Here is a 128,350-nt window from a genome sequence, read left to right on the forward strand (position 1 = left end):
CACAAAAGTGAATGACCAATTTTGTCTGGGGAATTGTTGACCAGAACACTGGGAGAAACAATTCCCTTCTCCTCTTCTCAGCCAGATGGGACCTTGATTTTTAATCAAGTTTAAAACCCCCAAAAAAGTTTAAAAAGTTTTTAACCATTTCTGAAATGCTGTACTCTGTCCAGTGCCTTGGGACGTCCTCCCGATGTGAAGGGCGCTATACAAATGTAATCTTGTTGTTGTTGTTAACATCTCATCTAAAGGAAGGCAACTTTGATGTTTGGTGCAGTTAATGGATGAGAGGAGGGGGCAAAATGTGGCAAATTCCTAAATACCTTCTTCATTTTGAAGCTTGTTTTTTTGTTATTTTAACCATGATAGGAAATTGGTTTCAAAGTTAAGACTAAATTCAACAACTTGCTGAATTCTGCAAGCTCTGAAATGCTAGGATGATAGAGTAAATCTAGATCTAGGAGGAAGTCCCCCAAAGAATTGTTAGAACATTTCATATGGGCTCAAAGAGCTGAAAGTAACAACTGTCAATACCTTCAGCTAGGACCTTCATAACACTTTAATCCGTTACTATTCTATGTATCTCCAACTCATGAAAATTGAAATTTGGTGATTCTTTCAGCATCTCTCTAATCCTGTTGGATAGGATAAGAAAAGGCTGATAAATCACCTCCCCCATTCTTACCTCCAATATCCAACTTCCTTCTCTCCCAATTCACACACAAACTATACAGTCAGTCAATTTACTTTGCAGTATATTCTATTAAGTGCTTTGAGGCATCTCAACAACGTGATAAGGTGCTATATTAAATGCAAGATTATCATAATTGCAAGCTGTTCTTTTGTCTATTTTCCAATCAAAATTATGGTCATTGCTCCTCTGAACCTTTTTTTCCCCAAGTTCCAAATAGATCATCTACATGTTTTTCCTCTCCCTATCTTTATTGGGTTGAAACCAAGACTAAATCATTCTTTTCCAACAACTTATTCCTCTCTTTCTCCTACAATTCGTTGAGCTCTTAAAATTCACCTTAAGTGCAATTAACCATGACTGACTTTCATTGCCCTCTCTGTTCAATGTTGGTTTCATCCACTAAGGAGGCCTTCACCCAGGTTTCTCAACTATAAAAAATAATTAAAGAAATTATAACAACAATATTTCACAACAAAATTTCATACATTTGTGGGGAAATTAATTCTAACCTGGCATATATGTAGCTGGATTATTAGCCCTTTCCATGAATTCCCACAATACATTGAAAGAACCTGAAAAACTCTTTAGAAACTAAAAACGTTTCCTCTTTTACCTTGAGATAGGTTAGCGTTTAACTGTTGAAGATTATAATGATTTGTACTACTGACATTCTATCACTACGTGGAAACTAATACTGTATAAGATTCCAAACAATCATCAGTATTGTAGTGTTAGGAGTGTAGTGGGTTTATCAATGCAGGTGTGTGGAAGGGTTACTAAGCAGATCACAGGGATAGATTATTTGGGAGGCTTTGTAGGGCTAATAGTCCAGTTACATGAAATGCTTATTCATCTGAAGATAAAGCAAAGTACATCATTATTTTTCTCTCCAATTTTCATCCCTACTCTCCTGTAAACCACACGCTGGAGTACAGTTTTATGAGTGCTGGTTTCCCTCCAGTATCGTGCCCAAGTGGTGCTTCTGCATTTGTCAGCCTGGCTCAGTTAGTAGCATTCTCACCTTTAAGTTAGAACATTGTGGGTTCAAGCTGTAGGTTGTAACTTTGTACTCACTGTCTAGACTGACATTCCAGTTTGGGGAAGCCATCCTTTGGATGAGATGTTAATCCGAGATCCCATTTGCCTGTTGAGGTTGATGTTAATTAAAGATCCCATGGCACTGTTCAAAAACAGAAGGGAGTTTCTTGGCCTACAATCCCCAGATAAAATTGACATTCACTTCATGGCTGTTTGTGGGACATTGCTGCGTGCCCATCTGCTGCCAGGTTTGCCTACATCACTATTACCAGTGAATCCTTTTATTTATATTTTTAAAAATCTGCTAGATGTTTTAAACAAGTTCGTTTACACACCCAAGTGCTCAATTGTAAAATATGTTGTATAGTTATTTTTCTAACTGTACAAAATGTAATATTAATAAACACAAATGTAATGCATTTATTAACTGCATTTAATTAGCTGTCCTGTGTGAAGGACAGTATATTAATGTAAGTTGTTGTTGCAATTGTTAAGCTTTGTAACAAATAATTCACGTAAAAAGAATAACAGCTATACAAAAGAAGTAGCAAATAAGCAAACAGCAGCTACCACAATACTATATTCAAAGGTAAGATCTCCAACATATTCAGTAAGAACTGAGATCAGTCAGAAGCAGACCATAGAAGCAATAAAAAAAACAGGAAGAATGTCATTTACTTATAACCAGTAATGAATAATTTGTCTATTGAACCTGCTCTGCTGTTTTGTTACTTCATGCACCTTTATATTTTTGACCCCATTTCCTCTCTCTTTCTTCATAATCTTTCACATTCTTATTTTCAAAGTATGCATTTCATCTTAGACATCATAATATATCGCAATCACCCCACAAGCCAAATCAATTAACTGCCTTTTCAGACCATGATTGGAATAGTGGCAAAAGAGACACCACACCTGATAACAATGAAATACTTTAGAGATGACCAGAGGTTCATTCATTTGTGGCAATAATTCTACGGTCACTCTGTAAGTCATTTTCACTTTTTTTAAAAACTTTTCTGGGTTTTTTTATTGGTCTTCCCATATCGCACACCATCTGCAAGCAAGATGGTGGGCAGGCAACTTGTTCCAAAGTGTCTGCCAAGGGCACTTCAAACAGTTTCTGGAAAGTGTGTGAGAGCAGATCAGGTGACTGCCTTTTATTTTATTCTTCCTCTTTTGAGGCCACCATTCAATGCCTCCTGTGGAGTTGCCTTCTAGGGCTCACTGTACATTATAAAATATGTACTGTAGCACTTGTCAGTAAAGGAGCTTTTGGAACACGTAAGTCCTTCAGAGACTTTTGTATTCTGTACAATACTTACTTTCTTTAAATAGTTGACAGGTCGGGACTTTTTTTAATAGTCCTGTTTACATGTGATAATGTCTGTTATAATTTAATTGTTTGTTCTTTTCATTTTTTTTGAGGGTGGTGGTGGTGGGAATTCTTGTATCCATCGAGATATGTATGATAGAAAATGCCAATTTTTTTTCACTTTAAACATAGCCATTCAAAGTTCACTTGTAGATTTATGCTTCGATTATCCTACATGCCTGGGCATCCGACATCCTACATCTGTGTAGCATGATATTTGGCACTTAAACAAGTAGTTTGTAATCACTCTGTGAGTAACCGCAACATAAATACATTTTAGTTCGCACCAAAAGAGAACTCTTTTCATGCTTTATAGATTTCATTATTTGTTAGATTTTCTTCTTTTGAGTAATGTGAAAAACACAGCAGAAGTACGTCTGCCTGCTCACTCTGCTGTTTCTAATGCACCAAACAATAGATTGATCAATGCAGTATAACAAGAATCTAATTTCCAACTTTGTCTCGACAATTGCTTAATTCTCCGAAAAACTTACCTACAATGTCATTTTGTTTGTTTCCCACATCCACTTCTTTATATTGATATTGTTAATTTATAATGAATTATTGGCTGTTTGGGTTTTTTGTATAAAACACTTACAGTCAGCAAAGAGATTTTCATTTCAGCAAACTGGATTTGAATTGTGTACTAAAGATTAAAGATCTAAAATTAAACCACTATACCAAACAGATTTTAAATATATTATTTGTAACTACTATGCTGCATCAATTTACAATTTTTTGAATAATTTTCATGATTAAACTTTTTTGTCAAGCCTGGGTGGTAAGTTAGGACGAATACTGCATTTTCCCTCCTGGTACAGCGTTTGAATTCAACTGAAGTCACTGAAATTAAACTTTCCTTCCTATGGAGATGATAAGCATTGTAGATTACTACTGGCCACAATCCTTTCCTGCCCATTAGTTGACACCACTGGACAATATCACTGAGCTAGCAGATGTGGAAAGTTATTGAGAAATTATGGGAATAGGAGTTTTTAAATTAATGAGAGGGTTTGATAGAGTAGATGGGGTGAAACTATTTCCACTGGTTGGTGAGTCAGTAACCAGAAGGCATCAATTGAAAATAATTTTCAAAGGAGCAAAATTAGGGATGATTTTCTTTATGCAGAGTTATTTGGGTGTGGATTGTCCTGCTGTATTGTGGATGAGGCAGGATCCATATTAGCCTTCAAGAGAGTACTTGATAGAGATTAAAAAAGAAAACTTTAGGGATATGGGGAAATGGCTGGTTAATGGGATTAATGGATTTGTCTTTCAAAGAACCAGCACAGGCTCGATGGGCCAAAATCTTCTGTGCTGTAAATTTCCTCTCACTCAGCCAATGATGTATACTGGGATCCAGTTGTACATGGCAGCCCATTATCTTGTCTAAGTGGGTAATCATTATGTGTGAGCCTTGACATTGAGTATCGGGAACCCTTTTGACCTAGGAACTATTGCAGCAGAATCCAATCCTGTATTCACCACATAGCCACACATACGTAATTTTCAACAGGGAGGAGAACACAGGTTATTCATGGGCGAGATCATCACTGAATATTTTTTCCCCCTTGCCCAAGGACAGTGAGGCCATTTGTGTGAGGCCATTTGTAGCACCCTTACTGCAGCACTGGCTGAAATAAGCTAAATCAGCACAGGAAGCTTCCTGGCCTTAAAGCTCAGAATTGTAGGATGTGGTCCATTTAACAAGTAAAACATTTTGTAAATCAATGTTTTTACTGCATCACTTGTTACCGGATAGCAATCAGGGGGCAGGAAACATGTTGATTTTCACCTTCCCACTCCAAGGGTGTTAAACCAATTTCAGCACTGGAAGGCCTGATTGAGATCAGCTAATTGGGTACAGATTGGGAATTAAACTTGTGGATTTGGCATAGTGCTACCCAAGTGGTGCCTTTACCTACAGAGCAATTCAATTCAGAAGTCCCACAAATGAACATTTTACTCTTTTTTTTACTTCTCTTTTACACTGCTCTCAGCTGTGCGTTAAGGCGGGCAACCTATTCCTAGGCATGTGCCAAATCTGCCCTGAGAGTAGCCACTGAGAACTGCAGCAAAGCAGCCTGAATAGTGTTTCCTGTGAAGTTTTGTTCGTTTACTGTCAGTAACTATCCAAGGTGTTTGGTGTCTCCTAAGATAGTACAGCTGAGATGAGGAGCAACAACTGAGAAAGTCATACTCACGCTCTCTCCTATTACTTCATGGCATGTTGTATTAATGACTTCTTTGTATGGTGAAGATCAAACATTCCTGGGTCTGCTCCATATTATAACATTCTGTTTAACACCTCTTATTGTGCTGATATCATTCTTCCATTCTATACTTTCTGGCCTTTTGTCTAAAAGTGTGAATATTTTTATTGCTTCAAAATTGTGTTTGCTACAGACTACTTTTAGACTTGGAAGAAAATCCCAAAGAATAGGTCTATTAAATTCTACAGTTATATTGTTGCTCCCAACCTCATGACTGACACCATTTCTGAAACAGATTGTGGATTTAAACTGCCAACTTAAAGGTAACAGAATACAATACAAACTTAAATTTGTTTAGTGCCTTTCAAGAATAAACAGAATTCACAATCAGCTACTGAAACACACACATGTATGTCTGCTGATTGGCTTCTATTTGCTAATGGAATAACTGAAGTTGGAAAAATACTGGCTGGATAGTTAATAATTTGCAACACGAGTGACGTGGGGGCATTTGAGCAAACTGAGTGAATTATCTTTAAATGTTAATGTTATAGCTCAAGTATTGTGAGATAGTCGTCACCAGATAGTTTCAGTCAGGCCAAACAGAAAAACATGGAATCGATGTGAGTTCAATTTGGTTACAGTGCAATTATATGGTGCACTTATGTTCTGTGTGATGCTAAACCCCACAGACTTTGCACCAATGCAAGACCCAGTGTACTGCACTTCCCCCAGTTCCCCCAATCTTATTATGAGATTTACTCGCTTGATTAACTGGGCTTTTGCACATTGCCAACATTATCTAACCAATTGCAGCAAAGTAGACACGTCAGATGAATCTGTTGCGAGAAAAATAAATATTTACAATTCTGTTTATGATTGTGGCTCTTGTTGTTCGTTTCGGTAAGATAGCTGCCAAGTTGGACAATAGTCACCTTCTGTATAAAATCATGCACAGCTGCTGCCAGGAGCATTTTGTCCAAAATAAAGTTTCATTCAGAGGTGCCTCACTATCAGCACCACTGATGAGGTTCAGATTGATCCTCTCCACACAAGTGTCCGCACTCATTACACGACACAGTCGAATCTGACCACAGATGTATTATTAATTGCTTCAATCAGGCAATAAAATTGTCAGTCTTCTTTTAACGTCTTTTAACGTATTCTTCTTTATTCTTTTCTTTTTTTAAAAAAAAGAGGGGTGGGAAACCCGGATTCCGATTGTGAGGCATTGCCAACATTTTAAGTGGTCTTTTGTTTTCCCCCTTCCACCAAAAAAAACAAGGTGTGAGGAGGAGGAGGAGGAGGAGTAGTGCCCCCAAACAAAAAAAAGCCACAATTTTTTTTAATTTTTTTAAAAAAATGTATTGATTTAATTTTTTGGGGGCAAAAAGGAAAACATCGAAACAACTCGTGCAATTTCCGTGCAAAACTGCTCTGTGTGTGTGTGTGTGTGTGTGTCTCTCTCTCTCTCTCTCTCTGAGTGTGTGTGTATCTGTGTGTGTGTATGTCTCTCTGTGTGTCTCTATGTGTGTGTGTCTGTGTGTGTCTCTCTGAGTGTGTGTGTCTCTGTGTGTGTCTCTCTCTCTCTGAGTGTGTGTGTCTCTGTGTGTGTGTGTGTGTCTCTGAGTGTGTGTGTCTCTGTGTGTCTCTCTCTCTCTCTGAGTGTGTGTGTCTCTGTGTGTCTCTCTCTCTCTCTCTGAGTGTGTGTGTGTCTCTGTGTGTGTGTGTCTCTGTGTGTCTCTCTCTCTCTCTCTCTGAGTGTGTGTGTCTCTGTGTGTGTGTCTCTCTCTCTCTCTGAGTGTGTGTGTGTCTCTGTGTGTGTGTGTCTCTCTGAGTGTGTGTGTCTCTGTGTGTGTGTGTCTCTCTCTCTCTGAGTGTGTGTGTGTCTCTGTGTGTGTGTGTCTCTCTGAGTGTGTGTGTCTCTGTGTGTGTGTGTCTCTCTCTCTGAGTGTGTGTGTCTCTCTGTGTGTGTGTGATGTGCAGTGCTCGTGCAATGCTGGTGCTGGTGAGCAGGTTCCCCTCTCCCTCCCTCCCTCTCCTCTCCACTCCACTCGCTCAGAGCAGAGCAGAGGCTCTCAGTTCATTGCTAACACTGTCACATCCGCGCGGATCAGCTGAGCCGCGCGTCACGTGCCTCGGTGTCGAAGGTCAGTGCGGTTACAATGGAGCTGCCGGAGTCTGCCCTCGCGGGGCTGCAGTCCCTGGCACATCCCGCCCGCCTTCCCCACAAAACCTTCCAGCTGCTGCTGGAGGCCGCCTTCCACAACCTGCTCCACCCGCAGGCGGATGGCACGGCGTTAGGTGAGCGAGCGAGCGGGCGGGCGGGCGGTGTGCGTGTGAGCGCGCGCGCGCGGTGCGGGTGTTGTGTTTTTATTATTAAGAGAGTGAGTGAGAGAGAGAGAGAGAGAGAGAGAGCAGTTTTGCAGCAGCAGGAGGAGGAGGAGGAGGGAAGGAGGAAGGCGGGGGGCTTGTTCGGTTTCAGTGCAGGAAGGACTCAGGCGGGCAGGGAAGGCAATGCAATGCATTGCAATGCAATGCTCCCTATTGCAGAAGCCTCCCTCCCTCCCTCCCTCCCTGGGCTCTCAGCGTTTCTGCGCTGAAACCTCAGACCCGGAGCTCGTCCGCTCTGGGTGCAGTTTTAATTCGCAGCGGGGACTGCGCTGCTTTGCAAACCCCCGCGGCTGCTTTGCGAAATGGCTGCCCCTTCCCGGCTCGGTTCTCTCGTCCCTCGCTCTCCGCGGTGCTGCGGGATTCACATCCGAGTCCGGATCATTGTTGTGGTCCCGACTGTCTCGGGGCCTAATGTTGTCAGCGTGGCCGAGGGAACATGCATTCTGCTTTCCCTCATTTGCTTAGCAAACGTGTAAAAGGTCCCACGTTCCCCCCTCCCCACACACACACTCACACACACACACCCCACACACTCACACACACACACCCCACACACACACACACACACACCCCACACACTCACACACTCACACACACACACACACACACCGCCCGCCCCCAAAGCAGAAATGAGTCAGGGGTGGTTTCAGAATAAAATCCGCTGGCGGTGCTTCACCAGACAACCGTTCAAAACAATCGAGCAAATCGCAAAGCAGAAGTACAATAAAAAGTAAAATAATTCCGCCAGCGTCTGCTGTGTTCGGCAGTTTTGCATTTATTTTTTTTATTAATAAAATACAATAAAATAAAATAAGCAATCGCTGTGAAACGCTGCACTGTGTACATCGCGCGGACGCTGCCCGGCCAACAAAAGGGCTCGGAAATGTAACGTGTATTTTGCTGTTTCTTGTTGTGTGTGTATGTGTAACCCCCTCATGGTTGCTATGCAGATCATGCAGAGCTGGGATCCCTGGACCCGACTTTACTGAAACAATCCTATGCAGCCATCACAACCTGTATATTGGAAGCAGGGAAACAAAACGCCGACAAATCAACACTAAGGTTACATGGCTACTTCTGAATGTTATTATGCCTTCACTTTTTTTTTGCTGCGGTGGCGTGTTCGGCGAGCAGAGGCGTTTTCCTGTAACTGTTGTCCATTTCATTTCAGCACATTGCTTGAAGAGTGTAGATTCGGATCGGAGAGAATAGACACGTTTTGCACAGAATATCAGGTTTGGGAGTCTGCTGCCACTGTTGTGATATCAGACCGTAACTTGTGTAAAAATACGAGACTTGTTCCCGTCACCAAAAGCCGCCAAACAATGCAATTACTCAGAGGATACTAACTGTTTATTCTTGCTCCAATGTCGCATACATACATACATACATACCAGCGAACATTAAGTTGTTTTAACGTAGCGCTAAATCAATTGATGTGGATTTATTATTGTTCCAACATCATATGCATAGCAGCGTACATCAAGTTGTTTGAACGTACATCTAATCAAATAATACGGATTGTTTATTATCGTACCAACATCATATACATGACAGTCTACGTTAAGTTGTTTTAAAAGAATGGGACAGTGTAATTGTGATTTTGCGGCTTTCTATAGACCCGCGCAAATGTTCAGCGCATAAAAATCGCTCCCTGTAAACTCTATCTGGTTCACCCCATTCCCTGCCTTTTCTCCATATTCTTTGATAGTTTTCATTTACTGTGGATAATTTATACCGTGGGTAACTTAATTCTTTTTTTAATGTCATCCAAATTATACTGTGACACGTCTTATCTAATTTTTGCACACGTTTATTGAAAGTTGTCACTCGGCTGGAGCCAACTTTGTGTGAAAGGCGCCACACAAGTGTAATTGTGTTGTTATTTGTAAAGGGATCGTGCGGGTTAAGTCGCTGTATTTCCTTTTTTTTTCATATTTAGAAAAATAAAGGTAAAGTGGAAGCCTTGCTAGGAAGGTGAGTGGTTTATTTTTTCTAGCTAGTCGAATTTCATCCCGGTCCTGGTGTTTTGTGGTGTCTGCGTGTGCAGTTTAGGCCTGAGCAATAGCTGAATTGCCGTCAATCTAAGATGTCTTGGATCACTCATTAGGATTATTGTAAAGTATCAATTTGCACTATGTTTTCAGCCTTTCAAATGAGGTTTTGCAATAGCGGCTTACTGCTAAAACAACACGCAGCTGGAATGTTTTTTTTTTAAAACTGCTGTTATAACGTTTGAAGAAAAAACTGCAATCCTTCTCAGGCGATCGGTTAATTGAGGAGACTGAATTCATTGAAACAGCGAATAATTGAGCAAGTTTTCAAACTTGCGTTGTAATCCCAAGTTGCTATATTTGGATTATGCATCCTATCGGAGAGCGATGTTTTATCGTTTTGTATTTTAAGTTATTCAATCGCAACGTTTCAATAAATGTGGAGAATCTGAATGCGATTGAGCTTTCAATCAAACTGAGCTCTCAATTGTTGTTTGGTGAGAGAAGTTGTGTTTTTTTTCCCCAAAACTTTCTCGGCCATTTGCGGAGGCTGTGCATGTGAGACTTTGGGGGAGATTAAACAGGAATGTCAGGGAAATCAATGCAAATTCTGTGGATGTGACTCGCCGTTTGCTTACGTTTTCACAACCTTGTTTATTCATTCTCTGTTGTGTCGTTACAATCGGTGAACACTTCCATGTCTTCAAAATAAACGATTGTTCAAAATTTTAATGTGAGAGTTGAAGTATTTGAGTATCTCTAGAGTAAGGTCGCATGTGTTGGCCGAATTCAACAGATTTCACTTATTGCTCTCCACCTACTTCTTTTCTGCTGTCTCTTTTCTCGTTGATGATTGAGATGCAGCTCTTTCATATTTTTTAAAAATGAATGGACGCTGTATGTCTCTGTCAGTTAATGCACAGGGCACTGTCTATGAACTTTATGATGCTCACAAGACGGAGGAAAATTCTTGCCCCACCTTCCCTGTAGGAACAACAATTCAAACCTCACACGCGATTTTCGTGCATTTTTTTCTTTTAAGACATTTTATTTCAAGAAGTTTTTTTTTCTTTAATCGGGAGAACAAATCTATTTTTGGACGAAATCGTGTGGGGCTACATATAATATTTGGATACAGTCTTATTGATTTCTGGGTAGAGGTATGACACATGGAAATGGGGAAATATTATAATGAAGAAATATTAGGAATTCGCAGCATTGATACAAAAAGTGTTAATGTACGACGATTGTTCTAAAATGGTCTTAACTTTGTTTGCTGTATGTGTTAAATATTTTGCAGCATAGGACGCTATCCATCTCATATCACTGACGTTTCTTGGCGGTTGGAGTATCACATTAGGGTAAATAAAAACTAAAGAATTTTCCAACCATTACCTTGATGGCCTGAGACTGAACCCATTCTTGTATTGTATTCCAGAATAATCATCTTCATAAAGTCAATCAGCCATCGTATTTATTAACCTTGAAGGCAGAGGTAAGGGTTAAACCAGCGAGTATTGGGTTTAATATTTGATTTGTGCATTCTATACGTGTTGAGATATTATTTTGACCTTTTGCAGAATGGTGAGGCCAGATCAGCTGAGGATGTTACTTTTAGCTGCAGCATGGAACAGTTACAGGTACTGTGTCAAAACCTGTGCTTCATGTGGAGAAAATCATTTGCCGGTGTGTTTTGTATTATGTCAAACTCAACAACGTGGAACCTGGTTTTCAAATACTCTCCATTCCTCAAATCCATGATTGGTGACTGGTAGATTTTGGGGGGAAATGTAAAGATTAATCAGCACATTGCCATTTTTCTCCTGTGGTATGAAGTTTTCAAGCACGTTGAGGTTAATTATTATTTTTAAGGGTGACAACGCTATTTAAAATGTTCAAACAGTTCAACATTTACAGAAGTGTGACTGAGAACCCGCCGTTCTGTGTACACAGAACTGAGAATCTCGATCTTGTTAATTCCTGTATTGCTTGACTGTAGGGTTTAGAATACATTTTTGTAGGAAATCAAATTTACAGCCCTTTTGCACCCATCAGTTTAAAAGCAGACGGTTTTTCTATCTTGCGATCTCAACTTTCCCTGCAACTTTATCATAGTGCGCAATCTGTGTAATTGTTTCTTTACAATAATGATTACCGACTAATGCACTAACTACAGAACTGTTCCTGTCCAGTGAGTGATTGGACTGCACTGTGTTTTGTGAACGCTTTTTCGTTTGCTAACTATTGTACTAGTGAAGTTTTAATTTTTTCTTTCTTACAACTAACTTTTTTTTCTCACTGACTTTTCTCTTTTTGCAGAGTGTAATGTTGTATTGTTGCTTGACCTGTTTGAAAATTTTAATTTATTTCTAAACCGATTTCACGTTGCTCAGTTCCCTGAGAGCAGTCCTCTTGATTGTCAAAGTCTCTGGTCACTTTTTGTTTGTTGTAACCTCGTGGCGACTTGGAAACTGTCAAAATCCATCGTACGAAAAATGTATTTGAACATTGCAATTTCATAATTTGTTTCAAAGCATTTTGTTTTTCACGGTCGTTTTTTTTAAAAAAAGAAAATGGTTTAAATGGGAGTTTTTTTCATGTTTAAAATAAAGTTTGGGCTGAGCGTTGCATTTTATAGCTCCAAACTAAAATAAATGATGTACCCCTGAACAAGAGCATTAAGTTACGTTGCATTAAACCGCATCTAGTGGATTTCAAAAAGAAATCCGGTTTGTGACTACAGGACATGGATGTTAAATTTTAATTGTTGAATTGATTTTCCTCTCTGTGTTAAGATGGCTTTCGATACTCTTACATTTTGATTTATTTGAAGAAAATCTATTAGGGTTCCCCCCTTTGACATTTTATGAATTCACTTTTTCACATGACATTTCTGTGCCAGTGCATTAGATTATTCACTATTTTTTTATATGCTGTATTTACTTTTTTTAAAAAAAACTTGTTTTACAGGACCTTTTAGGGAAGTTAAAAGATGCGGCTAAAAGCATGGAGAAGGCGAGTCAGATGTAATGAATTGAGCTGTGGGGCAGCGGGGTTGAACTTGCAGCTCAGAGTGGCAGAACCCGACCCCATCCATATTCTATGCAGAGTTTCTGAACAATTAATTGTTTGTGTTTGCTCTTTTTCTGTAAACTTTGACCAGCATATAAAACGCCGCCTTACACTCGAGTTAATAAAAAAAAGGGCAGAGGAAGCAAAGATTTTGTTGCACCACGACTTGTGAATATTTCCAATGGAGTTAACGTTTTGCACACTTTGCCCTCATGTGTGTATAACATTTTTTTTCCCACAATAAAAATATGCTCACTCTGCTCACCCTGTGTTATGTGTCTCTGTGTGTTTTGGATATCAAAATTGGATGAACGTCGTTAACATGTGTTGCCCATTTTCTGGGCAGCACAGGCTGTGTTCGTGTGAAGTGTTATGATTTATTGAAAATACCTTGAACTTTTTCTGACTTCTGCTTCATCACCGGGCTCTCAATTTTTAAAAGCTAAATCTGAAAAGGGGCTTTCTTAGCGACATCAAAATAGCAACATCAGACTGTGGGTGTCGATTTAAACCGATACCAAGTTGTTTTTAATTGTTTCAGAATATAATCGCGTGACACCAAGTAAAATCGACTACATATTACAAATAAGATTGGCTTTATCTTGCCATTTTTTTNCAGCCCTCGCCTTCTGCCTCCGTGTTTTTTTAGAGAGTAACAAATTAACAACAGAACTGATAAACAGCAAGAAAATATACACCAAGGCAACTTTTATTGTGAATATAAATCGCAATTCGCGGTATTCTGTATCTCTCGCTATGAGCATATTTTCAATATATGCATAAATATATATCTTTCCGAATAAGCACGTTTCCAAAATGCCTGGCAGTGCATCTTAGTGGAAGGTATATTCGCTTGTTTTGTTTTGTTTGCATTCGCGATAAATCCGGAGAGCGAGTTTCTAAATTCAAAACTGTGCTCAAAAGATCCAGACAGTTTGACGATCTGAAACTCGGTTGATGTGTGGGTGGGTGTTTGTGTGTTTGAAGTCGGGACCGTTTTAAAAAGTCAAGATCTTAGTTTCTGTGAGCCCGAAAGAGGGTGAAAAAAATATATGCGCGGGTGTGTGTGTGTGTGTGTGCGTGAAGGGTGGTGGAGGGGTGGGTGGAGAAGGAATAAAAAATAACACGGCAAAAATATAGTGGCAAACAAACGATGGTGATAAACCTCCCAAAACGTCGCCCTTAACGATCTTAAATAACCATCGCACGGTTCTGACCTATTCGGGGTCTCTGTGGTATGTGCAATCGTGTGGTTGACATTATAATTTAGTCGCGGCGTGACATTAAATTGATACATTAAATAACGCCAACCAACGTGTCGGGGAAAGCCAGAGAGCTTTGCTGGTCGCTCGCGTTGCAGAAGGAGAGGAGGGTGGAGAGGAGAGGAGGGTGGAGAGGAGAGGAGGGTGGGGAGAGATTCTTGCATTACAACTCCGAAGTAAACAACGCGCGGGGTCGTGTTTCTGTATTATAATTCTTATTATCGCAGTCCTCCGTTTTGCGAGGAGACCACCGAGAGCAAAAAAAAAACAACGCTCGTTGCATTGCAAACAGGATACATGGAGCTTCCCCCCCCCCCCCCCCTCCTCTCTCTCTCTCTCTCTCCTCTTCTCTCTCTTTCTCTCTCACTCCAAAAAAAAGCTGTGTGTGATGATATTCGTAAAAAAAAAGGAGGGAGGGAGGGAGGGAAGCTTTGCAAAAGCGGTGGAGTGGGTGGGCTGTGGGTTTGGGAGGGTTGGGGGTTATCTTGGAGGAGGAGGAGGGGGGGGGGGGAGTGGCTGGGTTAGGGGTTGGGGTTTGGGGTTAGGGGGTGGTGGTGTGTGTGTGTGTGTGTGTGGGGGGGGAGGGGGTAGAGTGAGGAGGAGGGAAGGGAGGGTGGTGGGTGGTGTGTGTGTGTGTGTGGGGGGGGGGGGGGGTGTGGGTGTGTGTGTGTGTGTGGGGGGGGGGGGGGGGGGTTGTGGGCTGTGATCACACCGACACCAATTCCCAGGCCACCCTTAAGGAATGAGACCACGTGACGGAGCGGGGCGGGCGGACTCGAGCCATTTTGGGGACGGTGTCAGTTTCACGGCTCCCATCACTGTGGGGCTGCGTTTTATTTTACGCGCACACACACACACACAGACACGCACACACGGACGGACACGCACGCACACGCACACACCATACACATACAAACCCCGTCACACACACACACACACACGCACGCACACAACACACAACACACACACAACACACAAAAAAAAACTTCCACCGAGAGAGAGAGAGAGAGAAGGGGTTTGGGGGAGGAATCGGACCATCATCTGCCGCCGCTCCTGAACCAGGTAGATCGGGTTTAACAAAATGTTGCAACAGTCCGCGCCGGCGTTGCAAGGCTGCGCGCAAAAGGCTGGTTTTAACGAATGCTTTCTCTCTCTCTCTCTCTCCCCTCTCTCTCTCTCTCTCTAAACTGCAGCCTCTGCTATTGCAATTGACAGCGTCTGCAGTTCATGCAAGATGGCCGCTTGGCTGCGATTCATTTCCCCCCCCCCCCCCCCACCACCCCCCCCTCCCCACCCCCCTCCTCCCCACCCCCCTGATCTACAACTTTCATTGTTTTCCGCGGGGTGCAGGCGCTTTGCTGAGGGGCTGCCGTGCCAAGGGCATGCGATCTCCGAGGCTTTGCGACGTGGAAAAGATCTTCCAGGTGCATTTGGGCCGCTCCGGAGGCTGCTTTCGCTGTTTGAAACGTAACCCCGGTGTTGCTTCTTTTTTTTTTGCACACACACACACACACACACACAGACACACACTCTCTCTCTCTCTCTCTCTCGCTCTCTCGCTCTCTCCGTCTGTCTCCAGCTCTCTCTTTCACTCCCCCTCCCTCCGTCCATCCCTCTCCCTCTCCCTCCCTCTCAAGGCTGACAGCGGCTCACCCACCCGTCTCCCCCCGTCTTATTTCCACCCAGTTTCGTTTTACGCACTTCATTTTTACCTTGCAAAAAAAAACTGTTCGGTTCTCAGCCGCGCTTCGCTCTGCAACCTTCCCGATCGTTCGCATCGAGGCAGCAATATTTATACTTTCGATCGTTGCGAGTCGGGAGGTTTGGGATGCCGCGGATTTTTATTTAGATTTCTTTGAAATCGGAGCGGAGTGGAAATTTGCAGCTCCGCCGCTGAAATGTTATTAGTCAACCCAGATACTAATGTATATTTTGGCAGCAAGCGAGGGGCCCACTGGAACGATTTTATAGAGTTGGGATCTATACAGAATAGGGAACCCGCCAGGGTGGTTGTTTGGGCAAAGGAGCGATCCTGATGTATTTTCTGAACTTAACATCTTGCAAGTAACTCAGGCAGATTCTGACGGTAAACATGGCGGTTGGTCATGGTGTGCCCCCCTTGTAGGAGATGTGCTCGTGGTGCAAAGGCGAACAAACCAGCAATTTCAAAAGCTTTTGTCATAACTGGTCATCCAAATGTTTCGGAACAGGGATTTCCCTGTGAGTTTGTGGAGGTTTTTTTTGTTCTGGTGTTTGCAGTTTGCAGTCAAAAGTTTATCAGACTATCAGATTGACAGGAATGATTTTCAGTGGCAGAACACGAGGTTTGTGGGGCTGGTTATGAGAGGCAGGAAAGTCTTTCCCCTCTTCTTGATCAGTTAGAATTATTACAGTAGATTCCGAGAACATGTTGGCTCTGTGGACTGTCCCATGTCTGGTGATGGTGAAAGCTGGTGGTTTGAGTGTGTGGTGGTTGGTGTGTGTGCGTTTTCTGTGTGTGTTGGTTGGTGTGTGTGTTTTCTGTGTGTGTTGGCTGGTGTGTGTGTTTTCTGTGTGTATGTGTGTGTCGGGAGGGTTTTTTTTATACAAGCTGGATATGTTGTTGCACTCTTCATGTGTGTGACTACCAAATGTACTTTGTGTAATGGAACCTCTGGTGGCCTTGACAGGAGCTTAACGGTTCATTTTGGGGGGTTGAACATAAGCAAGCAGGAATAGAGATTTAAAAAAAAAGCAAGACTATGCGAGACCTACCAGAAAAGGGAATACTATATTTTCTATAAGTGCCCCACTGCCCTACATTTGGTTACGTTTCAGTTTTGGGGGTTGGCAAATTATATTTGCTGCTATGAAAATAGAAATTGCCACCACATGCTCAGGAAGACAGTGGACACGCAAAAGAGAAAAAAATAGGTTAACTTTGCGGGTGCGACCCTAAACCCCAGAACATTCCTCACCATGATTTCTCTTGTGATGTCGCTGTGAAGCGTATATCCAGAGAGCAAAACGATTTCAGATGAGAGCAGATAAGTCGGCTAAGTTGACAGCCTGATTTCTCGCCTCCCCTCAATCACATTGGTGTACAACAAATTCCTGTCACTAGTCCCAATTACTTTATAATCTTTCCAAAGTGGCCCTGACCTCAGTACAGTTAGGTACTCGGAATCTACTCACCCTAAACCCAATCGACAGTCCACACTACATTTAGCTCATGCCTCGCCTTGTGTTCTGGGGGTTTAGGATACGTGCAACGTGCAGAAGATGTGCTTTTCAATATGATTCATGAAACAGTAGAGATTTACCTTTTTGTGTGTGTGTGTGTGTGTGTGGTTTAGCGTCATTACAACAACACGGCCACACTATGACGGAGAGATGTAAATAGAGTGGTTGTGTGCATGTGTGGGTGTTGACGGGTGTAATCTCTTGTAGATTCATTGTATGTGTGTGCGGGGAATCACCCCACACATTGGACAGCTTACAATCGTTTCTGGGAACCACTTTTTTTTTAATCAAAATGCCCCTTTTTTTGTGTGTTTGTCAACGCTGCGGTTCTCTTTTGGATAATCCAGACTCCTTTTTGAGTCGGTTTCTTGTGTCTTAGAGACGATTTTCCGAGTGCACACGTCAAACCGTGTACCCTGCACACTGTCATCTGTGTTTGATCCAAGTATTTTTTTTCTCACTCCCCCCCCCTCCCCCCCCCCCCCACACACACACATTGAAACATGGATTTCTTTGTTGCTGCGGGATGATGTGGGATAAATTGCTATAAAGACTAATTGCCTACCGTGCCGATAATAAAGAACATCGGGCTCCAACAACAAATCAGATACACAAAAGTTTAACAGCTGAAATGAATTATCGACCACAAATGGAAGCCCACGGGTACCTGAAATAAAACACGTGTGTTTACATTGGGGGCATATACAGTAAGGCTATCTGCCGCGGTTATCGATAATCTATCGATCAGTTTAAACCCCCCACTCGGTCTGTTGATCTGCCCTCCATAAGGGACGGGCGATCACGAGTCTGGTGGGAGAGGGGCGAAGCGTTGCGAAACACGTGGTTGATTTTTATTTCATTTTTTTTTCCCTCCTCCTTTCGCTGAACGGCCGCATTGTACTGAATGGTGTTAACTGCGCCGCTGGTGTGGACTGCACACTACAAGTGGATAACTGTCTCGTGGTTTCTGTTGCCTCCCCGCTAAATCAGAAAAAAAACAAAATAGTTTTTTTTACACACACGCACACACGCGCGCACACACACGATTTGAGTGCGTGAGCGAGTGAGTCAAGTCTGAGCTCTCCATCAAACTACAGTAAATAAACGGGGAGTGAGAGAGAGAGAGAGAGAGTGAGTGAGTGAGTTAGAGAGAGAGAGAGAGAGAATGTGTATTGGGTTGTGTCAGTGGACTGAATGACTGACTGCCTGAAGGGTTGTGGGTTGTCACTGGATCTCCACTCATTTCAGTAAATCGTTTGTTTGCGTTTCAACGCAAGTTTGATGCAAACATAATCTATGTTGATTGTTCCCTGGTCCCATGTTATGGTTTGATTACTTACTGCCAAACGTCGCGCGTCGGCGCTGTAGGTGAAATCTACTAACTCTAAACCCAATCTACATGAGATGTAATGAATTGTATTGTTTGTCGAAAAGCTTACCCACCCTGGAGAGGTAGCGTTGCAGTGAATTTTCATGCGCTCTGGTGTTCATTTGCGCCGCCTTGGTCTGAATTACAGTACAGCGCGTCATATGCTTATCTGCAGGTTGTCAGTTTCTTGTTGATTTCTTTCTGAAGCAGAAGCCAACTGTTCCCTCCTTTTTTTTTCTCAACATCCCCCCCCCCCCCACCACCCCACCCCTCCCCCCACACCCAAAAAAAAAATCCAGCGGGCAAGATACTGCAAGTTTAATGAAACATTGCATCTATGTTAATTCATGTTTTCTGATCACTTTATTAATTAATTATTAATCAATAGGCGTGCTCTATCAAAGTGACCCTGGGTTGTGGACCCGCAGCTCCATTAAGCTGCTCTGGGAAGGAGAGAGACAGGCGTTTTGCAGAAGAAAATTGTGTGATCACAAAAGCCGCTACTTAAAGCTAGTGTCGACGTGGAAACTATCTCAAGGAGAGCCAAAAAAACGATGATGTGCGCTGTGTTAGGGCTCGTTTGAAATGGCGGTGAGATTTGCATGTTTAGATTGCTCACATAGTCCTCTGATCGTGATTGCCATGTAGGTTTTCAGTTTGTGATATTCTCACATGACCGCTGTGTGGTTCCCCCCGCAGAAGCTCGCTCTATTTTCGGTCCTTTGGCAAAATGCCAAGTGTAACCCAAGTTGCTATAGTAACTGCAAGAATTGCCGAGTATGGGCACCAGCAGACGTCAATTTGCCTTTTTGATCATTAAAAAATGGTCTGCGTGTATGGCATTTGGCCCTATTTATTCTGCAACTTGGAACAAACGTGTCAGTTTGGTGGTCAGAACCCTATTACTGATGCAGCAGCTCGATGTTTGATTAAAATATTTCCATCGAACATGTAATTGCCGGAAATGGCTTTATGGAACACAATTCTTCCTGTTTCGCTTTAACGCGGGGGTATAAGATTCGCTGCTTCTTAATGTCAAAGCAGAAAAGACCTGCGTGTGAGCTCAACCCCAGTCTCGCCGATCCCTGTAACACGACAAATCCTGTTGCAATAAAAATAGTCGCTTTGTCTAGTGGCGATTTCTCATCGATCCCGGCGGGACTCGAAACGGCGTAAATATGATCCCAAAGGCATGTCGGTTTCACCGAGGGAACCGTGTGTGTGTGTGTGTGTGTGTGGTGTGTGTGTGTGTGTGTGTGTTGTGGTTCAACTGCCTTGTATTTGGACGTAAAGCCCAGCAAAGGCGGGTTTGTTATGTTTAAACATAAAGGAAACAAAGACAGCCGAGAGAGGCATCGCCAGTGCCACACAACATTCATCGTCACACTAACCTGCATGCGGTCGGTGTATGGTTTTTATCTTTTGCAATTAATAACCGCAAACGTCAAAATAAAGGTGGTGTGTGTGTGTGAGTGTGTGAGTGTGTGTGTGTGTGTGAGTGTGTCAGACCTGCCTGCAAAGTCTAGCTTTTGTTATCGCAACGTTTCAGCCTGCGTTTAAATGGATTCGAGGCATTCGGGATTAATTGGGCGCGATTTGGCACATTTTATATATATATATATGTGTGTGTGTGTGTTTTTTCCTTAAGAAGCAACTCTTCACTCACACGACCGGTGCTCCCCACTTTTCTCAGTGTTCCCTGCAAAGCGATCCCGACTGTTTTTGGACCCCAGTGTTTTTTTTTTAAAAAAAAACAATGCAATCTCACGCTGTCGTTTTCTGCTCAAGAGAAAGCCAAAATAGGAGACTATTGATTCCCCGGTGTTAGTTTGAGAAGATGTCACGCTGTCGTGCTGCTGTTCGCTGATTGAATTTGACGAATGTTCCGAGATGGCCACACTCTTGTCGAACACCACGGTTTGTTTTTTTTTTGCTCACCAGCCACTTGTGCAATAACTTGCCATTTTAACCCACCGTTTGCTGTCCAAAACAGTTTTGTGGCTGAGCTCAGCGGCTTGTGCCCGACGACGACGACGACGACGCACCCATTCGCGTTGCTTGCAGTAAACACGCCAGTGAACTTGCTCAACCCGGGGGGGGGGAGAAGGTGTCCATCGCAGTAACCCATCTACCTGGGTTTTATACGCGTTTTTTTTATTATTTCTGTTCAGCTTTCAGAAGAACGCGGCCATTTTAGTCAGAACATGCACCGAACTACACGAATCAAAATAACAGAGCTGAACCCGCATTTGATGTGTGTGCTGTGCGGAGGCTACTTCATAGACGCCACAACCATCATAGAATGTCTGCACTCGTGTAAGTATCTGCAGCGTTAGATTCCGCATTTTCAGCTCCCGATTCCCATCTTTCACTTCCCTTCAAAATGATAAATTGCAACACTGTCGAGCGTTTGTTAACAAGACTGTTGCAGATCCCCATTTGCCGGCGGATAAACCATCACCATCAGTCCCTGTCTCTCACCTTCGGAAATCCGTGTTGTTTCTATTCGCAGTTTGTAAGACCTGCATCGTTCGCTACTTGGAAACAAGCAAGTACTGTCCTATCTGCGATGTGCAAGTTCATAAAACTAGGCCCCTTCTTAACATTAGGTATGTATCCACGGGCTGTGCTGATTGCGATAAAGGTAGTTGATTACGTCCTTACATGTGGTGGAATGAAACCTGCGTGAGCTACAGTGCAGCTTGGGTTGTGATCTGTGCTACATTATCAAAAGTGCAATGTCAATCTTTCCAAAACAACCTTTAAGTGTTGTAGCTTTGCCAGTTAGATAACATCACACCGTGTATTTGCAACATCGGATGTCAATCCCAGATAGATGTTGCAAATACCCTATTAGAGATGGTCTGTGGACTGGACTGTGTGAATGAACTGTAGAGCATTGAGGTGAGGTGTGCCAGACCGACCAAAATACACATCAGTCTCAAACAAATGTTACATTTCGCCTGCTTGAAAGTCGGAATCAGTGGTCCAATATACCATAACAGAATAAATAAATAGAAGGAAGTTTTCCAACTCAACTTTGATCGATGTACAGATCTGAGTTTAGTTGGAAAATCGATACATGCAAGGGCAATTACTGGGACTGTGCAATGCTCAATAATACCCTTCTGAAGTGTGTTTGCAATACAATCAATTTCTCTGGTATGTATCTGTATAATAAAGAGACAATTTTGCTGAATTAACTGAAATTAAAATTTCTTATCAATTTTGTAGTTTTTAAGTACATACAAGGTTATGTGTTATTGGAATCAATTTAGCTGAAAACTCTGCAAAGTGAATTATTTAGGTTCAAATTGCTCCTTTGGGCAGCTTTGCTAATTTATACAGAACATATTTTGGGAAATCTCCCATTAAATTTCAATTTGTGCCAACTCAAGGCTTTAAAATGAACTCTGAACATTCCTGTAAAGTTAATGTAATTCTCATGCAAATCAATTGTCTTTGTATGTTTATTTTGTTGTTACGTATGCAGCGAGAAATGGCATTAATCGCAACATGGTTTGTGGAACAATATGTTTCATTAGTATTCTAAAAATATCTATTGCATATCTATTAGAGTTGTTTTTAAGCTCAGACAAGACTTTCCAAGATATTGTGTATAGAGTAGAAAACATGGCAGACTTTTCAGCAATTTTCTTCAAAACTGTTCCAGAAATACTACATTTCACCAAATTCTTTACACAATAAGAGTTTCTGCTGAGTCAATTGAAAATTCTTCATTATGTTAACTGCCAGCTGTATGTATGTACAAAAGTTAATGGAGTAAACACTGTTGTAAATTCATGTTAGTTAACAACATCCATCAGAATGATAAATTCTAGTCTGTTTATAGTGGAGGAGCTAGAGGTAACTAGCAATTAGTTGGTAAAACAAAATGAGCTTGTTCTTTGTTGTACTTCTATGAATCTGTGATTGTAGCATAAACAATTTAATGTTCAACTTGTTGCATGACTGTTGTTATTCCTTGCCTAGCAAAAGAACAGAACTAAAAATATGAAATAGTCTATATTTGTTGTGTAATTTTGCATTACAATATTAAATATATTTGTAATTGTGCCATACGAATTTCACATTCTGAGTTACTACACAGTGAATATAGTTTTTTGGCAAATAAATTCTTCATGTAATTTAGGTCTACTCCTACTTATGGAGATAAAAGTGGCATTTATGGATTGATACATGGAATAAGATGTTTATTGTAATAATGTAAAATAAGTCTGTTGTATTCAAACTTTTAGGTCAGACAAGACTTTACAAGATATTGTATATAAATTAGTTCCTGGCCTCTTTAAAGGTAAGTACAGTACTTTGTTTACAAGATTAATTTACCATTGAATCAAATTTCTCTTTCTGTCATTTCAACAATTAATGAACTTCTGTTTTGTAGATGAAATGAAACGAAGACGGGACTTTTATGCTGCCCATCCTTCTGCTGATGGTAAGTTTTGTCTATTTCTTAAACCCCAAAATTCAATTTTAATTAACAAATGTAACATCATTGTATGTTTAGAAATTCAATCAGGGCACTTGAGAGCTCATGTTTATCACCATCATAATGTAACCAAGCTTTATAATTTATTTAAAAAATGAAAATGTATGTCACTGTGGTAAGTCTGTTGCATTGTGGTAATTTTAAAATACATATTATAGTTTTGAAAACCCAAATTGTAGGTTACATTTTGTTATTGCATATCATTTCTTTTACATATGCCTTTTCAGATGGAAGTGAACTTGAACAGTAATAATTTTATTCCACTTACAGGACCACTCCTATTGTTTTTATATCATCTTAAAAGCATATTTATGTTAGACTTGATTTAATGTTAAATTAATATTAAGTATGGTTTGATGTTAAATCTTTAGTTTTACAGTTTTGCATAAAATTATTGCCAGTGTGTATGTGTAGTTTAAACTGTGAGCAGTCTTAAACTACCTTAAATTAATCTACAATGACATGTTCCTCCATCATGCAATGATAAACAGAGTTCAAGAATCATGAAAAAAATTGTCGTACATATAATGGACTGCTTTTCTTCTGTAGTTATTTGGATCTTGAAAAATCCAAATTACAACAACATTTCATTTACTGAAATTTTTAAATATAGTATTTAAACATAGAACTCTCATGAATTAGTTTTGAATGTTAAAAAAAAGTTAGGACATTACTGTCTATATGATTTGTTTTATTTAACTAATGCAGCAGCAAATGGCTCTAATGAAGACAGGGGAGAAGTTACAGAGGAAGATAAACGGATTATAACAGATGATGAAATCATTAGCTTGTCAATAGAATTCTATGAGCAGAATAAGTAAGTATGGCACTCAAACCAAAGGGTATTGTTTGTACATTGTCATAAAATTATATTTAGTTATGAAAATTTGTGTTCATTAATAAACTGAGGTTGTTTTTCTACAATAGGATTGAACGAAAAGGAAATACAGACAAGGAGAAGACAAAAGATGAGGTGATAGGACTATGATCAACTGTAACTCTTTACCAATTATCCTCTATACTTGCATGTTTAATTTAATCTTTCTTTATAGAAACAAGACTTTGCAATGGGTATAAAAGTGATTTGAATGGTTAGGATGACGGAATATTTTTCTCTTTACCAAAAAGTACATTGCTACTGTAGCTCAGTTGTTGATTTTTCTTCCAGATGAATGATAAGAGATATCTGCGGTGTCCAGCAGCCATGACTGTGATGCATTTAAGAAAGTTCCTGAGGAGTAAAATGGATATTCCTCATACATTCCAGGTACATTGAACTAGACATTATTGAAGTTTTATAAAATAATATACATTATAAGGTTATATATTTATTATAAAATAAATATTTCTGTGAGGAACGAAGTTTGTATTGTTTTCTAATATAACATTCATATTCTTTGGAGATTTTACTTCCATTTTCTTTGTATTTTGGCAATGGAGTGTTCAGCTGTATCAACATCATTTTTTTCCAGCTTCCTTTGCCACAATACACAAGTGATGTGTTTGATCAACATTTACATCTCAATCTTAAATAGATTTATCCCCATCCCTTTCCATGTTTCACATTATGTACATATTATATTGAATTTTTATTACTGCTCTTCCATTGTGAAAAATGTACAATGGTAAGTTAGTTTCTGATTGGAAATAAAAGGATAGATATATAGCAGTTACAGTATTTGTATGCTTATTCCTCAGTTTCCCAAACTTGGCTCCTAAATTACTCCTGTATAATTAAGAGTGGCATTAATCTACAATGGCATGTTCCTCCACCATGCAAATAATAGTTCAACTAGTAAAATAAATCATAATTACATTATCCTTTGCCGTTCACCCGAATTATGATATACCTGTAGAAATGCACATCATTAATAGTATGACATAAAATTAAATTTTCCTGCTTACTTCAATCTGTACCATGATGCATTGTTACATTTATGAACCGATATTAGGGGATTAGCCCCATGAGAAGCCCATTTAGTTTTTCAATACACAAAGAAAGCAAAGTATGAAAATAGTTTTATTAATAATACTTATCCTTGCATTTGATATATGACTATATATGACTATCACATTGCTGTGACATCTCAAAATCTTCACAGAATATACTGCAAAGTGAATTGACTGTATCTTTTGTGGGTGAAATGCAGCAGCCAATTGTGCACATAGGTAACCCACAAACAATCGTGGATTGAGTGACCACATTTCCTTTAAGGGTTTACTATGTTCCCTTATATAATTTGATGTCTCTGTTTTCTTTGTCACATTAGATTGATGTTATGTATGAAGATGAACCATTGAAAGATTATTACACTCTTATGGATATCGCCTATATTTACACATGGAGAAGGGTAAGGATCATCTATGTGTTCCTATAGCCAAGAAAGATTTCCTTGATCTTTAATTCTCATGAGTTTATTTTGATTTGGATTTCAGAATGGACCACTTCCTCTAAAATATCGGGTGCGTCCAACCTGCAAAAGAATGAAGATTGGCAATCAACAAGATGGATTAAATAACACCAGTGGGGAGTTAGAAAGCGACTCTGGAAGTGATAAGGCAAACAGCCCAGCTGCTGTTCCATCCACATCATCTTCATTGCCCAGTCCTTGCACTCCAGGGCAGTCTCCTCATCCACACTTTCCACACATATCCAGTACCATGAACGGCTCCTCGATCTCCAATGCCAACCACCAAGTCCCTTTCAGTAACAACAGAGCACGCAAATCATCCGTCAATGGCTCATCAGCATCATCATCAGGGTGACTGCTTCTCAAACAGATGGTGCAACGCATATATACAAAGACCTATTCGTGCCATGCGATAATATATAGAGATAGAAAATGCTTAGCATTATGACCATCGTTGACATCACTATTTTGGACATTTGGTTGGAAGTCAGAAACTTTTATGTGGCTTTACTACAAACGGTTTCAACAAGAAATTTTACTCCCATCGGACATTTTTCTGATTTCTAGGAATACAATTTAACAAAGGATGTATATGAGTGGAATGTGTATTGCAGGGATTTGAGGATATTTTCATCTATCAGCATTGGATTTTTATGGCCAATTGACTGGGAAGGATACCGTATTCACAGGATGGAAAATGAAGGAAGGAATGCTGGGTGATATTGTAAAGATGTAAAACATTGGAAGATATTTTGTAAAACTGTGTTTAATCGAATTGAAGTTTACTATATCTGTATATCAACATACTTTTAATTTGACAAGTAATAGACGTTGTGATATTGGCTGTACAGATTGAATATAAAGGCTGAGCGATTTTTCACAACAAAACTCACCAAAAAGGAATTTAAAAGAAATGGAAATTAGAAAGATGTATTCTTTGTAGCCATTTCACTGTGAAAACTGATTTATAGTAGATGTTGCCATCTTTATTTGCTAAATGTTTTCTGGCATCATTAGTTTACCTACCATAAAAACAGTACAGATTTCATCAAGTGGAAATAAAATTGTTTTATTGATTTATAACTTTAAACTTAAAGTGGATATGAAGTATTTCAGTTGCTTGTAGAACTATATAATTTTCTAAAACATAGCAAGCCAGTTGATTAGCTTTCTAGGAGCTTAATCTTAGAAATGCTAACAGAACTTCAATGTTAACAGAAACTCAAATGTGCAGTATTTAAGCATGTACGGTATACATTCAAGATAGTCAGTGTAAGCCATACATGTTCAACCATATATTTAATAGACATACAACCTGAGAATTCAAGTAATTATTTATGCCTTTACACTACTACAGAGAAATAATGGGATATAATGTACAGTGATTTCTAATTCAATACCTTAATGAGGAAACCAGATATATGCTGATCAATGCATTCCACTTTTGTAATAGAGTTGGTGTGACATGTTTCTGTTTACTGGAAAGAATCCCCACTTAGATTCCTTATGAAGGAATGCATTAAAAAACACTGCACATTAAGACACCATTATACAGCAAATAGCCAGTATATGATGTTCTACCTGATTATGTGATTTCTAATTACATTGTTTACATTAATGTTTTCATTTAAATTGAATACCCAACTTGTTTAATTGTTAACATGTTCAAGGTACTTAAATTATATTTCCAAAATTATTGTTGCTCCTCCAGTTCACAATGGATTTTCCACTGAGTATATTATGGGTTGAATTTCAGTCTTGCTCCTGGTATTGTCTAAATCCATGCCATAATAAAGTGGAACAATTCATTTGAAAAGAGAGGTAAATTTAAATATTGGTTATAATGGTATGAATTAGGCTTTTTACTTTTGGGATTTACTAAGACACTCACTAGTTGTCATGGTTCTTTTTAAAAAACAAAAATCCAGCATCTCAAAGGGAATACTGTAAAAACTAAATTAGCAACAATGACTTCATATTATAGACATTATAGCACTTAATGGTTAAATGGCAGCCAATGAACTGTCTCAGTACGACCATCACAGAGTAGATAATCCTAAAACCATAAGTAACATGACAGTGCCTTAGGTACTCTATTAAAAGGTACTTCTGTCAGACCAGCAACTGTAATGCAGAATTATCACTTGTCTAGAGTCACAGTACAAATTGGACGTATGAATTTAAACAAGATGCAACATTTTCTTGTAGAAAATTCATCTTGTTATACGTGTTTCTGTCATGGTGTAAACATGAATCACTGAGAGGTGTGTATAATACACGTGTCTCGTATGTTGCACAATGAAAGCTCTAATATCCGTTTTCATATTCGTATGTTGCCAGTTGCAGAAATTCATATTTAGAGCCATAACAATTTACTTTTTAATGGTTTTCCGGGGACAGTACTTGGTAACTTTAAACTGTACATAGAAATAGATTTGAGAATATACCAGAATCTTTGATGGTATAAAATGTTGTAGAAACTGTTTTGCGTGGTGTTTAAAGTAATTAGATTATACGCTTGTTTGCCTACCTGTATCTACCCCGCAAAACAATGACCATTGTGTCACTTAGCCCTACCTTATCATTGTCAGTCAAAAAATGCTTGCTAGAGGAGCTTTTTTTTAAAAAAATAATAAATCTCCTTTATGATAGTCAAATCTTGTATGTAGAAAGATAAGGTAATAATCAAACCGTACATTGGCAATATTCTACTGAATGATACTTGCAGGAAAAACTGCAAGTAAGTACACAACTTTTTGCTGACAGGTTGGAAAAGAAGCACAATCCACCAGAAAATAACTCATGCTTTAAATTTTTTTATATAGTCAATTAAAGTTGATAACTTCTGTGTATAACAGTAGTATTTACTTTATGATTCCTGTTTATTCCACATGTATCAGTGTTTTAAGAGCCACGTTCAAAGGCCACTTGTATGTTTTAATAGGAAAAACGAGTTTAAAATGTAGCAATTTTGTTATTTTACACACAAAATCCTTGGCCTGAAGACAGGTTAAACCATCTTGTCGGGTTGAGAATACCCATTTAAAAACTTTTTATTTAATTAATTGCTTTGCAGATTTGAGGTTATATTAAACATTTGATCACACAGCGAGAACATTGGTTTATTCCTATATATTTTTAATTGAATTAATAATATTGTGCAGTCATATATCAGTTGCATACACGAGATTTCATCAGATTGAATATAGCCTTATACATACCACTTTGGTTTTGAATCTGTGAAAAAGGAAAAGTAAAGAAAGCATATATATTCTCCCTTAAAACACATATGCACATTGTAATCTAAGGGAAATAGATCTATAGAATAACCATAATGTTTATACTTTGAAAAAGCTATATGGAGCCTTCTATTGTAATTTTAAAATGTCATTTTTTGTTACTCTGAAGCCATCATCTTATATAAATTCATTTTTTTCTCCTACAAATGAATCCTATAATACACAATTAGGAACTGGTTTAGTGCCACTGTAGTTATGCTAACTAACTTTTGTATTAATCTTTATGAACTGATCAAAATAATCAGTAGATGTTTCAAGTAAAGGAAACAAACACATTGTTTGTTGATACTCTAGATTCTGGAAGAGGTACTTCCAGTAAATACATCCGGAAGAGAACCAAGTAAAGCCGTTTTAAACTTTCCTCCTTGTAAATAAATGTGTTTGTCGGCCGGTCTCTATTTGCATTCCCTTAAACTGAGCTATGGAATAGTTTGTGACATGCAGCATTTATGAAACTAAAAGCTCTTATTAATCAATAACCAAATCTGCTTCGTAAAGATTATAGTTGGAAATCAGCTAGTTGATGTAGTGAGTAAGCATGTTCTGAATTCATTACAGTGCTGTTTTTTTAAAACTAATCAACTATTAAATCGACGGTAGGTAAACTATTTTAGATGGAGAATATCAATCAAGCCTGAGTATCTTAGTTGTTTTGGTTTGAACATGTAACCCTTGCATATAATCTGTTCTGCATAATTTTATCAATACTTCATGCATTGTTCTTTCACTTGCAACCCCAAATCCTGTTCATCTTTACAATTTTAAAGAGAGCAACACATTTGTCTTATGTTATTTAGCTCTAGGTAACCCCTATTAATGGTAATCTTTTATTGTGCCTTTCACATGGGCGACAGAAAAACCTGGAAACAAAAATAACGCAGTCGAAAGATGAAGGGATTCATTTCCCGAAAGTAGAATCAGTCTCTGCGCTAATTGCGAAATTCGATAATAACATTATAGATAAAGCAAGAGCTGAAACAAATGAGGATTGTTTTGTCCTTCTGTTTTGTTGCCAAGAATGCTTTGTCACATTGTATTCTGCTTCAAATATGATATGTTGGTAGTGGGTATGAACCTCACCTTTGAAAATGAAAAGTTTAAACACGTTTATGTTTGTATTGCTCCAGTTAGTAACACAGAAGAAACATTTTTCATGTATTCGAGCAACAAATGTTCGGTTGAAAGGGAGTTGTGCACAGCAAGTTAACAGTTGTCAGCGCTCGTTCTTTACACTCTGTGGCTCTAGTTGAAACCAACACACTGAGCAATCCTGATCCATATGAATTGTTCATGTTAATAAAAAAAATTCTGACATCAAGGGGACACAAGTGAATTTGGATACAAATGAATAAATCAGGAGTAAGAAAAAAAAGTCAGAGGGAACATTTATAGTTGGTGGAATAAGTTACCAGGAAGGCCGTTGAATCAGACAATATAAATGGGTTCAAATGACAGCTAGAGTTTTGGGAATGGGTTTGGGACTTTGAGGTTGAGAAGTATCAGGACGGGGTGGATTTGTTGGGCCCAATGCCTTTACCTGAACTAAAAGTTCTTAGGTAGCACACCCAAGAGATCAGATACATTTCATATCTGCCTCTCCACAACTCCATAGTGCCCTCACCTTAAAATCGCCACAGCAGCCACCACCGCAGTGATATAATATCGCAGTCGCCTTTCTGGGCGAATGAGTTACGTCGCGAATTCGCCGCTGTAACTAATCAATCCCATTGACATGGTTTCTTTTCGGGTGGAGGGACGAGAAATTCAGACAAATATTCTTCGCCGGAATCTGAACTCCAGCTACAAAAGGTGAGCACCTACTGCCGAACAAATGCACCTTCCAAGCAATGTGAATGGGTGGCGGACGGATTCACCGCGTTTTCAGCACAAGGATTTTTTTTTAGAAGAAAAACTTTCTTTAAGATTTGCAAACAAGACAAATAAATGCAGGTTGGTCACCGGTCGACGCAGATCCTTTTCTGTCAACTGCATTTTAAACATTGATGTGGGGGGGTGGGGGAAGGCACATTCAGTGCTGGAATATCTTTGGTAAACTGTGCATTGGTAAATAAGTGTGTGTTTGCCTGACTCCCTGCAACATGTAACCACGTTTAAGATTCCCATCCATCCGGCAGTGCAGGTCTCTGACGGTAACCTCAAACGACCTGAATACGGGAGATAATCAAATGCAAGGATTATTATTATTATTATTATTATTATTAATGTAACCCCGTGTCGGTTTAAACGTGAAAAGAAAATCAATGATTTGAGTGAGTGAAGAAAGGAGAAATAACCTCTGCACAATCGGCGTTGTTTACAGGAAACCCGAGTTCAGAGTGACCAGAGGCGAGTGTGGCACTGCGCTTCGTGGTTTCATCAGAGAGGGTCCGGTTTGGGGTTTTTTTTTTGTTTTGTTTTTTTTTTGGAGGGGGTGGACGGGGGGTGTTGTTTTTGTCGTTTCTTTTTTTATTTTTGTGGGGGGGTGGTTTTTTTTCTCTCTCGCAGCTTTGAAAAAGAACACGTTCGCTTCGCTTTCGCGGCGGTCCAGAGCCGAGACGAGCCGAGTCGAGGTGTGGTGCGGTGCGGTGTGTGCGACAGACAAGTCGACCGACCCCCGAAGGGCGATGAATCGGATTCGCACACGTTCGTGATCTGCAGTCGGTCGGTCGGGGTCGGTCGGGTCGGGGTCGGGGTCGGTACCCGGACCTTGTGAGGAGACCTGGTCAGACCAGGTGCCAAGGAGGGTGGTCCCTCGTGCACTTGGCCACACCATTTGCAAACCCCCACCACTCTCCCTCTCTCTCTCTCTCTCTCACTCTCTCTCTCTCTCCTCCCACCGCTCCACTCCCCTTCGAAAGAAGCGGCTTTTTCACGCAAAGATTGCGAACATCACAATTCCGAGTAAACGTTTGAATCAGATATAGCTGCTTCCTGTTTCCGTTGTCAGTGGTGGGTAACGTTTTGGTCTCCTGCACGATTTTTTTTTCGGGGGGGGGGGTTACTTTTCTCTTTTTTTTGGGTGGGGGGGGGGGGGCTCTTTTTGCTCAACGAGCGGATTTCCTTTGCTCACAAACAAGCAGTTTCTTTCCCCACCAGAGCCCCCACCATCAGCACCACCTCCTCTCCCCTCCCTCTCTCAAGTTCAGTTGTATGTATGTATGTATGTGTGTGTGTGTGTGTGTATGTATCGGAGCAGAGTTCACGGTTGATTTTGTTGACGCGCCATATCGATGTGGGCAATGGATCGAAACGCAAACCTTCCCCCCCACCCCTGGCCCTGACCTATTTCTGCGCCACCTTAAAAAAAAACCTTTTTTTTTCTTCCTAAAACTCCAAACCCAATCCAACAAAAAATAAAAATGATCTATATCTGTATGTGTGTGTGTGTGTGTGTGTATATATATATATATATATATATGCACATTAAAAAAAACCCTCAAACGCAGAACGAACGGAGTGGGGCGTTGCATATCGTGCAGCGGAAGGCACACGGTCCGCAACTCGCGAGCGTCACCTTCGCTGCACGAAAACCGCTTCAAAGGCAGCGAGAGAGACGGGAGTCGGGGGCCCGGCAACGGGTTTCGGGTCCCGTCCTGACCCGGCGCGGGCTCTCCTGCTGCCTCAGAGCAGGGGCGCGGGGGGGGGGGGGGGTGTCGGTCCCGCCGCTGCCGCTGCCGCGCACACCGCCACCGCCCGCCCGCCCGCCCTGGTGGGGCTGTGTCGAGCACGTGTAGCGCTCAGGCACCAGGTGACCACTTGCAGCTTCCATCTCCCCCCCCCCCCCCACCCCCCAAAAAAAAAACCCCAACGTATTAACCCCGTTCTTTCACCAGAATTTACCCCCTCCGCTCCCCTCCCCACTATGCACTGACAAAAGGGGGCGTCAGACAGACCGACAGACAGACAGACAGAGAGAGAGAGAGAGAGAGAGAAGGGGGAAAAGTTTGCACAGCGGCTGCACTCGGGGCCCCACGTGACGCTTTTTGGCGGGCGCCGCGTTCGGCCGCGCGCGTGCGCTGACCCCTCCCCCTCCTCCTCCTCCTCCCCCACGGGGGGGGGGGTGGGGGGGGCAGCAGCAGCGCGCCTGCGCACCGCCCGCTCTCCCTGCCCTCCAGGTGCAGTGGTCAAGCCCTGGCGGCTGGAGCACGTGGCCTGTCATGTCCTGGCCCCGCCCCTCCCCTCCCGAGCCCATACACAGCCGCCAGTCCGTCACGGGGGGGGGGGGGGGGGGGAGGGGGAATAAATAAATAACCCCTCTGGTGCCGCGTTCTTGTCGCACGGCACCGCTGAGAAGGGAGTGCACGGGAAGCCCCGGGTCCGGGTGTCCGGGTCCCCGGGTCCGAATGGCATTCCGTTGCCTTCTCGAGGTCCAACCGCAAACACCGAAGGGCGGCGATATACGATCGTCTTCAGTGGCAAATGTTCTCGAAACATTGCAACATTGCTTTTGAACAGCAACATTTTTTATTTTGCAAATAAAAAAAATTTGTAAAAAAAAGAGATGGCATCATTGGAGCCCATTGCTTTTTTTTCTCCCCCCCCCTCTCAAACCCTGATGGTGGGTCTGAACGCTGACTGCTGTTGAACAGGACTCAAAAGCCCGAAACTCGGGCTTTCAAAGGCAACTTAATTTTGATCCCCGAATGGGATTCCGGAGCCGGTTCTGGCGCCCAACATTGCCTTCCACTCACTCAAGATGGACGGAGCTCGAATGGTTTGACTGTCGCCACCGCGAAACCGCGTCGTTCCACTGCACCTTCACCATCGGCGGCATTTGTTTTCCTGGGTTTACGAAATGCGCACTTGCCGTGGGATTTACACGCTTTCTGCACTTGGCAATCGTGTGGACTTGTGAGCTGAACCTTCTGCGCCGCTTCCATTCCTCCATCCAACGTTTTCGTTGGCTCGGGTGTGAATACATCTTGTTATATGGACGTGGGTTTGATGCTTGGGCAAAGTAAGAGGAAGCGGGCTTACTGCACTGAAAAAAAAGTGGCATCTTGTTGCCCCCCAGTCTCGCATCGTCCATGAAATTAGCGGAGTAGTAATATATTAGTCGTGTTGCAATCAACAGTCATAGTTACCAGGTTTGATACGCACCAGTGATGCGGGTTTCCACATATAAGCGCCCATTAATATTAAAGAAGGCATGAAACTGCTCTCCGTGTTGATATTTAAATTACTGTTTGTAACAATCGGACGGTGAAGATCTTTAACTTCGTAATTTACAAAGTGCATATAATCTTGTTATTTGTCATATATTTGCTCAATGTTCTGGTGACTCCAGTGGCCTATAGACAGTACATTGGGTTTCAGAAAGTGCGTGAAGTACAACTTCAGTAAAATGTAGAATTTAAGTGAAGTATTTAACTCAAGAAATGCATTTGCCTTTTGGAGATTATGTCTGAAATGTATCTATTTAAATGTATTGCCAGTGAAATAAAAAACGTGTTTGTTGATTCAGAGGAGGTAGACATGTCCTTGTTTCTTTGGATTTATTTTTGTATGGTACACGAATAGAAGGGGGTGTTGATGGAATATTTAAATACGTTTATTTTTCAAAGAACGTCAAGTATTACCGAGTTTCAGTATCAGGAAAATGTATTTTTAAACAATTACTGATATATCGTGATGATATATGGACGTCATTTATTCTCGTTGGTATTGCTTGTCACAAGAGCTGTCTTCAAACTGTTCCAGGTTTCACAAAATTGTGAATTGGAATGTTTCACACTACCTATATTTTTGTATTTAAATTATGCTTTTTCTACTGTCCCATCAATTGCATGTTTTGTATTGTAGGTCGGTTGATGTTAAAATTCATAAAGTTGCATTGCACGTATTTCAATCTGAATCAGAAATCAACAAATAACCAAATTAACCGGTGTTTTTGTCAGGAACAAAGCTTTACGTGACGTATAAGTGAAATATTTTAATTTAATTGATAGATTTTACGTATTTACTGTGGGTGTGATTGTATAAGCCAGCACTTGATTTGGTAATGACGTTTTCACAGTGAACAGTAAAACAAAATCAATTTCACTAGTACTTTTCAGCACCAAGGGGCAGACAACATTGAAGAACATGGCAGGACATTGCTGAGCTACAGGTGTTACTTTTCTATTCTGAACCACATCCAATGAATATTGTACCTATCATGATTTGGCATCAATCCTGTATATATTGCAGCATCGCAATCTGTGCTTAATACAAGCACACTCAGAAACTATAAGATTTATAAACAATGTTTGTAAGTTTAATGGACAATTAAATAAGTCTTGAATAGTAAAGGTTGAAGGCTTCACTAAGGATAAATGCACAGAGATTATTTTTCTCCCAAGTGGACTGGAGGAACAGAAACATTTAAAAAGGTAGTAAAAGAGAATATGTGTTACTGATTATCAGGTATGAAAGAGAAATGCAGCCAGATTACAAAGATTTTAGCATGAGAATTTATTTTTGAAAGCTATTTACATGTACCAAGTTTTGAAACTTGTGGAGGCAGAACACACGAGTATATTGCCCAGACATATAACATATATTGCCCAGGACATATAAATCAGACCATGTTTTGCGCAGCATTCCTGCATACGAAGTCTTAATTAATATTTTAAGATCAAGGCATCCTCCGCGTGTCTGAACAACAAAAACGCTAAGAGACGTTCCGGAATAATTTGATTTTTTTATGTTCCTACAACGTTGTAAAAGTAGAACAAGTCTTGACCAGTAAAAGTTGAAGGCTTCGCTAAAGGTAAATGCAGAGATGATTTGTGTCCCAAGTGGGCTAGAGGAACAGAAATACGTAAAAGTTAGAAAAAGAGAATAAGTGTTACTGATTACCAAGTATTCCCGGCTTTGCTCCCGAGACCATGTGTGTGTGTGTGTGAGAAGTTAATGGATGCTTATTTCATATTTTTCAATCCACGACTGTTTTGTGGGACACAACTGTGCGCAATTGGCTGCCGCGTTTCGCCCACAAAATATACAGTCAATTCTCTTTACAGTAGATTGTGTGAAGCGCTTTGAGACGTCCAGAGACGTGATTAATGTGCTGTCTCAAATGTAAGGATTATTATTATTATTGTTAATTGTTCATATGGGCAAATGAATGGACATGTTTTAAAGAGCAGTAGCAAACATCCCCAGTCGTCGTTTATTTTTATTCAGAAAAAGTAAACTTATTGTAAACTTGACACGGCTCCTGCACTTAATGTGAACTACGTGAGGTGTGGGATTTACAGTATTCATTTTTTTCACCTAAAACATAGGATTTTTTTTAAAAAATGGATCACGCCCACGGCGCATATTGAAGCTGGACTATGTTATGTGCTTGGCTAAAAAATGATTAAACCCGCAGAGGACACCCATCGCCTCTATATATTTATACGTACTTACAATCAAGATGCCCGTAGCAAATCGTTTGGTTTACCCTTCTCATGATCTGGAGTCTGTCAAGTCAAATCTATGCCTGTAAAGTAGATTCACATCATTTAAAGACTTGATTAAATACACTAATTGTGAGGCTAAGTGGCTAATACTCCTTCCCTTTCTGCTACCCGCAGCGTATCCGTAGCTTTGTTGTAGTCCTTGAGCTGTGGAAAGACAGAACTTCACTCCTTCAAGCCTCTGGGAATTTTTACTTTGGGGGGCCTCTCAGAAAGATCAAGTTTCACTTGCAGAATTTGTGGGAGGTTTAACGCCTGGAAAGGGGAAAAAAAAATAAAGGTCTTGCTTCACCATGAAAATTGTGGGTGAGAAGGTTGTACCGGCCGACGGACCCTTCTATCTTCGATTTCCTGCCACCCTATGTCAGCAATGCTTCTGAATTATAGCCCCTACATGTCCTCAGTGCAACTGACCTCGCCTTGCCATCGATACCCTGCGCTGTCTGAAAGACCGATGACCTCTGCCTAAACGTGTGAACAGAAATACTGACTTTCCTTCGCACTTCCACACTGTCACCGAGACAGATTAGCTTTGCTGACTGTGTCCCATCGCTGCGAACAGCAGAATGATGACTTCTGTGGTTACATCAGACTGATTACAGTGCCTTGTTTGCTTGGCAGATTCGCTCCTCCATCCAATAATTTTCACTAGGATATTGCCCCCTCCACCCCCCTCCCCCACCACCCTCATCAACCAGCGGCAAAGACACAGAAGACCTCAAAAAATGTTATAAAACTTTAAGGTGAACTACCTGGGAATTGTGAGCTTTAAAGCACAACCATTCCTAAGATATATGATTCCACGGAAATACACGACATTTGAGGCAGCGATTCTGTCTTCTGCATCACCGGGATTTATGGAAGGGTTTTTTTTTCTGTGCCTGTGATTTCTGTACCTGTGATGCTGTTGATGGTGTGTTCCATCAACATCTCTGGTAGTTTTTTTCTAATCCAGTGAATGAAGAGAATCAATTAAGCCAATTAAGAGAGCCTACAATATTGAATGTTTGAGAGAATAGTATCAAAGTTAAAGTAAAAGGTCGCCCTTTGTACCGATTTGATAGTGCCTATTTACCAATCACCTACTTACCAATCCACTGCAATTAGTCTAAATATTTATATTTGACTAGAAGTAAGTGAGACGACACAAATAATCGAGCAATTTTGACGAGGAATATGGGATGAACCACGTTGATCATTTTCATGAAAACACTTTGTCACTGTAATGCACAACCCACCAAGCACAGGTCATCCAAATACTCAGTGTATTTGATTCTGCGATTCTCCTGGTATCCAATTGTCAACCCCAGAGCGGGTTCAGACGTCTCTCAGCTCCCGGTGATCCCTCCCTCAAGAGGCAATGAACTGGATGCCACGTCCTGCTGATCCTGGCTCAGATGATTCCAGTGGAGGGAACGGAATGGGAGAGCGACTCGGAAAGTGGAAATGTGGCTGAAATGCATGCTTCATTTTTGGAGGCTTAAAGCAACGCGTAGTCCAGGTGGGACTGGAATTTGCATGCGCCAGACATTCAGGGCATGGATACGTTTCCTACGTGGATTATGGACCTGTGTGAAAGTGTCCCGGTCATGTCATGACTTTGGTTACCGCTGTGGCGTGGGTTTCATGACGTCACGTCCTTACCTTCTGGGTTAAGATCAATGACAGCTGGTGACAGGATTTAGCAGGATTTGGCCTTTAGCGGAAAATCCAATTATAAGAGCATGCCGTCAACCAAATCCGGTATAAATTTACCGACAAGCGGAAAATACTCCATTGTCGCAATGAATTGGCAGAACCGGTATATCGTTTTAAATTGAGATTGTTGCTTAAGAATAAGGTTTGCTCCAGGACGCTACCGCTAACTGACGCTGCAAACGCTAATTTAGCAGGTAGTGAATCCCAGATAGTCCTCAATCACAGTGCCACTGTTTGACGGTGTGGTCATGGGGACGTCGATGAAGCAAAATTTGGAGCTCAAGTCAGCCAATGTGGTTCTCACGAGGTACTGCTCGAGATCAGCACAGATAGGAGTGTGGATGAAGGTTTTTCCTCTTCCCGCAATCAAGTGAGGAACCATCCCTACCGTGAAATACACCGAGAAGCCTTTCTTTGGCCAATTCATTATTAAAATATTATAGGGCGAGTTTAATACAGTCACGGCAAAGAGGAATGCCAAGAAAGCACTTAACCTTCGTAATTATTTGAAGGAACACCACTGTTAATTTAAAATAAAAATGTGTGTGATAAAAAGATCACATAAACTATAAACCGTAGTTTATTTTGCATAATTAGATTGTGGTCTAGACTGGACCCAGAACTGAAAATGCCAAACCCTCGTCGATTTGGCGTGCAAATAAGAAAGATTTTCCATCGACGGGGGTGTGCGGAATAAACGCACGGCCAGTGTTCCAGTTCAGGATTGGCACCAGAGAGTAGGGAAGCGCGCAATTCACGGCGATGATGTTTCTGTCGACGCCGAGACTTCCCTTGATTGGCTTTCAAAAACTCTTTGCGATCTGAACTCCATCATCACTAACAATAGTGAAATATGGGAGGCTAATAAGCAACAATATCCTGAACTACTTTTATGTCTATTATAAATTAAAAAGTGTCCTCGTTCAATCCCTAGTTCAAGCACCTGTTGTCTTAATCCAACCGAATGAGTGATCTTCCCTTCACCGGATTAATTAAAATTGCAACCTTTGGTGTGAGAAACACAGAAGGATCCGGGCTCACATCCAGAAGGAATTAATTGCCCGGGAAGGGTATTCGCCGCTAAAGCTATGTGGGTAGGTATAATTGAGATACTCCTATTTGCAGTTACCGAGTGCGTGAGAAACCAACTGATGGTTGAGTATTTTAATGCTTTGGATGGCTGTGACAACCTGCCCACCCGTGCTGCTGGTGCTGCTGGTGCTGCTGGTGCGAGATGTGCCACAGAAAATTACATCTAAAAATGCCACAGCGTCCGACCAATGAGGGTTGTCTGCTTTTTGTTTTATTTTTTTTCCAAGTTGCAGTGCATGAAACTTCCGCCCAGCCGAATAGCGGGGCTCTTCAAGTTGTCTCGCTGTTTGGTTTGGTTTGGTTTGGTTTGCCGTAAAAAAAGGACAAAAAAGAGAGCGAACCAAACGAACGCAGATGTGGAGAGAAAGGCAGCAAATTACACCCGTCGTTACCATACACCCTCCGTAATTCGGATTCCACCTCGAAGAAAATCTAAACTCAAACCCACCCGAACGGAAGATTTCACACTGGAATACGACATCAACACACACCAACCGTGAAAGCTGTGTTTGTAAGTGCACTTTCACAGCACTCAATTTCAGTCTGATTTCAGCGATTGGTGTTGGATAAAGCGAAGCACTCAGATAACTCGATTTCCCCGAAGCTGTGGGTGATCTGATCTTCTCTGCGAATTCGTTGTTCATTTGAATCAAATTCGAAAAAAATAAGATGATCATTTAGGTCTCTAATTGGAAAATCGATCCGGCGCTATCTCTATAGTTTGCGCTGCACAACAGAACCGTTGGTCCAGTGGAAGCAACAGTAATATTTGTGCAGAACTCTTTGCTCATTAATTCGGATTCAGTTAAAAAAAAATCTGTGTGTGTGTTCATAAGATCAATTCTTCACGATCAAGACTCGGTGACTCAGATTGTGCAGATGATATGTGCAATTCTATTTCCTCTCACTTGCACTTTGAACCTGTCGTGTGGTGGTCAGAATCACGCAGGGAAACAATATATTGAAGGTGAGATGGGGAAAATGAAAACTAGTGCACAAGCAAATAACCGCGGCGCTCCACAAATACGTAAGGACGCACACCGAGACACGTTGCTTTTTAGAGCGTCATTTTTCTTTCACATGAGAGTGTTACTTAACGTCAGATTTGCAGTCGATCTCGCCAGCATTTTGATTTCTCAACCGCTTGTCAGCAAAAGTGGATTGACCTGCAAATACTACCTCCGGGGGTGTTGCACTGAGGGGGCTGCGGGTTTGAGGAAGGCATTCATTCGAGCGCTGGCATAAGATTGCAAAACATATGGAAGCTGGAAAGCAGAGGGACCTTGTGAACAGTCACTTGAAATGTAGTGTGTGTCTGTCCTGGTGACAAACAGTGTTATCGCACGCCTGCAATTATCAGGCTCTCCTTTCTTTCCAGACACGTGTGTTCAGTCGTGATGACGAGATGCGATATGCATTCGCACACGATACTGTACGAAAATCTTTCTGAAAAGCCAGAACGACTGAACTTGTTCTGCAAAGAAACACGCCACGCCGAGAAGGAGCGACAGAACGAACGACCAGTCATCTTGAAAGGTGCTCAGACGCGACAGACAGCTTCAAATAACGTGCAAAGACGTGTCAATAGCACAGTGTTTATTTTCTCGTCGCCTCCCTTGTAGTTATAAAACAGCCGCCATGCTTCTCCCCTTATAATCTCACGCAGCTCCCCAAGCGATTTAAAAAACACACAGTTCTTATACTTTTTTCACAAATGTCTTTTTGGGGGGGGGGGTGGGCGGGTGGGGGCAAGATATTCTCATCCCAACATTCAGAAAGATTAGCAAATCATTCATCCGACTGTAGTCTGAAGTCAAAATGAAAAGAATGGGTATTTGAATCGACTGACTGTCCTGTAGATATGAACAGTTTGTAACAGCGCAACTTAATGTCATTGAAAGCGACACTGAATATTGTGAGTAGAGGCGAAGCTTCTGTGAAAAAATGACCGCAATCTTTATGTGCTGGTGAAGCCCTCCCCCCCCCACTCCCCCATAAAGATTACAGAACTTGTTAGCCCTAAACCTGATGGTAACACTAACAGGACAGGTAGCTCGTTAGCTGCTGCAGGATTCTGAAATCCAGATGTTCCTCATGCATTCGGCCCGTATTTTGGGCATTTTCAAATGTTTAAATGTTTGTGAAACACATCAGCCCCCAAAAAATGCTACCACTCTGTTGTCGCTTAGTTTTATGGCGTAATCGTACGAACATTGAAACTTTACAGGAAAAAAAAAGTCAAAGGAAAATGATACCACGAACAATTTCCCCATATTATCGGTCCCAGAACTGTGGGATCATTTTTTTTTGGTGGGGTGGGGGGGGGGGGGGGGGGGGACGGGGGGGGACGGGGGCTACACTATTTCTGCTTGTGTAATAAACTTAGGTTTGAAATAAAGAGACACAGATCGAAAATGCGGACTTAAATGATAACGATATGGGTGTGTGAACCCACGCGAGGGGGTGAGGGGTGGGGGGTGGGGGGTGGGGGGTGTAAACACGTTGCATCATGTGGCTGTAATGACCTTTTATATTTGATAGCTTTTGCACCAACAGTACAGTAGGCGCAGGGAATGTCTGCACATGCGCATGTTTTCAGCTGTGCTCATTTAGTTAGCAACATACATACATACATACATACACACACACAGCAGCTGGATGTTCCTCGGTAATGGGGTCTCTGCAAAGCCATCTCACCATGTGGGGCAGTTTGTGAAGGCTGTTACACAGTGGCCCCCCCTTTTTTTTTACACACTCAGTTTTATTCCAATTAAATGCACACCGCGTGCAAAATATATATGAACGCTTGAACAAACACACATGATTTTCATGCACTGTCGCGAAACAAGATTCGTTGCGGGAATTAGTTTTTTTTAAATAATATGCTAACTTTTCCGCGTGGGGCGATGAAAGTTTAACTCAACCATCCTCGCCGCTGGTACACCGCTTTGTGTATCAAGCGAACTTTCGTAGTGACTGATGGAAAATAAAGACATCCTGCTGCTTGCTACTACATAAGTAACGTTATATTTTTTTCCAGTAAATACAAAACAGAGATCTGTATCCGTGGGGGTGTTGTCCTTTCACATCTTGCTTGGCTATTGAGTCACCTGTCATCTGTCCATATGTGCCGGTGCACGATGTGATAGCTTGCGCCTACATTATTAAAGTTACAAATAGCTTAAATATAAAATGCTGCTCTTTGAACCATCAAGCCTCAAGCAATGATTTTCATCGTCGGAAAGCAGTTCAATCGGCGCACGAACACACATATATAATACATACAGTAGATAAGGACAATGCCTGTACACCAGTTTTCAGGAGAAACCATCATCAGACCACGATGAAAGCAAGTGCGCGGTGTTGCAGATAAATTGCAACGTTGACATGGAATTGGATTCCAGGAAAATACAACTCAATCCTTTGCTTCTAGAAAGTCCATGCGAAGATCAATGAGTTGCTTTAATTCCTCCGTGGGATGTCGCGCTGACCCAGCCTTCTGTATATACTAATGAATTTATGTGCCAGTTGACGCTGATTTCTTTTCTATTCAGACCTATAAAAGGGGGGTAATTATTAAACAGACCACCGGCTTGGCTTACACAGCTTTTGCACGACTTATTGCCTCGCTGATTGCCAGTCGTGAAATATGAACCTCTTTAACGTTATTCATTTTATCGGCCGACTCTTATCAAGACTGCACGATCATGTTAAATGGCAAAGTTCCGATTACTGAAGCGGCTCAACTTGACATTTAACACTCAGCAAACCCCAAACACGTCGCTTGAAGCACAAATTGTCAACACGGGTAATGGGAACTGACAACGTGATGACAAACGGGCATCTTAAATACCCTCGAGAAAGTCCGAAGGCAGATTCGGGATGAATATTACCAACATCACCGATGCTCAGTTGATGCAACGCCAACAGTTTTCGGTGGCCGAAACAGAAGGCAAATCTATAATTGCCCGAGCAATTTCGTCCTATACTCAGCAACACATTCTTTTATTAATATTGCATTAAGGTAAAGGACGGAATTTTCCAAAATCTTTCTCCCAAGTAAATAGGACGGCACGGATTGCATAACCAAATGAAAGGTTATTTGGTTGCAATGCGGCACACCAATCTTGGGGGGGGGGGGGGGGAAGGATTAAAAAAAAAATCGGACCTCCTTAAATAGTCCCTTTCACGTCGACAAAAGCTGCTGATTGACAGCTTGGAGTCGGGTCAATGAGATGCATTTCAGCAAACTCCAGGGCAGTGACGTTCACATGACAAGAGGCGGTCTTGAGAAGCAGATCCTGGCGTAATTACCCCGGTAACGGATTAAAGTCAGAGCCAGTGCTGTTAGAATTAATGAGCTGGGTTACAATCTCGCTTTGCACAACACAGGACTTGGGAAACATGGATATTCGCAGATTCCTGCATTGTTCCAGGGTTCACATTTTGAAGGTAAGGGGGTGGGTGGGTGGGGGGGGAGTGTGTGTGTGTGTGTGTGGGGGTGGGGGGGGGGGGGGGGGGGGTGCAGGGCACAGAAAAAAAACCCATGAAGAACTGGGTTGTTGGTGTGCAGAATTCTGTGTCACGTACGTGATAGAAGAATACACCAAGAGTTCAAGAGCAGTATTTAAATCAGGTACGAAAGAAAAGAGAAGTGAAACTGAACTCGACTGAATTTGGCAACTGCACTGATCATGCGAGCGTGGTTTGCGCCTGCGTCGCCAGCCTGTTTATCACTTCCACAGACAAGAGAGCAGTTATAACACTTCACTATGAGGCTGTAAACCGCATTTAACCTCACCCAGACTCGAGACCGCAGAATCCCGAACTCCTCGATAGTTAATTAAATACCATATAGCTTAAAACTACCTTTAACATGAAAGCCCCGGTTTAATTTAGACAGTTTAATCCAGCATGAGGTCAAGTCATTCTGAAGAGATCCTTGTTATGCTGTAGGCAAGTATGCACACAGCTAAATCTATATGCGGATTAGCTAAACGTTAACAAAGAACCATGTGAAACTCAGGAAATCTTCCATCAACAATGGCTTTTAAGATGTTCCTATCTGCTAACAGAGATCTCGGTAATGGGGTGATTGAATGCAACCGAATCAGTAGGGTAAGGGTTAAACCAATTGCATGCCGAAGACAGACAGAAATGACAGAAAGTTGCACACCGCATGTCTAGATATAAGGGAACCAAGACGGTGAGATATGAGTTAGACGCAGATTGTATATAGCCTTATTGTTTTCTTTAAAACAGTTAAATGTTGTATGCATATAACGAAGAAAGGGATTGCGAAATGTAAACTAACAGCTTTGATTTATTCTTAAGAATGTATATTGATTGGTAAAATGTGACCAGATGTTATACCGAGTCGTGAGTTTAATCAACAGTATTTCGAACAATTTACCTCTGTGAATTTAACGCAACCGCTGGTTAATTCTTTCAAAGAAGCAGATAATGGCTCTCATTTTATTAATTTGAAATTTGTATGGGGAAATACTACAATACTTGTTGCAACACAGATCGATGTCCAATTCCTAGGACAGCATAAATGGTCAACGTTATCTTAAATATGCATTAGCACACACAACACACTCCTATTTGATCTGCAGCCTCTTTGAGCCTATCTACACTGTAGCCTCGATTGCCAACGGTTAAGTATTGGTTTGCATCGAGTCATTTCTTTGGAAGCAAATGTATGCAAAGAAAAAAAACAATGGAAATTAAGTTTATTTACGTACACGGCATTAGAACAAACACACAGTTTCTCGGCGTGACACCCAGTCGAGGTTGAATTTACGGATGCTCACATTACCAGGCAGTTGTAGCAGAGAGAACAGAGTTTCACATTTTTATTGTGAATGTTTTTTTTGCAAACGCAGCTACGCACAGTTCGCCGCCTCCTTAAAGCAATAATGCATTTCCGCCTTCAGCACTCAAGACAAGGTGGATCTGTCTACTATTTACAGTACTGAACTCCTGTACCACCCCATGTTTTAACAGTAAGTGTGGTGTTTTTAATTTGGCACGTGAAAAAAAAAATCACGCGATTACGATTTACCTTTCAAACAACTAACCCGCTTTGCATCGTGTGTGTGTGTGTGTGTAAAAAAAAAACACCGCTGTGTTGTGTTTGTGCTGTGTTGTGGCGCTGGGGATGGGGAAACCTGGTTTCCAATCGGAGAGACGAAACAAAAATCCCCCAAGACGCTCTTGGGATGACAGAGTAACTATTAAAAGCGAAGCAATTTTTAATGATGTCCTTTTTGTGGAAGATAACTTGTCGCCCGTTGATGCCGAGTGCCCCCGTGCTCTTTTGCATTGCAGAGGAGAGGAGAGCCCCCCAAACCAGCTTTGCTGTAAACCCGCTCCTTTGTGGGTCGATGAGAGAGAGAGAGAGAGAGAGAGAAAAAAAAACAGCTCACGGCTGCTGCGTGCAAACCCTCACATTTAGGAGATAGTTTGCCAGCGATGTTGCTGCAGCGCACAGACCCCAACGCACGTAAAGTGACCCCTGATCAGCAGTAAATCGCCAGCCCCAGTTAGCGGTGGGCAGCGAACCTGCTGCAGGCGGTCATCTCGGCAATCATATTGGCACTGGGTTTGCACACACACACACACACACACAAACACACACACAATCCCTCCAAACATGAAACATCTGTCCCGCAACCCCGGAACTATCCATCCATCCATCCATCCATCCCCACCAACCAACCACCGCTCTCCCGAACCCGCACCGCAAACATCGCGCACATCAGACGTTCTGTGCCCTGCGAACGCCTCAGAAATACGACGATTTATTGAAACGTGCAGCTGCTCAGTGGAGGCCATTCGGCCTATCCAGTCTGCACTGACTCACACAGCAAGCTGCTCTGCTCTTTCCCCAAGCCCTCATCGGGAGGCAAACGTGATTAACCTGTCTACTTCCACATTGAATCCCACCACGGACTCTTGCCTCTGCCAATTCCCAACAACTCTCTGTCCAGTTGTACTGAATCCCAGAACCATGCACCACACAAGATTACATTTGTATAGCGCCTTTCAAGTCGGGAGGACGTCCCAAGGCGCTGGACAGTGTACAGCATTTCAGACCCGAGCTGGGGTCAGGGGGGGGAGAAGGGAGGGGAAGGGGGGTGGTCGATGACATGGTTGAAGAGGAGGGTTTTGAGCCAGGACTTGAAGGAAGCTGAGGGGGGTGGGGGGAGCGGAGTGATTGGGGGATGGAATTCCAGAGGTTGGGGGCAGAGTGGCTGAAGGCTCTTCCGCCAGTGGTGGGGCGGATGAGTCAGGGGACATGGAGCAGGCCGGAGCCGACTGAGCGGAGGGAGTGGGCGGGTTGGTAGGGGGTTAGGAGGTTGCAGAGGTAGGGTGGGGTGAGGCCATGGAAGGCTTTGTAGGTGAGAACCAGGATCTTGAACTGGATCCTCTGAAGGATAAGGAGCCCCAATGGAGTCGGGCGAGAGTGGGGTTGATGTGGTTACGGGGTTGGTGTGGGAGAGGACACGGGCTGCAGAGTTCTGGATGATCTGCAGCCTGTGGAGGGAGGAGTTGGGAAGGCCGACAAGCAGAGTGTTTGCATAGTTGAGCCTGGAGGTGATGAAGGCATGAACAAGAGTTTCAGTGGCCTGGTGGTGTCGAGCGATGTTGTGGAGGTGAGGGAAGGCAGAGCGGGTCCTGGCTTGGATGTGGGGAAGAACTAGGTTGCTGCTGCCATAGTGCACTGCAAACCTCCCAAACTCCTGAACTACTGTGCAACAAACCTGTTTTTCAAATCCATTCACTCCCTGTCACCTCCCTACCTCAACCACCTCCTCACTTCCAATCCAGCTCAACTGGCACCAGCCTCCTGCTTGTCCCTCACGCCCTCTGTTCTACCACTGGAGGTCACGCTTTGCTCCCTCTCTTCCCTTTTTCAAGTCCCACCGGAAAACCTTCCTTTTTGACCATGCTTCCAGTCACCCCCCACACCCACCCTCCTCGGAGTCAGGCTCCGCCGCTGTTAAGCTCTCGAGACGCTACCCTGGTGGAGGGTATGATATAAGTGCAAGTTGCTTTTGTTGTGCTCCCGCACCCAGAACTACTGTGCAAGAAACCTCCCACACCCAAACACTGCAGCGCAAACACCCTGCGCCCCAGAGTTGTGCAGTGCAAATTTCCCGCACTTCGAGACGAGCTGCGCAAATTGTCCGCCCGCAAAGTGCAGTCGCTTCACTTTACGGTATATTCTGCGAAGCGCTTTGAGACGCCTCGAAGACGCGATGAGGTGCTTCATCAAATGCAAGGATTATTATTATTATTACAGTGCAGCGCAAGCCTCCAGCATCCCAGCACCGTGCTGCGCAAACCTCCTGCACCCCAGGGGCACCCAACGCAAACCTCCCGCACCCCAAGTCCATCCAACGCAAACCTCCCGCACCGCAAGTCCATCCAACGCAAACCTCCCGCACCCCAGGTCCGTGCAACGCAAAACTTCCTGCAGCCAGAACCGTGCTGCGCACACTTCCCGCGCCCTCGTGAGTCGGCAAATCTCCCGTAACCCCAGGAGCGTACGGCGCAAACTTTCCGCAACGTAAACCTCCCGCAACACAGGAGCGAGAGAGAGAGAGAGAGAGAGCGCGAGAGAGAGAGAGAGAGAGGTGGTGGGAGATTGACAGGCGCCGCTCCGTACGTCACAAACACACGGTGACCCCTGGGGGGGGGGCGGGGCGGGGGCGGGAGGGGAGCCCGGAGCTGCTTCCGGGTCGTTGCCCATGGCGACGGCGGCGCCGCTGGACTCAGAGCCGGGGCCGGTGGTGGGCAGCGAGAGGCGAGGCTGAGATCACGGCAGCACCATGAGCCAGAGACTCGCCTTACAAGGTGCTTACCGCGGAGCCAGAGCAGAGCCACCCGCGAGGAACCCGAACCGAAGGCTGCGCCTTAATCGGCAAATTTCTCCCTTTTCGTTTGCACCGCTTTTTGTCAATCTCCCGTTTCGCATTTTCCGGGAGTTCTCTGGTTGTTCATTTCGGTCTCGGGGCCACAGACGGGTACACCCCCGGGTGTGGTGTGTCTTTGTGTGGTGTCTTTTTATGTGCGTGTGTCTGTGTGTGTGTGTGTGTGTGTGTGTGTAAAAAAAACCCAAACACACACACATGCCAGAACTGGTTTGGACGATCCGCATCGAGTTCCAATCTGAAGCGTAGCTTACCCGAGGCGGCAGTCTTTGCTTTCTACTCTTTCTACGCTCCGAGACGCCGTTCAGCGGGAAGGGCGCTGTGTAAATGCAACTTGTTGTTGGGCGCGAAGTCCACGCTGACCTCTTACTGTTGGCTACTTGCTTTGGTGGGCAACCAGCTACCCTTTGCTGTCGGGCAACCCTGCAGTTGGATACCCTTCAGTACGGCGATAGGTTTCCACATACGTCAGACTCACCCACCGAAAAAACCTCACTTAACGGCTAAGGACACGATTACGTACTTACTACAACAACAACAACAACAACAGCAGCAGCAAAATTACATTTGTAAAACGCCTTTCATGTCGGGAGGATGTCCCAAGGCGCTGCTGGGCAGACAGAGTTTCGGACCCGAGCTGGGGGTCGGGATCGGGGAGGGTGGAGGGCAGGGGGAGAAGCAGAGGGATCGAAATCATAGTCGAAGAGGAGGGCCTTGAGATGAGTCTTGCAGGAGGCAAGGGAGGGAGTTCCAGAGGGTGGGGGCAGAGTGGCAGAAGACCTGCCCACCCATAGTGGGGCGAGCGAGGCGGGGGACGTGAAGCAGGCCGGAGCCTGCTGAGCGGAGGATGGTAGGGGGTTAGGAGGTCGCAGAAGTGGGGGGTAGCAAGACCATGGAGGGCATTGAAGGTGAGGATCAGTATATTGAACTATCTTTTGTGTGATGGGACGCCAGTGGAGTCGGGTGAGGATGTGGGTGATAGGGTCACGGAGCCCGGTGCGGGAGAGGACATGGGCTGCAAAGTTCTGGATGATCTGCAGCCTATGGAGGGAGGAGTTGGGGAGGCCGACAAGCAGGGAGTTTGCATAGGCAAGACTCGATGTAATGAAAGCGCATATGAAGATTTCGTTGGCCTGCGGTGTGAGACAGTGGTGGAGCCGGGCGATGTTGCAGAGGTGGGGGTAGGGCGGGTCATAGCACAGATGTGGGGTAGGAAGAATAGTTGAGGGTCAAACAAGACGCCAAGTTTCCGGATTGGCTTAGCAAGGCGGAGTGTGCATCCATGGATGGTGATGCTGTCAGCGCCTGAGTGAGGGGTGCTGACGGGAGCCAATCAGGAGAGCCTCGGTCTTGTTGACATTCAACTGGAGAAAGTTAGCTCTCATCCAGGACTTGATGTCTGATAGACATTCTGTCAGGACAGCAGTGGTCCTGGAGTCAAGGGTGGAAGCAGAGAGGTACGGTTGGGTGTCATCCACATACATGTGGAAGTTGACCCCATGTCTGCGGTGATGTCACCAAAAGGGAGCATATAGATATAGAAGAGGAGGGGACCAAGGACAGAGCCCAGAGGAACGCCGCCCAAGACGGTGCGGGGGCTAGAGGAAAAACTTTGCAGAGATGAAGTGTGTGAGAGATACAATCTGAACTAATCAAGGACAGAGCTGTGAAGGTGAGAGGAGAGTTGGTGGATGAGGATAGAGTGGTCAATGGTGTGGAAGGCAGCAGAGAGGTCAAAGAGGATGAGGAGGCAGAGAGGGAGCCCTGGTCATAGATGGACAGTATACCATTTGTCACTTAGACCAGGGCTGTTTCTGTGCTGTGGACGGCACGGAAACCTGATTGAAGAGTGTTCGTGAAGGGAGTGGAGGGAAAGGAAGCTGCAAAGCTGGGAAGCAATAGCTCGTTCCAGGACCTTGGAGAGGAAAGGGAGGTTGGAGATGGGGCGGTAGTTACTACCAAATGTAAAATATGAAACTTTACAAAGTAATATTAACTTTTCAAATGTTATTATAGGACAGTGACTGGCTCTTCAATATTTAAAAAAAATGCCTTAGTGATGGGAGCTGACATCCACATTGCATGAATCATGACTAATTTATAAGGGACAGACTTACAAGTGTTGTTTCGAGGGATTCAGTGCAAATTTTGCGGCAATTTGCATTTTGAAAATCATAATAATCCTAATTATTTTAAATAAGTTAATTTATATTGCTCTGTTTTCAGTTTTTGAACAGTACCAGAGAGCGAGATCCCAGTTTGTACAAACAATTGCAGAACTCGCCACAAGGCCACAAAATATTGAAACTCTACAGAATGCAGGTAAGGGAGGAATATGCACTATGAGCAGAACTTCTAAATACAGAACTCCTGACATGAAGAACAAAGTGGTATCTGGCACAAATGTGGGCATTTGCCCACATAATACCACTTTACAGTGTATCCTCTGAAGTGCTTTGAGACGTCTTGACGACGTAATAAGGCGCTATATCAAAGGATTAGTAGGATTATTGTTTTTGACTAATATTATTCGTGCCCTACAAATTTAAATGATTGCTCCGTTTTCAGTTTTTACCATCACTGCAATATTTATGTAATAATGTTTAATGTAATACTTTTCTAATACAGTAAACTCCTGATAACTCATTCCTGGCTTAACTTGTCACTACTACTTAAGTCATCATGCTGTCAATATCCCAGCTGTATTTATTTATATATCTACACATTTGCCTTACTTGCCATTCAGGATAACTTGTCACTAAGCCTTTTTCACTTGGAGTTTTTTTATGATATAAATCTACTATATATTGTTTAAGTTTTAAGTTTTGATTGCCCATAGATAGATTCGTAAAAAGTTTACACCAAGTGGAAGATCCATTGGCCTGTCTTTTTAATCCAATTTTCCTGCTCCTTTATAGTAGCTTTAATTTTATTTTTACTCAAGTATTTATCCAATTCCTTTTTGAATGGTTGTGTGTATACTGTAACAGTTTTCTGATTTATGGCATTCCACATTCTAACAACCTTGTGTATAAAATGCTTTCTTCTAATATCCCTCTCTTACTTCTCAATTTATACACTTTGTAACTGAATAATCAGTGGAAGTGGTCTCTATTTATTTAATCTTTTAAAACTATAATTAGGAACCTCCTATTAGACTACTTGAACCTTCAGAAAGCTTATTTAATTGACTTTAATTCATTTTTAAAGTAGATCAATATTTAAAATATGTGTAGCAAGTATTATAATTTGGAAAGAAGGGATAAGACAATACTGTACTGAAATCTAGATTCCTAACACATTTAACAATTCGGACACATTAAGTAGGGTAATTCTTGGCTTCTGACTTTGTATGGAGATCTTGGAGAACATATATGGAGGTAGTTATTGTTACTGATGCAGCATTGTTTTCTTATTCAAAGAAAATAATTCATAGAGTTAAACATAGTTTGGACTTCACAGAAGCATAATACTTTTTCAAAATATGTAATTTTGAATAAAGAGCTGCTCTGTAGGGCACAAAATACTACTGTAGTTATAAAGCCTAACAAAGAATTAGAACATGGATCTGTCACTTAGATTTGCATATTCTGTATTTGTATATGCGTTTCACCCTCAAATGCATAGTCACTACACTTTACAGTATATTCTGTGAAGCGCTTTGAGATGTTTCGAAGACTTGAGAAGGCATATATTAAATTGACGGATTATTATAATTATATTAACCACCTCACTGAGCCTATGTGCAACCTTGGAATTATGTTTAATCCTCAGCTCTCTATCCTTCTTTACATTCAGCCCCTGGCTAAGACTGCTTTTCTTCATCTTCATCACATTGCCTGCTTCCGTGCAGGTGATGCGGCAAAACTCCTTTGTTGCCTCCAGACTGGACTTCTTCAATGTCCTCCAAGCCAACCTCCTCCTCTGTGACCTTCTGCAGCCTCACTCTCCTGTCAAATCTGGGTGTGCTTTGTGTTCCTCGTCCCCAGTGCCCCACTGTTGGACATTATTCTCCTACCTAAATCCCTCAACCTGCCCAACCCCCTTTGAAAGCCTACCTTTTTGCATACTGTCAACTTTCTCCTCACCCTCCCACTTGCCCTAATCAGTTTCGGGCATCCCCTCTTTAAAGTGTTTTGAGACTTTAAACCTACATGAAAAGTTTAACCAACCATAAAGTTTAACTTACCTAAATTTTCATCATCCCACATCCTCACCTGTAATAATGTCCACGTGCCCGTCACCCGAGTTCTCACCAGACTTCACTGATTCCCTGCCGGTAAGCATAACGTAACATAGCATAACATGTAGGACCAGGAGTAGGCCATTCGGCCCTTCAAGCCTGCCCTGCCATTCAATCATGGCTAATCTTCTAATCTAATTCCAGCTAATAACCTAACCCTGCCTTATCCCCATATCCCTTAATCCCTTTTGCAATAAGAAATCTATCTATCTTAGTCTTGAATATGTTCAAGGACTGAGAGTCAACAGCCCTTTGGGGTAGTGAGTTCCATACATTCACCACCCTTTGAGTGAAGAAGTTCTTCCTCAACTCAGTGCGAAAGGGCTGGCCTCTGATTTTAAGGTTGTGACCCCTGGCTTTAGTTTCTCCAACCGGGGGAAACAATCTCCCACTATCTACTCTATCGTGCAATTTGATAATCTTATAGGTTTCTATAAGATCCTCTCTAATTCTTCTATATTCTAGAGAATATAGCCCCAAATTGGTCAGCCTATCCTCATAACTCACCCAACTTCATCCCTGGTATTAACCTAATAAATCTACACTGCACCCCCTCCAAGGCAGGTGCATCCTTCCTTAAATAAGGAGACCACAACTGCACACAGTATTCCAGGTGTGGTCTCACCAGGGCCCTATATATTTGCAGCAAGACTTCCCTACCCTTATACTCTAATCCTTTCATAATGAATGCTAACATACCGTTCGCCTTCCTAATTGCTTGCTGCGCCTGTAGACTAACTTTCTGTGATTGGTGTACAAGGACACCCAAGTCCCTCTGGACGCTAACACATTCCAATCTCTCCCCTTCTAAAAAATAACCCACTCTACTGTTTTTGCTACTTAGGTGGATCACTTTGCACTTCCCTACATTATACTTCATCTGCCACCTACCTGCCCAATCACCTAACCTATCTATGTCTCGCTGCATTTTTTTAATGTCGTCTTCTGTGTTTTTAATGTCGTCCTCTGTGCACTTGGCTTGTATTCCCTTGAGTTTAGAAGGTTGAGGGGTGATCTAATTGAGCTATTTAAAACGATAAAGCGATTCGATAGGGTAGATACAGAGAGATTATTTTCTCTGGTGGGAGAATCTAGAACAAGGTGGCATAATCTTAAAGTTAGAGCTAAACCAATTAGGAGTGAAATCAGGAAGCACGTTTTCACTCAGAGGGTAGTGGAAATCTGGAACTCTCTCCCCCAAACGGCTGTTTCTGTTGGATCAATTGAAATTTTCAAGACTGAGGTCAATAGAGTTTCGTTAGGTCAGGGTGTCAAGGGATTATGGAGCAAAGGCGGATAAATGGAGTTGAGGTATGGATCGGCCATGATCTAATAGAATGGCGGAACAGGCTCGAGGGGTTGAATGGCCTACTCCTGTTCCAATATTCCTAGTCCACCAGTTAGATTTGTGGATCATCTAAAGATTGGGACACAAAAGAGTGTATAAGCATTCAGCATCATAGTATCCCTTTGGCAATTTCAGCTTGAGCACTACACAACAGTCTTTTGTTGTTGTTACTGTAGTTAAAGGTGGCCTTTGTTGCACCAAAATGGACATGCCCTTCTTTTTCTGTAATCCCATTTTACACATGGATAGGTTGTGGGTTTTGAGTTGGGATCATCAACTGATGTTTGTAGGGCTTATTTCCTGTGAAATATGCTTCCTATAAACAGTTATATTTTCCTATTTTTCTGTAAATCATTTGTTTTTCTGTATTCAAAATTGCCACAGAATGGATTACTTTAGATGAATATATGATGTATTATATACATATATTAAGCTCTGCCATCGGCATTAATTTAAAACAAATAGGACATTTGGTTACTTCAGTACAACAACAACAAAATTACATTTGTATAGCACCTTTCACATTGGGAGGACGTCCCAACACGCTGGGTGCAACAAATATGTCAGCTAAATAATCCCAACACAAAACACTCACTTTAATCTGAGTCCAAGAGAGTGAACTGTACACATCAAATTCAAGGAGTATTATTATTACATATCGAAAAAATAGCTATGACACTATTCAAAGAAAGCAGTTTCACCTGATTTTCTGGCAATAATCCTGTGGAAAAGAGATCTCAGGAAGAAGATATATTAAGGAAATATATTCATCATGAAGTGAAACATTAAGAGAGAGGGGGATTTTAAGGTGGACATTAAAGATGACACTATTCAAAAGAGAAGAGATTTCTCCCAGTGTCCTGGTCGACAATCCTCCACATAAATTGGTCATACGTTCAATAGAATTTTAGGGGAAATGAAATATCTTAACAAATCTGCAATGGTGACTAAGAGTAAGTAGTACTGTTAGAACATGTAATACAGTATGTAAATGTTCTTGAATATGATGCAACAAACTGAATTTGATCCAATTAGCCACCATAATACAGTGACATTAAATTGAAATTTGGTTTACCCTTTAGGATATGGGAAAACCTGTAATTTTACCATTAATTGTGTGCAACGTTTGCACAAGTTTGACACAAGCAGCCATGAAGTGAATGACCAGTTTTATTTGGGGAATTGTTGGCCAGTTCACCAGAGGAAACTCCTTTTTCTTTTTGGAATTTGGGATCTTTAACATCCTCCAAATGTATAATATGCATTGAGCGCTCTAAACTTTAAGGTTTATCATTTTATAATTTGCTAATTGGTTCATACCCTTCATCAGTATGCCCTCTAATATTTTACATTCACTCAAACTTGGATCACCAGTCTTTAATCTTCTTTTAAATAGATATTACATTTGCCTTTTTTCCAAACATTGGGCACCATTGCTGTTTCCATCAATTCTCGTAATGAACTGGATACTCAACTCAGGGCTTTCTCTGTGACAACAGAGACAAAGAATTTGTTTAGTATATCTACCCTCCCCTGGTTATTTGATACTAATCCACCCTTCTAATCCTTTAAGGATTTCACTACTTCTTTGACCACCTGCTTATTATGAATATATTTATTAAAAAAATTCACATTCTGTTTTTTATCTCCTGTACAAATTCTAATAAGATTTTCTGATATGTTTTCCTAGCTTTCTTTCATTGATTTTTATTTATATTGTATTATTATATTAATGGCCTAGTCTTGAACATATGTACTTTGACAACAGTGTTATGTATTTTATTGTTTTAACTGAATTGGTCCTACATAGATTAAAAGTCATTATTTTAACCTAACTTTAGCAGCAAGAAGTTATATTAAATATTCACTGTGAAATTATATTAATCCATGAATTTGATATAGTGCATATCAAGTTGTCAAAATGTTTGAAACCACTTCACAGGATTTGCTGAAGAGTGCAGTGATTATGTAGGCAAACTGACAGTTACTTTGCACACAGCAATGTCCTACAAACAGCCATGAAGTGAATGACCAATTTTAGATGGGGATTGTGGGCTAGGCCACTGGGAGAAACTCCTTTCACGTTTCGGATAGTGCAGTGTTTAACATCCTCCTGACGGGACCCCATTTTAACAAACTCCTGATGGGACCTCATTTTAACAACATCCGAAGGGTGGCACTTTGGTCAATGCAATGCACCTTCAGCCCTGAATTGGAATGTCAGCCCAGTCTATGAGGTCAAGTGCCAACATAGGGCTTGAACCCCACAACCTTCTGATTCAGAGGTGACCAACTGAGCCAGGCTGATGTTTTGGCACTGACCTCAACTCTGTAGAGGCTGCAAACTTATTTCACTTATAAACATTGAATTCCTTGTCTTGGTAATTATGTCTGATCTGCACTTGGAAAGAGTTGGTTAGAAAAGCTGCTAGAATACGTGGGTGCTGTTAAGAAATCTTGGAGATGCTTATTAAAATACTAGTCTTATAATGTCATACTCTGTGACAAAGAAGGGGGTGAAAGTTTTGTTATTTTTCGTGAGTAGCATAAAATAACTTCCACTGTAAACAACTTCAGTGTTGTACAAATGCCTATATCAGGCCGACGAGACCCTCATAATACACATTCATAACACCCACGCTCGACTACGTAAACTCTGTGCTCATTGGCCTCCCCAACTCCTCCTTTCATAGATTGCAGATCATCCAGAACTCTGCAGCCCATGTCCTCTCCCGCACTAGGCTCTGTGACCCTATTACACCCATCCTCGCCCGACTACACTGGCTTCCCATCACACAGAGGATACAGTTCAAGATTCTGGTCCTCACTTTCAAAGCCCTCCATGACCTTGTTCCCCCTTACCTCTGCCACCTCCTGACCTCCTAACCCCCTACCAACCTGCCCACTCACTCCGCTTAGTGGGCTCCGGCCTGTTTCATGTCCCCGCCTTGCCCGATCCACCATTGGTAGGCGGGCCTTCAGCCACTCTGCCCCCATCCTCTGGAACTCCATCCTACAGTCCCTCCGCCTCTCCCCCTCCCTTGCCTCCCTCAAGACCCGTCTCAACACCCTCCTCTTCGACCGTGCCTTCGATTACCCTCCATCCCCTCCTCCCCTCCTGCCCTCCACCCTCCCCAATCCCGACCCCCAGCTCGGGTTCAAAACACTGATTGCCCAGTACCTTGGGACGTCCTCCCAACATCAAAGGCGCTATACAAATTTTGTGTTATTGTATATCTGACCAGCACTGAAATATTGTAATCCAGTTGAGGTGATTTCAGAGTAAATCCATTTCTCCATACTAGTGAGTTTGATGGAGATCGTTGACATTGTGTCAGAATTCATCCCTTACAACACTGAAGAGGTGGGTCTGTGCTGTCGGTCATCCTCAAGATTATAACTGGAGCATCACAGGAACTGCAGGTGTTCGAACAAAACCTCCATGTTTGCACCTGAGTTACAAGATCTGATGCTGTTAATTTTCAACTTTCTTAATTTGTTAAAAAGTTTGAGCAGAATACTAGTGATAAACCACTTCCTGTTAGTGCAACTCTCAGAGAATACGTCCCTGAAACTGTCCCCTGTGTGTGAGTGATGCAGCAACAAAGAAGCAAACAACATAATGAGTTGTAGTGCCAAATCAGTTGAGTTGTTTTCTTCAAGCTGTATAGTGATCTTGTTAGGCTATACCTGGAGTAATGCATATGGTTATGGGTGTCATGACATAAGGGGGCTGCCAGGGTGCCATAGGCCGTGTGGAGAACAATGACGCTGCTCCCCCATGGAAGAGCAGAGTGCTATGAGGAATGACTGCAGAGCCCAGGACTTTTCAGCCTTGAAAAGAGAAATCTATAGGGTACCTTATGGAGATATTTGAGATGTGAAATAGAATAAAGTAACCCTCCCAAAAAATGCTTCAGATGTAGCAAAACAAGAAGCCCCTGATTCAGGGTTGTAAAGTGAAAGTTTAGAATCAACACCATAATTTACCTAGAGGATAATGAACAGCTCTACAAGTTACTAGGAAGGGTGGTAGTGGCTAGCATATTGGACTGATATGCTAGCACATCTGAATATCGAAACTAGATCGAGTCCTATCTATGTTGCCACCTACCCCTGGAAATATCTCGGTGTCTGCAATGAAATGCATACTCTCTTCCTGAAGGTTGCACCCCCCTTGCCTAACTATGGAGAGTATCAGGGGAAGAAGTAAGAATTGGGGACCGCATAGTGTCTTTTGAGTTACTGCTGCAGTTTAACCGGCCAAAAGCACTGTCTGGCAAGCTTAATGCTGCTTGTCCATTTTTCCATACCTGACCCATTAGGTCTTTGGCTTGCAGAGTTAACTGCCTGCCAATGACTGATCTGCCTCTCCATTCTGCCAGTGAGGCCAAGAACTGGTGACAAAACAGGTGGTATTTGAATTTAATTCCTTAAGCAGTATTCAATACCTTGCAAAATATTAATAAAATTAATCGATTGATATGCCTAAGACCACATGGTTTGAACTTATGTATTAATTTATATGTATTACTGTATTTGCTTTCTATTGGAAACAATTTTTTTTTTTAAAATGGTAGTTCAGTAGGTTGGGTTGATGAAAAAGGCTAATGATATTTGACTGTAATAGCCGTAGAAATAATGCTTGGAAGGAGATAAAAAGTTGTAGTTAAACTCTAGGGCCCCCATGATGTCATGGATTATTATAATATAGCTTGATCAGCTTGTGAACATTAGCAGAAAAGTACCATTGAATTTCAGCCTTTAATTCCCAGGACAACATCTGTTATTTTACATAATCTAAACTAAACAGGGCAGAATGAAATCTTACACCTTACAATTACAAATGTACTACCAAATGCTGTGAAAATTTTAATGGCTATTGGTAGTAGTGACATGAAGGCATATGTAAAATAGTGTAATATTGCAGCTGGTTAGGAATAATATCACATGCATTTAAAAGAAAATGTTATGTCATTAAAAAATCTCCACATGAATTTCAAACTATATATTGGTGTCTAGAGGTATTGCATTTTTGTATCGCAAACTTGCCCAAGGGCGAAACCTTGGGCAAGTTTCCTTATGCCTGATAATAATCCCTCAAGAAAAAAAACAATAATAAAATTGGTCACTTCAATCCACTGTTTGTGGGACACTGCTGTGTGCAATTGGCTGCCGCATTTCGCCCACAAAAAGATACAGTCAATTCACTTTACAGTATATTCTATGAAGTGCTTTGAGATGTCTCGAAGATGTGAAAAGCGCTATATCAAATGTGAGGATTATTATTATTTTTAGTTATACCTAAGTTTTTAGTTTTGTAGAAACTTATTATAAACAGGGTTCTTTAAAGTCAGTTTTTACTGGATTTTCACCATTTGGTTGGAGAAACTTGACCATTGAAAAGCAACTATCTCCGAAAATCCATTTAATTCTTCAACTTTTTTTGTTTTCTGAGTTGTGTGCACGTTACAGTCCTGCTGATTTATATGTAAATCCCATGCTCATAATAATAATAAGCTTTGCTTTTGATATAGCGCCTTATCATGTCGGTGAGATGTCTTGAAGCGCTTCACAAAATCGACTGTGTGTTTTGTGGGCTTGTTGCGGATGACCTCTAAACCCTGGATAGTGAGCAAGTGACCTGAATCATGTCGACTGATGTGCAAATTGTACATTCATAGCCTACCTCTGAATTTTGCATCTTGCTCAGACGATGAAATGATCCTAGCACAGCGATGTGCTAATGACATTCTGAACATCTGTGATCAGGGCTCCCTCTGCATCCTTGTCCTCCTCGACCTCTCTGCCGCCTTCGACACTGTCGACCACTCCATCCTCATACACTCCCTTTCCTCTTTACATAAAATTCGCGGACCTGCCGCCTGGTTCGATTCCTATGTCTCTCACCATCTCCACTTTGTTGCCTCTAACGGTTTCTCCTCCAGCTCCCACACTGTCACGTCTGGCGTCCCCCAGGGCTTTGACCTTGGCCCTCTCCTCTTTAATATCTACATGCTCCCCCTTGGTGACTTCATCCACAGACAAGAAGTCAACTTCCACATGTATGCGGATGATACCCAACTCTATCTTTCTGCCCCCACCCTCAACTCCAGGACCACTGCTGTCCTGACAGACTGCCTCTCGGACATCAAGTCCTGGATGAGGGCAAATTTCCTACAGTTGAATGTGAACAAGACTGAGGCCCTCCTAATTGGCTCACGCCAGCGCCTCTGCACCTCAGGCTCTGGCAGCATCAACCTCCATGGCTGCATACTTCAACTCATTAAGCCAGTCAGGAACCTAGGTGTCTTGTTCGACCCTCAACTGTTTTTNCTTCCCCACATCCAAGCCATGACCCGCTCTGCCTTCCCTCACCTCCGTAACATCGCCCGACTCCGCCACTACCTCACCCCTCAGGCCGCTGAAACTCTTGTTCATGCATTCATCACCTCTGGGCTTGACCATGCAAATGCCCTGTTTGTCGGCCTTCCCAACTCCTTCCTCTACAGGCTGCAGATAATCCAGAACTCTGCAGCCCATGTCCTCTCCCGCACCAAACTCTGTGACTCCATCGCCCCCATTCTCGTCTGATTCCATTGGCTCCCTATCCTTCAGAGGATCCAGTTCAAGATCCTGGTCCTCACCTACAAAGCCCTCCATGGCGACCTCCTAACCTCCTACCAGCCCGCCCGCTCCCTCTGCTCAGCCGGCTCTGGCCTGCTCCATGTCCCCCAACCCACCTGCCCCACCATTGGCGGGAGAGCCTTCAGCCACTCTGCCCCCAACCTCTGGAATCCCATCCCCCAATCACTCTGCCTCGCCCCCTCCTTAGCCTCCTTTCAAGTCCTGCCCGAAGACCATCCCCTTCGACCATGCCATCAGCCACCCCCTTCCCCTCCCCTCCCTTCTCCCCCACTGACCCCAGCTCGGGTCTGAAATGCTGTACACTGTCCAGCGCCTTGGGACGTCCTCCCGACGTGAAAGGCGCTATACAAATGTAATCTTGTTGTTGTTCATGTTTAACGTGCCTAAAAGCACATTCATGGTAGCCCTTTCCAATCTTTGCATCAGAATGACTCATGTTTATTAATAGATATATAAAAATGAAGTACTGTTTATACTTGTGCTGCAATTTTTTTAAATACCTGGTTTATTTTCCTGGGGATTTTGATGTTCTAAAAAGTTCTAAATTTTACCCATTTTACCTCAGGCATTTTTGTATGAATGTTTTCCTTCAGATTTTCTCCCATGAAAAAAAGCCCTCACCAATAAATTTTTTTTAAATACCCGGATTATTATTTTGTGGATAAAACATGACTTTAATGTATCATATTTATAAATCAGTGTCATTCGTGGCCAATCAGGAACACTTGTTCTTGGAATGAGAAGCAGATCTCCAATCGCTGAGACCTGCCTCTGAACCCACAACAAAGGGAATGTGCAGTTTCCAGGTCATTGGCTGCGGTTTCTGTAGCTTAGCAACTTGTAGTTGCTGTCTCACCTACAAGCTTAAAATTATTCTTTTCAACTTTTTTGGCCAAGCTACCAGCGCTGGGGTTGATTTTTATTTTATTTTTAAAAATCAATGAGCAAGGATGTTTTAGACATTTGCCAAGAGAGTTTGTTCTCTTGTTGTTTCAGTGTGCAGTCTTTCCACTTCCTCACACACTAAGAACCACTTGGGTGACATTACCGCCACTAATTGCCACCATTATGGTTTTCTGTGTGAGTTCTTTCCATGTTTTTGTGTTCAGCTCTATGCCACATGACAGGAAGGGAGGTGTTTTACAACATTTACCACACTTGAAAATATAATGAGGTCAGCTGACCAGAAGAGAAGCCTGCACTGGGAAATAGTATTTCTGTATAAAATTGTGTGGTGTTTGCACGAAAGTAAATGAATGTGGTAAAAATTATTCGCCTCTCAATTTATAAACATACTACTCAAGAATTATTTCGTGGTTGACAGTGTTGCATTAGAATCATAGAATTTAATGAAATAATCCTTCCATTTTTATTTAATTCCACAGGTAAAAAAGGAGGCCATTTGGCCTATTGTGCCTGTATTAACTCTCTGAAAGAACCAACTGCCTACTCCTGCAAGTTCTACTCTCTTGCCATTTCCTTTTTAATATTATCCTTTTCAAATCATTTATTTCTCCACATTTCATAATTATCAATGAGACTTTTGTTGTAATTTTTTAAAGGTATTTGCGGTGAAAGAGTAACATTTAAGCATTTCTGCTTTTCCAATTTCTGTTAAAAAATTTTAAAGCTTGATTCTTACCGTGAGCGCTCTGATCTAAAAATCAAATCTATACAAAGAATCCTGATTAACACCAAGATATTCTGGGGGTGGCGGGGGATGGGGTGGATTTTGTACTTTTATTGAAAAAAATTTCAATCAGTCGAGATTGATCGCATCTTTGGAGAATTGGTTTGGAGGAGTTAACTCTGCAGGTTTGCTGGCTGCATGAGGCAGCTGAATTAACATTCACACAGTTAAAAAGATGCAATCACTTACAGCTAATTTATAGTACAAATCTGCTGCCAACTTAACTGGTGGCAGTCTTATAATGAGTGTGCTAAATGCCTCTGCCTCTTACTTCTTGGGGACCCACCTGTGGGGTAGGCCTCTGGATAGTGGAGGCATACACCATTTTCTGTCTTTAGTCCTGGCTATAATTAAAAGGAGAGGCACTGAAACTGAAGGCAGATGTGGCAAAAGGAAAAGAGTTGCGGCTGGTAGCCTGAGTGACTGAAACGCTTCTGCTCCTTTCTGTAAGAGTAGCAAAGCTGCTTCATGATCACTCACCTTTACAATGATTGATTGGTGCAGCAAAACAAATCATCTGAGTATTTTTCAAAACAATTGCAAACACACAAGCTGCTGCTTTTGAACCACGTTCTTGGTTTACAATCTTTAAATGGGCTGCAGGTTAATAACTGAATCTACTGATGTTGATCCAGCCCCCTCTCACTGTCAGGCTTAATAGTGATTCCCTGCTGGTTTCCTAATGATGTTGCTGCACCCATGGTTTAAACAAAAATGTACGTAATAGATATTACAAACAAAGTAAGTATTAATCATAATTCTCTATAGCTATGGCTTTTTACGTTGTACTGATGATGACTGACCCTCTAAACAATCTTTCATATTCCTTACTTAATTGTTTTTCAAGTGGTGTATTTTCTTGGTCTACAAATATTAATATGCCTGCTATAATCAGCAAATATTTAGAATGCTCTGTAAATTATCAAAATAGAAAAATAATTGGTAAAGTTATCACTTTACTCAATGGACATTGTTTTATTTTATGTAACTGAATAAGAAATATTTTGAATGCCATCTTGCTTGACATTGAACTTTGCCCACCAGTTATCTGTACATTTTTAAGAAGAACATAACAACATAAGAATCTTTATGATGGAGAATTCACATTTTTGAGATCTGCATTAACACAGATTTAAGTTAAATCATTTGTCAATTTTTAAATTCACCGCGAGGTAAGCACGTGGTTTCACTACTGCTTTTGAATCATATAATAAATAACATCACAATATTTTCTTTTTTGATTGCTTACAGGTCTTCAATAATTTACATTTCTCACTTTGATATTTATTCAAGATTATTCATTAGATTTAAACAGTATATATGGAAAAACGTCCTCATGTCTCGTTCATAGTGCTCTTATCAAAATTTAAAAATATGACAACTGTTATTAAACAATAAATATCTGTTGGCTAGAACACTGGGAGAAATGTCTCTTTTTAAATAGTCTCATGGGCTCTTTAACATCCTCTTGAACAAGTAGACAGGACCTCGGTTTAACTCCTCATCCAAACAAGGTATTTCCAACAATGACATTCACCCATTTTTGAATTTTGCTGTGGGATCTTTAACGTTTACCTGAACAGACACCTTGGTGAAACATTTATTCCCTGCTCCCTTCTCTATTCTTTTTATTCCCTTCTCCATCATGCATACATCAAGTTTCCTTCTAAACACGGTAATGCTTTGTGCTTCAATCAAAGTTTCTGGCAGTGAGTTCCGCATTCTCATTAATTTTTGAATAGAAAAGTTTCTTTTGAGCTTCCTTTTGGGTCTGCTAATGACGATCTTATATTTATACTTTCTTGTTTTGGACTCATCAATAAGTGGAAACAGCCTACTAATGTCTATCTTATTATATCCTTTCATAATTTCAATACCTCTTTCAGGTCCCTTCTCAGTCGTCTCATCTCCAGGGGAAAAAAGCTCTAACCTGTCCCGTGTTACTTGATAGTTGTAACTACTCATCCCTGGTAACATTTTAGTGAATCTTTGTTATTTTTTATATAAAACTTTAATGTTAGATGTCTGGCGACAAGACTGCAAGTTTTATGTGTCAGGTAGTTTTCCCTCCTTTTTAAATTTGTTTTATGCCATTGAATGTTTGTGAATTGCAGTGGTAGAAGTGCCACTTTTGCACAAATTGGTGAAAACGGAAGTATGAGCAAAATGAATCAGTTCTGTAAACTTTCTAGACATTCACCCACTGCCTTTTGCATGGAGTTTGTTAAGTCTGTTACTGGCCCTTCCTTATTCTTCCTCTGAATCAGGTTATTAATAATCTTTGTACTGATGAATTTTTGGTCAGCTCAGTTTACAAATGTGAAAACCTGTCACTATGCTTAAGAGCAGTATCATAATAAAATAATAATAATAATCCTTGCATTTGATGTCGTGCCTTATCACGTCTTCGAGACGTCTGAAAGCGCTTCACAGAATATACTGTAAAGTGAGTTGACTGTATATTATGTGGACGAAACGTGGCAGCCAATTACGCACAGCAGTGTCCCACAAACAGTCGTGGATTGAGTGACCAATTGGTCTCCAAACCAATTATAATAATCCTTGTACTTCATATAGAGCCTCTTGTGTCAGGAGGACATTTCAAAGTGCTTCACAAGATAAACTATGAAGTATAGTGACTACTTTGTAGATGAAACATGACAGACAATTTGCACTCAGCAGTGTTGGCCAGGATAGTACCATGGGATCTTTGAAGTCCACCTGAACAGGTAGATGGGACTTCATTGTAATGTCTTATCTGAATGATGACACTTCGAACAATGTTGAACACCCCAACACCCCATTGGAGTGTCAGCCCTGATTGTAGGAGTTCAGGAGTTCCTGCCCTGCAGTCTTGTGTGGCGTTCTCCATCGCCTCACCTCTTCCTATGCCTCCTTCAAGGACCATCTCAAGACCTTCCTTTGATTGCACCTTCTGGCATCTTCCCACCTCCACTCCCACCCCTCCCAAATCCAACCCCCAGCTTGGATACAAACTTCAACTGTCCAGCGCCTTAATTTGTTGTTGTTGTTTGAAGCCCCAATATGCAGCTTGAACTCATAATCGTCTGACTCAGGCGAGAGTGCTACCAACTAAGCCACGCTGACACCTGATCTTTTTCTATCTCCCTAGAGGTTGGTGGTCAAATCTACTTTGTCATTTTGATATTATTACTTTTTGTTTCCCCTATTTGTTACCTTTAGACTTTCTTTTCAAGCATATCAACTTTATGATCGTCATCCTTACCTTCAAATGCTTCCATGGTCTTGCCCCCCTTATCTCTATGATATCCTACACCCCTCCTGCCTTTACCTTCAACAATCCAGCGGCTTAGGACATCCTCCTGAAGTGAAGGGTGCTATATAAATGCAATTTTTTCTTGTTGTTCAAAGTCCTAACGTGCGTCTTGAACCCATATTCTTCCTGCACTCTGCTACCTCTGGTTTGCTTCATGGCCACAGTCTGGTCAGCCTTCTGGAACTGTCTTCTGAAATCCCTCCACTGCATCCCGCCCTCTCATGTTTTCAAAACCCGTGCAAAGACATCTGTTTGTCGAGCCTTTGGCCACTTCCCCCTCTCCTTCATCTCTTTCCCAGCTTGGGTCACCATTCAGTCATTGTAAAGCAATTTGAGACATTCTCTCAGGTCAAATATGTATAAAAATGTAAATTGTTGTTAGTGTTGTTTTCTGCAAAGAGGCATCCCTTTTCTATGTGCGTAGCGTGTTGTTTCACAATCAAATAAATAGTGCCTAATAGTGCCTCTTATGAAAACCAGTTGCGTAGCATAGGGAGTGGGTGGGGGAGTAGAACCATATGAGACCACAGAGGTAGGGGTGGGGCAATGATGTGGAGGCATTTCAAAGTTAGGATCTTAATCAATTTCTGTGGGGGAGTGGGAACCCGTGGAGCCTGGTAAGGATTGGGTGATGGGCTTACAAAGTTTGTTATGAGAAAGGATAAAGGCTGCAGAGTTTGGGATGATTTGTAGTTTCCTGAGGGCTGAGTTGGAAGGTGATGGAGAAGTCAAATCTGAAGGTGACAAATGCTGGGATGAGAGTTTTGGCAGCATGTCATAACATTCAAATTACCACATTTTTAATTTTACACTCTTGTGCTACATTGAACATATTTATCCTTGCATTTTATTGTAAGCAGTTTGTTTTAATATTGGATAGCGCCCGGTGTATAAACATAAAATTTATAATAATAATCCTTGCATTTTGATACAGCGCCCCATCACGTCTCCAAGATGTCCCAAAGTGCTTCACAGAATACAAGTTTAAAGATGAGTGTGTCCTGCTCTGCTGCTTTAGTTGGTATCTTGCATAATGCAAGGTGCAAGTTGTTTGTTTCCTGACGGCATATTGGATAAGCATTATGTTGTAAAGAAAAGAAGCTTATAAATTCAAATCGTGATTTGTGCTGAGATAGTTAACTTTAGCTAGGGGAGCATTTTGAGCACTATAATTCACCAGTGATCCCTGGACGAAGGAGGGGGAACAAATTCAGCCAATTTTCCCACATTTTGCTACCCATTGATTCTTGTTGGAATATTTGGGGAGGTTGATGCTGAGTGAGGCTTGGGTTTAGCTATGATGACCACTGTAGTCAAATAGTTTGCCGACACTGACACATGAAAAATAGACACTTGGGTCATTTGTTCTTAAAGCAGTAGGTACCATGGAATCATGCCCCAGCAAGGAGATTTCAAGAGGTGAGATGGAAGAATAAGGAGGGGAGTAAAATGGTAACGTGGTAATAAAAATCCTGAAGAATTTTGTTCCCACATCTCTTTGGCTAGGTGGAATTTTCAGGCTTCTAGTACCTCTAGAGCTACTTTTAAAAACGCACACACACACACACACACAAGCTATTGGATAGTCCTTAGGAATTACAATTTTTGGCAAAAGAATCAAAGGGGAGATAAGGAGAATTTTCTTTATGCAGCGAGTTGTTACAATCTGAAATTCATTGCCTCACAGGATGGTGGAAGCAGATTCAATAATAACTTTCAAAAGGGAATTGGATAGATACTTGAAAAGAAAAAAGTTGCAAAGCTATGGGGAAAGAGCGGGGGAGCGGGACTAATTGGATAGCTCTTTTAAAGAACCGACACAGGCACGATGGGCCAAATGGCCTTCTGTGCTGTAGGTTTCTATGAAAAATGGCAAAGGTTTATGATGTTTGTTGTCTTTATCAAGATGATAAATCAGTGCTCGGGATTGAAACTTTTTTCAACAGGTCAGATATATTTTGCTTTATTCCTATTAGTGCTGAATATACGCTAGGCTGCTGTACATATCCACCAGTCGCTCACTCATACTCACTGACAATCCTCACTTTTAAACCTAAAAGGGTCATTTCAGCCAAGCTCAATTTAGTTCTTAACTGACAGCAAAGTGCAGGCAATTTCCAGAATGGGTGGGGGTGGTCCGTGGCTAATGATCAGGTACAGGAACCCTGGCTTATTCCTCTCCCTCCATTGGGAAAATCTGAATCCACATTGTCAAAGTCTCCATGCTTAGCAGAAAGAGGAATTTCAGCCATTATATTGTTTATATAGAATTTCTCCCACTTAAGATAATTAATCCACAAATTATTATGAACTACTGTACTGTCTTATACAGTAACACTTCTCTGTCCCTCTCTCCTAGGTGTGATGTCTCTTTTGAGGCCTCTTTTATTAGATGTGGTTCCAACCATTCAGCAGACAGCAGCCCTGGCACTGGGACGGTTGGCCAATTACAACGATGATCTGGCTGAGGCTGTTGTTAAGGGAGACATTCTTCCGCAGCTAGTGTATTCATTGGCAGAACAAAATGTAAGACCTCATATTTCCTTCGCACTGAGATTAAAAAAGAGTACTTTGCAGTTTTTCACTCCCAAAAAGTGAAAGCATGCATAAAATGAATGTATCCATGCATTACTACTGATGATTTGTTTTCCAAATGTTAGTTGGTCTTGTTTTTTTGTTCCCCCCCCCATTGAAGGAAGGAATCCCCTTTAAAACAGCATAAATTACCTGCACCAAATCTTTGCACATTGGCTTTTAGTTTGTCAGGCAGCTGTGAGACAGTGGTTAGCTGGGATCACTGAGGGCACCAGCAGATTAGTGCGGGGTCACAAAAGACCTATCATACTTTAGTGACTGAGGGCAAGTGAAGGAAGCTAATTAGCCAGTTCATGTAGAGTTTAGCTGCACATGCAAGCAATCTGGTTGTCCCTTGGGCAAAACTACCTTCCTGACTTTAACGTTGATGATTGCAGTGATGACACACTATTTCTAACCTGTTTAGAAAAGAAGCTTATTAAATTCCCATCTTCACCCATTTCAAACGTAGTAATAATTTTTCACTTGTTGGAAGCAGCTGCAATTTTTAAAATTAAAATTCTATTGCATTTTCTTTGAAAATGAACAAATGCCCCAATATACTGAATAACAATATGAACTGGTTATCCGTATATGGAAACCGAATCGTTTAACCTTTTTAATTGCAAAGTATTATATGTGATTGGTTTGACTTTTGTATACCACTCGTACGAGCATCACCAAACATTGCTGTTGTTTCTGGAGCAATGTGAAAGCTCTGATTGCTTCACCTTGCCGTATAATGAGACAAGGACACCATTTAAAGTAGTTTGAGGTAATTATGTCATTTTGTAAGTTGAATTATACCACTTTAATTGTTTTTACTGTTTTTACAAAAGTTTGAAAAATTGAAATTGTCCTTGAACAAAATATACAAATCGTATTTCACAGTAATGTTGTGGTGTGTTTTTTTAAATAGGGAAACATACTTTTTTTCTGAAATTAAGCTTCTTAGCTTGTAATTGGATGTATGCGTTATTAAATACATCCATTTTTATAAAGCGTTTCTACAAGAAAGCTGCAGCTTTTGTATTGAGGGCTGTTGCCAAACACTCGCCTCAACTAGCCCAGGCAGTGGTGGATTGTGGAGCCCTGGATGCACTGGTGGTCTGTCTGGAGGAGTTTGATCCTGGGGTGAAGGAAGCTGCAGCATGGGCATTGGGATACATTGCACGTCACAATGCAGGTGAGAAACACATGGACATTTAAAATCATCTAACTCTTCTGAGCTGCTATATTCAGTTTCTATGACAACACAAGGGAAAGAAGCCAGCTTGGCAACCCTCCACTACTGCAAACAGAACAATTTTCTGAAATGTTGCAATTTGGGCATGAAGAACGTGTCCCAGGTTTTGTCTGGTTCTGAACCAGTCTATTACTAGTTCTGTCTTTCAGTGAAAGGACAATGTTCCTTTTGTTAATCAAGCAGCAAGCAAACACTGTATGACTTTTCCCAGCTTGAACCTCATCATGATATTCTGACCATGCATTTGATTTACATGTACCCATTTTCTTGGCACTTCTAAAGCAGGCTGACCTATAATCTGATCTCTATTTGATAATACAAATTGCACACATTTTGAATGCTGACCTAGTGCTGTTTTCAACTCGATCTACTAACAGGTAAGTTTCACTTTGATGCTGATTTGGGTAAACAATGTTAAAATGCTAAGCATTTCTTGGTCGTGCCTGCTCCATGCTGCCTACCCATCATTCTGGCAGCTTGTAATAAAACTCAATGGTTTCTCAGAAAAAAATATTTGCACATACACATCATGCCATTTGGAGGTCTGCGTGCACTAAAAACAAATTAAAGTTATGAAACTAACTCCTTTGAGAAACAAATAATATCAACATGTAAATCTATTTAATTCACATGTGGAAGTGTAACTGTTGAGCTCAAACTTTTATGTAGACATGGTTTATAGTACAGTACTGTGTTACACTGCCCATATGATAAAAATATGGCCCATGGAATGAGTCTGGGAGATCACAGGCTTCATAGTTTTAGGTAGAGATTCAATTCAATACACAAACATCTTAAAAACATAAAATAAAAATAATAATTTGGACACTCCATCCACGACTGTTTGTGGGACACTGCTGTGCTCAATTGGCTGCCGTGTTTCGGTGAATATAGTGAATCTACTGTAAATTCACTGTACAGTATATTCTGTGAAGCGCTTGATAAGGTGCTATATCACATGCAAGGATTATTATATATTATCAGCAAAATGTCTCAAAGTACTTTGAAAGATTTATTGTGAATTGTAATGTCTCCAGTTAACTTGTTCAAATTAATATTCTGACAATGTATTTGTGTGGAATAGCAGTTTGTGGGTTTAGATGTTGACTAATGACATTTGCTGCTGCTTCAATTCTTTTTTTAAAAAAGGCCTTTTTTTCCCTTTATGTCATTTAATGTAAGCACATGGCTTTAACACTTGGTTAACAGTTTTTTGAGGATTAGAGGAAATTGCCTTATATTGTTTAAACCGGGACTGATCTGTCAGGGGCTCAGCATTTTTCAGAGTACTGTGAGCCTGCATATGAAATCCAGTATTAGTTGCCTACTCTGCAGTACCACTCTTTGTTCTCTGACAATTCTATGCTTCTGCAGTCGTAATGCAAAGGGAATGGAAATTGCTGGATTTTATCTTCAGATTGGGAGCTTGTTCTCTTTACAAATTACAGAAGGCAACTAGGTGATTATGGATGTAGTGAAGTTGAGATTTTCAGTTACGATAGTTTAATAGTTATTAACTATCGCTACCACCTGATTGTGATTTTTACTCTTAAAATTCACTTGCTATGTCCAATTGTGCAGTGAACATTGAATAACTCAAACACCAACATGTAAGTGGAACTGTTTGGCCCATCAAGTCTGACTGATGTTTTCAGCCACATGACCCACATAACCTAGTTCCATTTTCCTGCTTGTTTCCCATATTCTTTAATATTACTCTTTTTGAACCTATTTAATTTCTTTTAAAATAATTTATGGATTCAGCTTCAGCAACATTAAAACCAAGTGAAGTGATTGAAGTTACAATGCTTTGTTCCAGTCCTACATTAGATTAGTTTGAATTATGTTGCATTTAAACCTCTTTAAGGTTGTTTGATGAGACAAATTCACTTTTAAGGTTTACTTTTATGTTTATTGTTTATGGTATGTGGAAAATATGTTTGAATAAAAAGCTCAAGATCAAACTTCCACCTAATCTTAGCTGGTAAAAGCATTTGTCTTAAAATTTAATATCAAGCATTATTCTGGAAAATTCTTCGATTTAGTCTTAATTTGGAAGCCACTGTTTTAAGAACTGTGATTGGGAAACTTAGATGTCAAGGTGCCTGGCTCAGTTGGTAGTTCTCGAGATTGTTCAGGAATTGATTACTTTCTTTCCATGAATTACAAAACTGAATTTATGTCATGTCTTTTTGGCTAACATGGAAACTGTAGGAATTACTTTTTGGGAAGGGAGAAAAAAAAAGTTAAAAATTGTTAATAATAATAATTAAATATTTGTTACATGTACATCAAAGCTCAGAAGCCCTAGATCAGGCTCCCAGGCAGCTGTGTGAAGCACTTTGAGACATTCTCCTGACATGAAAGGCGATATATAAATGTAACTTAAACACTTCATTTCTTCTGGTCTTTATATGCGAAAAAAAATATTTCTTCAATTCTTCTAGGGCCCCACTCCACTTCAAGGGCAAACCAGTGGGTACATATTCAGTTGCTGGGTGAATTGTTAAAGCTAGCTTCTAGAAGTGTTGATTCATTTTTTTTAATGTTTTAATGTTTGATTAGTTCCCCTTGTGGGGAAGTGCATCCCCCTCAGGGGTACCTACTGAGATCATGATTGTACAAATGCCGCACTTTGTGTTGAAAATGTCAATGTTTCTATTAGGAACTAGTATTTGGGGATAGAGACTCCTAACCATGCTGAGCATATTGAAATGACCATATTTGGGACATTATGATACCAGAATGATGTCTTTGTGATACCCGCACACTTGTGTTCAGTTTTTGTGCTCATGGTAGATTAGTGTGGCTTTGCTGATTGTGAAGAGATGATCTTGGCCTGTGGCAGGGCTTGATCTGACAGGGTAGATCTTTCATTGGATTTTTGAGGCATTTGTGTGCATTCTTCATCAAGGTCACACAACATTTTTACAAGTGCTTAACTGTTCTGCCAGGGAAATGTTGTGTGTCGGCTCTGGTCTAAGGTTAACAAACGTTCCGAGGAGCAGTTGAGAAGCTTGTCCTGGTGTGTTTTTGTTATTGCTGTCAGAAATAGGCCAGTTCAGTGTGTTTATCCTACTCATGTTTTTCAAGTCTGTTTTTAACCACAGACATACCATAAAACCAGATTCAGCAGTGAACTTATGGTGCATGTGTAAATTAATTTTGCACAGTTTTACTAGATTGTATGCTTTGAAAGAAGCTTGAGAAATAAGGCATTCTTCTGTTTTACTATTTATTGTAAATGGGTTACAGTTTTCATAATTTTGTATGGAAGAAGGTCTATAAATGTCTGCTGCTCCCAAATCAACATTGTTGAGAGAATGAAAGCGGTCACTTAAGTGCATACACATTGCCGGCAATGTTTTTTTTATCTTGTGGGGTGGTTGGGGCCCCCTTCCTTCCTGGGTCCAAAGGTTTATCCTGCTTTTCACTCCCCTTTCCCTTCCCCCGCCTTCCTTTGACAGCCATGCCCTGAACTGTCCTCCTTTGCAAAATTTAGGAGGGAAAACATTTTTAGCTGGCACTGTATCAAAAGTAACTCTATTGCTTTTAGAATCAGCGGGGCTCAAGATACTGGCAGTGTACTGTAATAATTTGTTTATACTTATTGAAGAGTATTTGATTGGTATAAGGTTGAACAAAGAAATTGTTCACAAACATTTGAGAAACTGTAGATGATGTTTTTCCCACATAAAAGTGTTGAGGTTCCTCAATATTTTTTTCATTTAGGAGCTTAAATAAAACCTGTATGTGAAAACAATGATGTAGAAGAATTTAACTTTTTGGCAGTAGGGATTGTTAATATGAAGTAGTTTCTTGGTTTATGACACTGAGTGGTTGTTCACCATCCCTGGTTTCTGTCTCCATTTTTACAATTTTTTGCTAAAATCAATATTGATTTACATAAAGTTCTTTTTTAAAATTACATTTTGTGCATATTATAGGAAGGAATGTGAGTCCTGAATAATGGAAAGTTGTTTACATTTGGCATCTAGTATCAGCATTTAGCATTCTCATGCCAGTTTACATAATAAACTTCCCTAACAGTGCTGAATCCAAAGGTCAGGAAAGAACTTCTATTGCACCAGTCTGAATTTATGCTTTTTCTTACTAGCCAACCTCAAGGTTTCTTTGAGTGAGATTTCCAGTTTGTAGGAAACTTTTGTTGGCATACACTCATTCCAAACTGAGTTGAGACTGCCCAAGCTCTTTCATATACAGACAGGATGTCCAAAAAATTGTGATATCTACCCTATTATCTTAAAAAAATCATAATTTCTTTAAGATTTATTAAATAATTGTAATGGTATCCTGACTTTTTGGTCACCCTGTATGTATGTAATGATTCTTCCATTAGTCTGGTCTGGATTAATATCTAGGTCCTATCAACTAGTGCTGGATTAAAATCCAGGTTTTATCACTTTGGGCTGGACTAAAAACTCGGTAAGAGATGTCTTAAAACTCAGCCCATCAATCAGGATTGGATTAATTCCCATGCTTTTTAGACGTGACATTCAGTACGGCTACAAAATACACAGTTACGCCACCTTACAGTATATCATGTGAAGCTCTTTGAGACTTAGTGAAAGACTCTGTATCAAATGTAAGTATTATTATTTACTGGTATGGTAAATTGGGAATACAATATCCTGATTTTTACCACATGTTCATAAATAAAGTAATCACAATTAAAATACTAGAAGAATGGCCCACGGATTCTCATGGCCCATTTATGTTTAAAAAAAACTTCCCGAAAAGATACTTGGTCCATCCAGTGCTCTGCTACTCTGCTTTTAATTTAATTTTGAGTTCCTTTCCCAATGGTAAAGGTCCATGTAGGTGAGCAGAAATCTACTGGCTTTCCTGTCTGAAAGGAATTGGATGAGAACACCAGCTGATCAGCTCCCCTGAACTTTTGCCATCTCTGATCACATACTTGTTTATATTGGAGACCAAGGCAGCACTACTGTTGGAAATGTCCCTGTAACATTATATTTGGAATGAATGGCACCCCGAACAGCACTTATATTAAGACTTTGGCAAGATATAATGTTAACGGGGTATAAAAGAGCAGTTTAACCCTTGAAGTATAGTTTCTAGATTTAATATTCTTTCTTACAGTATTTAATGTATGTATTCTGTATTAAAATGCAAACCTTCCTTCAAAGTAGAACCGTTTACTGTAAAATGTTAGATTTAGCTCTGAGGATATCAAATAATACTAGCATTTGATATTGTACCTTTCACATCAGGGAGATGCCTCAAAGAGTTTCACAAGATTTACTGTAGTGACGTCCTCCCGATGTGAAAGACGCTATACAAATGTAATCTTGTTGTTGCTATTGTATATTTTAAAGGTGATTGGGTAGCCAATTTGAACACAACAATGTCCCACAAACAACCATGAAGCAAATGACCAATTTTATCTGGGGATGTTGGTCAGGATGCTTGAAGACATTGCCTTCTCTTTTCTAGTAATGTTATGGGATCTTTATGTCCAACTAAAGAGGGTTAATGTCTCATCCGAAGGATGTGTAGTTCCTACAGCACAGCACACGAGCAGCACTGCATTGGAATGTCAGTTTAGACTATGTGAGTTCAAAGTCCTGACATGGGGCTTGGATCCACAGCCTTTTGACTTAGAGTCAAGAGTTCTACCAACCATGCCAGACTGACCCTAAATGACAGGTTTACGAGTAAAAATACATTGATCTGGAAATAATGATGCCCAATAGGTGTCAGCCTGACTCAGTTTGTAGCCTCAGAATCAGAAGGTTGTGAGTTCAATCCGCGCGTTAAGACTCGACTTCAATAACAACACCAACTTGCACTTATATAGCGCCCTCCATGCAGGATAGCGTCTCAGAGCGCTTTCATTGCCTAGTGCATTGCTGTAGGAAAACTACATTGTTAGAGGTGCTGTTGTTCAGATGAGTCAGCTGACATTTTCGGATTATCTCTCATTAATGGCTATTTGTAGGACTTTGTTGTGCGTTTGCCTACAAAAATGATATCTATACATGACAATAATTATTGTGATGCATGTTGAGATGGTTTGATGTTATAGATCCTCCAAAAACATAAGTTCGTCCTAAGACGGCAGATTGCCAATGCTCTGTGTTTATGGATCTCTTTCCTGCAGTTGGTTTGCATATTAATAGAGCTGGTGCAAGCATGCAGTAACTGAATCCCTGCTTGTGAATATTAATAAGCAATGTGTGTGTCATTGAGGTGACTCCATAGAGATACTATACTCATACTAGAAATCAGGGCATTTTCACAGGAAATTTTAAATGTACTGGAGCTGTACCAATATTTCGGCAATAATATATCTAAAATGTACTGATTTATTTGTTCCCTTTTACAATTTCAAACTGGCTGCAATTTCTGGCTGCAAATTCTTCCATGAAAATCGTATCCATCTATTTTGCTAAGGATACTTTTTCATTTTTGCTTGTTGATGAACACATTAATGCCAGTTCTAAACTGGGGTTAATATATCACTTGTCTATGTGCCTCCTTGGCTAAACAATCCTGGATGAGTGGCTCTTTAATAGCCTTAAAAAGTAATAAAGTAAATCGTTAGTGTTCCTCGTTTTTCATTACTTTTTTTACACCAGTGTCAGAGTAGTAGAAAGCCAGGAAGTGCAATGTATCATCCATTAGCTCTATCTCCAGACATTCTGCCCCTGTTTACACACCTTGACCTGTTTTGCGAAATTAGATTTAAACATTGTTGGGCCAGTACTTTTTTAACAAGCCTCTATAAAAGTCTAGGGAAGCCGATTAAATTGAGGTTGAAATTCCAGAGACTGGAAGGTTTTGAATGGATCAAATGGTACCAACTACAGTAATTTGGTTGTTTATGCTTTAGAAAGAAGCTTTCAAAAGTTTTCAAATGTACATTGGTTCAGTAATTAACCGTGAATATTTTTAATTTCTTTGAGGTGACTGATGCTGTTTTTACTGATGCAGTAAAAACAGTTACTGCTTTTAAAAATGTTTACTGCTTACTAAAAAGTTTAGTGCCCTAAATTTTAAATTTGCTTTCACTTTTCCTTTATTACCCATTCATTTAATATTCAAAATTGTGGGTGTATAAAATGTTTAAAAATGTTTGACATTTTCATATTTTAATATATAATTAAGTATATTGAAATGTACATTTAAAAATATGATTATTTTTGCCTTCACGATTTTTTACCCTAAACCTAATAACCTTTTTTCGTGTTGCAAATTATAATGAACCACAACAATTTATATTTATATACGACTCTTTGCATCAAGAAGCCAACTCAAAGCGATTCATACAACTGGCTGGAAGCTCAAACTGGGAGGTAGTTGAGTAGGAGATGGGAAAGCATGGTTCAAGAACAAAGTTTTAGATGGGTTTTGAAGGTGGAGGGACTCATCCATCGATGGAAGGGTGGCGGGTTGGGAGGGTAGAGAGGGAATATAAAACAGGCTGGTGTTTGCTAAGCAGAGGGAGGGAGTACCTAGTACAGTGGCAGACGTAGGGCGAGTCCATGGAGGCACTTGAAAGTGTAGACAAGAAACTTGAATTCAATCCATTGGGAGATGGGGAGCCATTGGATCCAAATAAGGATGTGCTGCAGAGCCTGGTGCAGGAGACGACATAGGTTGCACAGTTGTGGATGGTTTGTGTGGGGAGAAGTTGGGGAACCCAGCGAGCTGACTGTTATAAGAATAATCGAGCCTGAAGCTGATGAAAGCATGGATGAAGGTTTCAGCACCTCAGGGGGAGAAGTGATAGTGAAGGCAGCCAATATTGCGGTAACGACAATAACAACAACAACAAATTACACTTATATAGCGCCCTTCACGTTGGAAAGACGTCCCAGGGCGCTGGACAATCAGTGGGTTTTGGACCTGAGCTGGGAGTTGAGGTCAGGAGTGGTGGAGGGTAAGGTGGGATGGGAGGGTGGCAGAAGGCACGGTCGAAGAGGAAGGTCTTTAGATGGGACTTGAAGGGGGGTAAGAGAAGGGATGAGGTGGAGGGATTGCACGATAGAATTCCAGAGTATGGGGCAGAGATGCTGAATGCCCGACCACCAATGGGTTCAATTTAGTGGTTCATTTAATGTATAGAGCACCAAATGGACCTGGACATTTGTGTTATTCAATATGCAAAATATCAAATGAGCTTCTAAATTGACTCCAATGTAAAAACACTTTTTAAAAACCCAAAAATTTAAAGTGTGGTGTACTTGTGAAACACGTTTACTGTACTGGTCTGTTCACAGCCTAAGTTTGACTTTGTGTGAACATCCTTGGATCCTAATGCAATTTGATATCTCTAGAAGTCACTTAAAGTGCCCCCATTGGATGAATTAGTGCTATTTTTTCTTCTGGTTATTTAAAGCAGCATTATTCATAAAGGTAATTGGATTCATTTTTTTTTGACCTTTTGTTTTTCAAAGGTTTTTGAACAGAATGTGCTAATAGGTGCCTACTCTAATAACCTTGGAACTACTTTTTAAAATAAAGTCTAAAAAGAGTACCTCTGCTTAAAATTTCATATTCTGGATAAACCTTTAAAATAAAAAAAGTATCTTATTAAAAGTGCAACAATTCTATGCAAACTGTTTGAAACTGAAATCAGTGGAAATGTTCATATAAATGAGGCAGTTCACATTGAACCAGGTATTTCAATAGATAGAATAAGAATTTTCCAGCACAGGAGGTCATTCGGCCCATTGTGCCTTTGCCAGATATCTGAAAGACCTGTCTGCTTAATATCACTGGCCTGTCTATTTGAATCTGGTATTAACACTTGGATTGACCAGATTTATCTCTTCCACTTTTGTTTGTTATTTATGGAGGTCTAGCTGTGAGTAAAAAGTTTGTTACAAGCACTCCGGAATGCTACCCCGCGTGAAGAGCGCTATATAAATGCAAGTTATTATTGTTGTTTTTGCCCGTGATTACAACCATCATAATGATGTTCTTAAAAAGTGCCAACAATATCCCAACGTGGCCTTGCCACATTTCAGAAATAAAGTCTAAGCAAATTAGGTAAAATATTAAGGTCTTGTTGCAGGAAGTACTGGGCTGTTTTCAATGTATGTAAAACAAGTGAACAATTTATTATTCTTGATGAACCTAAAACAATCTTGCACATATGCTCTCATGGGAAAAAAGACAATCTCTTCCTGCAACTTGATAATATTTTCATATTTAAGAAGATAGTGAAAACCTGGATTGAAGTAAGGTCCTTGAAAATTAAATGCAATAAACTTCTGTACATTGAGTACTTCAAGGATTAATTGCCCCAAACCCTTAAAAGATAAATGCTATGCTTTCTGGAATACAATTAAGTTAGTGCAAGTTGATCTGATTCGTTTTGTTTAGATTGTGCATGTCATTAATACCAACCAGCTCACTGTTAAAATAGCTTCCCCTGAAGGGGTTCTGTTAAAGTTGTTAAAAATTACAAGCAGGTGATTAAAAAAGTCTGTTTTTTGATCTGATCATGGTGAACAAACAAGAACAAACTGTTTTAGATTTGCGGGAGCATTATGTATTTTAAAAAATGCAGAAACAATGTCAGACTCATTTTCAATATTTTATTGCCATAAAACATTGATGTTTAACAAGAGTAAACATTCTAAAAAATATATGCAGCAACTCAGTGATGTAAAGTCGGTAGAGAAAGCCAAAATGAGTTAGATGCAGCAAGAAAGAATTGAAGGTGGAGCAGTAAACATGTTTTGATACTATTTCTGAGCTCTCAGTTGCTTTGCTTCTTAGCTTGCCAGAGATGCAAAGTTAATTGCTCCAGGCTACTTGGCGAGTGGAATTTTCCCAGGTTTGAATGAACAGTATTAACAATTACTCTGCCGAATAAATGGCAGCTCTGTGTAATTGTTACAATTGCTGTTGTAACTTTTAAACTGTAATGAGATTTCATCTTGATCTTACTTTAATAATTTTATGTTTTCATGATAAATGCATAACAAGGTGTTTTGCTTTAACACACACAGAGAATCAGGGCATTAGTCAATATTATACAATTGTTAAAAACCCTGTGTTAAAAAGTGGGTTTCTGCTAATTTGATATTAGGTTTATTGACCTTCCTCAAAGCGCTCTGGGACGCTACCCTGCATGAGGGGCACTATATAAATGCAAGTTGTTGTTGGACTCAATGTCTCCTTCAGCCAAGATGTTTGACAATATAATTTCTTATGAAAATAAGTATGTGTTTGGAAGTGTCTAAGAATTAGTACAATTTAACTTTGAATCCAAAATCTGATTTACTAGTTTATTGTCCTTTAACTTGCATTCACATTTTTAAAAAAAAATGCATCCCCACTCTTAGTTTTAAAAATAACCACAATGCAGCCCCGCTATGACATGCTTCAGCGTAGCATAAATTTGTTTGTATAGTAGTAGTTGCACTGTGGACCCAAACCATTGCACATGTGCAGCTGGCCCGCTCGCTTGAGGTTCCAAATACCTGAGCAAATGAACATTAAAGATCCTTGACTGTTTGAAAGGAGAAGTGAGTTTCTCCCAGTGTCCTCGTCAACAATCTCCCATCTAAAATTGTTTATTTTTGTTTCATGGCTGTTTGTAGGATACTGTTCATGGTGCGTAAATCGCATTCGGCTACAAAGTACACAGTCACTTCACGGCACACTGCAACAACAACTTGGATTTATAGTGTCCTTCACCCGGGCAGCGTCTTGGAGCATGTAACAGCCACTACTGTTAAGCGTCCCTTTCTCTCCACCATCGTTGGCCGTGCTTTCAGCCACTACACCCCGAGCTTTGGAACTCTCTCCCAATCACTCTGCCTTGGCCCCTCCTTCCCCTTTTTAGATCATGACTGACTTCATACCCCTGGCTCGGCGCCATGCTCCGCCACCGTTAAACACTCCAAGACGCTGTCCCGCTTGAAGGGCTCTATAATAATGCAAGTTGTTTTTGTTGTTCTTCTTTCTCCTCCTCCTCTTCTAGTGAACGGTAGTGACATTCTCCTTATAAATGTTGATAATGCTGTTGCTGTTTAGATATAAGAGGACAGACCGCAAGGAGCTGAAACTTCATGTGGAAACTTCATTAACAAAGCAAACCTTCCCTGTTGACCATCATTATTCAGATTTTCCACAGCATGTATTCCATGAGGTGCAACTAAATGAAAATTAGTACCTGGTGAACTGTTGTTTCAAATAACCCCAAACTCCTCCTCTCCCTCTGGGATGGGGAAGAATGGAGCAATCTCCTCCACCATAAAATGTTAGGTATGGTATCTGTCTCTAAGCTGCCTCTAGTTGGTGGACTGTTCTGAGAATTTTCTTTTGGTCATCCAGATGTATAAACAGTGTGGAAACCCATCATTTTGCACATCCTCTGAGAGGAAACCATTGACAGTCTCCCATTTCTGGGAAGACATGCAATAATGTGGGATCATTTTAAAATTGTGCCATAGACTCGGTCATTTTCTGTTGATCTTATGTTTGCGCTTACCTTCAGCAAATTGAAAGCTTGGCTGATCTGCTGGCAATCTGAACTCCAATCTTCAGCCGGGACCATCTGGCTCCAACAACTCAATCTTAGCCATCTCCTGCTCACGGGTCTAGAACTTCTTACTGACACGATTGCAGTTCTATTTCCTATTCAAACCAGCATTTATATATGGCAAATCTGTCCAGACAGCAGTTATCACCTCAATGTGCTGTTGAACCAAGGTCACTGCCCCATTCTGAAGATGGCTGCTGATTGGCTACGGTCTTGCTGTGTGATTTTGATCATGGCAGAGAAAAATTGCAATTTTCTTGTGTTAACATCTAAGTGCGAAAATTTACACAGGACGACCGTCTATACTCAAGTACTAGCTGAATGTTAGTTTCCCAAATTTTTGGCCTTAATGTCTATTTAGAGCAGGCCTACAGAATTGAATTTGGATTTAAATGGCACTGAGAAACTGGATTCCTTTGGAAGTGAGTAATAAGAAGCAATTGGCTTATGCTTAGCAAGGTAGTCAATAGGATCAGTACCAAGCTGTAGAGGTGGTCTTGAAAGATCAGAGGCAGATAGACAAAATAAAACAATAAAAGAAATGAATGGAGAAGGTGTGAAAGACAGAAGAGAGCCATTCTGAATTAAAAACGAAAATAATATGTTTTAGCAGGTTGTTTTTACATACCTGTGCTAATTTTGATGATATACATGTTTCATATATATTCAGGGAATGAATTAAATTATTTATAATTGCTTAATGTGAAGCAGAAAAGCTGGAGGCCAGGATGTATATTATTGAAGTCTAAACCACTCATCTGTTAAGGTGATCTGTGTGTTATGTGTTTTATGACTATTGAATTGACTAAATGAATATTTCTCTAAAAGTAGGGAACCTAAATGTACAAATTACTGCCTGTGCAAAAAGCATTTGACATTCTTTTAATCGACTGTTTCTATTTAAAAAGCATGTATGTACGTACAAAACAAATTCCAACTGGGAGAAGCAAAAGTAATCTAACCAGTTAATTCTTCTGCAATTTTTTAATAATTCGAGTACAAAGTGAAAGCAAAAGTGACTGGGCTTCAAAATAATACGATAACATCTTTTGACTTTGAGCATTGCCCTCAATTGTATTTCATGAGTTATTTAAAGGCTTTTTTTTAATGAAGTTGGTCATTTGGGAGTCAAAATTCCAGTCGTTGAGCAAAAGGAAGAGTAAAGGCTGTTTTTTTTTGCGTTGGTGTGCAGTACAGTCGTATTGCAGACATAAAACATATTTTGGGTAATGCAACGTTCATCTTTCAGCGTTTAATGCTGTGGCTCACAGCTAAGCCAATCAGGCAATGAAAAGTCAGAGTTGCACACAAGCAGGTACTTAGACAGGTTCAACAAGCCATAACCATAGCAACCTTACAAGAGGGAGGGATCACAGTAGGCTGGCAAGTTGAAATATCAAGGATACCTATGAATACCCACATTATGATGTCTTGGGCACAATTAAAAGGTATCCTGCTCTCTTTGCCCTTATGAAAAACACATGCATCACACAAGCTGCCACAAGAACAACCTGCTTTTTGTTTTGGTCAGCCGGGTGTCAAGCAGAAACTCATCACTATACCTAAGGGTATCTAAACCAAATTGAGAGTTTGATGCATCCCCCACACACTTGGAATTGAATGCACTTTTTTTCCCTGGAGGTGATGCATCCTACTTACCTAATTCTGGAGAGCATTAGGCACAAGCTGGCAAGAAGCAAGGCCTAGGGATCCCAGAGTGTGCATTGAGATACTGCTGGAGTTTCGCCAGCTAAAACCACATTGCTTTCCTTTGAGAGCACTGCCTTGCCAGCTTTCTCTCTGCTTTTCCAGCTAGGATGCTGAATAAGGCTTGTGGAACACATGTTGATAAATTCCACCCAATGCTATAAAAAAGATAATACAAGTATAATAATAATCCTTGCAATGCATTTTGTGACATAGGATCTTATCATGATTATTGAGACATCTCACAAGATTTAGTAGTAACTACATATTTGGCTTGCATATGTGGAGCCTGATTGCGTGTTGGTTAGAGCACTCGCATTGCAAGCAGAGGATGCATCGGAAAGGTTTATCTAGTACAATCAGAACATCCACCTAGACAATTATTAGCTTAGGGACATTATGTGCAGCTTTGGATTTGATCTTTCTTCTATTAATTGCAAAGAAGGAACGATATTAACTAATTTCAAATCCCAGTATTTCAGGTTCTGTCCTTGACTGGTTCAACTCCTACCTTTCACGCTGCCTCCACTTCGTCTTAGCAAACGGCTTCTCCTCTAGCCTCCGCACCGTCTCATGCGGCGTTTTCAGGGCTCTGTCCGCGGAACCCTCCTCATCTATATCTATATGCTCCCTCTTGGTGACGTCATCCGCAGATATGGGGTAAATTTCCACATGTATTCGGTGACACCCAACTCTATCTCTCTACCTCCACCCTCAACTCCAGGACTACTGGCGTCCTGACTGACTGATTGTCTGACATCAAGTCCTGGATAAGAGACATCTTTCTCCAACTGAACGACAGCAAGACCGAGGCCCTCCTGATCGGCTAGCGCCAGCACCTCCGCACCTCTGGCGCTGGCAGCATCAGCATCCGTGGCTGCAGATTCAACCTCACTAAGCCAGTCAGGAACCTGGGCGGCTTGTTTGATCCTGAACTGTCCTTTCTCCCCCACATCCGGGCTATGACCGGCACTGCTTACCATCACCTCCGCAACATGGCCAGACTCCGCCACTGCCTCACCCCTCAGGCAGCCGAGACCCTCACCCACGCATTCGTTACATCAAGGCTCGATTATGGAAACTCCGGCCTTCCCAACTCTTCCCTTCACAAGCTGCAGATCATCCAAAACTCTGCAGCTTGTGTACTCTTGCGCACCCCATCACTCCCACCCTCGCCCGACTCCACTGGCTCCCCATCCCTCAGAGGATCGAATTCAAGATCCTTGTCCTCACTTTCAAGCCCATCCATGGCCTTGTCCCCTCCTACGTCTCTGACCTGCTGACTCCCTACCAACCTGCCCTACCATCGGCGCCGGGCTTTCAGCCTCTCTGCCCCCACACTCTGGAACTCCATCCCACAGTCCCTTTGCCTCGCTCCCTCCCTTGCCTCCTTCAAGGCCGGTCTCAAGACCCTCCTCTTCGATCGTGCCTTCGGTTACCCTCCCACCTCTCTGACTTCCCTCACTCCTACCCCACCCCTCCCCCATGCTCGGGTCCTGACCCCTGACTGTCCAGTGCCTTGGGACGTCCTTCCGACATGAAAGGTGCTCTATAAATGTAATTTTGTTGTTGTTGTTCATGATTCTTCCCTCCAGTTGGCTTCCTCAAGTTGAAGGCGACTGAATGCAATTTACATTTATAGCCTTTCAAGCTGGGAAGATGTTTCAGCCACAGCTTTCCACAGTTGGCTAAGAAACTGATTTATTAGGCTGGCAAAGCCTCAACCTGCTTCAAATCTGTTCTAAACATTTTACAAATAGACATGATAAGAATGGACTTTTCTTCACTGTCAATTTCCCCCAGTTTTCATGCATGACTTCAGACTTCACTCGCAAGAGAGTATGGTATTGAAGATATGAAGTCTGCTAGTCTTGCAGCTGGCCTTCTGCTACTATCATCTTGACCCTCACCTTTGCAACTGCTGCAAAGGCTTTGTAGAGGAAGATATGTCATAATCTGCCTATGTGCTTTTATTTTAAAATCACCTGCAGACCCACATGTGTTTGTGACATTGCAGCTTAATGTGTGCTGCCCGAATGCGACAACTGTATGGTTTCTGAGCCTTCCGTAAATGTACATAATGTACATGTGCCAGACACAAAATAATGTGTGAAGTACAAATTCTCTGGTCAACATCTGCATTTAATGGCCTCTAATTAAGCCTTGCACACTGATAGCAAACTGACATTTTTTTTCAAAAATAGAAGTTTAAGAAGCTTTGCACAGCATACTAATATAGCAGAGTGGTTGTGTTAATCACATTACTTATTCGTTGTTACAATGGAGCCCACAGTTACTCTTGCTTTTGGTGTTGGAATCGATGTTGCTGAATTCCTATATAGGTTGATGTTTTTTAGTAAAATGTGACAAGCATTAAAAACCTTCAGAGTAAAGAAGCATGAACATCATCTTCTTTTCCTACACAGAAATATTTGTAATTATAATTCCTCAAAGACCTTGGTGGGATAAGATGGTACATTTGGATTCAATGTCTTAACTATTGCTCAGAGACACTATGCGTGTGAAGGGTGATATATAAATGCAAGTTGTTGTTGATAGTAAGAATTACAGCCACTAGCTGGTCTGTTTCTAAAGGTTTTAGCAACTGCGAATTTCACCTTTATAGTCATTAGCTCAGTGCGTTAGTGTTATGTGTCATTTCAACGTGTGCATGTTAATTTACATCAAACTCAGTAGCCCCACTAAAGCTACAAATTAGCCCAAGGCTACCGAAACCTTCATTCATGCCTTCGTCATTTCTAGTTTCGACCTCAAATGTCCACCTTGTTGGCTTCCCCAGCTCCACTCTATACAAGCTTCAGCTCATCTATCTACGTCCAACTTGCAAGAGTCTTCATGTGTACATCGTTAATATCCTCACGAGGCCCCACTGTTTCCCTGTCTCCCAGCAAATCAATTGTCATCCTCACCTACATATATCCCTTAAAAATCCTTATCAGCACAAATGACTTCAAAACTAATCGTGAAAAACTAGAAAATATTCCTGAGATACAACAACAACTTGCATTTATATTGCACTCTACACGCGAGTAGTGTCCCAAAGAGATAAAACATCAATAAAATCAAAATAATTATTTACAGTTTGATAATACATGCTCATGTCTTTTTGATTATTATATAGTTTTAGGACCCAAGTGGATAGGAAAAAAAATCTTGTCATTTGAACTGAGATCCTTCTTTTTTATAATAATCCTTACATTTGGTATCAGGTTTCACATCAGGAGGACATCTCAAAGCACTTCACAAGATATTCTGAATGTTTTGTGTCAAAGCCTTAGTCAACTTGCACACAGCAGTGTCTCACAAACAGCCATGAAATGAATAACCAGAATTATTTGAGAGATTGTATTGGCCAAGATCCAGGAGAAACTCTATTCTCTTTTCGAATTGTGCTATGAAATCCTTTAGCGTCCACCTGAACAGGATCTCAGTTTAACAACCCATCAGAAGGACGTCAATGCAGCACATCCCCAGGACTGCATTGGATCGTCAGCCTATATGACATGAATTTCAAGTCTCAGTATGGGGCTTCAACCCTCAACCTTTTGCCTCAGAGGCAAAAATGCTACTATAAAATCTATCTGTGAATGTATATCTCAGTCAATAATCTGGTTTACAGAATATCAATATTCTATCACTTGCCAATTTTACTACCCCCCCCAGTGTTTCTGTCTTCCCCTCTTCTGCTGAAAATATTTGACTTTTCTCTCCACTTCTACTGGGTTACATTTGTTGAGGGCTTGATACTCTCCATTACCTCACCCAAGTGACATTTATTCATTTGTCAGTGTCAGCAAGTGACAGGAGGCTATTTAATAATTGGAAGCTTTTTATTTAAATCTAATGCTTTCTTCGTTCAAAATCTGCAGGATTGCTGGTTAGTGATTAAGAGTGCAATTCCTAAATTATATTGCTAAATCAAAAATTAAAAATCTATACAGCAAGAAAGATTGTTACTTTTAATTTCTTCTTACTGCAGAAGGTGGACATTTTTATGTTTTTTTCTGAATACCAAATTGTTACCTCAATAGTATAGAAATGTTTTATCAGATTTTAAGCAGTCTTGAAAAATAACTTCCTCTGGCTTCAGTTCAAATGTGTGTATACTAGGAACTCTTAATGTGCTCATTTCCCCAAAATGTGGCTGGTGTTTTGTTGTAGAAGTGTCTTCTATTTAGTTGTGTGATTGTGGTTAACAGCCTATAAAACTCCTGAAGCATTTAATGATAGTCATTCAATACAGAGATAGCAGTCTTCAGTGCCCACAGAGTAACTTAATGCAGCTTCTAATCACTCAAGCAATAGGTCAAAATAGAAAAACTGGCTTTTAAATGAGAGCTTGTCCTTGTGCTGTCAAAACCTTCTGGGAAGACACTAACTAAACCAGTGCAGTGTTTGCATTTTTCCGGTTGTCAACTGACTCCCTCGGGACTTCTATTTGTATTTTTGTATTCAGACATCTGATATGGAAATCTTTTACAATTCACTATGCATTCTAAAAGTCAATGAAAGTAAAGCTTTAAGCAAATTTGATATGAATAGATTTTCAGTTCACAATGGAAACTGTCTCTATATATTTTGAATGCTTTTGAATGATTTCTGCAACCTTCTCTATCAGCAGTCTTTTTACTGAGGAGGGTGGGATAGAGGAGCAAGGGGATTTTTTTGATTGTTGCTTTTGTGTTGCGGCTACAAGGAAGCAGAAAATGCAACTGCAGAACATTTAATGTGATATGAAAATCCTTGCGATCTGTATTTCTGGGGAAACTGATAGATTTATTTTTCTCCTCTTCACATCTCATTACAGATTTTTCTATAGAATTTTCAACAAAGTAATGGCCAGATCCTTTAAACAAAAAGCTTTGACTATAGTCTATGGCTCTAAGCTGCACTGCTGCTACGCGTCTTTAGCATATGAAATAAATAATTTAATTGAAGGCTTGCATTTATGTAACTTTTATTCAGATAGTGTTAAAAGGTCTGCTCTTAGTTTTAGTAGTTCTTAGTAACTTCTAATTCATGCAACATAAACCACAATGTGTTTAATGGTACTGATGTGCACTGGTCTGTGTTTGAATGTGGGAAAGCAGACAATTTGTTTCTGACATTTAGCAAGAGAGAGACAAAGAAGAATAGTTAAAAGTCATAAGAAGAAGAAAGTAAAAGTGGAGAGGGTAGTGCAGGTCTATGGATCTGTGAAGAGAAAGAGAAAAAATCCTGATTGAGAAAGAAAGCAAATGTAAATTGGACCCTCAAACAGGATTCACAAATATGAACTGAGAAGAGTTCATCTGGTTTTCTTTGTCACATTTCCCAGTTTAATTGAGACAAATTCAGAAGGATGTTTTATTGTGTGTCTAAAAAAATTAAATAGCACACTACTTAACGTCATTCATCCTATTAGTAAAGGTTTTTTAAAAAAATGATCAGGCAGCATCTTTCAAATGACTTTTTTGTTTGGTCAGCGGGGTGTCTGATACACGTGGAAACCCATCACCATGTTTAAGAGTATGCAAACCAAGCTGAGATTTCCATGTATCCCATCTACACATGGAAATCCCAGAGATAGATTGTTGGAATGGAATGCGCACTCTCTCCCTTGAGGAACGTATCCTGCTTACCTAATTCTGGAAAGCATTAGGCACAGGTTGGCAAGAGCCAAGGCTTGGGGACCCCAGAGTGTCTAATGGCTTAATAGTATTAAATTATAGTGCAGTTAATTTTGCCACTTCTGTTTGTTGTATTCCATGTGTAAAACATGTGCCTATTGAAGATGCAGAAAGGTCATCATTTAAACAGCTGAGGTCTGTTTGTCTCTTTTCTAACAGAATAACAAACCATTTCAATCCAATCTGCGTAAGAACATGCCACATGTAAATGGGGCCTATCCTTTGACCTGTGTCCTTTTAGCTATGGATCAGTCGACATACTCTATGAAGCCAGGCAGCTGATTTGAAATGCAGATGCAGCAGAGATCGGGCTGTGCCTCTTTTTATTCTTGCTGTATCTGACAGGGTGAAAAATGGCTCAAGGGTCATCTATCCATACTCACTTAATTATTTTTCTTGGACCCTCAGAATTGTCACAGGCAGTGGTGGATGCGGGAGCTGTTCCTCTTTTGGTTCTTTGTATCCAGGAGCCAGAGGTGGCACTGAAAAGGATTGCAGCTTCTGCACTCAGTGATATCTCAAAACAATCCCCAGAGCTTGCTCAGACTGCGGTGGATGCAGGGGCCATTGCTCATCTAGCTCAGATGATCCTGAATCCTGATGCTAAACTGAAGGTGAGCATTTTTACTGCAAAAATCATACTATTTATCTGTACAAGTGAATACATCAAATAGATGTTAGTGGATGCATAAAGTAAACAGAAGCTCAAATGAAATAACTACATTCAGTGTTAAAGTAACTCACTTTTGTTAAAACAGCATGTTTATATGTGTCTGTTTTTTCAGTTCTCTGACAGACAAAAAGTATACCATTTAAGAATTGATCGGATATGACGGATATTCTTTTGGTACAAAGCACTTGAAAGCCCCTACTGTGCTGCTTTTATCATTTCCGTTTTGTGGATTTTTGGCATTTTGCACATATAAACTTCTGTGTAATTGGTTTATTGAATTTAGTTCCTTTATTTGTTGATTTGACTTGTACTATTTCTTCTGTTCTGTAGCGTCAGGTGTTTTCAGCTCTCAGTCAGATGGCAAAACATTCCGTGGACCTGGCAGAAATGGTTGTAGAAGCAGAAATTTTCCCGGCTGTTCTAACATGCTTAAAGGACCCAGATGAATATGTGAAAAAAAATGTTGCAACTCTAATTCGGGAAATTGCCAAGCACACTCCTGAGGTAAAGGCATTAGATTTTTAAGTGTGCAGTGAGGTGGTTGAAAGATTTTCACAGATGTTGCACAGACGGAGCTTCATGTTGGCATGCAATTATTTATCCGCTGGTTACATTGGAAGTTGTATGCTGCCTTCATTATAAAGAAGTGCATAGTATTTTAAATCCATTATTTTGTGATACATATTATAAAAAATTGGAACATTAATTTAGTTTGTAGAAAACATATGTTCAGCACTCTGTGGTAGCTTTATTATTTATAGTTTGAGAGAATAATCATAGTGGATAGTAATTTTATTATTAAAATGTTTTAGGCTAAATCTATTCGCAGATTTCTACTAGATTTTAAATTTACATTTGTTAAAAATTTTATTGTTCCAGTTTAAAGTTGAGTTGTTGAAGTTGAGACAAACCAGGTGAAGAAATCCATCTTGATATAATCAAATTCTGTTGCGCACCCATTTTAAATATTCTTGCTGGAAAAGCTGAAATGTAGACAAACTAGGTAAACTGAAGTACATTATATTTAATGATATGGATTTTTTATTGTACAATTATGCTTGATCTAATATCAACAAATAGTGTTTTAAAATGTCGCCATATTTTCAACTACCAGTTTCTACCTTCCTCAAAAATGTATATTTAAAATCTAAAGGAGTATAAGTGGAGCGACAGTTAACATTAGAACTTCAAAATTTTTGTCCATCAACCAGGATAAAGTAGTAGTACAGAAGTAGTACTTTTACCTTAGAATCAGTGATTAGCAAATAATTATTACCATTTGTAATTTTTTGTTGAGAGTTAAAGCAACAAATGATTACCTTTGCAGTCAGACAGTTAACATATTAAGTCTTCAACAAAAGGCGACATTCATTATTGATTTTTTAACAACAATAGTAACTTGTAATTTTACAGCGCCCTTTATTTAGAATAACTTCTTGGAGTAATTTTCAAGGATGAGATCGACACCAAGCAAAGGGGAGGAGAAAGGAGAGGTGACCATAGGCACAATTGTAGAGGTAGTTTTTAAGACAGGATTTAAAGATAGCAACAAAATTACATTTGTATAGTGCCTTTCACGTTGGGAGGACGTCCAAAGATGCTGGACAATCAGTGGTTTGGACCCGAGCTGGGGGTTGGGATGGGGAGGCTGAAGGCTGACCCGCCAATGGTGGGGCGGGCTTAGCCGGGGTGTGAAGCAGGCCCGAGCCCGCAGAGCGGAGGGAGTGGGCAAGTTGGTAGAAGGTTGGTAGGAGGTTAGGAGGTCGCAGAGGTAGGGGGGAATCAAGGCCATGAAGGGCTGTGAAACTATGGGCCAGGATCTTGAACTGTATCCTCTGTGTGATGGGAATCCAGGGGGTCGGGCGTGGATGGAGGCACGGGCTGCTGAGTTCTGGATGATCTGCAGCCTATGGGGGGAGGAGATGGGGAGGCCGACAAGCAAGGAGTTCGTGTAGTTGAGCCTGGATGTTATGAATACGTAATTGAAGGTCTCTGCGGCCAGCTGTGTGAGACCGCGGCAGAGCCGGGTGATATTGCAGAGATGGGGGAAGGCAGAGCGGGTCATGGCACCGATGTGGAGTAGAAAGGACAGTTGGGGGTCAAACAAGACGCCAAGGTTCTGAACTGGCTATGTGAGGAGGAATGTGCATCCTTGGATGGTGATGTTGTCAGTGCCTGAGGTGTGAAAGCGCTGGCGGGAGCCAATCTGAAGGGCCTCGGACTTGTGGACATTCAACTATAGAAAGTTAGCTCTCATCCAGGACTTGATAGAGAGAGGGGGATAGAGGGAGGGAGTTACAGAAGTTAGGGGCACAATAGTTGAAAGTTTGGCCAAGGATGGTATTGTAGAAGGGATGGGTGCCGAGCAGTAAGCCTGAGTTAACTAAGTGGAGGGGCAAAGAAAGGACTGGGGTAAGAGGTGATTACAGAGAGATAGGGAAGTGGTAGGATGTGAAGAGATTTGTAGGTGAGGGTGAGATTTGTAGGTGAGGGTGAAGTCAATCTATTGGAAAATGGCAGGCCAGTGGAGCCTGGGGCGATGGTTGTGCAGAGTTTCATGCGAATGAGAATGTGGGCAGCAGAATTTTGGATTAACTGGTGCTTATGGATGGTGGAGCTATGGAGACGAGCAATGATTTGCATTTAAATATTCTAGGTGGGAGGACTAGAAGGCGTGTAAGGGAAGAGGAAAGCCATGCAGCAGAGGTGAAGAAAATCACTTTTGGTTAGGGACTGAATGTGAGGGTGAAAGGAGAGATGAGGATTGAACCAGATGCCAAGGTTGCACACTGATTTGTTCAGTTTGAGAGGGAGACCAAGGAGATTGAGTAGGTCAGAGCCAGAAGTTAGGACATAAAGGTACAACTTCATATCTAGTTTTGAATTTTGAAAGTATAGGCTTTAATGTGCTGTATGCCTGATTATGCCTTAACACAGTTTGTTCTGATGAGCGCATATTCATAGAGATTTTCCTATAATTAAACGGCAACTTGATAATTACATTTATTTTTCATAATTAATGCACTATATATACATACATATAATACTTACATTTGGTAATTAGCTTCATCATGTTGTCGAGACGTCTCAGGATTTATCTTAAGTGTAGTGACTGTATAATTTCAGGAAAACTCAGCGGTCAATTTATGCACAGCATTGATCCAAAACAGCTATGAAATGAATGATTAATTTTATCTATGGGCTGTTGGCCAGAACATGGGGAGCAATTCCCTTCTCTTTTCAAAAAGTGCCACGGTATATTTAAAGTCTACCTAAACAGCCTTGATATATCAAAAATATAGAATACACTAAAATACACATAGTTTTTAACAAATTAAAATTGTGATTTTAAAATAAGGAGAGGTGTTTACATAGGCAGCTGGAATATATGTTATGGTAGGCAGGGCGAAACTTTGGGCAAGTTTTCTTACTCCACACTCCTGAAAATTATCCCTGAAGAAAATAAAACAATAATTAATTGGTCACTTCAATCCACGACTGTATGTGGGACACTGCTGTACTTAATTGGCTGCCGCGTTTCGTCCACAAATTCACAGTCAATTCACTTTGCAGTATATTCTGTGAAGCACTTTGAGACGTCTAGAAGACGTGAAAAGCGCTCTATCAAATGCAAAGATTATTATTTTATTATTACAGATGCTCAGAGTCACCATCTGGTATTTAATAGAATGACAATTACCATCCAGATTTGTTTTATGATGTTATTGATGTAAATAAGTTCATAATTAAATAAGACGTTTTCACACATTATTCTGAGTAGTCAATCAGGATGTGACATCATTTTGTGGTCAGCTGGGCGTCTGATACACGTGGAAACCCATAACCATGATTAGAAGGTTTCATTTCAGACTTGAGAATTCCATATATGCCACTGTAACATGGGTTTTTCCATGACTGGAATGGAACGTGAACACCCCCGAGGATGATCGTATTTAAACTTATAGAATTGTCTTTATATACTTTATGTGTTATAATTGTAATATATCAAAATTATGTTTTTTTTAAATTTCAAATAGACAATAGAGAAAGGCAGTGGAAAGGGAAAGTGTTTCTGAAAATAATTTTTCTTCATGGCAACAGAGATCATCTGCAGCTAAGATGGACACTTCTCATCTTGCTTCTGCAATACTTTTATTTGACTTGTCTCTAGCTGCCTCTGAGTTGTTTTACTTTCTAACATATCGCTTGATGTTACTTAACTGGCAGATCCTCACTGGATGCAGGACGGTTTTGTAGCCCTGAAGGAAATGAACATAATAGATCACCAAAAGTGTTGTGAGGTGTCCTCCCTACCCCACCCAGACACACACCACATGCACTTTATTGTAAATTGTATGAAAAGTGGTAGATCTGAATGAGAAGCAATTGGTTGAAACACTTATGTACAGTATTTGGTGAAATAATTATTTACTCTGTATCTTAAATTGCTATAATTACCAATAATTCAATTATTGTAGACAAATTAGTTCATGTGGTAAATAATCTATTAGCAACTGTGCTGATGTAGTATTTATGAATAATGATTTTACACTCTCATTGAGTAATATTGTGAGAAACTCAGGGAGCAATGTTTAAGCAGATTAGCTGGAGCTACAAAATATATTAATGATGACATTGTGCTAAAGGGTAACACAAAACATTTTTTNAATGAGTTGGTTAATTGGACAGTACAAATACACAAAAATAACTTTAGCTAATGCTGAAATGTCATCTATTTAAAATAATATGAACAAACTGTTTCACGGTATTGAAATATAGGTAATATTTTATTTATTAAAATCTGACTAACCATCTTGTTTTCTTCCTTTAGCTCTCTCAGCTCATTGTTAATACAGGAGGTGTGGCTGCTGTCATTGATTATATTGGTGATTCCAGGGGTAATGTCAGACTGCCTGGTATCATGATGCTTGGCTATGTTGCTGCTCACTCGGAGAACCTGGCAATGGCAGTGATTGTCTCCAAGGTTAGTGCCTGGTTCATTATCTGCCTATTATCATTACAATGAGGCCCCAGAAAAGGAACTATAAATTAAACTAGCTGTGAAGCATATTGGTGTGCAGTGTATTGATTTGTTGTTAGTACTCCCAGAAGAATTGAGGTTCCAAATATAAATTCTATAGTAATCTTGATTTTATTTATTTTGTTCCAGTGAATAGAAATATTTTGTTTTTAATTTAGTTCCATGAAGTGTCAAAGCAATTAAGACTTTAATTTAAGGACTTTAATTAGAAGAAAATAATACAGTAGATTGCACCAAAATAAAATGTAAATTCTAGGCAGGGTTCTATATGTGGTAAAGTTGCTGTGTTCTGATGTCTTATTGGTAGGAGAAGGAAGAAAGAAAATATAATTTTCACCCCACTCCAAACACACATTCCAAGCCCACACTTTGTATCACATGATTAAACTCTGATATTGAGTTGTCAGTAACTTATGATTTTCAGTATCCCTCCCAGCTGCCAGAATCTGTGATCAAGAATGGTTCATACAGAATTATATAAAAATAATAAAGAGGGAAAGATCATTAACACAAATAATATTACGGGAAAAAAACTCCAAAATGTCAAACACACAAAAACGTTTCCATCTTTTTATAAATACATGCTGACTTTTCATTTTCCCCTTTGGGGAACCATCTTGTCTCCACTCGCTTTTTGTGCTCCTCCCAGCCAAGATTGAGAACTTATATATACATGCAAACACATGTCCTATATTCAAGAAGATATGTTTATAAAACGTTTAGCTGCACCACTAGTTGCATGTTATGTAAACTAACAAGAAGTTTGAATTATTTTAATCTTATATCTTTACGAAGGAGTTTTCAATAGGTAATGAATGTTAGTATTGAGAATAAAACTTGTTTCCATACGTTGAACTCAATGTCACCATTCCCAGGTATAGAATTATAGAATCATAGAAATTTACAGCCCAAAAGAATGCCATTTCATCATGGCTGTCCTGACATTTTACGAGTAATCCTTTCAGTCCTATTTACCTGCTCTTTCTCCATATCCCTTCAATTTACTCCTTTTTAGATATTTATCCAGGTCCATTTTAAAAGCTAATATGCATTCTGCCTCAACTGTCAGTCCTGACAAGTCCATATCCTAACCCCTCTTTGCATGAAAATATTTCTCCTAGCTTTCCAATTTGCTCATTTGCTAACCAACGTAAATTGATGCCCGCTAGTCACTGATACACCGAACAGTGCAGGCTACACAGAGAAGAGCTCCTTTGGTCTGAAATTTCAGTTAGCATTACAAGATTATTATGGGGAAATCCCATTAGCAGTCAACTTCATCAAAGGCGATGTTGTAACGCTGACTGGAATTTCAACCACTTGTACTCTGCCCAACAAAGTGTCTCAATCAATGACCTTTCAAAGAAACTTATAAATTATTTTGTGCTGTTGGGTTTTTGTCCATTACAAATTGGGTTGAAATTGTCCACATTTTTATTTTATTATCTAGGTTGGATTGAACAAGATTACAGAATTAAAAGGGCAGTGTATAAATCTTAAATAGCTCCCTTTGTGTAGGGTTACATCTCAGAGGGCTTTACAGGGAAGGCGTTGGACATCAAGGTGAGGGTGGGGTGGGTGGAGGCTCACTTCAAGAGGTAGGATTTGAAGCAAGACAGAAAGAGGGTAGGCAAGACACAAGGATAGAAAGCGGGAAGTCCAGACGTTTAGGGCAATGAGGTAAGAAGCACTATGTAAACAGAGGCCTTTATGATTTGTATTTTGCCACAAAAGTAGTAATGAATTAGATACACTACGAAAAAAAGCCTTTATCATCACGTGTTAACTCACTTATGAGCTAATTTTATGAATACGGTATTTGCTTCTTTATTCCTCAAACAAATCTGGAATTAAAATCGAGTTGCGGCTTTAACGTTAAAATGTTATGAAGATTTGGGAGTTTGAAATGGCCTTTGAAGAAGTTAAACATAGAATAATAGCTGCCTCAGGAATAGGCAGAAGTTTTACTTAAAGGTACGGTACAGTGAACAAATTAAAAATTCTAGTTATTTTGAGTGAAAATTCCAGGGGTGGACAATTGTAACATTTTTATATTGTTTCAAAGATGATTTTAAACATATTAATACAAATTTTCCTTCATTAGTTATTTTTCTAATATTGCAGTTTAATATATTAAGAATGCCAGAATAAATGCTCATTGTATGATGTTAGACAAAGAACTAGTGAGATGCCCCATACACTTCCTCAGAGGAAGTGCATTTTTTTAATTAAAATAATTTGGAATTCAGCTGGATTTAGTATTTTCTGAATTACTAAAATGCTTCCTTCTTTGTTCTTGAATGCTTTAATCTAGGAAACAAACCTGCCTTTGATCTTCTCCTAAGTATGCAAACATTTAAGAGTGAAGGCTGATTTCTTTTTATTTTAATGGAACAAATTAAATGTTTGTGCCCTTTAAGGGCTTAGAGTTGTGATTCAAGTTGCGATGTGACTTTCCCTTAATGTCTATAATTGCTTTTCAGTTTCTGAGCATTTTTCCACTTTAAAATACAGTAGTGATTGTATAATATGTAATGGTGCTTCAAACTGAGGATTTCACTATCCTTGATATTTTAACTGAAAAAGTGCCAGCTTTGACGGACACAACTGCCTGCTTCTCAGCCATTAGGATAAAAATGGTGTATTTTTTCTAAAATTGCTTATTAGTGTAAGCCTCTCAAATTCAGTGTCTCTGACTATGTCTGTTTGCTTCTGATCAACACTTCAGGGGGTGGCTCAGTTGGCTATCTGCCTGACAGAAGAACCAGAAGACCACATTAAGGCTGCGTCTGCTTGGACCCTGGGGCAGATAGGGAGACACACTCCAGAGCATGCTCGTTCTGTTGCTGTGGCAAATGTTCTGCCAAAGCTGCTTGAACTCTACATGGATTCTGAAAGCTCTGAAGACCTTCAGATTAAGGTAAAACATATATCAAGTCTGTCATATTTCATCCCATTTGCAGCCACGTTGCCAAGTTTAATTACTAAGGGACCGATTTTTTTTCGCATCCCATCTAAAAGGTGAAAATGTTGATTCACATAAGAAATATCCTTTTGCATTGTTTATTTATATAGTGATTCTTAAAGGCAGAATGTCATAAGAATATTTTCTTAGATTAACTTTTAAAAAAATAGATTTTATGATCTATATTGTTGTAGCAAGGGAATCCAGAGTGGAGGAGAGAGAGCTGTGAAGAAGAATGACTGAGGCAGATAGGTCATTGTGGGAGGAAGCTCAGAGGGGAAGAAGTTCAGGTGACTCCAAGGCAGCCGAGGGGGGAGGTGGTGAGGGGGGGAGATTTTTTTCCAGGAGCGGTAGGAGATGGAGGTGGGTTGGGTGGCGGTGGGGAGAGGGATTGAGGAGTTAAGGGAAGTGATTGTCCGAGATTGCTTTGTCGATGATGATGAGGTTCGAGATGGTGAAGCCCCGAGTGATCACCAGGTCGAGGGGGTGACCACGGACATGGGTGACGAGGTGGAGGGAGAGGTTGAGGGAGGAGATAAGGGAGGAGAAGTCAGCAGAGGGGATGAAGTGAAGGTTGAAATCGTCTTGGAGGGATTATTACTAGTACTGCCATTTCTTGATTTTTCTAAATGTCTTCATGCTGGCAGGATGAAAAGGGCAGCTACATAATTGTCCAGACAGCTTTTCTACCTTTGACAGCCAGTGAATGCACATCAAACTGAAAGTGCAGATGCTTTAAAGAAACAGCATTCACTTTATTGGGCTGCACAGGCAGTAGTTCATTACAATAAGAAAAGGTACCTGCACAATGTTACTTTTCCTATTTCTCCTTCTTTGTAAATGACTTTTACAAGCTAATTGAAAGAAGGTGATGGGAGCAAGTCACTCTAAAAACTACTGCTGTTCTTAATATTTAGAATATTTAAATTTGATTCTTAGACAAATCTTGTTTTAACTTTTAAATAGACTGTGCAATATATCAAGCAAACAAGCATGTCTGGTTCATCAGATTAATTTAAACACTGGACTGTAGACGGAATGATATTCCTGAATAAAGCTTGAAATAGAGGAAAATTATAAGCAGCATCATAAAATAGCACACAAAAAATAGATACAGTGAATATATTTCACATTAGGATTTCTTCTACAGGGGTCATCTCACTGACATATTTCACTGATGTCAAATTTACCAGGTGTCTACAGTCTAGTGGACTAGAGTGTTTGTTTACAAGGTTCTTCCATAAATCTATTGCAAACATTCATGTAGAACAGTGTATAGATCCAATAGGCTTGAATGACCCAAATCAAGGGCTTCTATTTAGTGTGGCATTTCCTTTACACAAGAATACCTCAATAAAATGTGTGTGTTCTAAGGGAAACTCAAATGAATTAAATATCTATAAGGTGCCTAGGTTAGGTGGGATCTTCCTAAATCCTCAAGGGCTCAAAAATTAGGGGAGTCTGGTTAATATTTTTAGGAAACACTGAGCAAACATTGGGCTTGCACTTGTAGACTGGGGATAGTAATGTTCAAAAACAAAGGGAAATATGAAGATGGAAATGATAGACCAATTATTCTGACACCTTCAGTGGCAACAATAACAACAAATTACATTTATATAGCATGTTTCCCGTTGAAATTCCAAGGCACTGGAGAGTTAAGGGTTTGCATCCGAGCTGGGGGTTGGAATCAAGAGGGGTGGAAGGTAAGAGAGGTGGCGGGTAGGAGGGGTGGAGGGTAAGTGGGTGGGGGTGAGAGTGTGACTGAAGGCACGGTCAAAGAGAAAAGGTTTGAGATGGGCCTTGAAGAAGGTGAGTGAGGGGGTGAGTGAGGGATTCAGGGATGGAGTTCCAGAGTGGAGGCAGAAAGGCTGAAGGCCCGTCCACCAATGGTGGGTGGGGCAGGCAAGTTGGGGGACATGGAGGATATTGAATGGATATAATTTACCACATACCATCATTAATTTGAACTGATAAATAAACAGCATCAAGATTTGTGATTTGTTTGAATTAGTAATCAACAGGAACAAACCAAGAGAAGAACATGCTATTTGACAGAAATTTTGGCTAATACTATAAAGTAATTAGGTTTGCATTTACAACTGTCTATAACTGACAGTAGCTTTCTGTTATTTCTTCTTAATAATTTGCTAATAGTACAACAAGAACTTGCATTTATATATCGCACTTCATGTGGGGTAGCTTCTCAAACCACTTAACAATGGTGTAGTTTTACATAATAAGCTTTTGAAGTCAAGTTTCTTCATATTGAAGATTTTGAAATTGTTGGCTGCCATAATCAATTGGGATGTTTAAAATGCAGTTAGCTAGAGAGCTGGGAAATAATGCTGTTGAGGGATATAGAGAAAAGGTAGAGATGATGGGATACTGACATGATACAGTACAACAACAACAACAAAATCACATTTGTATAGCGCCTTTCACGTCCGAAGGATGTCCCAAGGCGCTGAACAATCAGTGTTTCGAACATGAGCGGGGGGGTCGGAATCGGGGAGCGTGGAGAGCAAGGGGGGAAGGAGGATGACCGAAGGCAAGGTTGAAGAGGAGGGTCTTGAGATGGGTTTTGAAGGAGGCAAGGGAGGGGGCGAGGCGGATGGGACTGCAGGATGGAGTTTCAGAGGCTGGGGGCAGAGTGGCAGAATGCCCGCCCACTAATGGTGGGGTGGGCAAGTCAGGGGACATAAAGCAGGCCGGAGCCTGCTGAGCGGAGGGAGCATGCAGGTTCTTAGGGGGAGCAAGGCCATGGAGGGCTTTGAAGATGAGGACCAGGATCCTGAATTATATCCTCTGTGTGATGGGAAACCAGTGGAGTCGGGCGAGGATGGGGGTGATAGGGTCACGGAGTTTGGTGCGGGAGAGGACGCAGGCTGCAGAGTTCTGAATGATCTACATCCTATGGAGGGAGGAGTTGGGGAGGCCGACAAGCAAGAAGTTTGTGTAATTGAGCCTGGAAGTTATGAATGAGGTATGAGGGTGTCGGTGGCCTGCTGAATGTACATTGTATATTAAGTATGATTTAATAATAGTATTTACATTTGTAACAGCACACAATCGCATTGAAGTGCCTGAAGCTTGTCACACAGAGAATTACTGTGAGGTGTCGTGGTAGATTGATCTTCTACGATGAACCAAATAACTTTTGATCATCCATACTTTGATGTTAAACTTGACAAAGCATTACCATATCTGATTGGCCCCCATGAGGGAATCCGTCGCTCCAGTTCATTGGCTGCTTATGCTCCTCCACAAAGAACCCTGTTAACAAAGCTAATTTAAAAAAAATAAATCTTGATAAATAACTACTAGAGAGAAACCCAAATCAATGATTATGTATTTATTTTGTGAGGTCAATCTGTTTGCTTAACTGCATTGGTTATTTATATTGTTTTACCTTTTATCACCTGCCTGAGTGTTTCCAGACCACTGACCTGCCATAGCCAAGAGGACAAGCTTCTAGTATCGCTGACTAGTGTTAATAGGTACATGGGAGCTGATCTTTGTGAATCTTTCTCTGAAATTCCTTCCCTTCATGTAAGAAAGTGCTTGGTCTTTGCTCAGTCACATAGCAGATAGATCAAGAACTTTAATCTATTTCTATATTGAAAATATAGTTTTTACTGGAGACAATGTTGAAATACTTTATAGTTGTATGTCGAAAGAAATTGTATTTTATAAAATTTAATTGTCATGACATCCTGAAGGCTGTTTATTATCTTCCAATATGTATTGCATGTATTGGACATATAAATTGGACATACAAAGAATAGAGTTCAAACTAAGAGTAAGTGCTTTGCCTGCAACTGATCTGGAAAGTGTTTACCCAGAAATTTGGGTCTTTGTATATTATAATTATGTTGATATAGTTGTATCATATATTGGAAATAATATCTCCTACAGAGTTGTTCATTTTTGCTTTTTATGTTAATAAAATTGTATTTGGTGAGTTATGAGGGATAAGCAGCTGCATGACCTGGGAATCAAAGAAGGAAGGGTTATATATTTGAATTCATGCTGGAATATGTAGTGTAAAGGTGCTCTGAAATTCTATCCGCATGCAGGGTACTATGCAAATACAAGTTGTTTTCAGTGTAAAATAGCATTTTTTAAGATTTAAAGCAGGATGGAAGATATAGTCTAAAATGATTAGAATTCTTTTGTTTGTTTTATTCCTTTCTTGATTGTACTATGGAATAGATTTCCTTCTTTTGTATTATTTATTCAATACTTCCACTGGATGTAGTGATTGCTTCAAGCTATAGTGGAATATTTAGTTTCCCCCTGCCTCCTAATACTTCAGTATAAGGAGCTATTTTTTTAGGACAGACATGCAGAAGCAATTCTGACCAGGTTTGATGGTCATAGTTACTTACCACTGTTTTCTCTTAATTTGATGGCTGCTATACTCACCAAAAGGTGACTTAGTCAGAAACTGTAATCATGGTACTATGTTTTAGAAATTTGTGAATTTATTGTATATTGTGGGATAATTCCTGATTAGCTCCTGTCTATCCAACATTTGCTGGACACGTAGAATCATAGAATATTACAGCACAGAAGGAGGCCATTCGGCCTATCATGCCTGTGCTGGTTCTTTGGAAGCGCTACTCAATTCGTCCCACTCCCCCGCTCTTTCCTCAAAACCTTGCAAATTTTTCCTTTTCAAGTACTTATCTAATTCCTCCTTGAAAGTTGTTATTGAATCTGTTTCCACCACCCTTTCAGTCAGTGAGTGCATTCTAGACTTATTAAACAATGTGAATAAGTCCAACTGTGATAGTTCATCTACCCATGTCTGGTCAATGCCTCCTGTTAGGACCTATCGATTTCACTTGCCTTGGTGACCATTTCATGAGTAGTTTGGGAATATGAAATTTTTGCAAATTTCAACTATGTTTTAAAGATGAGGGATGCATATTTCCACTGTTCAGTAAAGTTACCTACTTTGGCAACATGCAATTCTAATGGGAATTCTCTTTAAGAGTATGACAATAACATCAATACATTTACAGACCAGTAAAATGTCACTCCTGATGTCACTTATTGTAATTTTACACCACTATTTTTAATTCATAATTTTCTAAACATGAAAGTGTCCTGTTAAGTTTCAGAATTCTGTGTTGATTGCTTGTTTAGTGGGACAATCACAGGGAAGAAGGTGTAATTAAAATATCTACTATTTTAGCCTTATCAAGAAATGTTCATAACTTTCATAGCTATTTGTAGGTAATTTGTATTGAATGATTGTCCTGCTTATATTATTTGATTTGCTAATAATAATAATAATCGTTGCATTTGATATAGCGCCTTACCACATCTTCAAGATGTCTCAAAGCGCTTCACAGAATATACTGTAAAGTGAATTGACTGTATATTTTGTGGGCGAAACGCAGCAGCCAATTGATAACTGGTTGTATAAGGAATACCTTTGATAGAGAAAATATCAAAATCCCAGCTATCACAGTTTCAAATTACAATTAGTAATGGATATATCAGGCTGCAATGTCATGACGTGATGTCTCTTTTGCTGTGTTGTTATAGTGATCTGTGTGTGCTTCTTATTTTGGAGCCAGTTTGTCTGCAGTGGAACTGCTGTAAATTGTGCAAGCTGCTTTGGGTGACCTGAGGTAGAACCAATAACATTCCACATTACCCGTTCCTCAACTCAGCATAATTATGGCTTAAGAAATAGATTGTTAGGGTTCTGCAATATTGTCAATCTAGAAGTTAACTAAGTCTGTAGAAGATTGAACTAGCATTGCTGTTCTACTGGCACCTTCACATATAAGAAGTATATTAAAAATGTCATTAACTATATAATATAACAGCAGAAATTAGATGTTTTCTACTTATTCTGGTACTTCATTTTCTGCTCCTTTGGTTACAAAGATGTTTATACCTTCTGCATGACCTAGAGCTGTCAGATATGAAACTAGTTCTAGACTTTCTGCATGTCCGACATACACAGTTTACACTAGCTCTGAATAGTGTGAAAGAAATTCACAAAAATATCCCAGATTTTTTCACAACAAGGAATAGGAAAGCAAACTCCAGATATCATAGGGGATTTACTTCAGTTTTCAAATGTATTATACATTCTAGTATGACCTATTTCATTCTATGCCATTGTGTATTTGTGAAAAAGTGCATATATATCTTTTTGCTGCCTAAGAAATAAACGTTTGCAATATATTAGTATTTATTTTAAAATGTAAAAAAAAGCTCAAATCAAAATCTAGGAGTGAGCCTACAGTGATAATGCAGAGTTTGATTCCTTTAAACCATATCATTAAGCACACATACTGAAGAATGAGGTGAATTGTATGAACATCAATTTACAATTTTTTCCATCTTATTTTATTTTGAATTTATTTAGATGTTATTTTTCAGGCTGATTTTAAAATACATTGGAATTATGTGCTTGACTATGCTGATAGTGTCTCATTTCAGAACTCCATGAGTGAGCTGACTGAGCCAATGTTCCAATCCCAGGAATGCAGGACATGAAGGTTGCAAATTCCAAACATTGTTTTGAGCAGATGCCTTAGGATTTCACTGTTACTTTCCACTTCCACAGGCGAAAAAAGCTCTGAAGAACATCCTGCAGAAATGCACATATCTGCAAGCTCTAGATCCATTGCTACAAGATGCACCTTCCAATATCCTTAAGCATGTTGTTGGTCAATACAGTAAGGTAAGGGAAAAAAAGTATTATTTGACTCTTCACTTGCTGATTTGAATCACCTTTATAAAGTAGATGAACTTTGTGATCATATTTAGTTTTTTGATAAAATATATGACATGGACATTTAAAAAAAAGTTTTAACTTGGTTTGAGAAAAATAGTACCAAAATCTACGTAAAAAGACATATGGGTTTTCCTGCATTAAAATGCTTTTCATGCATTTTCACAAACAGCTTGATCTTTCCATTGGAGGTGATTTGAGTTTTGTTTTTAACAAAAAAATAATGTGGGCAGTAATCTGAAGTTCTGTTGTTTTAAGGTATGCCCTATGCTTATATCCCACAAGATCCCAATTGCACCCCCTATACCTTATAAGTGGTATCTCTCCATTAGTCTCCTGTGATTCAATATTTTGCTACATTGGGGGTGTGATTACAGGATAACACATGTCTGTTGGAGACCTAGTAGTCAATAATTCAAGTGAGTGCTAGACATATGTTGTTCTTCACAACGTAGCCTGTTACTCATCTCATTGAGGTGTTCATAAGGCTTCTATAACAGGTCTGTCCTTTTTTATTTTATACATTGGTGGGTGTCAAGGTTAATGTTGTTGGGTACAATCCATGTATTTAAGATGTGATAATATTTGCATTAAAGGACTAATGATTATAATGTGATCACTTAAAGTATATTGAATAATAAAGTTAAGTACAGTTAAATAGCAGAAAATACATATTATCCTTATATTTGTTTACAATAATTATAATCTTTGCATTTGATATAGCATCTTATCACATTGCCAAGACACCTCAAAGCACTTCACAGGATAATAATAATAATAATAATCCTTGCATTTGATATAGCGCTTTTCACGTCGGGAGGACGTCCCAAAGCGCTTCACAGAACACACTGTAAAGTGAATTGACTGTATATTTGTGGGCGAACGCGGCAGCCAATTTGTGTACAGCAATATCCTACAAATAACCATGGAGTGAATGACCAATTTTATTTGGGGGAATTGTTAGCCAGGACACTGGGAGAAACTCCCTTCTCTTTTTGGATTATACTGCTGCATCTTTATTGTCCACCTGGACAGGCAGACGGGACCTTGGTTTAATGTCTCATCTGAAGGACTGTATCTCCGACAATGCAGCACTTCATTGAAATGTCAGTCGTAAGTTCAAAAGCTCCGAAGTGGAACCTGAACCTACAACCTTCAGATTCAGAGGCAAGATTGCTACCAACTGAGCCAAGTTGACAGCTAAATGATTCCTTCTTTTATGGATCAGTCGCTACTGTGCCATTTATTATTAAACTATAATAATAATAATCCTTGCATTTGATATCGTGCTTTTCACATATTCTAGACGTCTCAAAGTGCTTCACAGCATATACTGTAAAGTGAATTGACTATATATTTGTGGGTGAACCGGAGTGTCCCACAATCAGTCGTGGATTGAAGTGACCAATTTTATTATTGTTTGTTTTCCTTGAGGGATTATTATCAGGAGTGTGGAGTTAGGAAACTTGCCCAAGGTTTGATTCTGACAGGAATCAAACCCAGTTCTCTCGCTTGCAAGGCGAGTGCTCTAACCGCTGAGCTAAAATAATAATAATGTAGCTACTCAATCCAAGACTTTTTGTGGGACACTGCTGTGTGCAATTGGCTGGCTTCTTTCGCCCACAAAATATGCAGAATATACTTTGCAGTATATTCTGTGAAGTTCTTTGAGAAGTCTCAAAGTTGTGATAAAGTGCTGTATCAAATGCAAGGATTATTATTATTATTGTAGACCTAATTCCAGGACTGATCCTTAGCCATGCTAAGTGACCTTAGATGTTGTAAAGGTGGGGTATACTATAGGATTCCTGGTGTTGGAAGCGGGCAAATCAGCCGTAGTTCATCCTGATGATTGCTATCCAGTGAGGTTTACTGGAAAGTACTGTATATAATAATAAAATAAATCCTTACATACGATATTGAGTCTTATCACGTCTTCAAGAAGTCTCAAAGCACTTCACAGAATATACTGTATAAATGAGAGGCAAGGAAAATTTGAGGATTAGCTCCAGTTACTGACACTAATTGTTTATGCCCATATATGAAGTAAGGAATGTTTGGGAAGGAATTAGAGGGCTGCTCATATCTGGAACCCATACAAAAATGACTGGAGGACATTTGAGGGAATAATTGATAATAATACAGAACTTGATGAAATATGCCACCAAACAACTGATACTACGGTATGCAATTGCAAAAATACTTTTTACAATTTTATATTCTGAAGATTGAAAGTTGTTGAACATTCAAGCTGTATATTATTTAATATTAAGAACATTGATGATATTCATATTTTATCCTGCTTCAGAAGATCTTAGTGGGATCTCCTTGGGGCTGAGCTGGCTCCAAGGTGATGGGTCTGGAAATGGAATGTTGGAATCAAGTCAGCTCTCTGTGGTGGTCTCGGTCATCTGGTTTCTGGGCCAGGGGAGTTTGCAGTACTCAAATGTACTGCTGATGACAGACCAGCCAGCCTGCTGCATTGGCACGACTTGCAGGAGTAGACATGTCAATGGGAGCAGGGATTCTTCCGACTCAGCTCCTGGTCCTAACTCAACAAGCAGCAAGAAGTTTGTAAGACAGAACTGTCAATGTCAAGCTATATGGTTTTAGTTGTTATACTCCAGCAGTACTCCAAAGAACATAATGGATTCCCCAAGCTTAGTTCTTGCTAACCTGTACCTAAATACTTTACAGAATTAGATAAGCAGGGTGCGTCCCTCCAGGGATAAAATATGCATTCCATCCAGAAACAGGGAAATTTCCAGGAAAAATAGATCTAATGCATGTGTAGAAGTCTTAGTCTGGTTTAGATACTGATGGGTTTCTGCTTGTGCCAGACACCAGTTGACAAAAAATCCGTATTTTACTAGAGGTATTAATATCCAGTTTTGACTTGCTTATTGTCTCAGTCTTCCTCATAAAGCAGTAACCTATTTCTTCTGGGACTTTGGCTAAGATGTGTGGAATATTAACTGAGTCATTATCATTTAATTAGGACTAATGTTAACAGAAGACTTGACTACATCTGCTGAAATCACTAAATTCCAGGACACTGAGCTAGCCTTACCTGAGGGCAAGCTGTGCAGCCACATATAGCCTTAGGTTAGGAAGGACTTCGCAGCATCTGTGATCCATCTTAAGTTCACCCACAAAAAAGGTTGCCCACATTTGGCTTTTAAACTTCAAAATCCTAAACTGAAACTTTTTCTCTAGGCCGCACAGTTAAATTGTAAATCTAAAAGTAAAGATCCTGCCTTTATAAAGGTTTAAAGACTTTTTACCAATAACTAATATGATTTCATGAACAAGGGCAAAATATAATCTTGCACACATGACTTCTGAATGCTTAAATCAGACACTCTGCGGTTATTTGCTGTTGATTGTAATAGACACTATCAATAGTATCAAATAGTAGAAATGAATTCCAATCAAACATATTACTTTATTTATTCAACACATTTTGCTAGCGAGCATCATAATCTTAGGCAGAAATCTTTTTAAAAAAAGAAAATTTTGTTAAAATAGCTTGCATTTCTTCTTAAAAGAAAAAAAGGGCACATACATTTTCAACATAATATATCAAACCAGATGTCAAACATATTACTTTGTTTACTCAGCACCATTTGCTAGCAACCATCATAATCTTAGGCTACTGCCTCAATGTGCAGAAAGCTTTTTTTTTAAAAAAGGATTACGTCAAAATAATGTAATTCTTGAAAGACAAATAGGCATTTACATCGTCACGACAATATATCAAACCAGATGTGGGCAGCTGAGGCAGAGAAAGGGAAAGATGGATTCAATAGCAAGGCTGAGTTTCAATCAGATTATTAAATGGAGAGGAGTAGTGGTATTAAGGTTGCCATTGAAATTCCTCTCTTTATAATTTTCAAATAATTTTAGGTACAAAGGGATCTTTAATGAGGTATTTCTAGTAAGACTGTAATCAAAGTCAGGCTAGCGTAGATTCTGTATTGTAACTGACTTGGTAAGAGTTTCTAACAGGAATCAACACCAACAACTTTCAATAATATAGCTCCTTCAGGCAGTTTGAGTCTGAGTGCTTAAACAGTGGTGGAGCTTGATGCTGAGCCGGGAAGAGAGGGGAGGTGATCATAGGCAAAATGAAAGAGTAAGGAGGATTGAGGCAGAGTTCCAAAGTTTCGGGTGATAGTGGCTAAAAAGCATGGCTGCTGATGATGGATTGGAGAGGACTAGGGATGTGTAGAAGGCATTTATTCCATAATTTTAAAAAATCCTGTTAGAAATTGTATATTTTTTTAAGACCCCATTGACAGCTGTGAGAAGTCATTTAAATTCAGTGTAAAGTCATTTAATGCCCTCTGATTGATTGATTGACAGACAGACAGACAGACAGACAGACAGACTGGATATACAGATATGAGATTGTATAATTTATTTCTTCTGTTTTCTTCCCTTTCCCTTAACTGAATGTGTTGAGTCTTACATGGGATATTGCTCCATAAGCAGCTGTTTGATTACCCAAACTACATCATCCAAATAGTCATTTTTCAGGTGTGAGCATAGCTATCAGCAAGCTACTTGAATTTGGGGCAGGGGATCACAGTCGAGTTTGTGTTCTCCCCGAATCTTCACACGTGTGTATTTTCCAGAAGGGTTCAGTAGATAGCGCTCAGAGTGAAAAGCTGTGGCAGATTTTTCTCTTCCCTCAACCAGCAATGCTAAGATCAATTGCAATTCCCTCCACAGGTGCTCCAGCTGAGATCAGCAAACTCAGCATAGGCTGGCAATTGAATCTCTGACCTTTTAGTGTGTACAGTTTAATGCTATGAGAGACAGTGTGTTTAACCACCAAGTCACCCCTCCAATGCACTTCTTATAGTGTAGATTTGCTTACTTTATATACAAAGCAGTTCCAACTCCTGGGAACAACAAGAAATAATGTACTCGATTTGTAATTACTGGGTTACATTAACTGAATGCTGGGCCCTCAATATTGAAATCCATAATATAATTTACAGTAGAACATGGTTTCGCTGATGTCTATTTATTCCATAACTGGACATGAGCCTGTGCGTTATCAGCAAAAAACTTGTACACGTATTCAAAGCTGCACACATTATTTCTAAGACCACATGGTTTCTAGGGATGTGCTAACAAACACACCTTCAGACATACCCACTAGCAGGGCTTTTTTTTGCTAGTACCAAAGGCAGGTCTTTATCATTTTACAGTATGTCGCAGCAATAGAGAGCGATAGAAAGTTAGAAAACCTCTTAAAAAGAGTCAGAAAAAGACAGAGAGAGAACGATACTTAGAGACAAAAAAACAAATTACATTTGTATAGCACCTTTCACGTTGGGAGGACATCCCAAGGCCCTGGATAGTCAACGATTTGCACCTGAGCTGGGGATTGGGATCAGGAGAGATGGAGGGCAAGGAAGGTGGGGGTAGGAGGGTGACCAGAGGTGTGATCGAAGAGGAAGGTATTGAGATGGGCCTTGAAGGAGACAAGGGAGGAAGCGAAGGGACTGTGGGATCGAGTTCCAAAGGACTTGGGGCAGAGAGGCTTAAGGCTCGACCACTGATGGGAGGGCAGGCCGGCCGGGGAGCAGGCTGGAGCCTGCTGAGCGGAGGAAGTGGACAGGCCGGTCTGGAGTTAGCAGGTCACAGAGGTAGGGAGGAGCAAATCCATGGAGGACTTTGAGAGTGAGGACGAGGATTTTGAACTCTATCCTCTGGGGGATGGGGAGCCATTGAAGTCGGGTGAGGATGGGTATGATGGGGTCACGGAGCTTGCTGCGGGAGAGGACATGAGCTGCAGAGTTCTGAATAATCTGCAGCTTGTGGAGGGAAGAGTTGGGAAGAGTAAAAGAGGCAGAGAGTCAAAGACGGGCTGCCATAGTTTGGTACCATAGTGAAAGTATAACTTCCACTAAACAATTGATCAATTGGCACTGAGGCCATTTTGTGTTTTGTCATGTCCAATTCTCCGCACCACATATGAGCCAGTCCAAAAATGTAGATTCGGTTCATTATTTTTTTGACTCTTAAGAGTCAGAATACCTCAGTATTGTAGGTTAATTAATAACTAAATGCTACAACAAAAGCAACTACATCTAGTGGAAAAGGGACAATATCAAGAATGCAGTTCTTCTGAAAGGCTGTTGGAAAACTATTGGAATCAGGAACTATGCCCACTTTCATACAAGTAGTTGCTTCCAGAACCTTTTCCAGTTAAATGTGAGCTTGAAACTTCACAGTGGCAAGGCTGAATGCCAAGCAAGGAGGAAGGGGACGGGGTGGTGGAGGTGACCATAAACACGGTTGAAGAGGTAGATTTTTAAGGCAAGATTTGAAAATAGGTAAGGAGTGGGCGAGATGGAGGGACAGAGTCAGGTTGGGGTATAATGGTTCGGTCACTAATTGTGGTGTGGATGGGGGGACTCGCAGCAGTTCTGTATTAGCTGAAGGCAGAGGACTAGGACCTGAGGAGATCAGAGAAATAGGGAGGTGCTAGGGCAGAAATGAATTTGTATATGAGGCCGAGGATTTTGAAGTCGATCAGTTCAGAGCCATGGAGTCAGTGGAGCCTGTGAGGATTAGGGTGATGGTCTTGCGGAGTTTGGTGCAGTTGAGGATGTGGGCGGCGGAGTTTGGGCTTAGGAGGATCTTAGGTGGATGATGAGATCATTAAGGGTTATGAAGAAAGAGCTGTAAAATGGGATTAATAATAAAAAAGGATGATTTAAAAATACATCTAGTAGTGACACAATAGCCCACAAGGCCTAAAAATTCCTGCCATAGGAACATTTCTGTGTTATTGTAATTCTGTGACAACCAATAACTACAGCATTAGGTTCAACTGAAAGATGCAGACCAATGTCATCTTGCGTTTAGGTGGTGAGTTTCTCTCTATTGGTGAGGAAGGAAATACTGGCAGGGAGAGAACTCTTTCCACAGTCTTCAAGAATGCCTCCTGCTAGGACAGCACAGGGCAACATTTTTGGCATCTGCACACTGTTGACATTATTTTTAAAAGCTGTTCATTCTCAGTGCCTCGGGTATTTTTACAAAGTGCTTTTCTTCACCTCAGGCAATTTTTCATTTACCCCAAATAATTGCTGAGAAAATAAATGTGCAAATTGATTAAAATATACATTCAGTGTACTTGAGGATCTTGTGAGTGATACAGAAAAAAGAGCCCCTACAACTAACAAGTGATATGACCAAAAAGTAAAAAAAATTCCGAATTGGAAAGATACCAGCATTACTTGAAAGTTGTTAATTTTCCAGATCAACAAATCAGGAAACAATTCCCCTTTGGTTAGTTGGCAAGTGGATTTTTCAGCTATTTATAAAAATACTCATTACCTGCATTAGCTATCCACTCAACCATATAAGCTGCATTGCTTTAAACACCTGTTTGTGGAATTTGTTCTAATCTTTGCGATCGCATTTGTCAATCTTGTATTAGGAGCCCAGTTGGTAGTTTAAAGGCAGGCCTGTATGGGGTAGAGGAGAAAATAGTAAATCAGTGTGTCTGTACATAGTTGAAATCGGATGTAGATGACACACAAATCTACTTCTTCTACTCCAGCTGCAACTCCAGATCCACCGATGTTCGCTCGGCTTGTCTTGCGATCATCGGGGCTTGGATAAGTGAACTTCCTACACCTAAATGTTGACACGTCAGAAGCCATACGTTGACAGGAGCCATACTCATTGGCTCCCGTCAACATCTTCTTTCCTGCGCCTCTGACCTCTTCAGTCTTCCTGGCCTACCCCTCAGACGTACCGAACTAGTGTGTAACCCACCATCAGGTTCGACCCACAGCTGTCCTTTGTTCCCTACATTTGGTTCCTGATCAGGACCGCCTTCCTTCACCAATGCCAAATTACCCGTTTCCAACCGTGCCTTACCACAGACACAGCTGAAAAACTTCTCCATGCGTCCATCACCTCACGACTCGACTTCTCAAATGGCCTCTTCGCTTGTGTCCCCAGCTCCACCGTGCACAGCATCCAGCTAATCCAAAACCACCGCCTGTATACTTACCCACACTAAACTCCATACTCCCATCACACCAGTTCTAGCCAGGCTCCACTGGCTCCCTATCGCCAAACAATTTCAGGATCCTCACACTTGTTTTTCAAATCCCTTCACGCCCTGAAACCTCCCTACCTCTCTGACCTGCTTTGCCTCCAACCCACTGCCTCCGCTGGACTGGCTCTGGCCTCCTTCATGTCTCTCGTGCCTTCCGTTCCACCACTGCGCTTTCAACCACTTCCCCTGTGCAACTGGAACGCTCTTCCTCTATCCCTCTGCCTTCCTTCCCCATCTTCAGGTCGAGCCTGAAAACTTTCCCCTTCAACTGTGCCCACCTCCCCCTCCCCTGATTTGGAGTCATGCTCTGCTACTGTCAAGCTCTCTGGGATGCTACCCTGTGTGAGGGGGGCTATATAAATACAAATGGTTGTTATTTAAATCAAAGATGAAATGCCCTAAGGACCAAACATGGGAATAGAATTCTTCCTTGTGTTTTTGATCTTAGAATACTTAACACATTATAGTTATTATGTTGAACGTGATTGGCTTGCAGAAATGTGAGCAACTGTTGCTTAAACTCCACACCTCCAATTGGCGGAATATTGCTCATTGGGAAGGGATGTGTGCCCGAGCTGAGGACAACAAGATGGCAATGCTCCCACGTATTTCATGCTGAGATATGTTGCCCACCAGGAAGCTCGCAGGGAGTTCCCGATACCTACAACCCACTTAGTAAGGGTTCCAATCTGCGTTGGTCGGATGTCAAATAACCATCCAATGACTATCCTCCTTAGAGGGTAGGTACGCCATAAGGCTCCAACGTGAGATGAACTGGCTCCAAGGTGAGATGTTTGGCAACAAATTATCGGAATCGAACCAGCCCTATGTGGCCTCTGTATTCCAGTTCCTGAGCCAGGGGCATCCCGTAGTATTTCAGGACACTACTGATGACAGCACGGCCAGTCTGCTCATCAATAGGACTTGGAAGGGCAGACCAGTTACTGGAGGCCGGGAATTATCCCAATAACTTCCTATTAACCCTGCAAGCCAAAGCCCTAACGGGTAAGGTGGTCATTGCTAGACAAGCAGCAGGAAAGCTTAACAGACAGTGCTACCGATGGCAAGCTATAAATTTCTGTGTATAGGTGGGATGCATGGAATTTTCAGCTTGGTTTGGATACTCTTAAGCACGGTGATGGGTTTCCGCATGTGTCAAGACACCCAGCTGACCAAAAAAAATAGTAAAAGTATGATAACATTTGTAGTCAAGGAACTATAGAGTTTTTAAAAGCATAAAATGTACAATCCTGCACTGTGGTAACTTTGTCACATACAAAGAGATGTACAGTCGTTAGGTTAATTAAATTGAGTCATCAATTCTGGCAGGTGTTTTAATTGATAAAGAAATTAATAATATATTTTCAATTGGCTAATTTTTGTTTGGGACCACACTACAGTTATTATAAAAAGAAAACTACAAACTAAGATTGGTTAAGTATTCCTTTTGATCCTTCTGATATCAAAGAAATGTGCAAGAGAATTTACTACACTGATTTGTGAAATCATTGCTGATGATTACACAATCCTGACATTGAAATAACTAGATTATAAGAATTTTTGAAGTAGTTCATGAAACACATCAACATTTTACTGTATTCATCTTCCCCAAAATGTTTAAGGTGGTTGGATCTGTGATGATCCTTATATTCTAATGGTGAATCGGAGGGGCTTCACAAAATATAATTGATTAGATTGTTGTTATTTTGGTAAATTTGTCAGCTAATCTGTGCCAGCAACATTTCCTAAACAATGAGATGAGCAGTCAATTATATGAATTTGGGTGTAAATTTGGATTAGAGGGAAATATAAATCAGAATAACTGGGAGAAAAGTTCCATGTAATTTATTTTGTATAAATGAACTTAAAGTTAGATAACTTAATTCTAAAGTTATATTTTTTTCCATTCAGGATAGCAATCGCTTTCTATTTTATTTTCTTCCTTTCCTAATTTAGTCTCTATATACTATCCATCACTAAAAATAAATTCATGACTGAGAGGTTTGGTGGACCATTTGCTTCCAGTTTTCTCTCAAAGCTATTCTGAAACTGACCACCGGGATAACAACCCTCTCCCTCCAGTTTCTCTGTGACAAGTTGCTGTTCTCTCCTCCCCTCCTGTCTGCCTTTTCTGCTCAGCAGGCTCCGGCCTGCTCCATGTCCCCTGCCCGGTCCACACCACCATCGGCAGTCCGGCCTTCAGCTTCTATGCTCCCACTGTTTGGAACTCCATCCCACAGTCCCTTCGCCTCGCTCCCTCCCTTGCTTCCTTCAAGGCACATCTCAAGACCCTCCTACCGTGTCTTCGGTCACCCTACTACCCCACCCTCCCTGCCCTCCACCCTTCCTGATCACAACCCCCTGCTCGGGTCCAAATCCCTGACTGTCCAACGCCTTGGGACGTTCTCCCGACGTGAAAGGGGCTTTTCAAATGTAATTTGTTGTTGTTGTCATCCTCGACTCAATACTTCCACACAGCAATATTACAGGAATCAGGAGCTCGTTGTTTTTTTTAAGGGATCACAAATGCACTGTGCTGTGCTAAATACTTGAGATCCATAACCCTATTGTTAACAAACTAATAGCAAACCAAGGTCCTTAGAAAACATTCAGTAAAAAAAAGGTCAACTAGTTAGTAGAAATATGATTTGAAAGAAGAATCAAGATATTACTTATTACTAGTAGTACTATGACATAAATGTTCATGTTCTATAATTCTTTTGAACAGACATGTTTTCAGAAGCAGAAGCACAGCTGCTTTTAAATGTACAGAATAAAATCTGACTTGTGGCAATGCACAATATTCCATTTATCTCTGATGGCTTGGGTAAAGTCTTGATATTTGAACATTTGTATTTTCTTTCCTAGGTCCTACCACATGATACCAAATCCCGGCGTCTTTTTGTCACTAGTGGTGGCCTGAAGAAACTTCAAGAAATTAAAGCTGAACCAGGTTCAGTTATGCAGGAATATATCAACGCCATTAACAACTGTTACCCTGAAGAGATTGTCAGGTAAAAATAGATTTTGTTCGGCCTAACCTTTTCCTTGGCAGAAGTACTGGTAATTGCTGTCAGAATTAACTTTGCATTTGGAGAATCTTTTCACAGTTTAAAAGGTAGTGATTGAAATTCCGTCACTTTTTGTTCCCAGTTTTTGTGACTGTTCAGCTGATGTTTACCAGCACCATGCTGTTGAGTCCTGATGGCATGAGGACTGTGGAACCCTCTGTTATATTGTTTACACCCAACATGTTATCTGTATCTGTTTTGGCACAGAACTACAACTATGATGTTTGTGGATGCCAAAGTGAAACATGGCAGTTAAGGCCAATAATACGAAGAAGGCAAAAGTAGAGCACCAGCAGTTTCAATAAGAGGCAGAGTTTGGTCAATTGAGTTACACCCACGTTGGCCCTGACGTAAAATGAGCCCTTCAGATTCACAATGCAAAGCATATTCTGATGTTCAGTTTCTAGAGTTAAGGTCATATCCAACTCTATAAACTTAATGTAGCCCCAGTGTTAGAGAACTGTGATTTTTTCTTTTCTGGTTGGTCTCCTATGTACACTTTGGGGGTATTCTAAACTAGGAAGAGACAAGCTCCCCACTTTCCAGATAAATATTACAATGCCTGTGTTTCTTCAAATCAAATTTCAGAATGCTAGACTTTGCAGCTCTGTCTCCATCTTTAATCTAAATTGTCCGGTTTTTACTTTTGATTCCTGATGCTGAATAGAATAGGAAAACATATTTTGTTTATTTATTTTAAACTTAATCTTTCTCATAACATTTTCTATTGTTAGTGCTCATGTTTCTCTTGAACAGTTCTCAAATATAATAGCGAGCAATATACAACCAGTATACATTATTGCTCACATTCTTTCAATTTTCAAAATCATACTTTATTCAGTTTTATTATTTCGTCTTTCTTTTGTTCAATTAAGTCTCAGGTGAAAAAAAAGTAGATTTAACCCAGTATGGATTGTAACAAATACATTCAGACGTGAAGGAGCCATAACTCGCACCTTCACGTCAAGTTACAGATGGGGCCTAAATATCGGAAACATAAACTGTTAAAATACATTGAACTAGAGGATGGACTTGTCAGCTTCATCCATAGTCTGTCGACAAGGCTCAGAACTGAAAAGAGAAGCCAAAGAAAAGGAAATAATGGGAGTTCTCCTTAGGTTAGGACTAGGTTATAGAAAAGCATCTGAAGTTACGATGCAACTTTCATTTGCAGTTCTCCTGCTCTGGAGCTATCATTTGGGAATTTTGAGATTGCAGTTCTACATGAAATTAAACAGAAATCCCAGAAAAAATGTCTGGGCATGTTTAAAAAGAGCATGTCAGTATTGCAGTAACACAATATATTTGACCTTCATTTGTTGTGCCTTCTATCTCCATCTCCATCCTAAGTTCCCACTCATTTATTTTACGCTAGAGGCAACAAGTGAGAACAGGTATTTTTTCAACACAAATTTGGAGCGAGCATCACTCTCCAGGCCACTTTCTGAATGGCATCAGCTGAGGTCTAGGAGCACATTGCCTTTGCATATTCTCTTTTTCCAATACTGTATGGAAAAGGTGGAACCTAGAACAACTGGAATAGGCCATTTGGTTTATCAATCCTGTCCTACCACTTTCCAAGATTGTGTCCGATCTACAACTCAATTCTCCCTCTCTGCGCTCTCTCCATATCGCTTGATACCCCATGTCTATCAAGCATATATCAATTTGCCTTTTAATTGATTCTGCCACCACTGCCCTTTGGGGGAGTGAATTCCACACTCCCACCACCTGCTGTGTGAAAAATGCTTCCTTATTTCATTTCTAAATGGGTTAGCCTCAAGTTTAAAACTATGGCCTCCTGTCCTCAATTCTCTCGCCAGTGGAAAGAGTAGCTTACTATTTAGTTGGTCAAATCCCTTCATAATTGTACATACCGCATTCAGATCACCCCTCAATCTCCTGAACTCAGAAATAAGACAAGAAAAGCTTTGAAAAAGATGGAGTGGCAAATAAAAAGGGCCTTATTTTTCAAGGAAGCAATGTGCATAATTGTTCTGGAGGAATAAGCCAGGTAAAAGAGCAGTCCCAATCCTCCAACCCGCTACCTTAAACTGGACTTTACACCTAACGAAAAATTTATTTAAAGTGGCATTCACCTATTAATTACATTTTTGTTAACCTGAAGTGATCTTACTCAGTGAATGAACACTTTTAAGTACCAGCAGCTTGTGTGGAAATTCTACCTGAATTAGAACATAAGTCATAAGTTATTCAAATATTCAGTTGAAGGTACATGCTTTTGTTTATTGTGTGGTATAGTGCTACAAACCTACTAGTACATAGCATGTCGTGAAAATAGAATCCCCTTTTCATTTCCCACCTGATTATAGCAATTAATACTACAGTGCCCAATTTGATCGTATATTACTTTGTAGGTAGTTTTCATTAAAGATTTATGAAGTCATTTTTTGCTGAGCACAGGCCCCGTATTTTATGTCTAATGTGTACAATGTGCTTGTGGTGGGTATTACCATAAGATGAGACTCTAAGTCCCCTATTGGCCACTGAGGAAATTTTTTAATTTTACCTTGCAATGTATTCTCCCCCATTAATCAAGCTACTGAGCTAGGTAAATGATTGTTTTAAAAATTGATTTGCTATAGTAACTGTATAATTTCTGCTAAATTATCATTCAAAAAAACGACAATACCTCTAATAGCAAATGTCATCTTTAAGGACTCCCTACATCCTAGCATCATATACATGGAACAGCATAACCTTTAGCATTCCGGGTTCACCAATGTACATGATCTGTGGTGACAGTCTTTTAGTTAATAGGATATTTTACCAAGTTTTTGCTATGGAATAATATTGTGAAAGTGTTCCACAGATTACCTGAAGATGGTTGAGAACATTTCATACCAATGCCTTTTGTTTTGAATATTTTGACAATTTCCTCCGAACAAAACCTCTCATGTCTTGACTGTGAAGCAAAGTTCACATGCTGTTACCCCTGTGTTTAACCACTGGATATGTGTTCATTTTTCAGGTACTACTCTCCTGGATATTCAGATGCATTATTGGAAAGAGTGGAAAACTACCAACCAATTCCTTGAGCCACTCACTAGTACCTTTCAAGCTAAAACACATATATTTGGTTACTACTCTGTTAAAACCTTGTGAAGTATCTAACATTTTTACTAACATTTCCCCGATAGTTTGCAGTAACTACTACTATTACTTACTATTCAGATTATTTTAATGTTTAAAGCAAGTCCATCTGAAATCAAGTTATCATCCAAATAAATGCCCTTATTTTAAACACTTGTACTGTATAATTTGCATTCCATAGCAATTAATACCATAGTGCCTAATTGCCCCCAATTTAATCGTATATTACTTTGCAGGAAATTTTTCATTAAAGGTTTATGAAGTCATTTTTTACTGAGCACAGGCCGTGTATTTTATGTATAATGTGCAATTTTAAATTCCTAGATGTGACACTCTGATACACATATTATTATTCAGCAATAAACAAGAAAACTTTGGTTTAAAAATAAATGGTTTGATGGAATCATTGTAGTTCAGCAAAGTAATTAAATTTACTAGGAAATCCAATCAACTATTCTTTGCTGCTTCCATTAGTCATCACTAGTCATCTGGAAGAGAGCAGGTACACACTCAGTATTCATGTAATTCAGTCAACAAAATCAATTACTTCAAAAAATGATGCAGTTCAGATCAGTAGAAATGTACCCAATTGGATACACAATCAATTCACTTTCCAGTAGATTCTGTGAAGCACTTTGAGACGTCTCACTGACATGAGAAGGCACTATATCAAATGCAAGGTTTGTTGTTGTTATTATTAATTTGGAAAAATGCTGCAGGTCTGCTTATTGTGAAAATTATGGTTGATTTCTAACATTGAGATCCTTTAATAATGCAGCCAGACCTACAATCCGCACTCCTGGAGCAAGTGGCAAAATAGTTATTGGGTTGTTGGCTGGAAACCACCATCAGCTTAACATTGGGCTGTTAATGTCAGGGATTTTGAATAAGTATTCTTTTTTGTAGCTTGTAGCTGCTCGAAATACAGATTTTCCATTTTCGGGTGATGTTTAGGGGCCACTTAACACATATTTCAATCTATATTTTTATGAGGCAATTCGCAAAATCCGGTCGCCACTTGACCACCTGCCTCGGTTGCGGTTTATACCCTCTTCCCCCCCCCCCCCCCAGCAACGTTACAATTAACTCCTGCTAAGGGCAAACCGTAGGACGTATACAAAGCCTCATTCATAATATATTTTTTCTCTTGGAAAAAAAACGTTATTACAGCTGGCGGTTGAGAAAACAAGATGTGCTACCTGAGTTCAGTGGCTTTTGGCGCAGTTCTTACTCGCCTCCATGTGAAATTCCAATCTGTTGCCTGTGGATAAACTATACCGTAGTGTCTAAACACGCGAGAGGCACATTGGGTTATATGGTTAACCAATAAAGTCGAGTCATAATATTATTTCGGGGGCCGATGTGGGTCGTTTTCAAGAGTTGTTCGCATTCGACCTTTCACAACATCGAATTTGTAATCCTTTTTGAACGGGTGGGGGGTTTGAGGGGGTGAGAGGGGTGAGAGGTGGGGGTGAGAGGGGTGAGGGGTGGGGGTGAGAGGGGTGGGGGTGAGGGGGATCAGTGTACAATAACATCACCTGAATCCAACATTACAAGATTAAAGGAAACGTGTGTAGGAACTGCGTTAAGTCTTTCGATCGAGGTCAGTGTTTTGGAGACACTGTGTGTGTGTGTGTGTGTACAGGTTTCGGTTCCTGTTTTGTTTCACTTTTTTGTTTCTTTTTTTTTTGCTGAAACCCAAAGCCTGGGTAGGCCGACGTGTCCTTTCTCAGCAGCCGTTCAGATCGCTTGTAACTTCTAGAAAATCAAATGCAAACCTTGGTTTCAGCTCAGACAATACTGAGGGCTTTCGATTTTTTTTGTGTGTGGAAACCAAGGCGATCAAACACACACACACACACACACTCGTTACACTCGACCACCACTGACTGGTTGCTGTAGCCTCGGGGAGCAAAAAGCGGTCTTGTTTCAGTGTGATCCAGAACCCCCCAAAAAAACATTATGGGTTAATTTTTTTATGTATATGTATTGACGATGGGGTTCATTCTGGAGGAAAGTGTGCAGATTGAAAGGGCGATGGACGTGTGCGTGTATGTGTGTGGTGTGTGTGTGCGTATGTGTGTGGTGTGTGTGTATGTGTGTGGTGTGAGTGTATGTGTGTGGTGTGTGTGTGTGTGTGTGTAGTGTGTGTGTGTGTCAGGTGTTTTTTTCTCGAAGGTGAAAGGCTGGATTAAAGTGCAGGTATCTGCAGATCGCCACGCTGTTACACCACAGCTTGTGAGAGTCGCTCGGTTCCTCTTATCGAACAAAGCCATCCTTGTGTGTGACTGAAATAAACTGTGAGAGAGGGAGAGAGAGGGAGAGGGAGGGAGAGCTTTCTCTCCCTCTGTCTCTCTCTCTCTCTCTCCCTCACCCCCCACCCTCCTCTCCCTCTCTCTCTTTACTGCCGATCGCTGTAATCCTGTGCAAATCTGCCCTCCACCCCCCCCCCCCAAAAAAAAATCAATCATCTAACTCAAATTAAAACCTCTCTCGCCCTCTCTGGCTCTCCCCTTTCTCCCCCGGAGAGGCTCGACCCCAGACCCTCACCCTGACAGACCGACGCGGACACTGAGGACCGGGAGCACCCGATCGCTGCGCAGTTCCCACTTGCGGGCAGAGCTGCGGGTTTGCCGCTGGTTGGATGCTCTCTCCGCTATTGTGGAAACGTCGCAGAAAAAGCCAAGACAGGGGGAGGGGGGGGGAAAAAAGCCCCGATTTAAGGTGGATTTGTGCAGGAGGCAGCTTCCCGGATTCCCTGGCACCCCGGAACCTCTCTCCCTAACGTATCTATTCATATGCGCCTTTCCAACCGATCGCAGTTCAACCCCGTCCCGGAATCCCCACCTAAAGTGTTGCAAATTCACCCACGGTCTCAGCTTTATACCGACCATGTCCGGGTCTCGGCAGCTTTGCATTGGACAGAATAGAGCAATCCGGCATCATCAACACGTGTATTCATTTTTTTTTCCAAAAACAATGCACCATCTTCTGATATTTAGACAGTAAAAATTGCTGCTTGCGAGCATCTCACATCATCTTGTTCTCCTAATAACAAGACTTCACTTAATGAGCACCCCAGGCTGACTGTGCAGTGCAGCAAGCTGTGTGGCAGTCAGACACCTTTATGTTGTACCTCATTATTGGGTTACATTAGGTTAGTTGTGTGATAAACACAGTATAAGGAATTACCTAACACTGGACATGACACGTCAACCGGGTATGACTCGTGTCATATAGCGATTTAACTATTTTAAACCCAAGTACTTGTTTTGAATACATTCTAACATTTCTGGTCAAACAGATTAAATCCGAGTTACAGGTTTAACGCGCACAGGGCGAAGCCATCTCACCAGAAACCCAATCATTCACAACATCAGAAATGTATTGGTGGTGAGGAGAGTTAACGCCGTGTGCAATGTGCTCACTTTGGGGGTCTGAGCCACCCAACCGCACACCACAAATATGCACTGAGCCCACGACCACCATCGTTATTAATTATTTACTTATTTTATTCCCGAGCGCTTGTGCTTACGTTGCATTGTGCCAGAGGAGAGGGATCTGAGTATGTATAGAGATATATATGGTCCATTCGGATCCATGTTAGATTATTAACGTTTGACTAAACAGAACGGGTTTGCCAGTTCCGTGGGCTTTCCTTTCCTCTAAATCATTGTGCCTGGGGTAAAGTTTCACTCACTGAAAGTTATCTTTCTTCTCCCAGATCCCAGTTTGCAGAGACTGACTATTGCAGACAGGACTGAACACAGACAGTGCCATTGATCACAAACCATAACCTTCAATAAACTCTTTGAGGTGATTATTAAAGCTCCAGAGAGCAAAACACATTTGATTTCTTTAAACACTTGTTTTGATGGAAATCAACGTTAATCACTGGCTCTAAAACAAACTCCGACTTCTCTCCAGTACCGATAATAAGTGTTTTCACTTATTTTTAAAAAAAATATATAAAGGAATTTATCATTTTGTTTTTGGTGCGTTTTGATCAATGTGCGACAGAAACAATTTCTTCAGTGTTTAATATTTCGGCTTCTATGCCTAACTCTGATTTAGTTTTCTTTTACTGTATTGATATTCTGCACATTATTATTCTATTACAGGCCCCAGAGGGAAAGCTTCTCCTTACAACCGCAGTGGAACAAAGCAGATAAATACATAACTGCAATTTATGACCAAGTTACAGACCAACAGCCACCGCATTTAACAATTACTGTTAAGGGCTTCCTAGTTATAGAGTGCAGTAGAGTGCAAATATCTTAGGAACAAGGCCTAAAGTTATCAAACATGCCAGACTGTTATGTGTTAACTTTTGAAGAACATGATCGAGGAAGAGTGTTATCTGTGACATGTATTGCATCCACTGTTAGCAAAGCCCTTAAGTAAACTGAGATCCAGTGCAGATTAATCCCAGTTCCAATCTTTGAAACTGACAGATGACTAAAAAAAAAACCATGCCATCCAAAGCAAGTATTTAGTGGAGCTCGAACAGAAAATACACAGATTCCTCCCCCACAGAACATGCCTTCACTTAATAATAATAATCATTGCATTTGATATTGCGCCTTATCACGTCGTAGAGACGTTTCACACGATATACTGTAAAGTGAATTGACTGTATTCTGTGGGCGAGCGCCTGCAATGATCAGATTTAACTAAAACAGTTGTACCACAACCAACGCGTCCTATTTTGATCAGGATGTGTTAGATATTAAAATCACGTTTCTCTACACTTCAATCTCTATCATCAAAACATGATGAAATAATCAGTTCGAGTTGTTGCTCAGGGCACCAAATACTGGCAGCATTTGAAGTGTAACACATAGAGAAACGGATCCCTGCATAAGTTCCAGCTTCAAGCGAAAACATTTGATTATGTTTTAACAACATATTTTTTTACATCCCTCCTGTGTTGACGTCTTGTGGCTATATTAGTTGGACAGCTCGAATAAACCCCTTTATTCTAAGTGTGAATAATTGTCCCTTTGGCAGGGTGGCTTTGAGTCTGTTGCAAATGATGCCTAGATTGTATTTCTTCAGGTGACTGATACTGACCTGCTTTGAGTCTGCAGGGGAAGATTTTTAAACGTCAATACGTTTCGAGAAGGCAGATTTTTTTTTTCTCTCTGCGGTAAATATATCCAGACTGAGATGTTTCCAAACGCCTGCAGGAAAGTATGGGAAGCTCTGAGAATTCACCAACATGGCTGAAACCAATCAGCACATAACTCTGATAGTTATTGAATTCATTTTGCTTGTCCACTTGAGTCGTTTTGACCTCGGCTTAGATTTCACGTAACTTTCCAATTATTTTTTCGCTCACACTTCTCTTTATCGGCGTTAATAAAACGTGTTGATAAAAACGCCCATTTTCGATATAATTGCCCTTAATGATTTCTCAAAACTTTATGCTAACATTTGCAACTTTCAGTGTCGTTATCCATGTTTTTTTTTCGCCCTACAACTCAACTGCACATATCTAATTGATAATTGCGGTTAAAACCTAACAGAAACTTTTGCAGAAGTAGCCATTTATTTGCTCCCAAAAACAATGTAGGCATTTTTTTGTTGGGGGGGGGGGGGGGTGGGTGTTGGGGGGATATTGCAGGACCTTACATTGGCCTGGAATCCAAACAAAGACTTTGAGGATCAATTATGGGGAACTGATTTGAGAATTTGGTGCTTCAAACGCTGTTTTCTCTCTCTTGGCTGTTCACTTAATAAACTTATTTTCCACAATGAATGCCATACAAATGAAACGTTTATAAAGGACAAGTCTGGATCGCCCCCTGCCGACATCTCTCTAAAGGGGCCCCTGATGGAAATTGACGAATCTTTTAACTAACAGGAACAGAAACCGGATAACATCGAGAAATAGGAACGTGGTGTTTTTTTTTAAGAAGAAGAAGAAGCCGAAAACATAGCTTTAAAAACTGTGGGAACTGCGTAAAAGTCAACTTAAACTGCGCTACGAGGATTGGCAAACACACAGACACAACAGCATTGGGTTGTGCAGTCGTTCGCTCAGTGAATGAAATCATTCGTTCTCAGTCAAACGCATTGCTGTAGTTTCCCCCCACACCCACACACACGCCCCCCCCTCAAAAAAAAAAGTTTTCAGCCACGCTCTGGACTTTGGCTTAAAGTCGAGGAGGTGGTGCAAAGCGGTCGGTAATAGTTTTAGTGTGAACGAACTCTTTCCGGGTAATGAGGATGACAACACAGGAAGAATAAACTATCAGTCCTGTTTCAGAGCTGGTTATATATATCAAAAGAAGATCTGAAGTGAATATCACAGGGCACACAAACAGGCCCTCGCCATGTGTACTTCGTTCTTGAGAATATCCATGCATGTCAAAACCTTACGTGTTATCTCCAGTTTTGCAATGTGATTCCAAACAGCAGCAAAAAATGATTACAAATGCACAGCTTAAGATGTCCTTATTACTCTGCATTTTCATAATAATACTACTACTAATAATACTAATACTATAAGAACAATTAAGTATATAATGCGGCGGCACAACCTGTCGCTATCTCATTCATGTCTGGTTTTAAGGAGGATCGTACCTTTTGCTTCATTTCCGTGAGACAAAAACAACTGCTTCTTTCAATACAATATGTTTTGGTTGAGGTTGTGGGACGCCGACACGCAAACATCCCTCTGTTGTGCTGCAACCTTTTGTCGATAAAAATGCTGAAAGAAAGTGCAGTGAACTTTAATAGGAACCACAGTTATTATAATCAAATGGAATGAAGTGGTTATTAAAACAAAACACTACGGTGCAGTCAGTCTTTGGGTTGTAGGAATCTTTCAATGTCTTGTTCGCTCAGATTCTTGCATAGTATTGACAACAAACACAAAACATCTGTGTGAATGCCACTTCCCTTTTGTAGGGGTTTCTGTCTGTGCAGGTTGGAGACAGGGACTGGGGTAAATCAATAAAATAATCGGTAATGCCTCAGTGCCGTGTCTACCCCCACACTGGAGAGTCATGAATTTGTCAGGATTTCTGTATATTTGGACTAAATATCCCACTTTATTTGCAGCGATAATTGTTCACAAACCTCAAAACGAGCGGAATGAAATTCCTAGTTTGCTATTGTAACTATCATTCTTATACACACATATATACTGGTCATCAGGTGTACCAAACACTAGCATATGGTGTGTGCTGTACCTATACATAGTCTGGGCGCATATATATATATATATATATATATATTAAAACATGCCAAAATTAAACAATTTGCATTTTGATAGTCACACGAAATACCGTCCCTGAGTGCTGAAATATATGGTGTGTATGCGCTGTGTTCCCTGTGTAATGGGTAAGTGGGTAAATAATGGGTATAGCGTGTGAGTATAATCTATCTTTTAGGGGCAGAATTACTGTGCATACTTGCATTTGCACCACTGTCACAAATCAAGTGCATTGTACTTGCACAAACGTGTGCCTGTTTCTGGTCTTATGAATACCATTATATTTAAGACATGTCTTACGTTTGTGTGTGTGTGTATATATATATATACATATACACAGTGTTAGAGAACATTGTGTACGATCACTATATGATGCCGGAGAACACATCTGCAATGTGTTCCAAAATTAGTTTTAAAATATACGTTTTGAGAACATGTCGCACTTGCAGTATGTCTACTGAATGGCCAATTAAACCATTGAGAGATATGAGTTCCATGGTGGCAACTCATCATCAACGCAGCATTAAATTAATGTGCCATTCGGGGTACTCAAACTATAAAAAGCACTCGAGGTCTGATTGAAACCGATCTATTCGCTGTTCTGCGAATAGCTACAATATAAAGGGAATGTCACACTGCCTGCAGCATGGTATTTGCACCTAAATATATAATGTATACTTTTAGTTGATGACTTTACAATTGAGTATCGAGGTGTAAATCCCATGGGGAATGGAAAGTTTGGTCTGTGGTGTGTAAGTGATTTCCCTGAATGTTTGGATGACCTGTGGATTGTATATACTCCACGTGGCTTGTTGTATTGTGTTTACACTTGCGATCTGTTTGTTTTATGAGTGTACCGGATATTTATGTCTCTGGGATGTACAATTTTAGGTTTATTGGATGGCACTGTCATTGAGCTCTGGTTATTCTTTATTAGCTCTCCTTTTTTTGTATATGTTTATAAATTCCAATACCCTTAGTTTACTGTTTATTGTTGAAATGGGCCCATTGGGCAGGACTTGGGCATAATGATTGATTTCTTGTTTCTTTTTTCAGAAGACTTTAATATGCAAATGGGTATTTCAACAAATTCCTTACAAGTACAATACATGTTCTTTTAGATAACGTAACTGTGCGTTGTTTGAGCTAATATGCATATTCTCAAATTCAGCCTTTGCCTATAGGATTACAGAATTTAGGCTCTGCTTTAGACTTGCCCAGAAAAATAGAGCGCAGATATGCTTTTAAAGCATACTAGTTATATAATTAAATATAAACTTGCCATATCACCATGGGTAATGTCTTTAGGTGTGCATACATAATATACACATATACAGCCTCTCGCTCTCTCTCTCTCTCTCGCTCTCTCTATATATATTTATACACACACACAGGTATATACAGTGTCTGTTCTTAAGTTTTCTATTACAATCAAATTTATTTGAGAGGAAATACTTTCAGAATTTTTGCCGTGGCAGTTTTCGTTGAAATTTGTACTGTCGTGTGCTTAAATCGCAGTGAGCACACACCATGGATGTACAGAGAGAAAATAGTTTATTAAAGTTATCTAATTATAGAACTTTGGCTCTGAAGCTGTTGAGTTATTACGTTTTGTTTTTAATAGACTCAAAAGCCATTGGATATCAACCCTGTCTCTATTTCCAACAACAACGATTGTGTGAAGACGCTACTTCATAACCTGGAGAAAACACCAGCTTTTAAAGCACGCTGTCCTTTTCTCTAAGGGCTTAAGCTGTTATTATTATTCATTCACTGGAGGTAATGAGTTCGCCCTCTCATTTCAATGTTACAGTCAATCTCGTGCATCACGTATCTATCTATCTTTAGGACTGACACAATCTCAGTTGCTATAGGAAACAGACAGTGCAACACGATGCCAATTGGAAACGATACAAACAATTAATGTGGTAACAGATGCTTTGCCACCCTTTAGGTTTACACGAAGTGTTAATTGCTTACATCGTGTCCGTGGGACCAGAATAAATCAATATATAAATACCATTTATTAGTGCTCAGTATCGTTTTGGTCAATGATTCGACTCTCCAAATAAATTGAAGCAGTCAGATGTAGGAAGCAATGCCATCTCTTTAGCTCTGACATATTTAGATGTTTATTCATCCCAATCGTTATTATAAGATCCGATTTTGCAGGTTCGAAATTCGTTCTGTTTGACTGATCTCTCCACTGTTTCACCACATCTTACTTACAAGGGAATTCTTCTCGGTCCGTTTGTAGATTTAGCCTCTCCTGAAGTTTCAGAAAGTAGTATTTGGTGGGCTGCCAAATAACTCTGCTATTCCTTTTGTGATTATTTGGTGAGGAGTATTTTATTCCTTTCGCACATACAGCATTGAAGAAGCGCTCTATGGATTTTTATATTTTATGGTGATCTATGGATCACCGTTTGCATCTTATGCATACGATAACTTACATTCATATACGTACATGAGGGAGAGAAGGGAATAGAGGGACATGGGAGGGGGGGTAGAGAGGGGGTGGGTGAGGCTCATGTTGAATATACACATGTGCACAGACGAGTTGGGCGGAATGGACCGTTTCAGTTCTGTACAGTCTATGTGATGATTATAAGGGCTGATGCACCAAAAGGCGTTAAGCACAGACAGAGCACGTTTCACACTTTCTTGGGTGGACTTTGGCATCCATACACGTTAACCCTCGAGCTGAGAGCACCGCCGACATAAACAGAGCGATAGTCACCTGTGGTACCGTCTGTGAGGCTGTGTTAGTCTCCACAGCGACCAGTCGACCCCTCAGAACAGCAGCACACAGTCACTGCAATGCAAAACACACTGCCCGGTGGAATTTCAGGAACCCCTCCACATTGGGGATGTGTTTTTAATCCGGAAATTCTCAGACTCTAAAGTTGACAAAACAAAACCTTCGCCACAGTAACAGGGGATTAGGTTATAAATGCAACAGTCTCTGCTCTACTCACACCCCTTCCTCCAGCAGTTCGGATTGCCGCCTCTCCTTCAATTCACATGGAGTTTCCTGACAAGTGGTAAAGTCATAATTGACTGCAGGTCAGAAACCTAAATCATTTCAGCTATTTCTTTTCTAAGTGCAGTGAAATGCAAGTAGCATATGAATGAATGTAAGTTGTTGCATGCATACGTAATTGGATGGATATACAAAAGATATATGTATTTCTCCCACAAAATAGTCAATGCACTTTACAGTATATTCTGTGAAGCTCTTTGAGACGTCTCAAAGATATGATAAGACATTATATCAAATGCAAGGATTGTGATATTATTTTAATATATAGATATAAAACAAGACGCAAATGCTAGAAATCAGAAATAAAACAGAACTATTTGAACGATCAGCACCCAAACGAGATC

At 40.6% G+C, this 128,350-nt stretch overlaps 2 protein-coding genes across 5 annotated transcripts; both read left to right on the forward strand.

Annotated features, from left to right (window-relative positions):
* The first annotated feature begins 7,450 nt into the window (after nucleotides 1-7,450).
* On the forward strand, nucleotides 7,451-26,262 carry LOC103176338 (polycomb complex protein BMI-1). Its single transcript, XM_042346010.1, has 19 exons — nucleotides 7,451-7,624; nucleotides 8,665-8,776; nucleotides 8,886-8,949; nucleotides 9,657-9,691; nucleotides 11,009-11,069; nucleotides 11,147-11,203; nucleotides 11,289-11,348; nucleotides 12,679-12,734; nucleotides 13,127-13,136; nucleotides 15,042-15,104; nucleotides 20,805-20,949; nucleotides 21,146-21,242; nucleotides 22,893-22,948; nucleotides 23,042-23,092; nucleotides 23,855-23,963; nucleotides 24,074-24,119; nucleotides 24,315-24,413; nucleotides 25,417-25,497; nucleotides 25,583-26,262. The coding sequence occupies exons 1-19, from the start codon at nucleotides 7,486-7,488 to the stop codon at nucleotides 25,910-25,912; spliced, it is 1,671 nt and encodes a 556-aa protein (XP_042201944.1). The 5' UTR covers nucleotides 7,451-7,485; the 3' UTR covers nucleotides 25,913-26,262.
* Nucleotides 26,263-43,430: 17,168 nt separating this feature from the next.
* On the forward strand, nucleotides 43,431-118,121 carry spag6 (sperm associated antigen 6). 4 transcript variants are annotated; one of them, XM_042345302.1, is made up of 12 exons: nucleotides 43,431-43,543; nucleotides 45,031-45,099; nucleotides 50,260-50,355; nucleotides 67,620-67,786; nucleotides 68,837-69,020; nucleotides 88,431-88,636; nucleotides 89,026-89,199; nucleotides 93,527-93,679; nucleotides 96,465-96,656; nucleotides 103,297-103,413; nucleotides 114,425-114,570; nucleotides 117,620-117,892. In XM_042345302.1, the coding sequence occupies exons 4-12, from the start codon at nucleotides 67,625-67,627 to the stop codon at nucleotides 117,684-117,686; spliced, it is 1,401 nt and encodes a 466-aa protein (XP_042201236.1). In that variant the 5' UTR covers nucleotides 43,431-43,543; nucleotides 45,031-45,099; nucleotides 50,260-50,355; nucleotides 67,620-67,624; the 3' UTR covers nucleotides 117,687-117,892.
* Nucleotides 118,122-128,350: the final 10,229 nt, after the last annotated feature.

Source organism: Callorhinchus milii, unplaced genomic scaffold (genome assembly GCF_018977255.1).
Source record: "Callorhinchus milii isolate IMCB2004 unplaced genomic scaffold, IMCB_Cmil_1.0 Scaffold2, whole genome shotgun sequence".
NCBI lineage: Eukaryota > Metazoa > Chordata > Chondrichthyes > Chimaeriformes > Callorhinchidae > Callorhinchus > Callorhinchus milii.

Bases quoted from the DNA above. Each gene is read 5' to 3' on its own strand.
- LOC103176338 (XM_042346010.1), top strand. From the start codon at position 7,486: ATGGAGCTGCCGGAGTCTGCCCTCGCGGGGCTGCAGTCCCTGGCACAT. The intron at 9,692-11,008 runs GTGAGTGGTTTA...AATATTTTGCAG, and splicing joins GTGGAAGCCTTGCTAGGAAG to CATAGGACGCTATCCATCTC. The intron at 22,949-23,041 runs GTAAGTACAGTA...TCTGTTTTGTAG, and splicing joins AGTTCCTGGCCTCTTTAAAG to ATGAAATGAAACGAAGACGG.
- spag6 (XM_042345298.1), top strand. From the start codon at position 47,932: ATGAGCCAGAGACTCGCCTTACAAG. The intron at 69,021-88,430 runs GTGAGAAACACA...TTGGACCCTCAG, and splicing joins CATTGCACGTCACAATGCAG to AATTGTCACAGGCAGTGGTG. The intron at 89,200-93,526 runs GTAAAGGCATTA...TTCTTCCTTTAG, and splicing joins TTGCCAAGCACACTCCTGAG to CTCTCTCAGCTCATTGTTAA.